Source organism: Cololabis saira, chromosome 9, assembly GCF_033807715.1.
Source record: "Cololabis saira isolate AMF1-May2022 chromosome 9, fColSai1.1, whole genome shotgun sequence".
NCBI lineage: Eukaryota > Metazoa > Chordata > Actinopteri > Beloniformes > Belonidae > Cololabis > Cololabis saira.
In genome coordinates, this window is record NC_084595.1 from 20,113,338 (window position 1) to 20,235,233 (window position 121,896).

General features: G+C 44.3%; 1 protein-coding gene across 1 annotated transcript; it reads left to right on the forward strand.

Moving 5' to 3' along the window:
- Nucleotides 1-58,975: 58,975 nt before the first annotated feature.
- On the forward strand, nucleotides 58,976-113,424 carry npffr2a (neuropeptide FF receptor 2a). Its single transcript, XM_061730724.1, has 4 exons — nucleotides 58,976-59,170; nucleotides 74,308-74,642; nucleotides 105,551-105,650; nucleotides 111,445-113,424. The coding sequence occupies exons 2-4, from the start codon at nucleotides 74,315-74,317 to the stop codon at nucleotides 112,295-112,297; spliced, it is 1,281 nt and encodes a 426-aa protein (XP_061586708.1). The 5' UTR covers nucleotides 58,976-59,170; nucleotides 74,308-74,314; the 3' UTR covers nucleotides 112,298-113,424.
- Nucleotides 113,425-121,896: the final 8,472 nt, after the last annotated feature.

Sequence of the window (121,896 nt, forward strand, 5' to 3'; positions counted from 1 at the left end):
CATTGGTGCAAATTAGCCCCGCCCCTTCTTCTGATTGGCTGATACGTTATAGTCAAATATCTTTTGAATGGTATGACATAAAGAGTCATGGATGATGTCATATTAATCAGTATATTAATCAGTATCGAGCCCCGCGATCATCCGGCAGTAGTCCGTGGCACTTCAAAATTTCCCGGGAATTTTGTCTAGTTTATTATATATTCTTCCGTAAAAACTTTGTCCGGCTACTCCTCCTACAGCTTTGAGAAAACGCGAAAAGTAAAAACGTAGAAACGTGCGTCTTAATCGGGAATCGATGGGTATGACTTTTATTAGCGATTGGCGTGCACGTTTTTGCGCAACGTGCACAAACGTGCGCTTTTTGCCCCATCCGGAACGCATTGCGTGAACTTTGGGGCCTCACCACTCGCACACCGTTACTCGAAAAATTATGAACCGATTTAGAAAGTTGTAGGCCCTGAATTTAACTACAGTCCTGTGGATTTTCAGAACGATGGCACGAATAGTTTTTGCACGAAGTGCAAAAACATTTCCAAATTTCCAAACTAATGGGGAGCTCATTTTCCCTATGTATTCCTATGGCGCCATTCAAAGCGGATGGGAAAATGTCGAGAAAAAAGACAAAATTCACCTTTTTTCTGAGTCACGTATCTTTCTCATACTTGCACGTAGAAACGTCATTCAAACTTCAAAACGGAGGAAAACTTCTCTTCTCTCTCCAAACCCGAAACAGTTTTTTCCTAAAATGTACACTTTTCAAGATATGAGCCCTCAAGCGAGGACTGGAAATCACTTTTTTTCAAATCTAGAGCACGGGAGTCAGTTTGCTAGAGTGTAGTTACACTGAAAAAAAAACATGATTTCTTATTTGTAACTCGAGGTCATGGCCAAACCGTAAAAGGTAGACAGATAATTTTTGGTCAGAATATAGACATAGGTGTTGTGATTTATAAAATGTGACTTTGACAGGCGTGGTGTGCACAAAATTTTAACGGGGGAGCCAACAGACACGCCAGTTCCTGTCTCTCTCTTCATTGACTCCCATGTTAAATGAAGTTTTCTTAAAAAAAATCTCATTTTTGTTTTCAAATTGCCGTTACTAACACATTTTAAGGAATATCTGTATGAAAATAACATTTAGATAATCTGGTAGGTTCTCTGTTTCTCAAAATGTTTTCGTTTTTCTGCTAAGAGCTACGGTTTGAGCGCAAAGTGGAGTGATTTCAGGTTTGTCACAACCAAAAATCCAGCTGAGTCATTCCCGCTCCCTCTGTATCAGGTTCTTGTTGCCCCTAGCAACCAGAGCTCAGCTGTTGACTGATTAGACTGACCCAGAACTGGTCACATGACTCACTCAGTACAGACTTCATAGTATAACCTGGAAAATGGAGAAATCTGAACCCTGACCTTTTAACCTTAGATGAACACACACACACACACACACACACACACACACACACACACACACACACACACACACACACACACACACACACACACACACGATAGGTGTTATTATGGGATGTCAGGTGTTTTTATAGGATGTTAGTGTTATTATGGGATGTCAGGTGTTTTTATAGGATGTTAGTGTTATTATGGGATGACAGGTGTTTTTATAGGATGTTAGTGTTATTATGGGATGTCAGGTGTTTTTATAGGATGTTAGTGTTATTATGGGATGGCAGGTGTTTTTATAGGATGTTAGTGTTATTATGGGATGGCAGGTGTTTTTATAGGATCTTAGTGTTATTATGGGATGTTAGTGTTATTATGGGATGGTAGGTGTTTATTATGGGATGGTAGTGTTATTGGTGTTAGCGGTCCCGTTAGCGGTTCTGTTAGCGGTCCTGTTAGCGATCCCGTTAGCGGTCCCGTTAGCGGTCCAGTTAGCGATCCCGTTAGCGGTCCAGTTAGCGACCCCGTTAGCGGTCCCGTTAGCAATCCCGTTAGCGGTCCCGTTAGCGGTTGTTAGCGATCCCGTTAGCGATCCCGTTAGCGGCTTGGTTAGCGATCCCGTTAGCGGCTCGGTTAGCGGTCCCGTTAGCGGTTCAGTTAGCGATTCCGTTAGCGATCCCGTTAGCGGTCCCGTTAGCGGTCCCGTTAGCGGTCCAGTTAGCGATCCCGTTAGCGGTCCAGTTAGCGACCCCATTAGCGGTCCCGTTAGCGGTTCCGCTAGCGGTTGTTAGCGATCCCGTTAGCGGTCCCGTTAGCGGTTCAGTTAGCGATTCCGTTAGCGATCCCGTTAGCGGTCCCGTTAGCGGTCCAGTTAGCGATCCCGTTAGCGGTCCAGTTAGCGACCCCGTTAGCGGTTCCGCTAGCGGTTCCGCTAGCGGTTGTTAGCGATCCCGTTAGCGGTCCCGTTAGCGGTTCTGTTAGCGGTTCTGTTAGCGGTCCTGTTAGCGGTTCCGTTAGCGGTTGTTAGCGGTCCCGTTAGCGATCCCATTAGCGGCTCGGTTAGCGGTCCCGTTAGCGATCCCGTTAGCGGTTCTGTTAGCGGTTCTGTTAGCGGTCCCGTTAGCGGTTCTGTTAGCGTTTGTTAGCGGTCCCGTTAGCGATCCCATTAGCGGCTCGGTTAGCGGTCCCGTTAGCGATCCCATTAGCGATCCCGTTAGCGATCCCGTTAGCGGTCCCGTTAGCGATCCCGTTAGCGGTCCCGTTAGCGGTTCCGTTAGCGGTCCCGTTAGCGGTCCCGTTAGCGGTTCCGTTAGCGGTTGTTAGCGGCTCGGTTAGCGATCCCGTTAGCGGCTCGGTTAGCGGTCCCGTTAGCGGTCCCGTTAGCGATCCCGTTAGCGATCCCGTTAGCGGTTCAGTTAGCGGTTCTATATTTTCTGTAATAACTTTTGAATGGTTTGACATAGAGAGTCATGGGTGGTGTCATTGGAATCTGTATCGAGTCCTTGACCTTCATGGGTGCAAATAAGCCCCGCGATCATCCGGCAGTAGTCCGTGGCACTTCAAAATTTCCCGGGAATTTTGTCTAGTTATTATATATTCTTCCGTAAAAACTTTGTCCGGCTACTCCTCCTACAGCTTTGAGAAAACGCGAAAAGTAAAAACGTAGAAACGTGCGCCTTAATCGGGAATCGATGGGTATGACTTTTATTAGCGATTGGCGTGCACGTTTTTGCGCAACGTGCACAAACGTGCGCTTTTTGCCCCATCCGGAACGCATTGCGTGAACTTTGGGGCCTCACCACTCGCACACCGTTACTCGAAAAATTATGAACCGATTTAGAAAGTTGTAGGCCCTGAATTTAACTACAGTCCTGTGGATTTTCAGAACGATGGCACGAATAGTTTTTGCACGAAGTGCAAAAACATTTCCAAATTTCCAAACTAATGGGGAAGATTTTCCCATGCATTTCAATGGCGCCATTATAAGCGGATGGGAAAATGTTGAGAAAAAAAAGACAAAATTCACCTTTTTTCCGAGTCACGTATCTTTCTCATACTTGCACGTAGAAACGTCATTCAAACTTCAAAACGGAGGAAAAGTTCTCTTCTCTCTCCAAACCCCGGACTGTTTTTTCCTAAAATGTACACTTTTCAAGATATGAGCCCTCAAGCGAGGACTGGAAATCACTTTTTTTCAAATCTAGACCACGGGAGTCAGTTTGCTAGAGTGTAGTTACACTGAAAAAAAAACATGATTTCTTATTTGTAACTCGAGCTCACGGCCAAACCGTAAAAGGTAGACAGATAATTTTTGGTCAGAATATAGACATAGGTGTTGTGATTCATAAAATGTGACTTTGACAGGCGTGGTGTGCACAAAATTTTAACGGGGGAGCCAACAGACACGCCAATTCCTGTCTGTCTCTTCATTGAGTCCCATGTTAAAAAACATTTTCTTCAAAAAAATCTCATTTTTGTTTTCGAATTGCCGTTACTAACACATTTTAAGGAATATCTGTATGAAAATAACATTTATATAATCTGGTAGGTTCTCTGTTTCTCAAAATGTTTTCGTTTTTCTGCTAAGAGCTACGGTTTGAGCGCAAAGTGGAGTGATTTCAGGTTTGTCACAACCGAAAATCCAGCTGAGTCATTCCCGCTCCCTCTGTATCAGGTTCTTGTTGCCCCTAGCAACCACAGCTCAGCTGTTGACTGATTAGACTGACCCAGAACTGGTCACATGACTCACTCAGTACAGACTTACTAGTATAACCTGGAAAATGGAGAAATCTGAACCCTGACCTTTTAACCTTAGATGAACACACACACACACACACACACACACACACACACACACACACACACACACACACACACACACACACACACACGATAGGTGTTATTATGGGATGTCAGGTGTTTTTATAGGATGTTAGTGTTATTATGGGATGTCAGGTGTTTTTATAGGATGTTAGTGTTATTATGGGATGGCAGGTGTTTTTATAGGATGTTAGTGTTATTATGGGATGGCAGGTGTTTTTATAGGATGTTAGTGTTATTATGGGATGGCAGGTGTTTTTATAGGATGTTAGTGTTATTATGGGATGGTAGGTGTTTATTATGGGATGGTAGTGTTATTGGTGTTAGCGGTCCCGTTAGCGGTTCTGTTAGCGGTCCTGTTAGCGATCCCGTTAGCGGTCCCGTTAGCGGTCCAGTTAGCGATCCCGTTAGCGGTCCAGTTAGCGACCCCGTTAGCGGTCCCGTTAGCAATCCCGTTAGCGGTCCCGTTAGCGGTTGTTAGCGATCCCATTAGCGATCCCGTTAGCGGCTCGGTTAGCGATCCCGTTAGCGGCTCGGTTAGCGGTCCCGTTAGCGGTCCCGTTAGCGGTTCAGTTAGCGATTCCGTTAGCGATCCCGTTAGCGGTCCAGTTAGCGATCCCGTTAGCGGTCCAGTTAGCGGTCCCGTTAGCAATCCCATTAGCGGTCCCGTTAGCGTTTCTGCTAGCGGTTGTTAGCAATCCCGTTAGCGGTCCCGTTAGCGATCCAGTTAGCGATCCCGTTAGCGGTCCAGTTAGCGACCCCGTTAGCGGTCCTGTTAGCAATCCCATTAGCGGTCCCGTTAGCGGTTCCGCTAGCGGTTGTTAGCGATCCCGTTAGCGGTCCCGTTAGCGGTCCCGTTAGCGGTTCTGTTAGCGGTTCTGTTAGCAGTCCCGTTAGCGGTTCCGTTAGCGGTTCCGTTAGCGGTTCCGTTAGCGGTTGTTAGCGGTCCCGTTAGCGACCCCATTAGCGGCTCGGTTAGCGGTCCCGTTAGCGATCCCGTTAGCGGTCCCGTTAGCGGTCCCGTTAGCGGTTCCGTTAGCGATCCCATTAGCGGTCCCGTTAGCGGTTCCGTTAGCGTTTATTAGCGGCTCGGTTAGCGATCCCGTTAGCGGCTAGGTTAGCGGTCCCATTAGCGGTCCCGTTAGCGATCCCTTTAGCAATCCCATTAGCGGTTCAGTTAGCGATCCCGTTAGAGGTTCCGTTAGCGGTTCTGTTAGCTATCCCGTTAGCGGTCCAGTTAGCGGTTTTGTTAGCGGTTCTATTAGCCTATTACATATTTTCTGTAATAACTTTTGAATGGTTTGACATAGAGAGTCATGGGTGGTGTCATTGGAATCTGTATCGAGTCCTTGACCTTCATGGGTGCAAATAAGCCCCGCGATCATCCGGCAGTAGTCCGTGGCACTTCAAAATTTCCCGGGAATTTTGTCTAGTTATTATATATTCTTCCGTAAAAACTTTGTCCGGCTACTCCTCCTACAGCTTTGAGAAAACGCGAAAAGTAAAAACGTAGAAACGTGCGCCTTAATCGGGAATCGATGGGTATGACTTTTATTAGCGATTGGCGTGCACGTTTTTGCGCAACGTGCACAAACGTGCGCTTTTTGCCCCATCCGGAACGCATTGCGTGAACTTTGGGGCCTCACCACTCGCACACCGTTACTCGAAAAATTCTGAACCGATTTAGAAAGTTGTAGGCCCTGAATTTAACTACAGTCCTGTGGATTTTCAGAACGATGGCACGAATAGTTTTTGCACGAAGTGCAAAAACATTTCCAAATTTCCAAACTAATGGGGAGATTTTCCCATGTATTTGTATGGGGCAGCATTTCACACTTTGGGTGGGAGGAGGTTAAAAAAAAAAAAAAATCACCTTTTTTCTGAGTCACGTATCTTTCTCAAACTGTTTTTTCCTAAAATGTACACTTTTCAAGATATGAGCCCTCAAGCGAGGACTGGAAATCACTTTTTTTCAAATCTAGAGCACGGGAGTCAGTTTGCTAGAGTGTAGTTACACTGAAAAAAAAACATGATTTCTTATTTGTAACTCGAGGTCACGGCCAAACCGTAAAAGGTAGACAGATAATTTTTGGTCAGAATATAGACATAGGTGTTGTGATTTATAAAATGTGACTTTGACAGGCGTGGTGTGCACAAAATTTTAACAGGGGAGCCAACAGACACGCCAGTTCCTGTCTCTCTCTTCATTGACTCCCATGTTAAATGAAGTTTTCTTAAAAAAAATCTCATTTTTGTTTTCGAATTGCCGTTACTAACACATTTTAAGGAATATCTGTATGAAAATAACATTTAGATAATCTGGTAGGTTCTCTGTTTCTCAAAATGTTTTCGTTTTTCTGCTAAGAGCTACGGTTTGAGCGCAAAGTGGAGTGATTTCAGGTTTGTCACAACCAAAAATCCAGCTGAGTCATTCCCGCTCCCTCTGTATCAGGTTCTTGTTGCCCCTAGCAACCAGAGCTCAGCTGTTGACTGATTAGACTGACCCAGAACTGGTCACATGACTCACTCAGTACATAATTCATAGTATAACCTGGAAAATGGAGAAATCTGAACCCTGACCTTTTAACCTTAGATGAACACACACACACACACACACACACACACACACACACACACACACACACACACACACACACACACACACACACACACACACACACGATAGGTGTTATTATGGGATGTCAGGTGTTTTTATAGGATGTTAGTGTTATTATGGGATGTCAGGTGTTTTTATAGGATGTTAGTGTTATTATGGGATGACAGGTGTTTTTATAGGATGTTAGTGTTATTATGGGATGTCAGGTGTTTTTATAGGATGTTAGTGTTATTATGGGATGGCAGGTGTTTTTATAGGATGTTAGTGTTATTATGGGATGGCAGGTGTTTTTATAGGATGTTAGTGTTATTATGGGATGTTAGTGTTATTATGGGATGGTAGGTGTTTATTATGGGATGGTAGTGTTATTGGTGTTAGCGGTCCCGTTAGCGGTTCTGTTAGCGGTCCTGTTAGCGATCCCGTTAGCGGTCCCGTTAGCGGTCCAGTTAGCGATCCCGTTAGCGGTCCAGTTAGCGACCCTGTTAGCGGTCCCGTTAGCAATCCCGTTAGCGGTCCCGTTAGCGGTCCCGTTAGCGATCCCATTAGCGGCTCGGTTAGCAATCCCTTTAGCGGCCCGGTTAGCGGTCCCGTTAGCGGTTCAGTTAGCGATTCCGTTAGCGATCCCGTTAGCGGTACCGTTAGCTGTCCAGTTAGCGATCCCGTTAGCGGTCCAGTTAGCGACCCCGTTAGCGGTCCCGTTAGCAATCCCATTAGCGGTCCCGTTAGCGGTTCCGCTAGCGGTTGTTAGCGATCCCATTAGCGGTTCTGTTAGCGGTTCTGTTAGCGGTCCCGTTAGCGGTTCTGTTAGCGGTTGTTAGCGGTCCCGTTAGCGATCCCATTAGCGGCTCGGTTAGCGGTCCCGTTAGCGATCCCGTTAGCGATCCCGTTAGCGATCCCGTTAGCGGTCCCGTTAGCGGTCCCGTTAGCGGTCCCGTTAGCGGTTCCGTTAGCGATCCCATTAGCGGTCCCGTTAGCGGTTCCGTTAGCGGTTGTTAGCGGCTCGGTTAGCGATCCCGTTAGCGGCTCGGTTAGCGGTCCCGTTAGCGGTCCCGTTAGCGATCCCGTTAGCGATCCCGTTAGCGGTTCAGTTAGCGGTTCTATATTTTCTGTAATAACTTTTGAATGGTTTGACATAGAGAGTCATGGGTGGTGTCATTGGAATCTGTATCGAGTCCTTGACCTTCATGGGTGCAATTAAGCCCCGCGATCATCCGGCAGTAGTCCGTGGCACTTCAAAATTTCCCGGGAATTTTGTCTAGTTATTATTATTCTTATTCCGCACTTTTTTTCGTCCGTTAATGCGGCCCGAACCGCAACGTGCACCCATGCATGCCATACATCATTGGATGCGTCTCCATCTTGCCTCGATGGGCATTACTTTTCTCCGTAATAGGGGTTACCGTGGCAACGCTAGTTGCCAAAAAGCAAAAAAAAAGGCGAAAATTCCCACGCTTATTGCTCGGTCGAACTTTATCGTAGAGACATCGTTCAAACTTTCAAACACTCGGCCCGATAGTCACTAAAGGACCATAAAACTTCATCATGCTAGTTATTACGGTTTTTGCGATATTTAACTTTCAATTTAAAAAAAAAATCACTTTTATTTTGGACGCTTGTTGCTAGGCAACGCTTTATCGTACAGACATCATTACAACATTGACCAACCCGGGACGCTTTGTACTGCAACATATTTTAGTCTCGTCATGCTTGCTATTACGGTTTTTGAGATATTCCACATTGTTCATTTTGATGCTAACAGAACTTCGGATGCTTGTTGCGCGGCAACGCGGTATCGCAGAGACTTGGTTCCAACGTTAAAAGACTCAGCTTCATGTGGACTACAACATACTGAGGTCACATTACGCTGTCGTTTACAGCTTTTGAGATATTAAAGCCAAATTGTCCCATTCTATCCTATGGGGCTTGTTACCATGGCAACAAAAACCAATGCATTTGAATGGGGGACCATGTGAATAAACAATCTGTTAATGCTGCCCGAACCGGAACGTGCACCCATGCATGGCATACATTGTTGGATGCGTCTCCATCGTGCCTCGATGGGCATTACTTTTCTCAGTCAAAAGTGTTACCGTGGCAACGCTAGATGCCAAAAAGCAAAAAAAAAGGCAAAAATTCAGACGCTTATTGCTCGGTCGAACTTTATCGTAGAGACATCGTTCAAACTTTCAAACACTCGGCCCGATTGTCCCTAACGCTACGTACAACCTCATTATGCTAATTATTACAGTTTTTGCGATATTGGCCTTTCATTTTTTTTTACATTTCTGTTTGAATTTGGACGCTTGTTGCTAGGCAACAGGTTATCGTAGAGACATCGTACAAATGTCCCCTGACTCGGCACGCTGTGGACTTCAACATACTCAAATTTCATGAAGCTGGCATTTAAGGAAATGTTATGTCAAAATCCAGGCCAAATGGCCCCATTCATTCGGATGGGGTTTTGTACCACGGTGAAAAAAAAAACCTATCCGTTAACGTAGCCTGAACCGGAACATGCACCCATGCAAGGCATACATCGTTAGATGCGTCTCCATCTTGCCTCGAAGGGCATTACTATTCTCAGTCAAAAGCGTTACCGTGGCAACGCTAGATGCCAAAAAGCGCGCCCCATTAATAACTATTGGGAGCACAGGAATGAATGAAATACAAGTGTAAAAACACCTCAAACTGACATAGAACCACCCTAAACACAACCACTACAGCCCAAAACCAAAGCAGCGAGAGGGGACGAATGGGCGGTAGGGCATGCCCATATCAAAATTTCCAGAAATTTTCTAGTTATTATTATTCTTATTATTCCGCACTTTTTTTCGTCCATTAATACGGCCCGAACCGCAACGTGCACCCATGCATGGCATACATCGTTGGATGCGTCTCCATCGTGATTCGATGGGCATTACTTTTCTCCGTAATAGGGGTTACCGTGGCAACGCTAGTTGCCAAAAAGCAAAAAAAAAGGCGAAAATTCCCACGCTTATTGCTCGGTCGAACTTTATCGTAGAGACATCGTTCAAACTTTCAAACACTCGGCCCGATAGTCACTAAAGGACCATAAAACTTCATCATGCTAGTTATTACGGTTTTTGCGATATTTAACTTTCAATTTAAAAAAAAAATCACTTTTATTTTGGACGCTTGTTGCTAGGCAACGCTTTATCGTACAGACATCATTACAACATTGACCAACCCGGGACGCTTTGTACTGCAACATATTTTAGTCTCGTCATGCTTGCTATTACGGTTTTTGAGATATTCCACATTGTTCATTTTGATGCTAACAGAACTTCGGATGCTTGTTGCGCGGCAACGCGGTATCGCAGAGACTTGGTTCCAACGTTAAAAGACTCAGCTTCATGTGGACTACAACATACTGAGGTCACATTACGCTGTCGTTTACAGCTTTTGAGATATTAAAGCCAAATTGTCCCATTCTATCCTATGGGGCTTGTTACCATGGCAACAAAAACCAATGCATTTGAATGGGGGACCATGTGAATAAACAATCTGTTAATGCTGCCCGAACCGGAACGTGCACCCATGCATGGCATACATTGTTGGATGCGTCTCCATCGTGCCTCGATGGGCATTACTTTTCTCAGTCAAAAGTGTTACCGTGGCAACGCTAGATGCCAAAAAGCAAAAAAAAAGGCAAAAATTCAGACGCTTATTGCTCGGTCGAACTTTATCGTAGAGACATCGTTCAAACTTTCAAACACTCGGCCCGATTGTCCCTAACGCTACGTACAACCTCATTATGCTAATTATTACAGTTTTTGCGATATTGGCCTTTCATTTTTTTTTAAATTTCTGTTTGAATTTGGACGCTTGTTGCTAGGCAACAGGTTATCGTAGAGACATCGTACAAATGTCCCCTGACTCGGCACGCTGTGGACTTCAACATACTCAAATTTCATGAAGCTGGCATTTAAGGAAATGTTATGTCAAAATCCAGGCCAAATGGCCCCATTCATTCGGATGGGGTTTTGTACCACGGTGAAAAAAAAAACCTATCCGTTAACGTAGCCTGAACCGGAACATGCACCCATGCAAGGCATACATCGTTAGATGCGTCTCCATCTTGCCTCGAAGGGCATTACTATTCTCAGTCAAAAGCGTTACCGTGGCAACGCTAGATGCCAAAAAGCGCGCCCCATTAATAACTATTGGGAGCACAGGAATGAATGAAATACAAGTGTAAAAACACCTCAAACTGACATAGAACCACCCTAAACACAACCACTACAGCCCAAAACCAAAGCAGCGAGAGGGGACGAATGGGCGGTAGGGCATGCCCATATCAAAATTTCCAGAAATTTTCTAGTTATGGGCATGCCAAGTAGTGGCATGACCATATTGCAATCGTCCAGAATGGCCCAAAGGGCAATGCTGCTAGCATGCTAAAGTCGCAAAAGTCCCACTGCACACCAGCGGGTGTACAGCATGACCCCGCACTGATGTGGAAAAAAAAAATCCCCAAAAAGTAAAACACGGCCGAAAAAATGAGGAAAAACATGAAAATGAAGGCGTAAATTAGTACCCAGAAAAGGTTTCCCTTTTCTTATTATGGGCATGCCAAGTAGTGGCATGACCATATTGCAATCGTCCAGAATGGCCCAAAGGGCAATGCTGCTAGCATGCTAAAGTCGCAAAAGTCCCACTGCGCACCAGCGGGTGTACAGCATGACCCCGCACTGATGTGGAAAAAAAAAATCCCCAAAAAGTAAAACACGGCCGAAAAAATGAGGAAAAACATGAAAATGAAGGCGTAAATTAGTACCCAGAAAAGGTTTCCCTTTTCTTATTATTATTATTATGGGCATGCCAAGTAGTGGCATGACCATATTGCAATCGTCCAGAATGGCCCAAAGGGCAATGTTGCTAGCATTTTGCTAACAAGCTAAAGTCGCAAAAGTCCCACTGCGCATCAGCGGGTGTACAGCATGACCCCGCTCGGATGTGGAAAAAAAAAATCCCCAAAAACTAAAACACGGCCGGAAAAACGAGGAAAAACATGAAAATGAAGGCGATATATTAGTATCTAGAAAAGGTTTCCCTTTTCTTATTAGTGCCACGGCTGCGCCACGTGGCACGCCTCCTCCATTGAGCTGCGCAAGCTCAATGGAGGAGGAGTGCCTCGTGCGCAGCACGAGGCACTCATACTATTGCTCAGGCTTATTATTATTTATATATTCTTCCGTAAAAACTTTGTCCGGCTACTCCTCCTACAGCTTTGAGAAAACGCGAAAAGTAAAAACGTAGAAACGTGCGCCTTAATCGGGAATCGATGGGTATGACTTTTATTAGCGATTGGCGTGCACGTTTTTGCGCAACGTGCACAAACGTGCGCTTTTTGCCCCATCCGGAACGCATTGCGTGAAGTTTGGGGCCTCACCACTCGCACACCGTTACTCGAAAAATTCTGAACCGATTTAGAAAGTTGTAGGCCCTGAATTTAACTACAGTCCTGTGGATTTTCAGAACGATGGCACGAATAGTTTTTGCACGAAGTGCAAAAACATTTCCAAATTTCCAAACTAATGGGGAGATTTTCCCATGTATTTGTATGGGGCAGCATTTCACACTTTGGGTGGGAGGAGGTTAAAAAAAAAAAAAAATCACCTTTTTTCTGAGTCACGTATCTTTCTCATACTTGCACGTAGAAACGTCATTCAAACTTCAAAACGGAGGAAAACTTCTCTTCTCTCTCCAAACCTGAAACAGTTTTTTCCTAAAATGTACACTTTTCAAGATATGAGCCCTCAAGCGAGGACTGGAAATCACTTTTTTTCAAATCTAGAGCACGGGAGTCAGTTTGCTAGAGTGTAGTTACACTGAAAAAAAAACATGATTTCTTATTTGTAACTCGAGGTCACGGCCAAACCGTAAAAGGTAGACAGATAATTTTTGGTCAGAATATAGACATAGGTGTTGTGATTTATAAAATGTGACTTTGACAGGCGTGGTGTGCACAAAATTTTAACGGGGGAGCCAACAGACACGCCAGTTCCTGTCTCTCTCTTCATTGACTCCCATGTTAAATGAAGTTTTCTTAAAAAAAATCTCATTTTTGTTTTCGAATTGCCGTTACTAACACATTTTAAGGAATATCTGTATGAAAATAACATTTAGATAATCTGGTAGGTTCTCTGTTTCTCAAAATGTTTTCGTTTTTCTGCTAAGAGCTACGGTTTGAGCGCAAAGTGGAGTGATTTCAGGTTTGTCACAACCAAAAATCCAGCTGAGTCATTCCCGCTCCCTCTGTATCAGGTTCTTGTTGCCCCTAGCAACCAGAGCTCAGCTGTTGACTGATTAGACTGACCCAGAACTGGTCACATGACTCACTCAGTACAGAATTCATAGTATAACCTGGAAAATGGAGAAATCTGAACCCTGACCTTTTAACCTTAGATGAACACACACACACACACACACACACACACACACACACACACACACACACACACACACACACACACACACACACACACACACACGATAGGTGTTATTATGGGATGTCAGGTGTTTTTATAGGATGTTAGTGTTATTATGGGATGTCAGGTGTTTTTATAGGATGTTAGTGTTATTATGGGATGACAGGTGTTTTTATAGGATGTTAGTGTTATTATGGGATGTCAGGTGTTTTTATAGGATGTTAGTGTTATTATGGGATGTCAGGTGTTTTTATAGGATGTTAGTGTTATTATGGGATGACAGGTGTTTTTATAGGATGTTAGTGTTATTATGGGATGTCAGTTGTTTTTATAGGATGTTAGTGTTATTATGGGATGGCAGGTGTTTTTATAGGATGTTAGTGTTATTATGGGATGTTAGTGTTATTATGGGATGGTAGGTGTTTATTATGGGATGGTAGTGTTATTGGTGTTAGCGGTCCCGTTAGCGGTTCTGTTAGCGGTCCTGTTAGCGATCCCGTTAGCGGTCCCGTTAGCGGTCCAGTTAGCGATCCCGTTAGCGGTCCAGTTAGCGACCCCGTTAGCGGTCCCGTTAGCAATCCCGTTAGCGGTCCCGTTAGCGGTTGTTAGCGATCCCGTTAGCGATCCCGTTAGCGGCTTGGTTAGCGATCCCGTTAGCGGCTCGGTTAGCGGTCCCGTTAGCGGTCCCGTTAGCGGTCCCGTTAGCGGTCCCGTTAGCGGTCCAGTTAGCGACCCCGTTAGCGGTCCCGTTAGCGGTTCCGCTAGCGGTTGTTAGCGATCCCGTTAGCGGTCCCGTTAGCGGTTCAGTTAGCGATTCCGTTAGCGATCCCGTTAGCGGTCCAGTTAGCGATCCCATTAGCGGTCCAGTTAGCGACCCCGTTAGCGGTCCCGTTAGCGGTTCCGCTAGCGGTTGTTAGCGATCCCGTTAGCGGTCCCGTTAGCGGTTCTGTTAGCGGTCCTGTTAGCGGTTCCGTTAGCGGTTGTTAGCGGTCCCGTTAGCGATCCCATTAGCGGCTCGGTTAGCAATCCCGTTAGCGGCTCGGTTAGCGGTCCCTTTAGCGGTTCAGTTAGCGATTCCGTTAGCGATCCCGTTAGCGGTACCGTTAGCGGTCCAGTTAGCGATCCCGTTAGCGGTCCAGTTAGCGACCCCGTTAGCGGTCCCGTTAGCAATCCCATTAGCGGTCCCGTTAGCAGTTCCGCTAGCGGTTGTTAGCGATCCCGTTAGCGGTTCTGTTAGCGGTTCTGTTAGCGGTCCCGTTAGCGGTTCTGTTAGCGGTTGTTAGCGGTCCCGTTAGCGATCCCATTAGCGGCTCGGTTAGCGGTCCCGTTAGCGATCCCGTTAGCGATCCCGTTAGCGATCCCGTTAGCGATCCCGTTAGCGATCCCGTTAGCGGTCCCGTTAGCGGTCCAGTTAGCGATCCCGTTAGCGGTCCAGTTAGCGACCCCGTTAGCGGTCCCGTTAGCAGTTGTTAGCGATCCCGTTAGCGGTCCCGTTAGCGGTTCTGTTAGCGGTTCTGTTAGCGGTCCTGTTAGCGGTTCCGTTAGCGGTTGTTAGCGGTCCCGTTAGCGATCCCATTAGCGGCTCGGTTAGCAATCCCGTTAGCGGCTCGGTTAGCGGTCCCGTTAGCGGTTCAGTTAGCGATTCCGTTAGCGATCCCGTTAGCGGTACCGTTAGCTGTCCAGTTAGCGATCCCGTTAGCGGTCCAGTTAGCGACCCCGTTAGCGGTCCCGTTAGCAATCCCATTAGCGGTCCCGTTAGCGGTTCCGCTAGCGGTTGTTAGCGATCCCGTTAGCGGTTCTGTTAGCGGTTCTGTTAGCGGTCCCGTTAGCGGTTCTGTTAGCGGTTGTTAGCGGTCCCGTTAGCGATCCCATTAGCGGCTCGGTTAGCGGTCCCGTTAGCGATCCCGTTAGCGATCCCGTTAGCGATCCCGTTAGCGGTCCCGTTAGCGGTCCCGTTAGCGGTTCCGTTAGCGATCCCATTAGCGGTCCCGTTAGCGGTTCCGTTAGCGGTTGTTAGCGGCTCGGTTAGCGATCCCGTTAGCGGCTCGGTTAGCGGTCCCGTTAGCGGTCCCGTTAGCGATCCCGTTAGCGATCCCGTTAGCGGTTCAGTTAGCGGTTCTATATTTTCTGTAATAACTTTTGAATGGTTTGACATAGAGAGTCATGGGTGGTGTCATTGGAATCTGTATCGAGTCCTTGACCTTCATGGGTGCAAATAAGCCCCGCGATCATCCGGCAGTAGTCCGTGGCACTTCAAAATTTCCCGGGAATTTTGTCTAGTTAGTGCCACGGCTGCGCCACGTGGCACGCCTCCTCCATTGAGCTGCGCAAGCTCAATGGAGGAGGAGTGCCTCGTGCGCAGCACGAGGCACTCATACTATTGCTCAGGCTTATTATTAGTGCCACGGCTGCGCCACGTGGCACGCCTCCTCCATTGAGCTGCGCAAGCTCAATGGAGGAGGAGTGCCTCGTGCGCAGCACGAGGCACTCATACTATTGCTCAGGCTTATTTATTATTTATTATATATTCTTCCGTAAAAACTTTGTCCGGCTACTCCTCCTACAGCTTTGAGAAAACGCGAAAAGTAAAAACGTAGAAACGTGCGCCTTAATCGGGAATCGATGGGTATGACTTTTATTAGCGATTGGCGTGCACGTTTTTGCGCAACGTGCACAAACGTGCGCTTTTTGCCCCATCCGGAACGCATTGCGTGAACTTTGGGGCCTCACCACTCGCACACCGTTACTCGAAAAATTATGAACCGATTTAGAAAGTTGTAGGCCCTGAATTTAACTACAGTCCTGTGGATTTTCAGAACGATGGCACGAATAGTTTTTGCACGAAGTGCAAAAACATTTCCAAATTTCCAAACTAATGGGGAGCTCATTTTCCCTATGTATTCCTATGGCGCCATTCAAAGCGGATGGGAAAATGTCGAGAAAAAAGACAAAATTCACCTTTTTTCTGAGTCACGTATCTTTCTCATACTTGCACGTAGAAACGTCATTCAAACTTCAAAACGGAGGAAAACTTCTCTTCTCTCTCCAAACCCGAAACAGTTTTTTCCTAAAATGTACACTTTTCAAGATATGAGCCCTCAAGCGAGGACTGGAAATCACTTTTTTTCAAATCTAGAGCACGGGAGTCAGTTTGCTAGAGTGTAGTTACACTGAAAAAAAAACATGATTTCTTATTTGTAACTCGAGGTCACGGCCAAACCGTAAAAGGTAGACAGATAATTTTTGGTCAGAATATAGACATAGGTGTTGTGATTTATAAAATGTGACTTTGACAGGCGTGGTGTGCACAAAATTTTAACGGGGGAGCCAACAGACACGCCAGTTCCTGTCTCTCTCTTCATTGACTCCCATGTTAAATGAAGTTTTCTTAAAAAAAATCTCATTTTTGTTTTCGAATTGCCGTTACTAACACATTTTAAGGAATATCTGTATGAAAATAACATTTAGATAATCTGGTAGGTTCTCTGTTTCTCAAAATGTTTTCGTTTTTCTGCTAAGAGCTACGGTTTGAGCGCAAAGTGGAGTGATTTCAGGTTTGTCACAACCAAAAATCCAGCTGAGTCATTCCCGCTCCCTCTGTATCAGGTTCTTGTTGCCCCTAGCAACCAGAGCTCAGCTGTTGACTGATTAGACTGACCCAGAACTGGTCACATGACTCACTCAGTCAGACTTCATAGTATAACCTGGAAAATGGAGAAATCTGAACCCTGACCTTTTAACCTTAGATAAACACACACACACACACACACACACACACACACACACACACACACACACACACACACACACGATAGGTGTTATTATGGGATGGCAGGTGTTTTTATAGGATGTTAGTGTTATTATGGGATGTCAGGTGTTTTTATAGGATGTTAGTGTTATTATGGGATGACAGGTGTTTTTATAGGATGTTAGTGTTATTATGGGATGTCAGGTGTTTTTATAGGATGTTAGTGTTATTATGGGATGGCAGGTGTTTTTATAGGATGTTAGTGTTATTATGGGATGGCAGGTGTTTTTATAGGATGTTAGTGTTATTATGGGATGTTAGTGTTATTATGGGATGGTAGGTGTTTATTATGGGATGGTAGTGTTATTGGTGTTAGCGGTCCCGTTAGCGGTTCTGTTAGCGGTCCTGTTAGCGATCCCGTTAGCGGTCCCGTTAGCGGTCCAGTTAACGATCCCGTTAGCGGTCCAGTTAGCGACCCCGTTAGCGGTCCCGTTAGCAATCCCGTTAGCGGTCCCGTTAGCGGTTGTTAGCGATCCCGTTAGCGGCTTGGTTAGCGATCCCGTTAGCGGCTCGGTTAGCGGTCCCGTTAGCGGTTCAGTTAGCGATTCCGTTAGCGATCCCGTTAGCGGTCCCGTTAGCGGTCCCGTTAGCGGTCCAGTTAGCGATCCCGTTAGCGGTCCAGTTAGCGACCCCGTTAGCGGTCCCGTTAGCGGTTCCGCTAGCGGTTGTTAGCGATCCCGTTAGCGGTCCCGTTAGCGGTTCAGTTAGCGATTCCGTTAGCGATCCCGTTAGCGGTCCCGTTAGCGGTCCAGTTAGCGATCCCGTTAGCGGTCCAGTTAGCGACCCCGTTAGCGGTCCCGTTAGCGGTTCCGCTAGCGGTTGTTAGCGATCCCGTTAGCGGTCCCGTTAGCGGTTCTGTTAGCGGATCTGTTAGCGGTCCTGTTAGCGGTTCCGTTAGCGGTTGTTAGCGGTCCCGTTAGCGATCCCATTAGCGGCTCGGTTAGCAATCCCGTTAGCGGCTCGGTTAGCGGTCCCGTTAGCGGTTCAGTTAGCGATTCCGTTAGCGATCCCGTTAGCGGTACCGTTAGCAGTCCAGTTAGCGATCCCGTTAGCGGTCCAGTTAGCGACCCCGTTAGCGGTCCCGTTAGCAATCCCATTAGCGGTCCCGTTAGCGGTTCCGCTAGCGGTTGTTAGCGATCCCGTTAGCGGTTCTGTTAGCGGTTCTGTTAGCGGTCCCGTTAGCGGTTCTGTTAGCGGTTGTTATCGGTCCCGTTAGCGATCCCATTAGCGGCTCGGTTAGCGGTCCCGTTAGCGATCCCGTTAGCGATCCCGTTAGCGATCCCGTTAGCGATCCCGTTAGCGGTCCCGTTAGCGGTCCCGTTAGCGGTCCCGTTAGCGGTTCCGTTAGCGGTCCCGTTAGCGGTCCCGTTAGCGGTTCCGTTAGCGGTTGTTAGCGGCTCGGTTAGCGATCCCGTTAGCGGCTCGGTTAGCGGTCCCGTTAGCGGTCCCGTTAGCGATCCCGTTAGCGATCCCGTTAGCGGTTCTATATTTTCTGTAATAACTTTTGAATGGTTTGACATAGAGAGTCATGGGTGGTGTCATTGGAATCTGTATCGAGTCCTTGACCTTCATGGGTGCAAATAAGCCCCGCGATCATCCGGCAGTAGTCCGTGGCACTTCAAAATTTCCCGGGAATTTTGTCTAGTTATTTATATATTCTTCCGTAAAAACTTTGTCCGGCTACTCCTCCTACAGCTTTGAGAAAACGCGAAAAGTAAAAACGTAGAAACGTGCGCCTTAATCGGGAATCGATGGGTATGACTTTTATTAGCGATTGGCGTGCACGTTTTTGCGCAACGTGCACAAACGTGCGCTTTTTGCCCCATCCGGAACGCATTGCGTGAAGTTTGGGGCCTCACCACTCGCACACCGTTACTCGAAAAATTATGAACCGATTTAGAAAGTTGTAGGCCCTGAATTTAACTACAGTCCTGTGGATTTTCAGAACGATGGCACGAATAGTTTTTGCACGAAGTGCAAAAACATTTCCAAATTTCCAAACTAATGGGGAAGATTTTCCCATGCATTTCAATGGCGCCATTATAAGCGGATGGGAAAATGTTGAGAAAAAAAAGACAAAATTCACCTTTTTTCCGAGTCACGTATCTTTCTCATACTTGCACGTAGAAACGTCATTCAAACTTCAAAACGGAGGAAAAGTTCTCTTCTCTCTCCAAACCCCGGACAGTTTTTTCCTAAAATGTACACTTTTCAAGATATGAGCCCTCAAGCGAGGACTGGAAATCACTTTTTTTCAAATCTAGAGCACGGGAGTCAGTTTGCTAGAGTGTAGTTACACTGAAAAAAAAACATGATTTCTTATTTGTAACTCGAGGTCACGGCCAAACCGTAAAAGGTAGACAGATAATTTTTGGTCAGAATATAGACATAGGTGTTGTGATTTATAAAATGTGACTATGACAGGCGTGGTGTGCACAAAATTTTAACGGGGGAGCCAACAGACACGCCAGTTCCTGTCTCTCTCTTCATTGACTCCCATGTTAAATGAAGTTTTCTTAAAAAAAATCTCATTTTTGTTTTCGAATTGCCGTTACTAACACATTTTAAGGAATATCTGTATGAAAATAACATTTAGATAATCTGGTAGGTTCTCTGTTTCTCAAAATGTTTTTGTTTTTCTGCTAAGAGCTACGGTTTGAGCGCAAAGTGGAGTGATTTCAGGTTTGTCACAACCAAAAATCCAGCTGAGTCATTCCTGCTCCCTCTGTATCAGGTTCTTGTTGCCCCTAGCAACCAGAGCTCAGCTGTTGACTGATTAGACTGACCCAGAACTGGTCACATGACTCACTCAGTACAGAATTCATAGTATAACCTGGAAAATGGAGAAATCTGAACCCTGACCTTTTAACCTTAGATGAACACACACACACACACACACACACACACACACACACACACACACACACACACACGATAGGTGTTATTATGGGATGTCAGGTGTTTTTATAGGATGTTAGTGTTATTATGGGATGTCAGGTGTTTTTATAGGATGTTAGTGTTATTATGGGATGACAGGTGTTTTTATAGGATGTTAGTGTTATTATGGGATGGCAGGTGTTTTTATAGGATGTTAGTGTTATTATGGGATGTTAGTGTTATTATGGGATGGTAGGTGTTTATTATGGGATGGTAGTGTTATTGGTGTTAGCGGTCCCGTTAGCGGTTCTGTTAGCGGTCCTGTTAGCGATCCCGTTAGCGGTCCCGTTAGCGGTCCAGTTAGCGATCCCATTAGCGGTCCAGTTAGCGACCCCGTTAGCGGTCCCGTTAGCAATCCCGTTAGCGGTCCCGTTAGCGGTTGTTAGCGATCCCGTTAGCGATCCCGTTAGCGGCTTGGTTAGCGATCCCGTTAGCGGCTCGGTTAGCGGTCCCGTTAGCGGTTCAGTTAGCGGTCCAGTTAGCGATCCCATTAGCGGTCCAGTTAGCGACCCCGTTAGCGGTCCCGTTAGCAATCCCGTTAGCGGTCCCGTTAGCGGTTGTTAGCGATCCCGTTAGCGATCCCGTTAGCGGCTTGGTTAGCGATCCCGTTAGCGGCTCGGTTAGCGGTCCCGTTAGCGGTTCAGTTAGCGATTCCGTTAGCGATCCCGTTAGCGGTCCCGTTAGCGGTCCAGTTAGCGATCCCGTTAGCGGTCCAGTTAGCGACCCCGTTAGCGGTCCCGTTAGCGGTTCCGCTAGCGGTTGTTAGCGATCCCGTTAGCGGTCCCGTTAGCGGTTCAGTTAGCGATTCCGTTAGCGATCCCGTTAGCGGTCCCGTTAGCGGTCCAGTTAGCGATCCCGTTAGCGGTCCAGTTAGCGACCCCGTTAGCGGTCCCGTTAGCGGTTCCGCTAGCGGTTGTTAGCGGTCCCGTTAGCGATCCCATTAGCGGCTCGGTTAGCAATCCCGTTAGCGGCTCGGTTAGCGGTCCCGTTAGCGGTTCAGTTAGCGATTCCGTTAGCGATCCCGTTAGCGGTACCGTTAGCGGTCCAGTTAGCGATCCCGTTAGCGGTCCAGTTAGCGACCCCGTTAGCGGTCCCGTTAGCAATCCCATTAGCGGTCCCGTTAGCGGTTCCGCTAGCGGTTGTTAGCGATCCCGTTAGCGGTTCTGTTAGCGGTCCCGTTAGCGGTTCTGTTAGCGGTTGTTAGCGGTCCCGTTAGCGATCCCATTAGCGGCTCGGTTAGCGGTCCCGTTAGCGATCCCGTTAGCGATCCCGTTAGCGATCCCGTTAGCGATCCCGTTAGCGATCCCGTTAGCGGTCCCTTTAGCGGTTCCGTTAGCGATCCCATTAGCGGTCCCGTTAGCGGTTCCGTTAGCGGTTGTTAGCGGCTCGGTTAGCGATCCCATTAGCGGCTCGGTTAGCGGCCCCGTTAGCGGTCCCGTTAGCGATCCCGTTAGCGGTTCAGTTAGCGGTTCTATATTTTCTGTAATAACTTTTGAATGGTTTGACATAGAGAGTCATGGGTGGTGTCATTGGAATCTGTATCGAGTCCTTGACCTTCATGGGTGCAAATAAGCCCCGCGATCATCCGGCAGTAGTCCGTGGCACTTCAAAATTTCCCGGGAATTTTGTCTAGTTATTATATATTCTTCCGTAAAAACTTTGTCCGGCTACTCCTCCTACAGCTTTGAGAAAACGCGAAAAGTAAAAACGTAGAAACGTGCGCCTTAATCGGGAATCGATGGGTATGACTTTTATTAGCGATTGGCGTGCACGTTTTTGCGCAACGTGCACAAACGTGCGCTTTTTGCCCCATCCGGAACGCATTGCGTGAACTTTGGGGCCTCACCACTCGCACACCGTTACTCGAAAAATTCTGAACCGATTTAGAAAGTTGTAGGCCCTGAATTTAACTACAGTCCTGTGGATTTTCAGAACGATGGCACGAATAGTTTTTGCACGAAGTGCAAAAACATTTCCAAATTTCCAAACTAATGGGGAAGATTTTCCCATGCATTTCAATGGCGCCATTATAAGCGGATGGGAAAATGTTGAGAAAAAAAGACAAAATTCACCTTTTTTCCGAGTCACGTATCTTTCTCATACTTGCACGTAGAAACGTCATTCAAACATCAAAACGGAGGAAAACTTCTCTTCTCTCTCCAAACCCCGGACTGTTTTTTCCTAAAATGTACACTTTTCAAGATATGAGCCCTCAAGCGAGGACTGGAAATCACTTTTTTTCAAATCTAGAGCACGGGAGTCAGTTTGCTAGAGTGTAGTTACACTGAAAAAAAAACATGATTTCTTATTTGTAACTCGAGGTCACGGCCAAACCGTAAAAGGTAGACAGATCATTTTTGGTCAGAATATAGACATAGGTGTTGTGATTTATAAAATGTGACTTTGACAGGCGTGGTGTGCACAAAATTTTAACGGGGGGCCCAACAGACGCGCCAATTCCTGTCTCGCTGTTCATTGACTCCCATGTTAAAAAACATTTTCTTAAAAAAAATCTCATTTTTGTTTTCGAATTGCCGTTACTAACACATTTTAAGGAATATCTGAATGAAAATAAGATTGACAGAATGTTCTGGGTTCTCCGTCTCTCACGATGTTTTCATATTTCTGCTAAGAGCTACGGTTTGACCGCAAAGTGGAGTGATTTGAGGTTTGTCACAACCGAAAATCTAGCTGTCATTCCCGCTCCCTCTGTATCAGCTTCTTGTTGCCCCTAACAACCAGAGCACAGCTGTGCTGATTAGACTGACCCAGACCTGGTCACATGACACAGTCATTACAGACTTCATGTAATATAACCTGGAAAATGGAGGAATCTGAACCCTGACCTTTTGACCTTACATGATCCCCAGTCCTGCTGGGAACAGGTTCATTGGATATATATGTATATTATTATTATTATACATATAAATATTTACATTTGTATATTATATATACAAATTAGCCCCGCCCCTTCTTCTGATTGGCCGATACGTTATAGTCCAATATCTTTTGAATGGTTTGACATACAGAGTAATGGGTGGTGTCAAATGACTAATTATCGAGTCCCTGACCTTCATTGGTGCAAATTAGCCCCGCCCCTTCTTCTGATTGGCCGATACGTTATAGTCCAATATCTTTTGAATGGTTTGACATACAGAAACATGGGTGGTGTCAAATGACTAAGTATCGAGTCCCTGACCCTCATTGGTGCAAATTAGCCACGCCCCTTCTTCTGATTGGCCGATACGTTATAGTCCAATATCTTTTGAATGGTTTGACATACAGAGACATGGGTGGTGTCAAATGACTAAGTATCGAGTCCCTGACCCTCATTGGTGCAAATTAGCCACGCCCCTTCTTCTGATTGGCTGATACGTTAAAGTCCAATATCTTTTGAATGGTTTGACATACAGAGACATGGGTGGTGTCAAATGACTAAGTATCGAGTCCCTGACCCTCATTGGTGCAAATTAGCCCCGCCCCTTCTTCTGATTGGCTGATACGTTAAAGTCCAGTATCTTTTGAATGGTTTGACATACAGAGACATGGGTGGTGTCAAATGACTAAGTATGGAGTCCCTGACCCTCATTGGTGCAAATTAGCCACGCCCCTTCTTCTGATTGGCCGATACGTTATAGTCCAATATCTTTTGAATGGTTTGACATACAGAGACATGGGTGGTGTCAAATGACCAAGTATGGAGTCCCTGACCCTCATTGGTGCAAATTAGCCACGCCCCTTCTTCTGATTGGCCGATACGTTATAGTCCAATATCTTTTGAATGGTTTGACATACAGAGACATGGGTGGTGTCAAATGACTAAGTATCGAGTCCCTGACCCTCATTGGTGCAAATTAGCCACGCCCCTTCTTCTGATTGGCCGATACGTTATAGTCCAATATCTTTTGAATTGTTTGACATAGAGAGTCATGGGTGGTGTCAAATGACCAAGTATCGAGTCCTTGACCTTCATGGTTGCATCCCGCGATCATCCGGCAGTAGTCCGTGGCACTTCAAAATTTCCCGGGAATTTTGTCTAGTTATTATATATTCTTCCGTAAAAACTTTGTCCGGCTACTCCTCCTACAGCTTTGAGAAAACGCGAAAAGTAAAAACGTAGAAACGTGCGCCTTAATCGGGAATCGATGGGTATGACTTTTATTAGCGATTGGCGTGCACGTTTTTGCGCAACGTGCACAAACGTGCGCTTTTTGCCCCATCCGGAACGCATTGCGTGAACTTTGGGGCCTCACCACTCGCACACCGTTACTCGAAAAATTATGAACCGATTTAGAAAGTTGTAGGCCCTGAATTTAACTACAGTCCTGTGGATTTTCAGAACGATGGCACGAATAGTTTTTGCACGAAGTGCAAAAACATTTCCAAATTTCCAAACTAATGGGGAAGATTTTCCCATGCATTTCAATGGCGCCATTATAAGCGGATGGGAAAATGTTGAGAAAAAAAAGACAAAATTCACCTTTTTTCCGAGTCACGTATCTTTCTCATACTTGCACGTAGAAACGTCATTCAAACTTCAAAACGGAGGAAAAGTTCTCTTCTCTCTCCAAACCCCGGACTGTTTTTTCCTAAAATGTACACTTTTCAAGATATGAGCCCTCAAGCGAGGACTGGAAATCACTTTTTTTCAAATCTAGACCACGGGAGTCAGTTTGCTAGAGTGTAGTTACACTGAAAAAAAAACATGATTTCTTATTTGTAACTCGAGCTCACGGCCAAACCGTAAAAGGTAGACAGATAATTTTTGGTCAGAATATAGACATAGGTGTTGTGATTCATAAAATGTGACTTTGACAGGCGTGGTGTGCACAAAATTTTAACGGGGGAGCCAACAGACACGCCAATTCCTGTCTGTCTCTTCATTGAGTCCCATGTTAAAAAACATTTTCTTCAAAAAAATCTCATTTTTGTTTTCGAATTGCCGTTACTAACACATTTTAAGGAATATCTGTATGAAAATAACATTTATATAATCTGGTAGGTTCTCTGTTTCTCAAAATGTTTTCGTTTTTCTGCTAAGAGCTACGGTTTGAGCGCAAAGTGGAGTGATTTCAGGTTTGTCACAACCGAAAATCCAGCTGAGTCATTCCCGCTCCCTCTGTATCAGGTTCTTGTTGCCCCTAGCAACCACAGCTCAGCTGTTGACTGATTAGACTGACCCAGAACTGGTCACATGACTCACTCAGTACAGACTTACTAGTATAACCTGGAAAATGGAGAAATCTGAACCCTGACCTTTTAACCTTAGATGAACACACACACACACACACACACACACACACACACACACACACACACACACACACACACACACACACACACACGATAGGTGTTATTATGGGATGTCAGGTGTTTTTATAGGATGTTAGTGTTATTATGGGATGTCAGGTGTTTTTATAGGATGTTAGTGTTATTATGGGATGGCAGGTGTTTTTATAGGATGTTAGTGTTATTATGGGATGGCAGGTGTTTTTATAGGATGTTAGTGTTATTATGGGATGGCAGGTGTTTTTATAGGATGTTAGTGTTATTATGGGATGGTAGGTGTTTATTATGGGATGGTAGTGTTATTGGTGTTAGCGGTCCCGTTAGCGGTTCTGTTAGCGGTCCTGTTAGCGATCCCGTTAGCGGTCCCGTTAGCGGTCCAGTTAGCGATCCCGTTAGCGGTCCAGTTAGCGACCCCGTTAGCGGTCCCGTTAGCAATCCCGTTAGCGGTCCCGTTAGCGGTTGTTAGCGATCCCATTAGCGATCCCGTTAGCGGCTCGGTTAGCGATCCCGTTAGCGGCTCGGTTAGCGGTCCCGTTAGCGGTCCCGTTAGCGGTTCAGTTAGCGATTCCGTTAGCGATCCCGTTAGCGGTCCAGTTAGCGATCCCGTTAGCGGTCCAGTTAGCGGTCCCGTTAGCAATCCCATTAGCGGTCCCGTTAGCGTTTCTGCTAGCGGTTGTTAGCAATCCCGTTAGCGGTCCCGTTAGCGATCCAGTTAGCGATCCCGTTAGCGGTCCAGTTAGCGACCCCGTTAGCGGTCCTGTTAGCAATCCCATTAGCGGTCCCGTTAGCGGTTCCGCTAGCGGTTGTTAGCGATCCCGTTAGCGGTCCCGTTAGCGGTCCCGTTAGCGGTTCTGTTAGCGGTTCTGTTAGCAGTCCCGTTAGCGGTCCCGTTAGCGGTTCTGTTAGCGGTTCTGTTAGCGGTCCCGTTAGCGGTCCAGTTAGCGATCCCGTTAGCGGTCCAGTTAGCGACCCCGTTAGCGGTCCCGTTAGCAGTTGTTAGCGATCCCGTTAGCGGTCCCGTTAGCGGTTCTGTTAGCGGTTCTGTTAGCGGTCCTGTTAGCGGTTCCGTTAGCGGTTGTTAGCGGTCCCGTTAGCGATCCCATTAGCGGCTCGGTTAGCAATCCCGTTAGCGGCTCGGTTAGCGGTCCCGTTAGCGGTTCAGTTAGCGATTCCGTTAGCGATCCCGTTAGCGGTACCGTTAGCTGTCCAGTTAGCGATCCCGTTAGCGGTCCAGTTAGCGACCCCGTTAGCGGTCCCGTTAGCAATCCCATTAGCGGTCCCGTTAGCGGTTCCGCTAGCGGTTGTTAGCGATCCCGTTAGCGGTTCTGTTAGCGGTTCTGTTAGCGGTCCCGTTAGCGGTTCTGTTAGCGGTTGTTAGCGGTCCCGTTAGCGATCCCATTAGCGGCTCGGTTAGCGGTCCCGTTAGCGATCCCGTTAGCGATCCCGTTAGCGATCCCGTTAGCGGTCCCGTTAGCGGTCCCGTTAGCGGTTCCGTTAGCGATCCCATTAGCGGTCCCGTTAGCGGTTCCGTTAGCGGTTGTTAGCGGCTCGGTTAGCGATCCCGTTAGCGGCTCGGTTAGCGGTCCCGTTAGCGGTCCCGTTAGCGATCCCGTTAGCGATCCCGTTAGCGGTTCAGTTAGCGGTTCTATATTTTCTGTAATAACTTTTGAATGGTTTGACATAGAGAGTCATGGGTGGTGTCATTGGAATCTGTATCGAGTCCTTGACCTTCATGGGTGCAAATAAGCCCCGCGATCATCCGGCAGTAGTCCGTGGCACTTCAAAATTTCCCGGGAATTTTGTCTAGTTATTATTCTTATTCCGCACTTTTTTTCGTCCGTTAATGCGGCCCGAACCGGAACGTGCACCCATGCATGGCATACATCGTTGGATGCGTCTCCATCATGCCTCGATGGGCATTACTTTTCTCCGTAATAGGGGTTACCGTGGCAACGCTAGTTGCCAAAAAGCAAAAAAAAAGGCGAAAATTCCCGCGCTTATTGCTCGGCCGAACTTTATCGTAGAGACATCGTTCAAACTTTCAAACACTCGGCCCGATTGTCCCTAACCGACCGTACAACCTTATTATGCCAAGTATTACAGTTTTTGTGATATTGACCTTTCATTTTTTTTTTTTTTTCCGTTTGACTTTGGACGCTTGTTGCTAGGCAACAGGTTATCGTAGAGACATCGTACAAATGTTTCCCGACTCGGCACGCTGTGGACTTCAACATACTCAAATTTCATGAAGCTGGGATTTAAGGAAATTTTATGTCAAAATCCAGGCCACATGGCCCCATTCATTCGGATGGAGTTTTTTGCCATGGTGAAAAAAAAACCTATCCGCTAACATAGCCTGAACCGGAACATGCACCCATACATGGCATACATCGTTGGATGCGTCTCCATCGTTCCTCGATGGGCATTACTTTTCTCAGTAAAAAGTGTTACCGTGGCAACGCTAGACGCCAAAAAGCAAAAAAAAAGGTGAAAATTCGGACGCTTATTGCTCGGCCGGACTTTATCGTAGAGACACCGTTCAAACTTTATAACACTCGGCCCGATTGGCACTAACGGACCCTACAACCTCATTATGCTAATTACTACAGTTTTCGCGATATTGACCTTTCATTTTTTTTTTTAATTTCTGTTTGAATTTGGACGCTTGTTGCTAGGCAACAGGTTATCGTAGAGACATCGTACAAATGTCCCCTGACTCGGCACGCTGTGGACTTCAACATACTCAAATTTCATGAAGCTGGGATTTAAGGAAATTTTATGTCAAAATCCAGGCCAAATGGCCCCATTCATTCGGATGGGGTTTTGTACCATGGTGAAAAAGAAAACCTATCCGTTAACGTAGCCTGAACCGGAACGTGCACCCATGCATGGCATACATCGTTAGATGCGTCTCCATCTTGCCTCGATGGGCATTACTATTCTCAGTTAAAAGCGTTACCGTGGCAACGCTAGATGCCAAAAAGCGCGCCCCATTAATAACTATTGGGAGCACAGGAATGAATGAAATACAAGCGTAAAAACACCTCAAACTGACATAGAACCACCCTAAACACAACCACTACAGCCCCAAACCAAAGCGGCGAGAGGGGACGAATGGGCGGTAGGGCATGCCCATATCAAAATTTCCAGAAATTTTCTAGTTATTATTATTCTTATTCCGCACTTTTTTTCGTCCGTTAATACGGCCCGAACCGCAACGTGCACCCATGCATGGCATACATCGTTGGATGCGTCTCCATCGTGATTCGATGGGCATTACTTTTCTCCGTAATAGGGGTTACCGTGGCAACGCTAGTTGCCAAAAAGCAAAAAAAAAGGCGAAAATTCCCACGCTTATTGCTCGGCCGAACTTTATCGTAGAGACATCGTTCAAACTTTCAAACACTCGGCCCGATAGTCACTAAAGGACCATAAAACTTCATCATGCTACTTATCACGGTTTTTGCGATATTTAACTTTCAATTTAAAAAAAAAATCAATTTTATTTTGGACGCTTGTTGCTAGGCAACGGTTTATCGTACAGACATCATTACAACATTGACAAACCCGGGACGCTTTGTACTGCAACATATTTTAGTCTCGTCATGCTTGCTATTACGGTTTTTGAGATATTCCACATTGTTCATTTTGATGCTAACGGAACTTCGGATGCTTGTTGCGCGGCAACGCGGTATCGCAGAGACTTTGATTCAACGTTAAAATACTCAGTTTGATGTGGACTACAACATACTGAGGGCTCATTACGCTGTCGTTTACATCTTTTGAGATATTGAAGCCAAATTGTCCCATTCTATCCTATGGGGCTTGTTACCATGGCAACAAAAACCAATGCATTTGTATGGGGGAGCATGTGAATAAACAATCTGTTAATGCTGCCTGAACCGGAACGTGCACCCATGCATGGCATACATCGTTGGATGCGTCTCCATCGTGCCTCGATGGGCATTACTTTTCTCAGTCAAAAGTGTTACCGTGGCAACGCTAGATGCCATAAAGCAAAAAAAAAGGCGAAAATTCAGACGCTTATTGCTCGATCGAACTTTGTCGTAGAGACATCGTTCAGACTTTTAAACACTCGGCCCGATTGTCCCTAACGGTACGTACAAGCTCATTATGCCAAGTATTACAGTTTTTGCGATATTTACCTTTCAGGTTTTTTTTAAATTTCCGTTTGACTTTGGACGCTTGTTGCTAGGCAACAGGTTATCGTAGAGACATCGTACAAATGTTTCCCGACTCGGCACGCAGTGGACTTCAACATACTCAAATTTCATGAAGCTGGGATTTAAGGAAATTTTATGTCAAAATCCAGGCCAAATGGCCCCATTCATTCGGATGGGGTTTTGTACCATGGTGAAAAAAAAAACCTATCCGTTAACGTAGCCTGAACCGGAACATGCACCCATGCACGGCCTACATCGTTAGATGCGTCTCCATCTTGCCTCGATGGGCATTACTATTCTCAGTCAAAAGCGTTTCCGTGGCAACGCTAGATGCCAAAAAGCGCGCCCCATTAATAACTATTGGGAGCACAGGAATGAATGAAATACAAGCGTAAAAACACCTCAAACTGACATAGAACCGCCCCAAACACAACCACTACAGCCCCAAACCAAAGCGGCGAGAGGGGACGAATGGGCGGTAGGGCATGCCCATATCAAAATTTCCAGAAATTTTCTAGTTATGGGCATGCCAAGTAATGGCATGACCATATTGCAATCGTCCAGAATGGCCCAAAAGGCAATGTTGCTAACAAGCTAAAGTCGCAAAAGTCCCACTGCGCACCAGCGGGTGTACAGCATGACCCCGCTCGGATGTGGAAAAAAAAAATCCCCAAAAACTAAAACACGGCCGGAAAAACGAGGAAAAACATCAAAATGAAGGCGATATATTAGTATCTAGAAAAGGTTTCCCTTTTCTTATTATTATTCTTATTCCGCACTTTTTTTCGTCCGTTAATACGGCCCGAACCGGAATGTGCACCCATGCATGGCATACATCGATGGATGCGTCTCCATCATGCCTCGATGGGCATTACTTTTCTCCGTAATAGGGGTTACCGTGGCAACGCTAGTTGCCAAAAAGCAAAAAAAAAGGCGAAAATTCCCACGCTTATTGCTCGGCCGAACTTTATCGTAGAGACATCGTTCAAACTTTCAAACACTCGGCCCGATTGTCCCTAATGGTACGTACAAGCTCATTATGCCAAGTATTACAGTTTCTGTGATATTGACCTTTCATTTTTTTTTTTTTTTCCGTTTGACTTTCGACGCTTGTTGCTAGGCAACAGGTTATCGTAGAGACATCGTACAAATGTTTCCCGACTCGGCACGCTGTGGACTTCAACATACTCAAATTTCATGAAGCTGGGATTTAAGGAAATTTTATGTCAAAATCCAGGCCACATGGCCCCATTCATTCGGATGGGGTTTTGTACCATGGTGAAAAAAAAACCTATCCTTTAACATAGCCTGAACCGGAACATGCACCCATACATGGCATACATCGTTGGATGCGTCTCCATCGTTCCTCGATGGGCATTACTTTTCTCAGTAAAAAGTGTTACCGTGGCAACGCTAGACGCCAAAAAGCAAAAAAAAAGGCAAAAATTCGGACGCTTATTGCTCGGCCGGACTTTATCGTAGAGACATCGTTGAAACTTTCAAACACTCGGCCCGATTGGCACTAACAGACCCTACAACCTCATTATGCTAATTATTATAGTTTTTGCGATATTGGCCTTTCATTTTCTTTTTTATTTCTGTTTGAATTTGGACGCTTGTTGCTAGGCAACAGGTTATCGTAGAGACATCGTACAAATGTCCCCTGACTCGGCACGCTGTGGACTTCAACATACTCAAATTTCATGAAGCTGGGATTTAAGGAAATTTTATGTCAAAATCCAGGCCAAATGGCCCCATTCATTCGGATGGGGTTTTGTACCACGGTGAAAAAAAAAACCTATCCGTTAACGTAGCCTGAACCGGAACATGCACCCATGCACGGCATGCATCGTTAGATGCGTCTCCATCTTGCCTCGATGGGCATTACTATTCTCAGTCAAAAGCGTTACCGTGGCAACGCTAGATGCCAAAAAGCGCGCCCCATTAATAACTATTGGGAGCACAGGAATGAATGAAATACAAGCGTAAAAACACCTCAAACTGACATAGAACCACCCCGAACACAAACACTGCAGCCCCAAACCAAAGCAGCAAGAGGGGAAGAATGGGCGGTAGGGCATGCCCATATCAAAATTTCCAGAAATTTTCTAGTTATGGGCATGCCAAGTAATGGCATGACCATATTGCAATCGTCCAGAATGGCCCAAAAGGCAATGTTGCTAACAAGCTAAAGTCGCAAAAGTCCCACTGCGCACCAGCGGGTGTACAGCATGACCCCGCTCGGATGTGGGAAAAAAAAATCCCCAAAAACTAAAACACGGCCGGAAAAACGAGGAAAAACATAAAAATGAAGGCGATATATTAGTATCTAGAAAAGGTTTCCCTTTTCTTATTATTATTCTTATTCCGCACTTTTTTTCGTCCGTTAATACGGCCCGAACCGGAACGTGCACCCATGCATGGCATACATCGTTGGATGCGTCTCCATCATGCCTCGATGGGCATTACTTTTCTCCATAATAGGGGTTACCGTGGCAACGCTAGTTGCCAAAAAGCAAAAAAAAAGGCGAAAATTCCCACGCTTATTGCTCGGCCGAACTTTATCGTAGAGACATCGTTCAAACTTTCAAACACTTGGCCCGATTGTCCCTAATGGTACGTCCAAGCTCATTATGCCAAGTATTACAGTTTATGTGATATTGACCTTTCATTTATTTTTTTTTTTTCCGTTTGACTTTGGACGCTTGTTGCTAGGCAACAGGTTATCGTAGAGACATCATACAAATGTTTCCCGACTCGGCACGCTGTGGACTTCAACATACTCAAATTTCATGAAGCTGGGATTTAAGGAAATTTTATGTCAAAATCCAGGCCACATGGCCCCATTCATTCGGATGGGGTTTTGTACCATGGTGAAAAAAAAACCTATCCTTTAACATAGCCTGAACCGGAACATGCACCCATACATGGCATACATCGTTGGATGCGTCTCCATCGTTCCTCGATGGGCATTACTTTTCTCAGTAAAAAGTGTTACCGTGGCAACGCTAGACGCCAAAAAGCAAAAAAAAAGGCAAAAATTCGGACGCTTATTGCTCGGCCGGACTTTATCGTAGAGACATCGTTGAAACTTTCAAACACTCGGCCCGATTGGCACTAACAGACCCTACAACCTCATTATGCTAATTATTACAGTTTTTGCGATATTGGCCTTTCATTTTCTTTTTTATTTCTGTTTGAATTTGGACGCTTGTTGCTAGGCAACAGGTTATCGTAGAGACATCGTACAAATGTCCGCTGACTCGGCACGCTGTGGACTTCAACATACTCAAATTTCATGAAGCTGGGATTTAAGGAAATTTTATGTCAAAATCCAGGCCAAATGGCCCCATTCATTCGGATGGGGTTTTGTACCACGGTGAAAAAAAAAACCTATCCGTTAACATAGCCTGAACCGGAACATGCACCCATGCACGGCATACATCGTTAGATGCGTCTCCATCTTGCCTCGATGGGCATTACTATTCTCAGTCAAAAGCGTTACCGTGGCAACGCTAGATGCCAAAAAGCGCGCCCCATTAATAACTATTGGGAGCACAGGAATGAATGAAATACAAGCGTAAAAACACCTCAAACTGACATAGAACCACCCTAAACACAACCACTGCAGCCCCAAACCAAAGCAGCAAGAGGGGACGAATGGGCGGTAGGGCATGCCCATATCAAAATTTCCAGAAATTTTCTAGTTTTTATTATTATGGGCATGCCAAGTAGTGGCATGACCATATTGCAATCGTCCAGAATGGCCCAAAGGGCAATGTTGCTAGCATTTTGCTAACAAGCTAAAGTCGCAAAAGTCCCACTGCGCACCAGCGGGTGTACAGGCTGACCCCACTCGGATGTGGAAAAAAAAATCCCCAAAAACTAAAACACGGCCGGAAAAACGAGGAAAAACATGAAAATGAAGGCGATATATTAGTATCTAGAAAAGGTTTCCCTTTTCTTATTATTCCGCACTTTTTTTCGTCCGTTAATGCGGCCCGAACCGGAACGTGCACCCATGCATGGCATACATCGTTGGATGCGTCTCCATCATGCCTCGATGGGCATTACTTTTCTCCGTAATAGGGGTTACCGTGGCAACGCTAGTTGCCAAAAAGCAAAAAAAAAGGCGAAAATTCAGACGCTTATTGCTCGGCCGAACTTTATCATAGAGACATCGTTCAAACTTTCAAACACTCAGCCCGATTGTCCCTAACCGAACGTACAACCTTATTATGCCAAGTATTACAGTTTTTGCGATATTGACCTTTCATTTTTTTTTTTTTTCCGTTTGACTTTGGACGCTTGTTGCTAGGCAACAGGTTATCGTAGAGACATCGTACAAATGTTTCCCGACTCGGCACGCTGTGGACTTCAACATACTCAAATTTCATGAAGCTGGGATTTAAGGAAATTTTATGTCAAAATCCCCCATTCATTCGGATGGAGTTTTTTACCATGGTGAAAAAAAAACCTATCCGTTAACATAGCCTGAACCGGAACATGCACCCATACATGGCATACATCGTTGGATGCGTCTCCATCGTTCCTCGATGGGCATTACTTTTCTCAGTAAAAAGTGTTACCGTGGCAACGCTAGACGCCAAAAAGCAAAAAAAAAAGGCGAAAATTCGGATGCTTATTGCTCGGCCGAACTTTATCGTAGAGACATTGTTGAAACTTTCAAACACTCGGCCCGATTGGCACTAACGGACCCTACAACCTCATTATGCTAATTACTACAGTTTTCGCAATATTGACCTTTAATTTTTTTTTTTTTTCCATTTGACTTTGGACGCTTGTTGCTAGGCAACAGGTTATCGTAGAGACATCGTACATATGTTTCCCGACTCGGCACGCTGTGGACTTCAACATACTCAAATTTCATGAAGCTGGGATTTAAGGAAATTTTATGTCAAAATCCAGGCCAAATGGCCCCATTCATTCGGATGGGGTTTTGTACCATGGTGAAAAAAAAAACCTATCCGTTAACGTAGCCTGAACCGGAACATGCACCCATGCACGGCATACATCGTTAGATGCGTCTCCATCTTGCCTCGATGGGCATTACTATTCTCAGTCAAAAGCGTTACCGTGGCAACGCTAGATGCCAAAAAGCACGCCCCATTAATAACTATTGGGAGCACAGGAATGAATGAAATACAAGCGTAAAAACCCCTCAAACTGATATAGAACCACCCCAAACACAACCACTACAGCCCCAAACCAAAGCAGCGAGAGGGGACGAATGGGCGGTAGGGCATGCCCATATCAAAATTTCCAGAAATTTTCTAGTTATGGGCATGCCAAGTAGTGGCATGACCATATTGCAATCGTCCAGAATGGGCCAAAGGGCAATGCTGCTAGCGTTTCGCTAACATGCTAAAGTCGCAAAAGTCCCACTGCGTACCAGCGGGTGTACAGCATGACCCCGCACTGATGTGGAAAAAAAAAATCCCCAAAAAGTAAAACACGGCCGAAAAAATGAGGAAAAACATGAAAATGAAGGCGTAAATTAGTACCCAGAAAAGGTTTCCCTTTTCTTATTTTTATTATTATTCTTATTCCGCACTTTTTTTCGTCCGTTAATACGGCCCGAACCGCAACGTGCACCCATGCATGGCATACATCGTTGGATGCGTCTCCATCGTGATTCGATGGGCATTACTTTTCTCCGTAATAGGGGTTACCGTGGCAACGCTAGTTGCCAAAAAACAAAAAAAAAGGCGAAAATTCCCACGCTTATTGCTCGGCCAAACTTTATCGTAGAGACATCGTTCAAACTTTCAAACACTCGGCCCGATAGTCACTAAAGGACCATAAAACTTCATCATGCTAGTTATTACGGTTTTTGCGATATTTAACTTTCAATTTAAAAAAAAAATCACTTTTATTTTGGACGCTTGTTGCTAGGCAACGGTTTATCGTACAGACATCATTACAACATTGACAAACCCGGGACGCTTTGTACTGCAACATATTTTAGTCTCGTCATGCTTGCTATTATGGTTTTTGAGATATTCCACATTGTTCATTTTGATGCTAACAGAACTTCGGATGCTTGTTGCGCGGCAACGCGGTTTCGTAGAGACTTGGTTCCAACGTTAAAAGACTCAGCTTGATGTGGACTACAACATACTGAGGTCTCATTACGCTGTCGTTTACAGCTTTTGAGATATTGAAGCCAAATTGTCCCATTCTATCCTATGGGGCTTGTTACCATGGCAACAAAAACCAATGCATTTGTATGGGGGACCATGTGAATAAACAATCTGTTAATGCTGCCCGAACCAGAACGTGCACCCATGCATGGCATATATCGTTGGATGCATCTCCATCGTGCCTTAATGTGCATTACTTTTTTCAGTCAAAAGTGTTACCGTGGCAACGCTAGATGCCAAAAAGCAAAAAAAAAAGGCGAAAATTCAGACGCTTATTGCTCGGCTGGACTTTATCGTAGAGACATCGTTCAAACTTTCAAACACTCGGCCTGATTGGCACTAACGGAGCCTAGAACCTCATTATGCCAATTTTTAAAGTTTTTGCGATATTGGCCTTTCTTTTTTTTTTTTAATTTCCGTTTGACTTTGGACGCTTGTTGCTAGGTAACAGGTTATCGTAGAGACATCGTACAAATGTTTCTCGACTCGGCACGCTGTGGACTTCAACATACTCAAATTTCATGAAGCTGGGATTTAAGGAAATTTTATGTCAAAATCCAGGCCAAAAGGCCCCATTCATTCGGATGGGATTTTGTACCATGGTGAAAAAAAAAACCTATCCGTTAACGTAGCCTGAACCGGAACATGCACCCATGCATGGCGTACATCGTTAGATGCGTCTCCATCTTGCCTCGATGGGCATTACTATTCTCAGTCAAAAGCGTTACCGTGGCAACGCTAGATGCCAAAAAGCGCGCCCCATTAATAACTATTGGGAGCACAGGAATGAATGAAATACAAGCGTAAAAACACCTCAAACTGACATAGAACCACCCCGAACACAAACACTACAGCCCCAAACCAAAGCAGCGAGAGGGGACGAATGGGCGGTAGGGCATGCCCATATCAAAATTTCCAGAAATTTTCTAGTTATTATTATTATTATTATTCTTATTCCGCACTTTTTTTCGTCCGTTAATACGGCCCGAACCGCAACGTGCACCCATGCATGGCATACATCGTTGGATGCGTCTCCATCGTGATTCGATGGGCATTACTTTTCTCCGTAATAGGGGTTACCGTGGCAACGCTAGTTGCCAAAAAGCAAAAAAAAAGGCGAAAATTCCCACGCTTATTGCTCGGCCGAACTTTATCGTAGAGACATCGTTCAAACTTTCAAACACTCGGCCCGATAGTCACTAAAGGACCATAAAACTTCATCATGCTACTTATTACGGTTTTTGCGATATTTAACTTTCAATTTAAAAAAAAAATCTATTTTATTTTGGACGCTTGTTGCTAGGCAACGGTTTATCGTACAGACATCATTACAACATTGACAAACCCGGGACGCTTTGTACTGCAACATATTTTAGTCTCGTCATGCTTGCTATTACGGTTTTTGAGATATTCCACATTGTTCATTTTGATGCTAACGGAACTTCGGATGCTTGTTGCGCGGCAACGCGGTATCGCAGAGACTTTGTTCCAACGTTAAAAGACTCAGGTTGATGTGGACTACAACATACTGAGGTCTCATTACGCTGTCGTTTACAGCTTTTGAGATATTAAAGCCAAATTGTCCCATTCTATCCTATGGGGCTTGTTACCATGGCAACAAAAACCTATGCATTTGTATGGGAGAGCATGTGAATAAACAATCTGTTAATACTGCTCGGACCGCAATGTGCACCCATGCATGGCATATATCGTTGGATGCGTCTCCATCGTGCCTCGATGGGCATTACTTTTTTCAGTCAAAAGTGCTACCGTGGCAACGCTAGATGCCAAAAAGCCAAAAAAAAGGCGAAAATTCAGACGCTTATTGCTCGGCCGGACTTTATCGTAGAGACATAGTTCAAACTTTCAAACACTCGGCCCGATTGGCACTAACGGAGCCTAGAACCTCATTATGCCATTTTTTTAAGTTTTTGTGATATTGACCTTTCATTTTTTTTTTAATTTCCGTTTGACTTTGGACGCTTGTTGCTAGGCAACAGATTATCGTAGAGACATCATACAAATGTTCCCTGACTCGGCACGCTGTGACCTTCAACGTATTAAAATTTCATGAAGCTGTGATTTAAGGAAAGTTTAATGTAAAATCCATGCCAAATGGCCCCATTCATTCGGATGGGTTTTTTAAAACCATGGTGGAAAAAAAAACTATCCGTTAACGTAGCCTGAACCGGAACGTGCACCCATGCATGGCATACATCGTTGGATGCGTCTCCATTGTGCCTCGATGGCCATTGCTTTTCTCAGTCAAAAGCGTTACCGTGGGGACGCTAGACGGCAAAAAGCGCGCCCCATTAATAGCTATTGGGAGCACAGGAATGAATGAAATACAACCGTAAACACCTCAAACTGACATAAAACCGCCCCGAACACAAACACTACAGCCCCAAACCAAAGCAGCGAGAGGGCTCGAATGGGCGGTAGGGCATGCCCATATCAAAATTTCCAGAAATTTTCTAGTTATTATTAGTGCCACGGCTGCGCCACGTGGCACGCCTCCTCCATTGAGCTGCGCAAGCTCAATGGAGGAGGAGTGCCTCGTGCGCAGCACGAGGCACTCATACTATTGCTCAGGCTTATTTATTATTTATTATATATTCTTCCGTAAAAACTTTGTCCGGCTACTCCTCCTACAGCTTTGAGAAAACGCGAAAAGTAAAAACGTAGAAACGTGCGCCTTAATCGGGAATCGATGGGTATGACTTTTATTAGCGATTGGCGTGCACGTTTTTGCGCAACGTGCACAAACGTGCGCTTTTTGCCCCATCCGGAACGCATTGCGTGAACTTTGGGGCCTCACCACTCGCACACCGTTACTCGAAAAATTATGAACCGATTTAGAAAGTTGTAGGCCCTGAATTTAACTACAGTCCTGTGGATTTTCAGAGCGATGGCACGAATAGTTTTTGCACGAAGTGCAAAAACATTTCCAAATTTCCAAACTAATGGGGAGCTCATTTTCCCTATGTATTCCTATGGCGCCATTCAAAGCGGATGGGAAAATGTCGAGAAAAAAGACAAAATTCACCTTTTTTCTGAGTCACGTATCTTTCTCATACTTGCACGTAGAAACGTCATTCAAACTTCAAAACGGAGGAAAACTTCTCTTCTCTCTCCAAACCCGAAACAGTTTTTTCCTAAAATGTACACTTTTCAAGATATGAGCCCTCAAGCGAGGACTGGAAATCACTTTTTTTCAAATCTAGAGCACGGGAGTCAGTTTGCTAGAGTGTAGTTACACTGAAAAAAAAACATGATTTCTTATTTGTAACTCGAGGTCACGGCCAAACCGTAAAAGGTAGACAGATAATTTTTGGTCAGAATATAGACATAGGTGTTGTGATTTATAAAATGTGACTTTGACAGGCGTGGTGTGCACAAAATTTTAACGGGGGAGCCAACAGACACGCCAGTTCCTGTCTCTCTCTTCATTGACTCCCATGTTAAATGAAGTTTTCTTAAAAAAAATCTCATTTTTGTTTTCGAATTGCCGTTACTAACACATTTTAAGGAATATCTGTATGAAAATAACATTTAGATAATCTGGTAGGTTCTCTGTTTCTCAAAATGTTTTCGTTTTTCTGCTAAGAGCTACGGTTTGAGCGCAAAGTGGAGTGATTTTAGGTTTGTCACAACCAAAAATCCAGCTGAGTCATTCCCGCTCCCTCTGTATCAGGTTCTTGTTGCCCCTAGCAACCAGAGCTCAGCTGTTGACTGATTAGACTGACCCAGAACTGGTCACATGACTCACTCAGTACAGAATTCATAGTATAACCTGGAAAATGGAGAAATCTGAACCCTGACCTTTTAACCTTAGATGAACACACACACACACACACACACACACACACACACACACGATAGGTGTTATTATGGGATGTCAGGTGTTTTTATAGGATGTTAGTGTTATTATGGGATGACAGGTGTTTTTATAGGATGTTAGTGTTATTATGGGATGTCAGGTGTTTTTATAGGATGTTAGTGTTATTATGGGATGGCAGGTGTTTTTATAGGATGTTAGTGTTATTATGGGATGTTAGTGTTATTATGGGATGGTAGGTGTTTATTATGGGATGGTAGTGTTATTGGTGTTAGCGGTCCCGTTAGCGGTTCTGTTAGCGGTCCTGTTAGCGATCCCGTTAGCGGTCCCGTTAGCGGTCCAGTTAGCGATCCCGTTAGCGGTCCAGTTAGCGACCCCGTTAGCGGTCCCGTTAGCAATCCCGTTAGCGGTCCCGTTAGCGGTTGTTAGCGATCCCGTTAGCGATCCCGTTAGCGGCTTGGGTAGCGATCCCGTTAGCGGCTCGGTTAGCGGTCCCGTTAGCGGTTCAGTTAGCGATTCCGTTAGCGATCCCGTTAGCGGTCCCGTTAGCGGTCCAGTTAGCGATCCCGTTAGCGGTCCAGTTAGCGACCCCGTTAGCGGTCCCGTTAGCGGTTCCGCTAGCGGTTGTTAGCGATCCCGTTAGCGGTCCCGTTAGCGGTTCAGTTAGCGATCCCGTTAGCGGTCCCGTTAGCGGTCCAGTTAGCGATCCCGTTAGCGGTCCAGTTAGCGACCCCGTTAGCGGTCCCGTTAGCGGTTCCGCTAGCGGTTGTTAGCGATCCCGTTAGCGGTCCCGTTAGCGGTTCTGTTAGCGGTTCTGTTAGCGGTCCTGTTAGCGGTTCCGTTAGCGGTTGTTAGCGGTCCCGTTAGCGATCCCATTAGCGGCTCGGTTAGCAATCCCGTTAGCGGCTCGGTTAGCGATTCCGTTAGCGATCCCGTTAGCGGTACCGTTAGCAGTCCAGTTAGCGATCCCGTTAGCGGTCCAGTTAGCGACCCCGTTAGCGACCCCGTTAGGAATCCCATTAGCGGTCCCGTTAGCGGTTCCGCTAGCGGTTGTTAGCGATCCCGTTAGCGGTTCTGTTAGCGGTTCTGTTAGCGGTCCCGTTAGCGGTTCTGTTAGCGGTTGTTAGCGATCCCATTAGCGGCTCGGTTAGCGGTCCCGTTAGCGATCCCGTTAGCGATCCCGTTAGCGGTCCCGTTAGCGGTCCCGTTAGCGGTCCCGTTAGCGGTCCCGTTAGCGGTCCCGTTAGCGGTCCCGTTAGCGGTTCCGTTAGCGGTTGTTAGCGGCTCGGTTAGCGATCCCGTTAGCGGTCCCGTTAGCGGTTCCGTTAGCGGTTGTTAGCGGCTCGGTTAGCGATCCCGTTAGCGGTCCCGTTAGCGGTCCCGTTAGCGATCCCGTTAGCGATCCCGTTAGCGATCCCGTTAGCGGTTCAGTTAGCGGTTCTATATTTTCTGTAATAACTTTTGAATGGTTTGACATAGAGAGTCATGGGTGGTGTCATTGGAATCTGTATCGAGTCCTTGACCTTCATGGGTGCAAATAAGCCCCGCGATCATCCGGCAGTAGTCCGTGGCACTTCAAAATTTCCCGGGAATTTTGTCTAGTTATTCTTATTATTCCGCACTTTTTTTCGTCCATTAATACGGCCCGAACCGCAACGTGCACCCATGCATGGCATACATCGTTGGATGCGTCTCCATCGTGATTCGATGGGCATTACTTTTCTCAGTAATAGGGGTTACCATGGCAACGCTAGTTGCTAAAAAGCAAAAAAAAAGGCGAAAATTCCCGCGCTTATTGCTCGGCCGAACTTTATCGTAGAGACATCGTTCAAACTTTGAAACACTCGGCCCGATAGTCTTTAAAGGACCATACAACTTCATCATTCTAGTTATTACGGTTTTTGCGATATTTAACTTTCAATTTAAAAAAAAAATCACTTTTATTTTGGACGCTTGTTGCTAGGCAACGGTTTATCGTACAGACATCATTACAACATTGACCAACCCGGGACGCTTTGTACTGCAACATATTTTAGTCTCGTCATGCTTGCTATTACGGTTTTTGAGATATTCCACATTGTTCATTTTGATGCTAACGGAACTTCGGATGCTTGTTGCGCGGCAACGCGGTATCGCAGAGACTTGGTTCCAACGTTAAAAGACTCAGGTTGATGTGGACTACAACATACTGAGGTCTCATTACGCTGTCGTTTACAGCTTTTGAGATATTAAAGCCAAATTGTCCCATTCTATCCTATGGGGCTTGTTACCATGGCAACAAAAACCAATGCATTTGTATGGGGGACCATGTGAATAAACAATCTGTTAATGCTGCCCGAACCGGAATGTGCACCCATGCATGGCATATATCGTTGGATGCGTCTCCATCGTGCCTCGATCGGCATTACTTTTCTCAGTCAAAAGTGTTACCGTGGCAACGCTAGATGCCATAAAGCAAAAAAAAAGGCAAAAATTCAGACGCTTATTGCTCGGTCGAACTTTATCGTAGAGACATCGTTCAAACTTTCAAACACTCGGCCCGATTGGCACTAACGGGCCGTACAAGCTCATTATGCCAATTATTAAAATTTTTGCGATATTGACCTTTCATTTTTTTTTTAAATTTCCATTTGACTTTGGACGCTTGTTGCTAGGCGACAGATTATCGTAGAGACATCGTACAAATGTTCCCCGACTCGGCACGCTGTGGCCGTCAACATATTCAAATTTCATGAAGCTGGGATTTAAGGAAATTTTATGTCAAAATCCATGCCAAATGGCCCCATTCATTCGGATGGGATTTTTTTACCACGGTGAAACAAAAACCTATCCATTAATGTAGCCTGAACCGCAACGTGCACCCATGCATGGCATACATCGTTAGATGCGTCTCCATGTTGCCTCGATGGGCATTACTTTTTTCAGTCAAAAGTGTCACCGTGGGGGGCGCTAGACGCCAAAAAGCGCACACCTTTAATAACTATTGGGAGCACAGGAATGAATGCAATACAACTGTAAACACCTCAAACTGACATAGAACCACCCCGAACACAACCACTACAGCCCTAAACCAAAGCAGCTGGAGGGGTCGAATGGGCCGTAGGGCATGCCCATGTCAAAATTTCGTGAAATTTTCTAGTTTCAGCTTAGAATTGTTGTCCTTACAATTTTAGAAAACATTTGTTCTGTTTTATTATGCTTTTATTCCGGTTTTATTACATACATTTGATTATTTTATTGTTGATTTGGAGCTTTTTTTTTGTTTTAGCATGTACACCTTTTTAGTCAAATGAGGTTGTTTGAATGCGCGACAGAACCTGCAGTTCCTCTACTGACCACCAGGGTCCAGATCCAGACCGCATCATCTGGCTCTAATAGCTAAATTTCAAGAACTCCAGTTCGGTCAGGCTACAGCCCGACTAAGGTGTACACAGTGCTTTTAAAACTTTGATATCAGTCGGGCTAAGGCAATAATTCATCATCTTGGCTTCTTGACCTGGGAAAATTCAGCCAAAAAGTGAAGAAAAACCATCTTTATTTTCAGTGAACCCTGGTGGAACGGTAGATATTATCCTCGCCGCTGCTTTCTGAAGCATTCCTGGAGGTCTGCAAAGGATCACATTAACGGATAAAATACCCTCCATCCACTGAGATGGAAGACGCTCTTATCTGACTCGCCGCCACATTTGGATGAGGCGTGAAATTGATCTGATTCAAACGACTGTCATTGACAGACCTGTGCAGACGTCCACCTTTCTGAATCAGTTGTGTTGGAGCAGAGGAACGTCTGAAACCTGCAGGACAGCGGCGCTTGACTTTAAGGTCTCATGTGCTCGATGCACGTCATTTAGTATATAAATACGGGACCAGGTTTGACTTGAACCAAAGGTGTCCATACTTACAAGTACTGAGGTTTCTTACTCACACAAAAAAATTTCATTTTCAAGATCCAGGACTGTTTCTTTGCTCGTATCTTTGATTTATTTCATTCTCCGGGCTGCATATGTGATATGAAGATTCTTTCAAATATAAACATATGAACTCATCATTTAACGGTATCAGTATTGGCCATGCAGTTCTGATTTCATCCAACAAGTAAATAGTTTGAGCTCTCTCGGCGTACGTGCTAAAGTCTGGTGCACTTCACCTCTGAACGGAGCCACAGCTGTGGCGGGTTTTCATGGATTCAGATTCTCCTCCAGTGGTCAACCAAGTCGACAAATACCAACAGTTTAAATGCTCCCAAGCTGCTCAGAAGCACATTGTCACTGATGGCTTGACTGTAGTTTGCCTCTCAGTGTAATCATCTTAATTTTAGCTTTAAAAAGCCAGAAGAATCCTGATTATAGCCTGCTGGTCACAGACGTCGCTCTGTGTTAAAGTTAAAGTTGGTTCCCTCCAGCGCTTGAACGCACTGCATGGTGGGTAAACTGGTCCAGTGTGTTCCTGTTGTAAAACCCACCAACTTTTGTTTCATGCTCCTGCATGTATAATCCCATAGTTTGCACACATCTAGTCACATATGCGAGTCAGGTGACTGCGGAGGCCGAACTCAATCATTTTCGATGTTTAATTTACGCGATATCGGAGGAAACAAAAAAAGGTGTCAATCGTGATGGTGTATGAGACCAATCGACCAAAAGTGGTACAAAAATGTGGTTTGATTTTATTCATGCATGAAATTAATGATTAAAATGTAATTTTACTGTGTGACGTCTGCCAGGTTGTCTGCGTCACCGACACCCCTGAGTGAGGCTGAGCGGCTTCATTCAGGATATGGATCCGTGTCTTGGTTTCAGCAGGCCTTTATCTGTTCTCGATCATTCCCCGTGGTTTTAACTTTAACTTTGTAAACTCTGTATTTGTGTTCATGAAGATCTCTCGGCTGTAGATGTCGACAGGGATCCATCTATCTTCTGCAGAGCGTTCTTGACCTCCGCTGATGTCATGACGGTGGGATTCTGTGCTCTCCGAGGAAATAACTGATCATCTACTTTACTTTTCTCCCGTGGTCTTACGGCCCTTCGATTTTTTTGCGGTAGCCGGTCCTTTCCTTCTTTTAAAGACTGAACCAAACCTTATTTGACCACACATAAGGTTTCTGCCATCCTTCCTGATCGATTTATGTCATTTTCATTTCAGTTTAATGATGCCTCCATCGCCTCGGCTGAGATCTCCTTGGACTTCAGTCAAACAGCAGCCAGATAAAAAATCAATACCCGATTATCAGCTCCAGACCTTTTCCATGCTTCATTTGTCCCGAAGTAACGAGGGAATGAGCTGCGTCAGGATGGTGAACCTCTTTTTCAGTCAGAGGTCTGAGAGTCTACAGTTTAATCAGATCCTGATTGTTTTATTTCAAATCCATGAAGACTGGATCATACAAACTCAGAGACGTCGGCGTCTCCCCGCAGAAGCTCACAATCAGAAAAATTATAGGTTTGTCCGATAATTGCACAGTTTAATGACAACGTACTGAATATATTCATTTTAAAACCAGGACAAGGACACGAGGAACTCCTTTGATTTAAAGGATATTAGACATCCATTATACAATGCGGCAAAAAAGTATTTAGTCAGACAGCAGTTGTGCACGTTCTCCCACTTAAAAAGATAAGGTAGGCCTGATTTTTTTTTATCATAGGTACACTTAAACTATGAGAGACAAAATGAAAAAAAAATCCAGAAAACCACATTGTATGATTTTTAAAGAATTCATTTGCAAATTATAGTGGAAAATAAGTATTTGGTCAACGACAAAAGTTCATCTCAGTCTTCACAAGGTTTTCACACACTGTTGCTGGTATTTTGGTCCGTTCCTCCATGCAGATCTCCTATAGAGCAGTGATGTTTTGGGGCTGTCGCTGGGCAAAACAGACTTTCAACTCCCTCCAAATATTTTCTATGGGGTTGAGATCTGGAGACTGGCTAGGCCACTCCAGGACCTTGAAATGTTTCTTACGAAGCCACTCCTTGGTTGCCTGGTGATGTGTTTGGGATCATTGTCATGCTGAAGGACCCAGCCACGTTTCATCTTCAATGCTCTTGCTGATGGAAGGATGTTTTCACTCAAAATCTCACAATACATGGCCCCATTCATTCTTTCCCTACACGGATCAGTCGTCCTGGTCCCTTTGCAGAAAAACATCCCCAAAGCAGGATGTTTCCACCCCCATGTTTCACAGTAGGTTTGGTGTTCTTTGGATGCAACTCAGCTTTCTTTCTCCTCCAAAACACGACAAGTTGTGTTTCTACCAAAAAGTTCTATTTGGATTTCATCTGTGTAGCAAGGCTAGTGCTACGGGGCCCGACCGACAGGACAGAGAGGACACAGAGTTTTGTGCAGAACCCTTTTTATTTAGCAGAGCCACCAACACACGTGCTCCTGCACCTTCTCCCACAGCATCAGGCTCAGTCTGACCCAGCTGCAGTCTCCCAGTCCTCCTTATCAAGGCTGGCAGGGTGGAGAGGCTGATGGGACACACCTGTGTGTCCGCCTCTGACTCCGCCTCTGTCTCCACCTCCGCAGCCGCCTCTGACTCCGTCCCAGGAGCCGTCGCCTGGCGACCTGCAGCCACTGCCTCCCGGCCGGTCGGCTGCAGCGCCGCCAGCTTTGCCGCGGTGAACCTCAGGCGTGGAGCCGGGGTGGGCCGCTCCGGGGTCCCCACCACCTCGGGAGCCGTCGCTTGGCGGCCCGCAGCTTCTGCCTCCCGGCCTCTCAGCTGCGGCACCGCCAGCTCCTCCCGTGCTGCTGCGACGAACCTCGAGCGTGGCGCAGGGGTGGGTCGCTTCTGCGGCCACCAGCGCTTCTAGCACCGCGAGCTGCCGCTCCCCCTGGCTCTGAAGCACGGCGGTCAGGTCCGCCATGGCCTGGGTGAGCGCCTCCAGGGCCCACTCCGTGCCCCCCTTCCCCATCCTATCGGGCCCCACGTTGGGCGCCAGTGTAGCAGTGTGAGTGCCACGGGGGCCCGACCGACAGGATGGAGAGACACAGAGTTTCGTGCAGACCCTTTTATTTACCCAAATCACACGCGTACACAAGCACCTTCACAGCAGCTTCACAGGAGACCCTTGCTGCTGTGCAGCTATGCCTTATGAAGGCTGGCAGGGTGGAGAGGCTGATTGGGCCCACCTGTGCCCTAATCAGCCTGAGTGGCTGCAGCTCCTCCACCCTGCCACACACCCCCAATGCCAAACTCGCGCCGGGGTCTGTCCGGCCGAGCCTACTCCCCCCCCCGCCCTCTCAGAGCGGGAGAGGAAGCCCGGAACACCGGGCCTTCCTGGTCGGGGGGGTCGTCCCCGGCGTCGGCCCGCCCGCCGTGGAAGCCGCTCTCGGGGCCGGGCCCATGGTGGCCTCGGGCCACACGGTGCGTCCAGGACCACCTCCTCTTCCGTGACGCGGCCCCGCGCCAGCTGCCGGTGCGCCTCTGAGACCGCTTCCTTCACGGCGCAGCCCCGTTCTGGAGCTGGTGCATCCAGGACCGCCTCCTCCTCCTTGACACACTGCTCTGGCCGCTGGTCCGGCCCCGTCTCTGCAGGACCCGCCGCCGCTGGCGGCTGCGCCTCCGCAGCCGCCTCCCCAGCCAACTCCGCCTCCGTCTCCCCCTCCGTCTCCGTCCCAGGAGCCGTCGCCTGGCGGCCCGCAGCTTCTGCCTCCCGGCCTCTAAGCTGCGGCACCGCCAGCGCTGCCGCGGCGACCCTCAGACGGGGTGCAGGGGTGGGTCGCTCCGTTGGCCACGCCGCCTCGGGAGCCGTCGCCTGGCGGCCCGCAGCTTCTCATCGTCTGGCTCTGCAGGATCTGAGTCCCTGGCAGCGTAGTGTGTTACTGATGGTTACTTTGTTACTTTGGTCCCAGCTCTCTGCAGGTCATTCACTAGGTTCCCCCGTGTGGTTCTGGGATTTTTACTCACCGTTCTTGTGGTCATTTTTACCCCACAGGGTGAGATCTTGCGTGGAGCCCCAGATGGAGGGAGATTATCAGTGGGCTTGTATGTCTTCCATTTTCTAATAATTGCTCCCACAGTTGATTTCTTCCCACCAAGCTGCTTACCTATTGCAGATTCAGTCTTCCCAGCCTGGTGCAGGTCTACAATGTTGTTTCTCATGTCCTTTGACAGCTCTTTGGTCTTGGCCATAGTGGAGTTTGGAGTGTGACTGTTTGAGGTTGTGGACAGGTGTCTTTTACACTGATAACCAGTTAAAACAGGTGCCATTAATACAGGTAATGAGTGGAGGACAGAGGAGCCTCTTAAAGAAGGAGTTACAGGTCTGTGAAAGCCAGAAATCGTCCTTGTTTGTAGGTGACCAAATACTTTACTTCATTCAGTAAACCATTACCATTCAGGAAAAATCCTACATGTGATTTCCTGGATTCTTTCCCCCTATTCTGTCCCTCATAGTTGAAGTGTATCTATGATGAAAATCACAGGCCTCTCAACTTTTTAAGGGGGAGAACTTGCCCAATTGGTGGCTGATTGAATACTTTTTTGCCCCAGTGTAGGTCTATTTTTCTCTAGGTTGTAATTACAATCAGCTGTTTGACTTATCACAACTGTGGGCATGATTTCAGACTGGCCTGAAGCATTTATGGTCTAAATCACCTGTAAATCTTGTGTCTTTTTTATCAGAATCAGAATCAGGTTTATTAGGTCAGTTTAGATCAAAAACATGTTGTTTTTTTTTTTAATCAAAAAACATGTGTCCAAACATCCATGAGATTTGACTCAAAAGTCCCATAAATGTACACAGAACCTGCCTTTCATGAATCGACCAACCTGGTTTCAGCAGGTTCTTCGCCACTATTCCGTTCACTCTGCAGACGGACAAGCGAAAGTCTTTCTGGACAGCTTTGCAGGATGTCTGTCATCCACGAGGGAAAGCTGCCTTCTTGTTGCCATGGAGAAGTTGATTAGCACATGTCCTATGCGATTTTGTGCTTGTGTTCTCTTAGATTTAAGTCGCTTTGGATAAAAGCGTCTACTAAATGACAGTAGTAGTAGTAGTAGTAGTAGTAGTAGTAGTAGTAGTAGCACAAGAAGAGGAAGGGTAAGAAGAGAGAAATACTTATGCAATGCTCACAACAGTATTTACAACCCGCATGTGCCTTGATGGAAACAAGGTTTTATTTGACTTAATCAGTTTTGCCAACCCCTAAGTAAGAGGGGTCGCTGGACTTATTAGATCAACGTACTTAGGTCTCAATAATTAGTTCCAGATTGCTTTAAAGGCCTTTTATAAAAATTAATTTATATTTGACACTAGCGGTTTTAATCTCCATTAATAAAATTCATAATTACTTTTTGCTTTATTTTCCCAGAAAGTTACTGCGGGGGAAAAATAATAATCCATGGATTAAAATATTTGATTCAGTCCTTTTGTGTATTTAATAAAATAAAAATCAAACTACACAAAAGAAAAAAAATTGCATTGCATTAAAACAGGCAACAGTGAACAGTGTCTTGCATGAATATTATGTTTTAATGAGGCATCAAAGCACACTGAGGTAATTTTCTGTATCTGTAGCTAGAAAGTTGCACTAAGCTGTACTCTGGTGTGTACTTAAGCTTTCAGGAAAGTACAGCTTTAGTGTCAAACCAGATGGGGATGTGCAGCTGCATTTGTTGATTTTATATATATATAATCTGACAGGGCTTTCATCTCCGGCTTTATGGTTGTTTTTTTTTTTCCTGGCCGTCGTCACATTCAAAGATGTTATGTGAATGTGTGCACGTCTAGACCCTGATGACTCAGATGGCACTGATGCAGACGAGTGCGGGTCTTTTTGTTCTGTTTCATCTGAAAACGTCCAGTTTTATTAGTATGACGTAGAAAATGACTTCACTGTCCAAAGAAATAAGAAAAACAGTACAAGAAATAAATGAGACTGAGTCTGGGATTCAGTTTTCTACAACCACGGTCCTCCGGCTGAGCTCTCAGTTGTCTGTGTTTGTCTGTATTTGTGTGTACTTGTGTACTTGTGAATCTGTCTACAAGTCCACATCTGGAACAGTACGGCTGAAATGCTCGGATGTTTAAAATGCATCCACATATGTAGATGTCAAATGGCAAAGTATCACAGAATGCATTTTGCACCATCATTTAGAATTAATAGTGGAAAAGAGAGGGATAAAATATAAACTTTTTCAAACTTGGTTGTTGTGTAACTGAATGCAGTTTTCAAATGTTTTCAAATTTCACTCTATTTAAAAATTTCCTCTGATGTTTCCAGGTTTCTATTTGTATTTTTCTGGCTTGAGTGATTCTAGAACTCCATCCTCTGACTAGCGTCCATATAACCTCTGCAAAACCTGCGGATAAGCTTTGCATGGGCATGAACCTCCCTGTGTTGTACACAGAAAAGTAAGTAAATCATTGCAACCAAGGCTTTTCATTACCAACATTAGATTTGATTTAACTGATAAACATTATTTAGATGTGGAAGAATATTATTCTATAATTTGTGACAACTTAACCATTTAAGCCTTACATAGGAAATAACACCAAAAAAATCCCCATTTTCTTTTTATTTGAAGTGTGAATATTGCAATCAAAAACCAAAACCAGACTTTAAACAGGGCTTAATATTTAGTTTGGTTGAAAAGATGTGAGAGATTGTGTGGGTAATTTTCTTTTGCTTTGAAATACAGGAACATGTTTTATTGCAGAATAAATGAACATATACTTATTGGTCTTTTGATCGCTTGATGGGATAAGCAATATGAAGCGATTTCTGCAAACATTAGGCACTATTTATTCCTTATTTGTTGACATTTAGAGGTTGTATTGGATTTAAAAGTGCCATGAATTTACCAACGACTCTCATGCCCACCGTGCTCTCCTCCCCACGCAGGGGTGTCAAGCATAGACATATAAACGTAGACGCCTCATTGTGTGCCCGTTGCTGTGATACGTCACCGCGTCCACCATATTGGATGTGACAAATTTCCCAGTAAACTAATACGATGAAATGGGCCGAACTTCATAAAACATTCTACAAAGTATTTTAAGCTAATGTCCGTCGTTGATCCCTTCACATACAAACCCTAATGTATTTGGAAAACAAACAAGCAAGAGAGACAACATTTCTATTTACTGGCATCCAACATAACACGCACACAACCACATCTAACTGGGTCTTCCCATCGTCGTCTCTTCAACATGTCCAGTGTGACCATGTTCAGGCCAGGCTTGGAATCCACAGAGCTCATCCACCTTGGTAAGAAAGAAAATAATTTAATGTGGGTACCCTTGTCAAGTTTTTTTGGCTTCTCGCTAATCACTGGAAGTAGTATTGGCAGATGTTATTAATGATAGATGAGCAGGGAAAGGGAAATAACCCCTGAGGAAATGTTAACCTTTCACTCTCTCCAGCCAAAACAGAACAAAATAATATGCACAGCTAACGTGGAAAAGATTTCAAATAACAAGAATAATACCTTTGCAGTGGATGTGGATGTGGAAGCTTTCACTCCTCAAACCTGCCAAAAACATCCAAACGCATGAAAAATTATTTTCTTTGTAAAACATTGATGAGTGTAAGGCCTAAGTTAATTTATAATGACAGTTAAACCTTCAAAAACTTTTCTTCAGAGCTTGATAAATAGAAGTTTTAGTTGATACTGAAAATGATGCCTTTCTGGAAGAAGAGGCTGTCTTTGACTGAAGCTGCAACTTTAGAAGCCTTTTCTTCTAAATGATGAATGTTTTAGGGGTTTATGACATGATTTCTCACAGCAAAACACTTTGGGCAAAGTAAAGCTGACTGATGGCAGAGATGGATCAAAATATTAGAGCAGAATATCTTAGATTATGATGGAAAAATGTGGACATGCGGCGTGGAAGCAGCCTGAGATCAGTCAATGAACTGCAGGGTTGCTCCAGCAGATGAAACCAAACAGACAGCAGGGTCTCTGCGTGACCTTTCCCCTGCTGGACACCACCAGCAGCTCACTGCAGAATCTTCTACAGGCCAAAAGTCAAACTTAAACACATCTCAACCAGCCTCAGTGTTCCTGAGTCAAGTCCCTGGACTCCAACAAAGTACCAGCACAAACTACAGTGCAGTACAACTTTCTTCTTTTATTAGGAATCCCTGGGGTTCTGTCCCAGATCATTTATTGATCACTATGCTGGACTCTAAAGTAAACTCTCCATTGCGTATTTGTCTGCCAGTGAATGGTAGGGTGGGAGTGGGGGGTATGTACCTCGCAGTAAAAGCAGAGCCCTACAGTGCACTGTAAAAAGTCATGTTGAATCGATGATCGATAACAGAATATATTTAAGGCTTATGATGAATAAGTTTGCATGTTCTCCCTGTGCTTGCGTGGGTTCTCTCCGGGTACTCTGGCTTCCTCCCACAGTCCAAAAACATGCATATTAGGTTAATTGGTGATTCTAAATTGCCCGTAGGTGTGAGCGTGAGTGTGGTTGTGAGCATGGTTTGTGTGTATATATGTGGCCCTGCGATGGACTGGTGACCTGTCCAGGGTGTAACCCCTGCCTCTCACCTGAAATGAGCTGGGATAGGCTCCAGCAGACCCCCGTGACCCCGCAAGGGATAAAGCGGGTATAGATAATGGATGGATGGATGGATGAATAAGTTTGAGGCAACAGCAAAAGCTGCCCCAAAAATGCAAGAAAGTTTTCCAAGAAATGTTGAAAACTGTTGAACCAATTCAAATAAAATCACACCTGGATCAAACAAAGCATCTAATTTCAGATGTCAATAACTTAGTTACCTTCACCAGACTGTAAGTATATTTATTTTTGCTGTAAAGTTGAACATTTTGGCACTAGTGGCAATTAGAGGAAGAGCAGTTCTTCTTAGTTCTGCAGTGACTTCAGCCTGGGAGTTGGCACTTTGTCTCAGCTGCTAAAAAGGTTAACTAAACCTAACTGATGCAGTTCATGACTTTCTAATACCTTTTCATAAAGCAAACTAGACCGTGTACGACATTGCTGAACTAAATCCAGATTAAGAGCTGCCTAATGCGGTCAAAAACTATGAGGATGGCAGTAAACCACTGTTGGGTTGTCACGACTCGGTCGTTACATGTGGACAACTCAAACTTGTTAAAAGAACTTCCTCAGACTATATTTCAAAATCAGCAGCTTGTGTTTTGTGTTTGGTTCTACCTCATTTCTTGTGTGTTCTGTTTATAAAACATAGTTTTATAGAGTTGTGTTGGATTGTTTAGTCTGTGTTTGACCCTCAGTCATCGGTGAGTCATGTAGTCTGAACAGTAAAATGACTCTGTTACAAAACAGGGAGATGTTTAATCCAAACAGGCCAGAGAGCTCCTGACTCTGAGAGTCATGTGGTCTGAAAGGTTTTGTGAAATCCAACAAATCAACAGTAGAAGTCACAGCAACGTTTAAAGCGAGGGCTTATTTTCACGTTGAAGCATCGATCTCAGTTTTAATTGAAATAATATTTCATCAGTTTCTGCTTTAGGCAAGCAGGCAGAGGCGCCAGAGCAGACCCAGCACATGAAATGCATCGGTATCAATCCAACTAATGGGTGCATGGAATATTTGATCAATTCTAAAAAGGAGTTATCGAGCTGTCAGTCTCCCATCCCTGCTGTCGGTAAAAAGCACCCAAAGTAACTGTGAACTCCCATCCTGGTCATCTCTTTCGACAACTGTGCATACTTTTCGGGCACCACGACACACCTTAGCCTTGATGAGGCTCGTTCACAGAGGTACGGTGGACATCACGTTGAGCCTAATGGCCGAGGGGAAGAAGCTGTTCTTGCGGCAGGAGGTTCTGGTCCAGATTGGGCCATAGCCTCCTGCCTGAGGGGAGGGGGTCGAACAAGCTGTGTCAAGGGTGAGAAGGTCAGCAGAAATATGACCAACACAGCCTGAAGTCCTGCAGGGGTCCAGGTCCTGCACGGATAAGGGGTTGGAGCTGATCACCTTCTCAGCAATCTGTGTCTGTCCCTGTTGATGGCCCCGCACAGAGATGGAGGAGGTGAGGATGGACACGGTAGTGGCTGTGTAGAGCTGCACCATCATCTCAGTCGGCAGTTTGAGTTTCCTCAGCTGCCGTAGGGCTGGGCCGTCTTTATGAGGGAGCTGATGGTCCACAATAGAGATGGGGATGAGGGAGTCCATGAGGGCTGTGACTTTCCTGTAGTCCACGATGATCTGCACTGTCTTCTGGGCGTTGAGCTCCAGGTTGTTGCAGCTGCACCTGGACACCAGCCGATCCACCTCCGTCCTGTAGGCAGACTCATCTCTCCGTGGATTTCCGTGGACAGTACTAGTACAAGTACTTCTGTGGGCTGGTCTTTCTGCTGAGCGATGTTCTTCTTTTAATGAATGTAACTCCCCTAGAATCTCGTCCTGCCAGACGTTGGCGGCGGACTAAAACATCTTCAGTTATTTTAGCTACCGCTGTCGAGCAAATAGTTAACAGAAGATGAAGGCAGCGGATGATCAGTCAGACGATTACTCAGAGACAAAGCCCTTATGTACTGATGCAGAATAATTAAGCAGTGTTACGGTACTACTACATCCTATTAATGAGGGAAAGAAACAGATGAATGAGTGATCACAGCTGAAGGTGGTCTAATATTAGTTTGACTTGTTTGGTGACTTCGTATTACACGAGTAGGAAGTATCTGTGAGAAAACACACTTATTGGTTTGTTTTTCATTGACACTGCAGGCACAAACCATGAGCGAAATAATGTACTGAATATGATTAATGGGACCAAACACAAGTATGGGCATGCTGATTTAGTTCAACTGGGGAGCAGAAGTTTAAAATACATTCGGCTCACGGAGAAATTAATGCGAGGTACTGACCTGGCGGGTTAAATTATGTAGCAGCAGTGATATTATTCAAATGACCCAAGTGGTGTTCATAAGTGCTCTTTCATAATTATTTTGAGCATGTGGCGCTCTACTAGCCGATAGTCAGTGGGGATTAGTGAATAATAAACCGTCCCCACTCATCTATTGCCTTTTCATCAGTCTTATTTCTCATTTAAATAAACACTATACTACAGTTATTATTTTATAGTGTGCCATGCTGCGTCTCTCATACACAGACGAGCATGCGGGGGCCAGCGTGGGAGTGTGGTGTGTCCGTGGACATATGGGTGAGTGGAGGAGGTGGGGATTGAACCGTTGACCTTCCAGTTGGACAACGACCACTCCGCTGATCAACGGCCGCCCCATGGCCCTCTGGGAGAGCGAGTGGTTCTGAACACAGCGTGTATTTCGCTCCGTGGCCGACAGAGAGGTTTTTATCTGGATCCATCTTGTTTTCTTCCTGCCGTGAGCAGAATTGGATAAAACTCCATGTCCATGTTCCTCGGATATGTGCACGTTGTGCTCACACTCGTGTGAAGCTGTTCACGCTACAGTCAGAGAGATTCGCAAAACTTAAGATGATTCGAACAATGAGGCAGGATGATAGTGTTTATCTCCACTGCAGCTGATCTTAATTTGAGTCTTTATTTTAGTGTGTGTGTGTGCGCATCCGTGCATGTGCATGTGTGTGCGTGCATGTGTGTGTTTGTGTGTGTGTGTGTGTCCTACACGGTTCCTCTTCCACAATCTGATCCAGCATATTTTATTAATATTTAAATTCCTGATTCTGACAGAGACTGAATTCACTGATGTGAAACATGAAAGAACAAGACTGAGAGAGAAGACAATGATGGGTGCAGTGCGTGTGTGTGTGTTTGTGTGTGATACATGCAGGACTAGCAGTATTTTCGAATGCCTGTGATACATACAGTACATACATGTCTGTATGTACATACATACTAGGGGTGTAACAATATATCGTGCCACGAAATTTCGCGATACAAAAATGTCACAATACGTGTCGTGGAGGTGACAAAGTGTATCGCGATATTGGGTTATTAATATTAATCTATTGTGTTGACTAGTAACGCGCATCCGACCGCGACCGCGGCCGGACCGCGCGGACCAAAATCTTACTCCGCTCAGAAGAAACTAGTCCCGTTTTGCGGTCCCGTTTTGAGGTCTGAACCTTTACTAATGTAAGGCTGGTGTAGAGTTAAGCCTTACCTTATTAAATTAAACCTTTTTGGGGTCGTGAGTAGGATAAACACGGAGACAACTTCTGCTAAGTTCCAGTGTACTTTAATGTCCGCTCAACAGCGTAGGATTTTAGAACATCAACACAGCACCTAGTGCTGTATCACTCCGCCCAATCTAAAACATACTAATCACTACAGATTAACTGACTAGTGTAATTATAGTCCCTGATTTACAGAATATAAAGAATATATTTATAAAATAATGAACCCTGAATTACCAAAATAACCTTAACAAAAATAAATCTCCCTCTTACACTTATAAGGTGAGCATGAATCAATCTTTTTTATGATGTAAAATTGTATGTATTTATTTACTTGTATTTATTTATTTAATTTTAGTTGTTAAATTTCTGGAAAAGAAAAAAGTCAAATCATACATGAGAGAAACTATTCAGTTTGTGGCAAAATATTTGTACTTGTATGAAACTGAAGATGCATAATGCAAACCTGACATTTACTTTTAGTTCAGTTTGTGGAAAATGGTTGGCCTGGCTTTCTCTTTAAAACTTAAACAGTTATAAAGCATTACAAACTGTAACAATAGGGCAAACGCACAGCATTATTTTGTATTTTGTGTCTTTCAAATAAAAGACAATTTCCTCATGACTACCTCATTCAAGGTTGTTAAAAAAATACTGCTATAATATCGTATCGTATCGTTATCGTGACCTCAATATCGTGTATCGTACCGTATCATGAGATTAGTGTATCGTTACACCCCTAATACATACACACATACACATACACACACACACACACACACACACACACACACACACACACACACACACACACACACACACACACACATACATACATACATACATACATGCAAATATAAACATGCAAGCATGCACTCATACATCTACAGATACACATACGTATATATACACTTGTACATATGAAAAACCTGTCCATTATGCTCAGAGGCAGTTCTAGAGTCTCCTGGGGCCCTGGGCAAAAATTCACAGGGGGCCCCTCCAACTAATGAATCAACCTTATGTAGTAAATAATCTGAACCTAATGGAAACTGAACGCAGCCCAACTGGTACACAACACGCAGTTATCTCCATCCGTGCACCTTAGTAGCACATTGTCTAATTTTCTTGCCAGTGAATTTTATAACTTCAACTTCGTCCAAGATAGCTGTTTTATTTTTAGCCGCTAGCTGAGTAAACATAGCTGGTGTCTTTACTGCGACGCTCAACATTAGCGGGACAGACTGAGTGGCTCTGAGCTACGTTAACTTCTGTATTATCTGCAGTAGCCACCACCTTCTGGATGTTTTTTTTCTTTTCCTGTTTCTTTTTCTTTCGTTTCTCTCCGGATGGACAGCTTCTCTTCATTTCGATAGACCCGCTCTCATTGGGTTTGTTTACATAACGCACAGTGAGAGCGAGACATAGAGGTGGGGGCCCCTTTAGGGAGTTCTCCGCCGGCCTACTTAGCTGGCATCGTAGGTTAGCACGGGCTACGCTAAGCCTCCTACGTGTATGTTAGGTAAATAGGAGACCACAGGTATTCCATTAAGTTCAGTTCAGTTCAATTCAATTCAAATCAGTTTTCATAGCTTCCAATACGATACAAATTATCTCTAGATGCTTTTCAGAGACCCAGAACATGACTCCCAACCTGCCTGTACCCTGTCTTTTCATCCAAAGAGATGTCTGGCAGAACCATGTGAACCCAAATAGATATGGATGGATGGATGTACAGACGGATGGAGGGATGGATGTACAGATGGATGGATGGATGGATGTACAGACGAATGGATGGAGTCGACTCCATCCATTGACTTTAAAAAGTGGTTATTAACTTATGCACAAGAAAATTGAGTCAATCTCAAAGACCTCCAGGTTAAAACGTCCAACTTCAGAGCAGAAATAAACATATTTACAGTCTGGTTCATAAAACCGTTTTGGTCTCAATTGTTTTAGTTCACTTCCATGACGACTCTGAGGGGGGTACAAGAGGTTTATTTCGTGCATTAAATTTATTTCTAATATGATTGAGCCAATAGCCATTGGATGAAGAAGCCGTTATGACTTCTTCATCCTTAGTTGTCATGCTAACGCACTTACCTAAGCAACCACGTGTTTGTATGAACCCAGAGTGGGTGTGAAATATGCGTCTATATGGGAATATTCTCGTGTAAATGTCTGCCAGCAGCTCTGCAGATATTTCTGTGGGAGCTGGTGGCCAGAGCGAATTTTGATCGACATATGGTGGGTGTGTTCCTGGCGACTTCCCCCGGGCAATATGATGTGCTCAGTACGAAGAAATAGAGGCTTCAAAACTGTTGTCCAGAAACCAACGGGTCACATGACCGTTCATCCAATCGTTCATCCATGGTTTTTATAGTCTACAGCGTCAATCAAAGCGCTACATCTGGTTTGCTAGTACGGCACGAACCGGTCGATCCTTTACTGACCACCAAGGGCTGACTCGGGATCCGAGTTGATTCCAAGGTTCCTTCGGTCAAATGAACTTTTGCCTCGGACCACAACCCAACAACATCTGAAACGAAGGCCATGAAACCGGAAACCAGGACTATCAGAAATCTCCTGGGACCCGACTTTGTTTGGTCCGGCTCCAGGTATAGTTTTAAACCCATGAGCGATGGGGGGGGGGGGTTCATCAGGGAGCTAAACTAAACTTTAAACTAGGTTCCCGGCTCGACAGTGAGACAAAAAGGGGCTTCATATTGTATTATCATTAAAAAGTAATTCTTACACATAACAGCTTTAAAGAGATGAATGATTAATGATAAAATGAATATGTCATGAGCACTGCCTAACATGACACCACGACATTTGAACAAAGTTAAAGCAAAGACCTCTGGCCAGCTTCACCTCTGAAGGCAGGCTTGATGATGCAGTTAGACAGCGATCAGAGAAACCCTGGACTGAAATGAGGTAAATTCCACATAATTCAGAGAAGAAAGGCAAGGCAAGGCAAGTTTATTTATATAGCACAATTCAACACAAGGTAATTCAAAGCGCTTTACATTGACATTAAAAGCGGCAAGACATAATTAGGCAGTAAATAACAAAGAAAGAAAGAAAGAAAGAAAGAAAGAAAGAAAGAAAGAAAGAAAGAAAGAAAGAAAGAAAGAAAGAAAGAAAGAAAGAAAGAAAGAAAGAAAGAAAGAAAGACTCAATAAAGGCTGCAGCAGGTGTTTTAAGGGAGCGTGCATGTGCAGCCCGCATGTGCAGCCTTCTCATTTCCAGCTCTTACTTTTGACTCTTGACATTTAACAGCTGGAAGAGCTGGGGGGGGTGATGGTGAGGCCCCACCCCTCCCTCCCGACGTCACCGCAGCGCAAGGCTGGATGGATGGCTGGGACTGGAGAGTCCTCACTCGCGCTCGGGGCTGCAGGCTGCGCGCATTGCGTGCCATGTGAGGCGCTTCCCGGCGACGCACCAGAGAGAAACGGACCACAGGCAGAAACCACGCGCGAGCACTTTCCCCCAGCTGCCCAGTGTTATTTTCCTTTGACATATGTCTAATTTAAAGGAAAGCCGACGTTTCCTACTTTTCCTCAGCGCTCGCGACCAGTTGTCAACTTGAGTTGACGTAAAGCAGGTAAGGTGACTTTTTATAATGCAAGACATTTTCCGGAAACTTGCTTTCTTAAAAGCAGGCTTAAGTTTCTGCCCGAGTCTCTGACTGTGGAGAAGTATTTGAGGTCAGTCAGTGATTGAACTATCTGGTGCGCTCCAGTCCGTCCGTCGGTCCGTGCGTCCGCTTAGACGCACAGCGCTGCTCTTTGTCGGAGCTGATCGCTCAAGCGTGCTGAACATGCTCATCTCAGGCAGCTCGTCGAGCCCGCGGTCGCTTCACAATGGCGCAGTTTTGATGAGCAAAGTTCCCAGCAGAGCAGGTCATGCAAGAGCGCATGAAGCAGAGCACACGCACACGCATGTTCCCTGTGATCTGGGACCGCTCTGCGTGACGGATCACGGAGGACAGTTAAACCAAGAGATCCGTCCAATTAAAATGTCTCAGCTCTTACATGCTCCTTTGTATTTGTTGAAATCTCTAATTACTAACTTGGATGAAGAAATATCTTCTTTTTATTTCGATACATGGAGAATGGAATTAAAAGTACTGTCATCATCCCTCATTGCTGAAACTGCTAAACAAACCTGACGGATTAGGACTGAATGACTGGATGAAAGACTGCTTTCACTCTACAGGTTCACATCATGTTTATGTTGGCTGCTTGCTCCTGATTAGACTCAACTAATTTGTAGTTTTAATGAGACGTATGTTGATGGAGGGGGGGGTATTGCCCTTTGTTCACGGTTTCATCATTAACGTGGGTCAGAAAGGAAAGCACTCCGGCCTGAGCGGGACCAGCCTTGTAACCGCCGAAGAACACCCCATTTATCCTGGATAATGAAATTAAACTCAGAGAAAAAGTTCCAGCACTCTCGCTACCAACAGAACAAGCACACATCAGTGGATAATTAAACTGAACACAATGCAGTATCCTGATCATGGGTCCAGAACGCATCAGAACTGGACTTGTTCTTGGTGGGGATGACTCCTGCGTAATTTCCCACCTGCAGATGGGAACGCTCCGGATGATCCCGTCGTCACGAGCCTCAGGTGCTGAACGTGTGACAGACCTGCTGATAAGAGCTACTGAGATCTACCCACCAGGTTTTATTTCCTGCCCGAGTGAAGAGAGCCTCTGAAAACAGTTTCAGGTCTTTACTTTTACCTTTACCGTCAGATTAAATCAAACAAACCTGGAGGCGCTAATGTAAGTGTGAAGAAAAGTCTTCAGAATGACAAGCGCTCTGTGCACGTCGCAGGGGTTCATGTCTGAGGAAAGAGCCGAGGCTGACGTGAACGTCCAACATCTTGGCGCTGAACTGTGGAAAGAAAAGGAGGCAGAACACGGTGGGAAGGGAGATGTCTCTGTTCTCGTTATTTCCGTCAATGACGTGTGTTATTGATTAACTCAGCTGAGTTAGTCTGCATCACAGGAGTTGAATTGTGGCTTTTAGGATCAAGTTCTGTCTGATAACGCACAAAAATAGGAGAACGAACAAAGGTTGGTGAGCATCCTGTCTACAGTAGCAAGGCGTTTTTTAAAGCATCAGAGCAGGCGTCAGAGCGACACGTGCAGCCGTTTCTGTCTCATCTGTATTAGCTTTGCACCCATCATGTCACACAGTAAAGGAAAATATCAGAATGTGTTGTCTCTGAGGTTTTCTGATTGGTTGAATGTCTATAACTCCTGGAGCCCAGAGCTCCAAAGCAAATATAAACAGTCTGAAAGATTACCTACGATCTCATCCGTGACAAATCCAGGAATCCAGGAGAAGGGGCCGAGCCAGAGCCACGTCAAATGTTACTCAAGACTTTCATATTTAAGAGGAATGTGGTGTCCAGGTATCTTATCACTGGACTGCCTAAATCGCTGTTTCCCATTGGCTGGACCGATGTCATCATGACCTCACCGCCCCACCTCCACAGTGACGGGGTTGGTTGGAGTCCTGAAGTCAAGTCTCAAACGAGCAGCAACGATCTGGCTTCCGGGCTGAAACTGATGTGGAAATCAGAATAGTTGCAGTTCCTTGACTGACCACTGGGGGCTCCAAAAGACCTGCCAGAAAACATTTGTCTATTTTACTGGAGAATATGTTTGTGGAGCTGTTGACAAACCAATACAGCGGCACGCAAGAGACGCAAGTCCAAAGCAAGCTCTAACCCTGAAGAACCGGACTGTGTCTTTGTGTAGAAGAAGGAAAGAGTCAGGGTAGAATTAAATTAATTTAATCAAATGCAGTTCTGTGTAAGTAAGGAGACGTGCGACTTTTAGATCCTTAAATGTACTTTCTTTCAAGAAAGGACTCATCTGAAAACTGTCTGCCACAGAAATCAAACGTGCCACTTGATATTTTTTTCATTATTCCTTAAACAAAATTACATGGCTATTTAAAATGAGTATATCTCAGCAACTTCAAAGTGGTGTCAAAATTGAGGTGATGTGTGAGATTACAGTATATGAACCACCAAGCACCGTAAATGACGATGAATCGCAGCAGATTATTGCATTTTATCCCGTTCTGGGTTTGTGTGCATCGCCCGAACTCTTCGGTATTCACACTTCGCACAATAGGTGGAGCAGGGGCTGAGCTGCGGGTGTTTGTTGGAGGCCGTATGTGTGAAAGTGGTTGGCAGATTAGGGTCAACAGTTTCATTTCACAACCTCACATCCGATAGAATCGACTTCACACATCCACATCACTTCAGGCATTGTGATGATCCATCCTCCAGTTCCTACAACGAGTCACAGAGACTTTAGGTTGCACGGACTGAGAGGAGCTTTGCACCGGAAATTAGTGGATGAGAGCCAGTTCAGAGGTGACCAGAGGAGATGGAGTTGTGTTGTTGTTATTCTTCTTGGGCAGCCTTCTTTACACCGGCAGGCCCTGGACGGTCTTGGCTCTCGTGCAGAGCAGCCCTCCGAGGGTGGCTTGTAGCTATTGGATGCTGGAGTTGGTTATCTGAGGTAAACCCTCGTCCTTCAGTGATGTGTTCCCTTGGTGTTGGGACCATGTTCTATCATTTCTTGCGTGATTAAAATTGGCTTGAACGGTCTGTGTGTCGCCCCGGTTGTGATACCGCAGCGCTCGTTAAGAGGAAGTTCAAGTGAGAACCAGAAGAATATCGCAGCTCTATCGTCCTTGTGCTCTCACATTCATAAGGTGTTTCATTTGGGGATGTACTGTATCTTTGAGGAGGAAATGATTGAAGTTAAAGACTTTTATATGATTTCAACTTTCACCTATTTTGTAGATGCTTTCTTGGTGCCGGTAGCACATGTGGCAAGTCAAACTGACATAAGCAACAGAAAAACATAATTTAGCCGCCTTGTTTGATGATCTATTATAAAAAAAAAAAAAAAGAAACACCACAACATTAGCAATAATTCTGATTGCGTTTTATCCAAGTGTATTTAAGAAGTCAGCTTCTCAACGGTACGTCTACTCATGGGTTAATAAGTTCAGCAGCCTTAGAGACTATTCTCCCTCTACTCACTCTGCCATGCTCATGATCTTAATCACGTCTACTTTCTGTTCTTCTCATTCTGATGCAGAAAGCAAAAGTCAGTATGTTGTAAATTTTTACCGTCACGTGTGATTTTACCGTCATGTGTGATTTTACCATCAGTATGGTGTGATTTTTACTGTCATACCGTCAGCGTGATGTGACTTTACCATCAGGTATCATTTTACCGTCAGTGTGGTTTCATTTTTACCGCCAGGTGTGACTTTACCGACAGTGTGGTGTGATTTTACCATCAGAATGGTGTGATTTTACCATCAGGTATAATTTTACCATCAGTGTGGTGTAACTTTTTATCTTCAGGTGCGATTTTAACGTCAGTATGGTGTGATTTTTGCCGTCATACCGCCAGTGTGGTATGATTTTACCATCAGTATCGTGTGATTTTTTTACAGTCAGGTGTGGTTTTACCATCAGTATAGTGTGGTTTTATTTATTTATTTTATTCACGTCTACTTTCTATTCTTCTCATTCTGATGCAGAAAGAAAAAGTCAGTATGTTGTGACTTTTACCGTCACGCGTGATTTTACTGTCATGTGTGATTTTAACGTCAGTATGGTCTGATTTTTACCGCCATACCGTCAGTGTGATGTGATTTTACCATCCGTGTGGTGTGATTTTTTACAGTCAGGTGTGATTTTACTGTCAGTGTGATGTGGTTTTACCATCAGTATGGTGTGGTTTTACCATTAGTGATGAGCAGCCAGAGTTCAGAAAGTGACCCTGACTTGAAGGAGTTTCAATCAGCATCATAAAGGGTAAAAAGGGTGATGAGGGGTGATAAGACATTTTCAGCTGAGCAAACACAGCTAGAAATGTTTTCCTTGACATTCATTTTGCTCTCAAACACTGAAACACGAGTCGTAACCAGGACCGCACAAAGTTCTGGTCAGTCACAACGACCACGATGAGTATCAGCAACAACTATGCTAATCACTTCTCTTCTGCAGATTCTATTGTGCCTCTTCACCTTACAGGAAAAATCCACTCGAAAGCTGTCGTGCACATCATGAATGGCCTTCAGGGACAGACGCTGCATTCAGGGTCCACATTGTTAACCAGAAACAGCAGCTGTTGTTTTATTCTCTAGATGTGTCAGTCTTCCCGCTGGGCTACAGTGACGAGATAAAACTGTTAAAAGAAAATCACTGTATAATACAGTTTCAGATCCCTTAATCAGACAAAAAAACAGACTGTTTTACTCATATTGATGAAGGAGACTTGTACAATGTAATTGGACTGAATTTAAACCTTCCAGTCTTGAGATATCCAACAATCTTTTTCTTCGTGGTGTTTTGAATTTCCATCATTGGAAATCTTTCCAGATCCAGAGAAGTTGAGATGAAGTGTTAAATATGAACAAAATACAACACAATGATTTGGAAAAAAAAGGAAAAATAGAAAACATCTCAAACATTGAAAGTGAGACATTTGATGTTTTCATGAAAATATGCGCTTGTTTTGAATTTGATGGCAGCAACAAAAAGCCAGAAACTCCTGATCTCCTGACATATTGCTTTGCTATTTGTTGTATTTTTATTTACCTGTACAGTACTTTGGTTGCCTTATGGCATGTTAAAGCGCTTTATAAATAAAGTTTTGATTGATTGATTGATTGATTGATTGATTGATTGATTGATTGATTGATTGATTGATTGATTGATTTGCGCCTCCGTCATCATGGTTGAGATGATGTGGGAGGGTGGAGTGGAGAGAAGGAACAAGTACCCAAAGTTTGCAGCTGTGCGCTCACATGCTGGATGGAGGGCTAAAGAAGGGTATCAGGGGCAATAAACTGAGAAAGGAGAATCAGGGGCAATAAACTGAGGAGGGGTATCAGGGGCAATAAACTGAGAAAGGAGAATCAGGGGCAATAAACTGAGGAGGGGTATCAGGGGCAACAAACTGAGAAAGGAGAATCAGGGGCAATAAACTGAGGAGGGGTATCAGGGGCAATAAGCTGAGGAGGGGTATCAGGGGCAATAAACTGAGGATGGGTATCAGGGGTAATAAACTGAGGGGGGTATCAGGGGCAATAAACTGATGATGGGTATCAGGGGCAATAAACTGAGGATGGGTATCAGGGGCAATAAACTGAGGAGGGGTATCAGGGACAATAAACTGAGGAGGGGTATCAGGGGCAATAAACCGAAAAAAGGGGTATCAGGGGCAATAAACTGAGAAAGGGGTATCAGGGGTAATAAACTGAGGAGGGGTATCAGGGGCAATAAACTGAGAAAGGGGTATCAGGGGCAATAAGCTGAGAAAGGGGTATCAGGGTAATAAACTGAGGAGGGGTATCAGGGGCAATAAACTGAGAAAGGGGTATCAGGGGCAATAAGCTGAGAAAGGGGTATCAGGGTAATAAACTGAGGAGGGGTATCAGGGGCAATAAACTGAGAAAGGGGTATCAGGGGCAATAAGCTGAGGAGGGGTATCAGGGGCAATAAACTGAGGAGGGGTATCAGGGGCAATAAACTGAGAAAGGGGTATCAGGGGCAATAAACTGAGGAGGGGTATCAGGGGCAGTAAACTGAGGAGGGGTATCAGGGGTAATAAACTGAGGAGGGGTATCAGGGGCAATAAGCTGACAAAGGGGTATCAGGGGCAATAAGCTGAGGAGGGGTATCAGGGGCAATAAACTGAGGAGGGGTATCAGGGGCAATAAACTGAGAAAGGGGTATCAGGGGCAATAAACTGAGGAGGGGTATCAGGGGCAATAAACTGAGGAGGGGTGTCAGGGGTAATAAACTGAGGAGGGGTATCAGGGGCAATAAACTGAAGAGGGGTATCAGGGGCAATAAACTGAGAAAGGAGAATCAGGGGCAATAAACTGAGGAGGGGTATCAGGGGCAATAAACTGAGGAAGGGTATCAGGGGCAATAAGCTGAGGAAGGGTATCAGGGGCAATAAACTGAGGAGGGGTATCAGGGACAATAAACTGAGAAAGGAGAATTGGGGCAACAAACTGAGAAAGGAGAACCAGGGGCAATAAACTGAGGAAGGGTATCAGGGGCAATAAACTGAGGAGGGGTATCAGGGGCAATAAGCTGAGGAGGGGTATCAGGGGCAACAAACTGAGGAGGGGTATCAGGGGCAATAAACTGAGGAGGGGTATCAGGGGCAACAAACTGAGAAAGGAGAATCAGGGGCAATAAACTGAGGAGGGGTATCAGGGGCAATAAGCTGAGGAGGGGTATCAGGGGCAATAAACTGAGGATGGGTATCAGGGGTAATAAACTGAGGGGGGTATCAGGGGCAATAAACTGATGATGGGTATCAGGGGCAATAAACTGAGGATGGGTATCAGGGGCAATAAACTGAGGAGGGGTATCAGGGACAATAAACTGAGGAGGGGTATCAGGGGCAATAAACCGAAAAAAGGGGTATCAGGGGCAATAAACTGAGGAGGGGTATCAGGGGCAATAAACTGAGAAAGGGGTATCAGGGGTAATAAACTGAGGAGGGGTATCAGGGGCAATAAACTGAGAAAGGGGTATCAGGGGCAATAAGCTGAGAAAGGGGTATCAGGGGCAATAAACTGAGGAGGGGTATCAGGGGCAGTAAACTGAGGAGGGGTATCAGGGGTAATAAACTGAGGAGGGGTATCAGGGGCAATAAGCTGACAAAGGGGTATCAGGGGCAATAAGCTGAGGAGGGGTATCAGGGGCAATAAACTGAGGAGGGGTATCAGGGGCAATAAACTGAGAAAGGGGTATCAGGGGCAATAAACTGAGGAGGGGTATCAGGGGCAGTAAACTGAGGAGGGGTATCAGGGGCAATAAACTGAGGAGGGGTATCAGGGGCAATACACTGAGGAGGGGTATCAGGGGTAATAAACTGAGGAGGGGTATCAGGGGCAATAAACTGAGGAGGGGTATCAGGGGTAATAAACTGAGGAGGGGTGTCAGGGGTAATAAACTGAGGAGGGGTATCAGGGGCAATAAACTGAAGAGGGGTATCAGGGGCAATAAACTGAGAAAGGAGAATCAGGGGCAATAAACTGAGGAGGGGTATCAGGGGCAATAAACTGAGGAAGGGTATCAGGGGCAATAAGCTGAGGAAGGGTATCAGGGGCAATAAACTGAGGAGGGGTATCAGGGACAATAAACTGAGAAAGGAGAATTGGGGCAATAAACTGAGGAGGGGTATCAGGGGCAATAAACTGAGGAAGGGTATCAGGGGCAATAAACTGAGGAGGGGTATCAGGGGCCATAAACTGAGGAGGGGTATCAGGGGGCAATAAGCTGAGGAGGGGTATCAGGGGCAATAAACTGAGGAAGGGTATCAGGGGCAATAAACTGAGGAAGGGTATCAGGGGCAATAAACTGAGGAGGGGTATCAGGGGCAATAAACTGAGGAAGGGTATCAGGGGCAATAAGCTGAGGAAGGGTATCAGGGGCAATAAACTGAGGAAGGGTATCAGGGGCAATAAACTGAGGAGGGGTATCAGGGGCAATAAACTGAGGAGGGGTATCAATGGCAATAAACTGAGAAACGAGAATCAGGGGTAATCAACTGAGGGGGGTATCAGGGGCAATTTTCCGAGTCTAACGGAGCGCAACATCAGTGAAGGCTGGCTCCTGACCTATGACCCTGCAGCTGGCAGAAGGGCACTGTTGGAGGTGCGCCAGTTGGTGCCACCTGCCTGTGCTAAATACCAGCAGGAAGACGTGTGAACTTGACCCACAAACATCTGGAATGAGCCAGTATCCTGTGGTCAGATGAATTCATCCATCCATTCATCACCTGCTTCTAAGAGTTCAGGTGGCGGGTCACCAGCTTCAGGAGACAGGCCCAGACCTCCTTTGCCTCCAGTATACAGCGGTTTTCCCAGACTTGCTGATATATAAACTTCCCTCCAGCATGTGATGGGTCTCCCGCGGAGCTGCTCCTGGTTGATCACGTCTGCTGAGTCCGACAACCCTGCAGATGAAAGTTCTTCCAGATGCTTGCAACAGCAAACTTGTTCTGCACTTCATGAGCATAGGTGTGGGTAGGAACATCCATCAACCTTGCTTTTAGCTCAGCTCTTCCTTCACCGCAGCAAACTAATACAAACAACTGCTGCACCAATCCACCCTTAAATCTTCATTCTTCCCTTGTTCCGCCCCCAAGATACTTGAACTTTTCCGTTCCTCAGACAAATTGAATTTTAACATTTTACACCGTGGAAGCTACGTCTTCCTACAGAGGAAAGTGACCATCTATCTGAGGTCAGGGTGGGTCGTTATCAGCGATCTGGAATGACCAGGTTGCACATCTGAAACAGTGAAAAAAACATCAATGCTGAAAGATTCTAGAGCTACACACCCTTCAATCCGGATGAAATCTTTTTCAGGGAAAGGCTTGCATCTTTCAAGATGAAACTGCTGAGTGTATCCATGAACAGGGAGTCCTCAGGGGCTGCGGATGACGGCCTGCCTGGATTCCAGACCGTTCACCAACTGAACACATCACTATGCGCAGCTTTCATACTGAAAGGTGGAGTAAGTACATAACCACAGGAATGTTCAGATGTATGAATCCGTGCGTACGCTGGTTCCTGCGTGTATTTCCTTGATGCATCCCAGCTGACGTGGAAATCAGCTGGGATGCACCACTTACACCGCCCTCTCTCGCTCCATTCATGATTATGCAAATTTACCTTGTAGTAAAACTACAAGGTACGCTTTCGCTTTTTGTGGAAGAAAAATCTTCCCAGAATGTGAAATGAATGCACTTTTGTGGGAGTTGGAGGCAAGACAATATATTTCATTTGGAGTTTTCTCCTCCAGAGTGGGTACAGAACAGATATTGATTGAGGGCGATGTTCTGATCCAGCAGGATCCAGCAGGATCAGAACATCGCACCACAGTTGGAATAAAGAAAAAATGGGCTGACATCAACGTCAGTGTGAAAAAAAAAGTTGCTGTACGTCAGAGGAGTGTTGCAACCGCATGGGGAGATCCAGGGATGCTGGAGCGATGCCACATCCTGCCAACACATGCAGCGACTTGGATATTATCCCAAATCACATTAAATATAAACATTCTTTGGTTATTGATTAGTCACATCAGTTAGAACCAGTCAAACTTTTATACTTGATACTTGAACTCTTCCGTTCACTTGGTGTCATCTGGATTTGGTTGTGTCGCTCAGGGATGACCGAGAGCTGAAGGCTCCTGTTGCTATAGAAACCAGCGTGGTGAGGACTGAGTACCGGTCCCGGCACGGAGCCACATCTCCCAGTCTCCCTTTTGTAACTGGGACCAGTTAAGCAGAGATCCCGAAGGATCGTTCTGGGTAACCCAAAGCAGTTGATGAGCCATTCCTGATCCTGGACCTGTAGGACAGCGTGGCCCCTGGTCTTCCCAGTCCCCAGCGGTATTTGGACTGTTGGTAGATAAGTGGGGACACAACGCAGAGGTAAACATCACCCTGTCAACACTTTGTCTCTGCGGTGCGGCTGGGATGTATATTTTTCTTCGAATCACACTATCACTTTATCTACATGGTCTTCTCTTTTGGAGTTGGGGCTTTAGATGCAGAGAGGCAAATTAGTTCATTCAGTTTATTAACTATAACTGTAAATGGTAATGAACGCTTTATGATTTGTTTTTCGTTGCCTGGGTGGTATTGACATACAGAATCAGCGGTGATGCATGTAAAAGCTGTATAAAAATAAAAAAGAATTGGCCAAAACAGAATCTGAAGCTTTAGTCTGACATTTTATTTCCGCTTTCAGACCCCGAGCGGAGCATGAAACTGAAGGTCTTGGCCTGGATATCCTTTTTACATTATTCAGAGATCCGTTGGCTTCACCAAGAGCACAGAAATAGAGGCCATTTTCCCCAGAGAAGCAGTCATTATTCATCTTCTAAGATGGGTATCCCAGCTACTATTTAACATCATTTTCAACGAACCAAGTAACAAGAAAAAGAAGCTGTGGTGAAAATAATTAGTCCCAGTTTTGTCCAGTGAACTTTACAGCCTGGTACCAAATCTAGAACATGAAAGCAAGCAGGCATACCTGAAGGAAACCAGGCTTTTCTGGGAGCCTTTTCACAGCCCTGCTCTTGTGTGAAAAGGCGTCTTTCCTCTTTTGTTGCTTCCGCAAAAATACAAGTACAAAAACAAGGTTTTATCTCAGCATGCAGATCATTGCAATTACATGTTATGGGCTAGACCACAGAGGCTGAATCATTTTTCACTGAAGACTCTTATTGTTTCTATAAAAAGAATATCAGGCTGGTCTCAGCTCTATAATTGTTCTTGGTGTGTTAGGCTGCTTCTTTAGTATCACACATTTCTTTGCTTGAAAGGCACTGCTTTATCTGCTCTCCCAAGTGATGTTTTTACCCATACGTTAATTAAAAACACATCTCCCTGTCAGGGGACTTAATGGCTCCGCTGGCTGGGCTGCGATGTCAGTGGATGTACGGTACTCGTAAAAAAAAGGGCCGCTCTGGCTGATTTCTCTATTCATGAAATCAGTGCCATTATGATGAATAGTTGTGAAAAGAGCAGCATTTACCATCACCCTGAGCAGATTTTTTCACTAAATACCCGACATCACAGTCGCAGTACAACTTGACACTGCAGCTAACAAGTTGACATGAAGTGAGCTCCAGATAAATACTGATGCTATTTTGGTTGAAATGTTTGTTTTTCAGGTCTCAAGAAGCCGGATTTACACTACCGCGTAGCTGGGTTGGGTACTCATGGGGCCTAGGCCATTGCTCGGTGTTTGTTGTGTCGATATGTAACTGCACCACCCACCACCAGGTGGCAGTAGAGGTTCTTTTCTGCAGCGTCGTATTTTCCTTTTGTTCACTTCCTGTGAGCAAATAAAGTATGTTTATCGTGAGTTGGAGGTGATAAATGTTGACCATCAGTCATCTTTACAGAGATTGTGGAAAACTATTGCCGGAGAAGAAATAGCAGAGGAACATTAGAGAAAAAACGAAGAAGAAATCTGCCAATTATGATATTTGTGGTTATAGTTAAACTCAGCGAGAGCTGAATCTGACCATATACATACGACATTGGGAATGTCAATCCATGGCATTTGACTGAGGTGCATCCATCCGTTGAGCTCTATCCTCCTGCTAACTTCGCTCATGACGCTGCGTCTGTTGTGGTCAGATTCAGCTCTTGTTTTTTCTTCAATGATATAATCCTTTGTGCTATTAAATGTCATCCTAAAACTGTTTTATGCGTCAAAGCGGCGTAGGTGTGAACCTGGTGGCGTAAGCTATGGCAATGCTTAATATGCACTATGTTGCGTAGTTACGAACCGCAGGAAATGAGATTGGTAGATTTGTTCTTCCGTGATTTATTTATTTTTCATTTCACAAACAGGTCAGCAAATGCAAAACCAGATAGATGTTTGTCTTTGGTCTCTAGAAGACATTTGACAGTGTTTTTACAACGATGTAATATGAAAGCGACTCTAAAGTGACAGAAAATACAATTCTTATAAATTTATGAACTGCATTGTGTGTTTCAGAAAAAACTGCTGCAATAAACATGAGCTTCAAGGTTGTTGATGTAAAGGCCACTAAATCAATTCAGATATGTTTTATAACTGCAAGACCAAACAGACTCAACTGAAGCGGAGCACCAATATTTTCCATGAAGTGACGGTCAGAGAAAAGCTGCTTGTTCCGCCTCACAAACTAACCTAGAATATAAAGGAGCCAGAAGTGACAGCCGAGCCATTTTGAGAGGGGAAAGGACTGTTGCCATGGAAATACAGGTGTCCACAGGTTGTTTTTCTTTGTTTTTAAGGCTTTAATCGGTGCTGGGGGAGACTTGAAGTTACAAAGCTGTTAATGATTTCTAAACTCAGCGGTTTTAGTCATCAGTTTAAGACTTTCATCATTAACGATGGTTCTTGAGGTTGTGTCGTTTGACGGAGGTCCAGCGTAGGCCTGTACTTGTCAGTGTTTGACACTTCCCCCCAGTTTGTAACTTTCAGTTTCTGTCTTGCCCCGCCTGTGTCCCATCTGCCCTGATTGTGTCTGCACCTGTGTCTCGTCATGTCTCGTTATCCCTTCAGTATATCTTGTCTTGTCATTCCTGGGTTCCCTGTCGGTCCGTACTGGTTCTTCCTCCATGTCTCCTCGTAGTTTTTCCCTGTTCCTGGTTTTTGTTTATCCTGCTCTGCAGCGCCTTGTGTTTTGCCTTTTTTTGGATTAAACCCTTTTTGTTGAGAACTCCTGCCTCCGGCCTCCCTCTCTCTCCTGCATTTGGGTCCTTAGAAAACCAAACCACAACAGAACGGACCGACCAACATGGACCCAGCGGGAGAGTATATTACTCTTTTTGAGTTCTTCCGCCGAGAGGCAGAGAAAAATGGGGACCCCTTTCTGGGAACCTGCCAGGCTTGAGGTGGGGTGGGGTTCTCAGCCCCAGGGGAAGCGACGGCGTCAGCGCCAGCCCCAGCCTGTTCCTGCTCCAGCGGTGGTCCTGGACGCATCGCCCCCTGTTCCTGCTCCGGCGGTGGTCCTGGACGCCTCAGCTCCTGCTCGAGTTCCTCCTCCGGTGATCGTTCCGGACCCCCCTCAGCCAGCTCCGAGGACCCGTGTTCCCCCCCAGCCCGCCCTGGATGTGGACTGTGGAGACATCTGGGATCTGTCCCTTGAGGGGGGGCCAGCGCCCCGGACCGGGGTACCCCCGCAGCCGGCGTCCCGGACCCGGGTACCCCCGGAGCCGGCACCTCGGACCCGGGTACCCCCGCAGCCAGCGCCACGGACCCCGGTCCCCACTCGGGCAGCTCCGGGGATCCTCTGCCCCCCGACGCCAGCTCCCCGCATCCTGTCTGCTCCTGTTCCGGCTCCTCGCATCCTGTCTGCTCCTGTTCCGGCTCCCCACATCCTGTTTGCTCCTGTTCCGGCTCCCCGCATCCTGTCTGCTCCTGTCCCGGCTCCCCGCATCCTGTCTGCTCCTGTCCCGGCTCCCCGCATCCTGTCTGCTCCTGTTCCGGCTCCTCGCATCCTGTCTGCTCCTGTTCCGGCTCCCCGCATCCTGTTTGCTCCTGTTCCGGCTCCCCGCATCCTGTCTGCTCCTGTCCCGGCTCCCCGCATCCTGTCTGCTCCTGTCCCGGCTCCCCGCATCCTGTCTGCTCCTGTTCCGGCTCCTCGCATCCTGTCTGCTCCTGTTCCGGCTCCCCGCATCCTGTTTGCTCCTGTTCCGGCTCCCCGCATCCTGTCTGCTCCTGTTCCGGCTCCCCGCATCCTGTCTGCTCCTGTCCCGGCTCCCCGCATCCTGTCTGCTCCTGTCCCGGCTCCCCGCATCCTGTCTGCTCCTGTCCCGGCTCCCCGCATGCTGTCTGCTCCTGTTCCGGCTCCCCGCATGCTGTCTGCTCCTGTTCCGGCTCCCCGCATGCTGTCTGCTCCTGTTCCGGCTCCCCGCATCCTGTCTGCCCAAGTCCCTGAGCCCTGTCAAGTCCCCGAGCCCTGTCAAGTCCCCGAGCCACGCCAAGAATCCCCGTCACGCCCCCCGCCAAGACCCAGGCCTAGGCCTCGGGGACGCCCCCCCGAGCTGTCTCGCTGGTCTGCTCGATCCCGAGGTCTGCCCCCGGAACTTTGGCCGTGTGTGGCCTGGGCCCTCCTCCAGGCCCCCTCCGCCCTCCCTGGGTGTTGACTGTTTGGGACTTCTGGGATCTGTCCCTTGAGGGGGGGAGGGGGGGGGGTACTGTCAGTGTTTGACACTTCCCCCCAGTTTGTAACTTTCAGTTTCTGTCTTGCCCCGCCTGTGTCCCATCTGCCCTGATTGTGTCTGCACCTGTGTCTCGTTATCCCTTCAGTATATCTTGTCTTGTCATTCCTGGGTTCCCTGTCGGTCCGTACTGGTTCTTCCTCCATGTCTCCTCGTTGTTTTTCCCTGTTCCTGGTTTTTGTTTATCCTGCTCTTTTTTTGGATTAAACCCTTTTTGATGAGAACTCCTGCCTCCGGTCTCCCTCTCTCTCCTGCATTTGGGTCCTTAGAAAACCAAACCACAACAGTACTTATATGTAGACCTGCTGAAACACCCCCAGGTTCCATGAATAAAGAGACATTTCTCTTGATGTTTTTTTTTTAATTTGATTTATTTTATTTTTGTACATGTAAAAAACAACACTTCAAGAGAAGTTTAAGAAAACAAAACAAAAAAACAAAGAATTTCATCCTTTACCACTTGATAACTTAATTTACATGTGCAAAAAAGGTACATGATGTTGCTGCAAAAGCGAAAGAACCTGATATTAACAAACATGAACTGTTTTTATCTTTATTTCCCTGTTTTTGTTGAGACATCTTTATGACATTTGCAGTATTAGTAGGCGGAGTGGAGGCCTAATGGTCACAGAGCTGGTTCTGGCTCTAGAGAACCCAGGTCTAAATCCCGGGTTGGCAACAGAGCAAGGCCTTCAACCCCCCAACTGACCCCCGGGTGCCCCAACAAAGGCCGCCCACTGTAACTAGCGATGGGTTGAAAGCAGAGGACTAATGTTGGTGTGATTTGTGAGATTTATACTGACAAAGATGATCAAAATCGGATGAAACGGTCCGTTGGTGGTTTAGTCCGTTTTATGAAGCCATAAATCGGTGCCGTATGGAGGGTTTGTGAAGGTCCTCATGCCAGAACTCCTTTCTGCTTCTTTTACAGGTTTAAAATGAACGAAGGTCCGGAGAACAACGAGACTCAACTGTACGACAACTGGACGTTTCACAACGCGCCGGCGGAGTACGCCGTGCGGCGGAACAACATCACCTATGTTGGATTTTACCTGCACCAGCCGTCCACCGCAGCCATCTTCATCGTGTCCTACCTGCTCATCTTCCTGGTGTGCATGGTGGGAAATGGCGTGGTATGCTTCATCGTGCTGCGGAGCAAAAACATGTGGACTGTCACCAACTTGTTCATCCTGAACCTGGCAGTGAGCGACCTCCTGGTTGGGATTTTCTGCATGCCCACGACGCTCCTCGACAACATAATTACAGGTGAGGACACTGCCAGCGTGTCGCTTGATTGAAATTGATCGCTTGTGTCAGAAATTGAAGGGTAGAGCAAGCTGGTGGTAGCCAGAGTATTTCCATCAGTCAGTGGATGTGCATTTTGTCCAGATGGAAACATCCCAACAACTGTGTCTGTACTGAACAGTTCTCATCTTAGGAGGCAGATTTCTGACATTTTGAAAGAAAATGCCCCCAAACAAACAAACAAACAAAGAGGGTTATACATATCCTAGTTGCAGATAAGTGTTTACAACACAGCCTGGAATTTCACACTCATAAATATCTGTAATTGGCAAATTTTCTGCGACCGACATCAGAAGCTAATGAGTTTCTGGAGGACAAATCTGATCCACAACACCCCCTCGAGATGCATTCTGGGATTAATATTTAAGACTTCTGTGTTTTGAAAACTTGTAAACACTTAGAGCTAGATAAACATTTTGCAACCGAGAAAGAATATTCTAATTGGCTGTTAAAAAAGTGTTGGAGGAGCAGCGACTTGTTGGAAGACCCGGGTACCCTAATCAATCCCTTTTAGGTATCAATCAGTATAAGAAGTGAGTATTGGAAGTTCACCTGGTAGATCACAGCGTATCCGTCCGTACTGAAGACTCCAGACAGTTAATTATCTCAGAATGCATTGCATTGCATGTCGGGAAATCTCCTTGTACATTTTTGTGTTTTTTTTTCCTCCACAAACATTGTTTCTAAGACAGGTCAAATACAAAAGTATAAATAAAAAGTTGTATTGTAGACGCCTTTACCAGAGCAGTTCACGGTCCGTTCTGAGCTGTGTTCATGTTCAGAGTTTATTTTGTGTTTATTCTATGTTTTTGAACCTGTGTTAACCTGGTAGCTGAGCTGTGATGTCGCCAAGTACTCTCCCGAGTACCGTTGAGAACTCTTCTAACTCCATCCTCCTGACCTCTGGGGTCGTACCTGCCGAGTATGAACTGCCAAGTACACAGGCCCAAAGTACATGGAACTGAGAAACAGCTATTGGCCGGGTTTCCCAGATCAGTTAAGTAGTTCTTAACAGCGAAAGACTTCTTTCAAACCTTCTTAAGGAGCCTGTGAAAGAAAATCGCGTTTCCCAGAGTTGCTCTTAGCTTAAGTATCTCTTTCATTAAGAAGGAAATGAAAGATGCTGCTGACCCAGTCTTTACAACCATCTTAGTGAACAAAGACTCACAGATCCAGCCGCGTCAGGCAAATCAATATCACACCAAGCAATGAGATATTAAAACAATGCACCCCGCACAAATTTTGATTTATTTTATTCTTTAGATTTATATTGTTTAGCATTTATTGGTGACAGCAAAGGAAAAAAAAAAGAAAAATAAGGAATAACAAGTGTGTTCCTGTATATGCTTTATGCTTTACGCACAAATAAAACGATCATCATGAATATCATTTATTTGATAATTTGGCTGCTATACAGCATATTCTCGCTGCAAATCAACCGCGTCGCCGCGCGAATTCGTGCGTCAGCACTTCAGTCCCCTGGACGTGTCGGACCGGGCTGTCAGACCGGGACACCTGCGCCGTGCCCGAGCCCGAGCACCTCTACGTGTGATGACAGGGAAGCAGCAGCTGAAGAACAGGAGCCTTTGATGAATCGTTCATTACAGTCTCAAATATAATCAATGGTGTCGGTTTATATTAAAGAATCTTTTTGCCCAGAAGAAAAAAGAGCGAAGACAACGACCCATAACTATTTTTTTCTCTTGAAAAAACCTGCACCGCGGGGTTTAGGATAAAAGACGCTGCAGCGCGAGTCGGGATGCAGGGTCTCAGAAGAGGAGGAATACGTGCGAGGCGGGGCTGATCTCTGCAATCTGAAGCGCTCTATAATTGTAAAAAGAATTTCACTTATCACGGGTTCTTTTTGGAACATAACCCCTGCGAAAAACCAGGGATTGCTGTAATTCCACGTTGCGATTTGCGAAACTCGCCTTCTCTTGGCTCATGCTTTTGAACACACACAAACGCCCACCCCGTTTCCTCCCGGTTTCTGCGTGTGGGGAAAAAAAGCCTCACTGTAGCCAGAAATAACGGAGTAACGCACCGTTTGGATGAAAAAGGGTCATTGAATTATATTTATCATCTTAATTTTTTATTATAACGCACAGGCAGCAGGGAATTAGTGCGTTAGGCAGCAGTGCTGCGTGTGAAAATGCGCTGATAGTGATCGGTGATCGATTTGCCTGGCATCGATTCATTTGGTTTCAGAACCGGACAGCTGCTCCAAAGAGCTTCTGAAAGAGCGAAACTAAAGGACGGTGTTAAGAAGTCATCTGGGAAACACCCGTATCTTAGGGTTCTCTCTTAGTTCAAACCTTCTTTGAACCTCTCTTAAATCCTTAAGAGAGGTTGGATCTGGGAAACCCGGCCATTGTTATTTTATTTAGGTTAACACAGGCTAATTTAAGAAACAGCTGTAAGTTTCAAACAGCTGACCGTCGCTGTGTCGTATGGGTGACAAATAGAATAGAATAGAATAGCATGCATTTTATTGTCATTTACACATGTACAGTGAGCTATACATACCTGGGATGAAACATTTCACTCTTCAGTGCAACACGTAATAGTAGAAAAAAATACGTATATAAATAATAAATACAAAATGTGCAAAATATAAGAGTGATGGGTATGTAGATAACATAGAATGGCAGGAGGTTATTGCACATAAAAATTATTGCACAAGTCCGGTTGGAGGGGGTTGAGGTCAGACTGTAATAACCGCATGGTAGAGTTTAGGGTGGCGAAAGCTTTTGGGAAGAAACGGTTCCTTATTCTGTTTGTGTTGGTCCTGGCGCTACCTGTAGAACCTGTGGGCCTCCCTGAGGGCAACAGGTCAAACAGTTCAAAGCTAGTGTGATAGTCTTGGCTCTGCTGAGGCTGTTGAATTAATAGAACGCTTATACACACACATATATATATATATATATATATATATATATATATATATATATATATATATATATATATATATATATATAGGCAATAATAGGTTATAATAATAATAGTAGTTTCTAATGATGGAGCAGTTATTAACTATTAATTGAGTAATTAAATTAATTAAAATGTGTTTGTGTTTTACAAAATGACCAAAACAAAACCGATCAAAATCCCATGAAGGTTTCTGTTGGAAGAAACAGGTTCGGCCGTTATGGCTCCACCTTGTGGCAGGACAGGATCAGTACAGTTAACGTGAAATCTTTTTTTCAATTTCTATGATCATCTCAGCCGACTGTACGATTATACGCCCTTCACAGAAACTAGTTTGACGTTTAAAGTTGCTGCGGATGGTTGCCATGTCGACACTGACAGTGACGGTGACATCGGCGGGACGTTTCTGTTCTGCACGTCCAGGGCCATATTTGACTTCAGCACGTTTGAGCCCTCCCTGGACAGGTGGAGTTTACACTCAAGTGCCTGAGATGTGGAGCAAAAACCACAAGAAGAAGATTTTAAAGCTGGCTGAAGTCACAGCAGAAGAGGCGAGGCCACTCGATTGGACAATAACCCACACCCACGAATAAACCGCCTCTGCTGAGAATCAGCACCGGCAAACATAACGTGGCTTATCGAAAACTTCATATGAGATGGAAAAATTGAAGCACCAGCTGCTGAGCATGAAGTGTAATCATTTATTCAGCAGAAAAGCATCATTAAGGCTTATTTTATCACGCGACTGGTGAGAGGACTTCAAAGAGAGCTTTGACCTAATCCTGTTGAGTTGCAGATGGAGCGTTGAAATTAAAATATAATACATCTCTGTATTAAATATTCATGTTTTTGACCTCGTGAAAAAAGTAAAATAAGCTATACAGATCGAGGCATTTTCACCCAGAACTCCTCTGAAACTTAACACAAGTTCATCATAACAGAAACCACGAATATTTAAAAGAAAACAGTCTCCAACCCACCACCTGACCTGTCCTGGGGTCAAGAGAGAGTTCATGGTGCATGTTCATTTGCGTTTGCTCTACAAGAGCGAAAACTTGTAAAAGAGGAGCGAAAAGCTGAAAACCTTTATAAAAGCAGCTTTGACTAACTAAAGCATTCCAAATAAATTAGCTGCAGTGTTAGTCGCTGCTGCGAAGGGCTGATAACAAGGTAACGTGAAATAGGTTGGCAGCATCCATCCATCAATCCATTATCTACACCTGCTTCCCCCGTTTCAGAGCCACGGGGGTCTGCTGGAGACTCTCCCAGCGGTCTGGAGGCAGAATAGAAGTAGGATTACTATTATTAAACGGCAGTCCGCTCTGCCAACAATCAAGAGACCACTAAAGACACGCAAGAGTCATTTTAATGTTAGAATATCAGTTTACCTGAAAACCTCCTGAAATCACTCTGGTCTCAGTTTACAACAGAAAGATTCATTTATTTCGTTTGTATTAGTTTTAACAGCCTCGTACAAGAAACTTTAATTCTATAACAACTATAGAGGAGAACATTTACGTAATTGCACATCAGGAAAAATGAAACAAAGCGAGTGAATTTATGAATAATTAAAAGGTTTTTGATTGGCGGCTGGGACAGCCGGTGTCTCGCTGTCATCCCTTTAGTGCTGGATTGACCTCTGATTGACCTCTGAGCCGTGAATAAAGACCTTACTGAACAAAGTCAGTCAGTCATTTCTCATCATCTGAAAGAGAAAACATCTTTTTGTGTTATTTTACTAACCAGTAAAATAACAGCTGACTGTGTGATTGTCTAAGCTCGTACTTTCCGAGCGTTGGATAAACACAGCGGCCATGTCTCATTTGACCGAAACAGCGTTTGAAATGTGAGATTGTTGAACAAATGTTTGCTGGCAGCTCTGTGGCTCATATGTGATTTTGTTCAGCGAGACCAAGAAGGCAAGGCAAGGCAAGGAAGGACAAGGCAAGGCAACCTATGGCAATGCAAGGCGGGACAAGGCGAGGCAAGTTTATCTGTACAGCACATTTTAGCAACAATGCAATTCAATGTGCTTTACATAATAAAAACATGGAAAGTAAAGAGAAGGAAAAAAGTACAGAGCAGTGACAAAATAAAGAAAGGTGAGACTTAAACTAGAGTTACAGTGCAGTACTAAAACTAGAAATTCTGAACAGTTTAAATAATTCAGTCAAAGGCAGGTGTAAACACATGAGTTTTTAACTTTGATTTAGAGGAACTGGGGGTTTCGGCGTTCCTGCAGCTTTCTGGTTTGTTCCAGATCTGTGGAGCATAAAAGCTACAGCCAGAGACGTTCTATGAACGAGACACCCCACTACGGTTCGGTTTCCTGTATCTGTGTCACGTGGGTTTCCCCACTGACCCGCCCCTTTAGGAGACTAACAGCAGGTCGTGAGTCTATTGAGTCCGATGGGAAAAGTCAACGTGAGCACAGTTTATTACCAATTCCTTCTGAATATTCTGACACCAAAATGGCAATTTTCAGACTGACAGATAAGGAGAAAATGAACTTCGTTTGAGACCTGTCTCTGTCTGAGCAACACACTCTCGTGAGATTTGGCTCTCATAGCTAATAATATAATATAATATAATAATAATAGATAGCTCTCCTCTCTGGTGCTGATTCAGAGATTCAGAGTTGTCGCTCACTGCAGAACTGCCAAAGTCGTTTTCCCATCGGATAAACTGAAATTTAAAATTAAAATAAAAACTTGCTTCTTTGCTTAATAATACTGTTATTGTTATTATTTAAGTCTTTTTGGAAGGGAAAAAAAGAATATTAGACTGATCCGATGATTGATATCAGGTTGATATCAGACATTAGAGTAGCAGATAAAAAAAAACGAGCGGCAAAATAAGGCGCAAATATTAAAGTTGTACTGTATCTCGTTCACAATACTTCCAAAACCATGTGGGGAGAGGGGCAACCACGCCCACTTAGGAGACAGGAAGTGTGTACCATTTCATACCATTGGCAGAAACGGTAATGCGTTATCTTCTGTATAGAGTATCTTTGCTACAGCATGGAATGATAACCACAATGCAATGGAATAAGGTCACGTGTTGCGATGAGTCCTGGTCAGACACGATAGAAGAAGAACTGAAAAAAAAAAGAACTGGCCACACCCCCTGTGACATCACCAGATGCGCTGGGTTAAGGCTGGATTATGGTTCTGCGCTACTCCAACGCAGAGCACATGCCGCTGCCGTGACGCCGTCGTGAATCCTTCGGACTTCTCTGTCACTCCCTTTCGCCGCGGTGCAATACCCCCCGCGAGCGCTAGGGGGGTCGTTCTTTTCCTGAATGGTTTATCCAACTTTTCCGGTCACAGTGAATCAAAGAGATAAGGACAACTATTGTGCAAAAAACCAAAACAAAATAAATCACACATACACGAAGAAAAGAGCGCTGAAAGTTCATGACTGCTTCACAAACCGGAAACTGGAAATGCGTTGCTACCAAGCAAACCAATCACAGCCCTCTAGGTCTGCGTTGGTCTGCGACCTCTAGACGCGTAGTTACAATTTGTGGGAGGTGCGCGTCAGGCACGGCGTGGCGTGCGGCGTGGCGTGCGGCGTGGCGTGCGGCGTGGCGTGCGGCGTGGCGTGCGCGATGCGGCGCAACATGCGGCGTAGGCTCGGCGTTGATTTGTTGCAGAACCATAATCCAGCCCTTAGACCTCTTGCAAGATGTTACAGGATGATTGATTTTCACTCCCAGAAAGTCTCCAGTGGAAGAGTCCTGAACTTAGCTACTGTAGAGGAACTGCAGGTCTGGATCCAGCCCCTAGTGGTCAGTAGATGACCTGCAGGTCTGGATCTGGACCCCTAGTGGTCGGTAGAGGACCTGCAGGTCTTGATCTGGACCCCTAGTGGTCGGTAGAGGAACTGCAGGTCTGGATCTGGACCACAGTGGTGGGTAGAGAAACTGCAGTGTTGGAAGTCAGGATGTTGGCTTAGTTCAGGTTTCCGCTGGTCCAGAGTTGTGGGTCCTTCATGTGCCTACTGTCAGCTCTGTAGTGTGAGTATCACAACCTGGGGTGGTTTCAGTCGGTTAGCTCAAGGTTCAGCAGCATCACAGGACCAAGTTAAAGACTAGTGGAACCTGCTGACGATACTGTGTGACCAAAACATCAACAGACATTCTCCTCCCTGATGGAACAGACACTTTCCAAGGTGACAGCGTCAGGATTCATCCGTCTCAAACTGCCTAAAAGGCTCAGGAAGCGAGAAACGTCTATTTCACACATTGACTGACCACAGACCCCACCCCCCTCCCCCAACCCCACTGTCTGAGCATCAATTGGATGTACTCGATGAGACTTTACATGGATCATTGATAGACCTTTGGGCAAAAAATACGAGGCAGAAGTAAATATTTATTTCTGGACAGAAATAAATGTCATGACATTGGGGGAGCTAATTAGAGAGATAACGCAGCAAATGCAAGTCATGATTAAAGTTACATTGCTGTTTTTTTTTTTTTAAATTGTGGCCTACTAATATATTTGGTTTATCTCCTTCATATTCAACCCAAAAAACATTGTTAAATATCCCCACACTGACTATGTTGGTTCTTCAGAAGACTGTAAAGCCAATCAAAGTGCAGACTGTGTGTATTGACAATACAGCTGCCTTCTGGGAAAAATCCAGACAGTTAAATGGCAGTTTGGCGCCGAGATGACCCAGGATTTAAGACTTGGCTTTTAAAATGAAGTGGAAGACAAACAAAAATACTGTTATCTCCTAAAAACATACTTTTTTTTTTGCTCCATTTAAATTTGTCAGCCAACATGCTTCACTTTGACTTTTCTCAGTTAATGTGACGCTGCAGCTTGAATACAAATGGGATCAAATCATAATTTTGTTACCATAAGCAATTAAATCAAGGACTTCTGTTCTGTCGCCCTTCTAGCAGCGAATGTAATTATCCAAATTTCATAGACACATGCTTTTACTCTATACCTTTCAGGTATGTCCAACACACGCTCCGACATGCAACAATACTCTGCATTTAACAGAACACTGGAATTTAAATGACAACAGAAAAATGCTTGCCATTGATCCGAGTTTAATTACAAAGTAGAATTGTGAGAACTCATTTGCCAACAGCTTAAAAGTAACAAATGTCCTTTACATGTGAAGGTGCTTCTGTGCAGCCTTCCCTCATTAATACACGTGGAGTACTTTGATCCAGGATTGTTCCAGCTTTCGACAGCTGACTCCATCTTCATGCAAATGATGTTGAAATTATATATTTTTCCGGAGACTGTTATCTGCTGCCAACTCCGACGCTCACACCTCATATCAGAACACAGCAAATGCCTGCTGAAGGTCCCACAGATGCCAGACCTTCTGACACGCATAAATCAGAGCAATATTGATCTGAAGTGCAGCAGAAACCTTCAGTGGTACTCACTAGCGGAGCAAGCGGGGGGGCAGAGGGGGCGGCCCCCCCGGGCCCACTGCTGCGTGGGGGCCCACGCCAAAGGGGAAAAAAAAAAGAAAAGTGTGCTGAATAAAATAATGAAAGTTGGACTATATAACACTTGCGTTCATAAGGGTTAAAGCTGTTTAAAAAATAAAAATGAAAAAAATAGTCCCTTCTCCCCTTGTGTGTCTGCCTGTCATGCACAGGTAGGTGCGCGCTAGGAATGGGTGATATTTTACCGTTCACGATATACCGTCAAAAAAATTCTCCATGGTAAGAATTTGTCATCTCGAGGTAAAAACGATAAATTCCCATTGATGACGGAAGAAAGGAAGAAATGAGCCAGAATGAAAGAAAGAAAGAAAGAAAGAAAGAAAGAAAGAAAGAAAGAAAGAAAGAAAGAAAGAAAGAAAGAAAGAAAGAAAGAAAGAAAGAAAGAAATAGAAATGAGCCAGAAAGAAAGAAAGAAATAGAAATGAGCCAGAAAGAAAGAAAGAAAGAAAGACAGAAAGAAAGAAAGAAAGACAGAAACAAACAAACAAAGAAATGAGCCAGAAAGAAAGAAAGAAAGAAAGAAAGAAAGAAAGAAAGAAAGAAAGAAAGAAAGAAAGAAAGAAAGAAAGAAAGAAAGAAAGAAAGAAAGAAAGAAAGAAAGAAAGAAGGATAAATTCCCGTTGATACGTTTTTGTGTAACAAACATTGCGGAACGGGGATCTTGCATCAATTCAATTTAATTGGTGTAGTTAAGTAGTATTCAGTATTCTTTTAGAGCAGTGTTTTGGGGGCTCCAAAGACTGAATGTGGTGATAGATTTATAGTTAAAAAGGTGGAGTTGAAATGGTATTTTTTTATCGTCATTTTTATTATCAGGATAAATGTCAGAAATTATCGTGATACATTTTTTAGTCCATACCGCCCATCCCTAGTGCGCGCGCATGTTGTCTGTTTACTTTTAGCCAGTTGTCGCATCAGAAGTTTAGCCTTAAAGCAGGAAACTCATGCAGAGTTTCAGCAGCTGAAGTTGATTAAAAACTATCTCCGGGCTGCATGGATGAGGCCAGACTATCAATCTTGTTGTGGTTCTCTGCCTACCACTGGATGAAACCATCATTGGTAAGCTGTCATAATATTAATTATTTCTGATAACATTGTCATAATGCTGGATATATGGCTTTTCCTATATTGTTTGTTGCTGTTTGACCGCCGTGTCTGCTCGGTCATTGTGTTAAATACATGTCGTCGCACATTGTCGCACATTGTCGCACATTGTCGTCCTACACTGTTGTGTATGTTGAACACGTGTGTCTGAATTGTGCTACTCGGCTCTATTGAATCCGACATCACTGGATGTCATTTGATGTTTATCTCTAGTTTGATACCTATGTTTTAAATCTGCATTAGGTTTATAATTAGGTTTGACATAATGACTGGCAAAATCCATGGTGCTGAAATCTCATTTGAATCGTACTGATCGTGTGCGCTTGTGTGCCGTGGTTGTGTGTCAGAGAGGCTGATCTGTGGCATTTTTCTTTTTAGCGATTATGTTTTAACAGGGATGTTTAGGCCACAAGGGCCCATCAAGAATGCTTCGCCCCCCCCTGGGGGAGGCTGGTTCTGTTCTGGACCCTCTGGAGAGGATTGTTAAAAAAGAGAGTTCTTCATACAATGAAGATAATCATCAACAACCCTGAACATCCTCTTCACAACAGTGATTTGGTAACAGAGTCTTCAGTCTTCAAATCCACTGCAACACATACAGGAATTGAAACCAGGACTAGCGGAGCTGAAACCAGGACTAGCTGGGACCCGGGGCCACTTTGCCTGTTTCTCCCAGGGTCAGACTCGTCATTGGGAAAGCCTACTGATATTCTGCAGGTGCTCGCAGAGTTGCACTTGATAGGAACCTGAAATGATCTGCTGTGTTGAAGGAGCATAAATACCAGAACAGTTTTCTCCTGTTGCACCATCACCATATTTGGGCTGCATTTGTATGTTGTTTATTGTGTATTATGTGGTTACTAACTAATTATGTTTGTTTTGAGACTAACATGCCTTCTGGCTATGTAGCTGCTGAATACTTTTCAATTTCCCCTGGGATCAATAAAGTATCTATCTCTCTCATTAATGCATGTGGCGTTGTTTCGGTGGTGAAATCAGAAATGACAGCTACATGTAGCCCATCCTGTGTTATCACAAGCGGCCTAATCTTAGCATAGCCTTATCCTCGGACCCTTCGGGACCAGCCCACGGCCACTCAAGGTGGTCCGTCAGTAATCGTTAAGACAGGGCTAAGCATTATAAATGAAAACCGCTGTATAATTGTTAATTTAGCCATGGACGTCAGTGGAGACCGTTGGGTTTTGGCATATTTCTGCGCTGGCTTCAACCCTAAAGTTTGAGTGCGAATGCTTAATTTCAGCAGTAATTGGAATAATACATAATGACAGTTGGAGCCTTGCATTTTTGAAGGTATAAACCTAAGAGCAGCTACTGCTTTAATTTGGATTCTGGATGGGATAATTGCAAACCTCTCCGAAGGGTGAGAATGTGTGAATAGATAATGCCATTAAAAATTGTACAGCAATAAAATCTTAAAACGTATTAAAAACAGCAGGCAGCTGTAATAAGACTGGAATAATACGATCATAGCTTTTGGAGACAGTTAAAAGACAACTGCTGCATTTTAAACTATTTGCATGGAAGACTGATCCAAACCGACAAAGAGCATTACTGTAAATATATTTAATCCAGAGGAACTAACATGCAGTCTAGTACATGTTGAGACTGGAAAATTAAAAAAACCTTTTTGGTTCATACTTAGCAAACAATGGACCCTTCCTGGCAGGGTGAAGCAGACTTACGTTCTGTTGAAATGGTTACCAAGACATGAGTGAAAACAAGGTTTTAAGGGTAAAAAATCAGAGGGAATCACTTTAAAAAGGGCTGAATCCGGCTTCCCAGACAGTAATGCTGTTAACATCTATTTCTGAGTGGGTCAAATCATCTTGAAAAAATCACTGAGGCCCCAACAATAATACATTACGAATAAATGTGTCTATATCAATAACCTTTTCAATTTTTCAGGAGGGAAGGCAAAGCTTAGCAGCCAACTAGGGCTGGAAAAAGCTTGATTTAATCACTGCACTGATTAACTTGCACTTGGAAGAGCTGTCAAAATCACACACAGATTTGGCCCAGGTGGAGGACTATATGGCTGTAAAAGCATCATATTAGCAGGGCTGCACATAAGTGGGCCGCCAGAGCGCATGCGCCATCAAAATCCACAGTGCGCTGTCAATCTTGTGCTGTGAAGCGCTTTTGCGTACTAACAGCTGGGGCTCATATTATTGGTTGTGGCCAGACCAGAATACTAATATTAAAATATCTATTGGGAGAGCTTTTCCCCAGAACTGCCACTCAAAGTTGGTACTGGCCAATCACAGCGCGTCCTTACTCCCCCTCCATGATCGTTGGGCAGGAAGAGAGGTAAGGATCAGCTTTACTGAACAAACCCCGACACGTCTCGTCAAAATGTCCAAGAAGCAAGCGCCATTAAGTAATTATTTTGGCGTTCCACCACCACCAACTACAAAGAGACGCCAAACTGAACCACTACCCGAATCGAACAGAAAACGTGTGTTCGCCGAGAAGTGGCTGCATGATGTTACGCGGCGACGCATACCGTACGTCGCGTTCCCGCGTATCCTACCCCGTAAACTCTGCGTTGGTGCAACGCAGAACCATAAATCAGCCAGTGTCCGTCAGTGCGTGCAGCAGCAGCGTGCCTGCACCAGCAAGACGCTGCTCTCTGATTATGGCTCACAGTTTATGAAAACCCCAAATAAAAAATAAATTAGAAAATATTTTATGAAATCAATAAACAATTCCATCATCAAAATTATAACAAATAAAAGGTTCAATATATCTTGCTTTGCATGTAATAAGTCTAGGTAATATATTAATTTCACCTTTTAAGTTGAATTATTGAAATAGATTAACTTTTACAGCATATTCAAGTTGAATTATTGAAATAAATTAACTTTTACACCATATTCTAGTTGATTATTGAAATAAATTAACTTTTACACCAAATTCTAGTTGAATTATTGAAATAAGTTAACTTTTACACCATATTCTTCACCTGAAGCAATATTCTACACCTTGGCTGATGTGGACATACATAGCATAGGAGGCTATTTCAGCTGCTTTATGGTTGGCTGTCTGTACAGTCATGCAAGTTCAATGCTATTAAAGAACACGTTTTTTCATATAAAATAAACACATTTTTATGCAGTTTAGAAGTTTTGGGGCTTTTTTTTGGCTCCTGCGCTGCTGAAATCGGGGCGTCCTTTATTTCTATTTCTGAAAGGCCGATAAAAACTGTAACTTTTATACTGACTCTACAGACTAACACGCACCATAATTTGTTAATTCATCTTTATAAGTGAATAAATATCGTTTTGCCTATAACTTATTCCTGCATCCCTCTTTTATCGATCCGGCGAGACGGGTCACCGCGTTTTTGGAGCCCCAAGTCACATATCCAGGGGCTCCTCTGAGCACCAGACCAAAATAATTATGTGCAGCCCTGCATATTAGTATGACGTACCAAGGAATCATGCTTCCCAAACCAAATCTCCTCAGTCTTGTTGTCTTGTTAAGTTAAGAACATTGAGCCTCATCCATGTTTGATGGTCACCGAGACAGTCCGGCGAAGGTTTCAGAGGATTACTGGTGTCCAGTTTAGTGGGCAGATAAATCTTGATATAATCAGTGAAACAATGAAAAGAAACATGATGTTTCTGAATACTGCTCAAAAAACAAAACGAAACATACAGTATACAATGAAAAGTGCAGGGGACCCATTAAAGAGCCCTGAGGTACCTGCAGTTGAGAAGAGTTGAAAAAGAAATGTTCAGCAACGTGGACAGAAAAATCTTCTTGATGCAAAATCTGGTAAAAATTGAGGTTTTCAAAGTTATTATCCATCCGGTGCCTTCAAACCTCACCTAATCAATCTATGAATCAACCCATTACTCAGTCAGCATTTGAACCTTAATTGAAGCCTAACTTGATGTGTTTTATGACATAGAGGCTGCTTTAGTTTTTCAAAGAAACCCAAAACAACAGTTCCCACAGTGAAATATGGAGGTGGGAGCATAATGCACCATCTAAATATAATATATAATGCACCACCGGAAGTCCAGGTCGCTGCTGGATGAACGAGTCAATGACATACATCTAAATTCATCCTAAACCTTAATGGACACCAGAATCAAGGTCCTGCAGTGGCCCATTCAGAGGACAGATCTCAAGGTTGATTTCCATGCTCAGTAACCACTGAATTTTGAATTTTTAATTTGTCAGTTGTAAGTCACCAAGGCAGCAGTGTCAATCATTAATTGTCAGTTTGGCCTTTTTCTAATCTAAACTGAACATATCAGGAAAACATAATTGCATGCCAACGCTCTAAAATAAAGACTTGGCTATATGTCTGGACTCATTTAAGAACGTCAAGGTTCTACCTGCAACTCAGCTGTTAACAATAAAAAAATAATTTCTTAGATGTTAGGATTTCCATTATGTGACTCTTTACCCTCTTCATCCTGCAGAAAAACCTTTCTGGGAATTTTAACTCAAGAAGATAAAAAATATTCAGTGAAAGTGTGAGGGAAAAAAAGAATCGTATTGTACAGTTTAGTTGTACAATACACTCGTGGCTTCGTCGGAAATTTCTTGGGCAGAAGAATAAAGATAAGAAATAGAAAATAAAAAAATTGCAAGGACCACCCCTCCCCAAAAAAAAAAATAGAAAGCTGCAAACAGAAAGCATCCTGCAAGCCTAACACGGAGTGGCACTTTTCATATCTTTGCAAAGTGGAACTAACAGCGAATGTGATTCTGGGAAAAAGAGGTCAAGTGGAGTCAGGCGGCAGTTTGTAAAGGCACATTCACGATTCAGAGCCCAGAAGGCAAAAGACTTATTAGTGTCACGGAGATCAAAATTGAGCTCACCCAGCTGTAACACAGAGGACTCTGTCAATCATAAAAACAGGAAGAGCTCATCATCAGTCCAACAGCGCTTCATCGGGAAGATTTCCGATGACAGCGGCTTGTTATGGGGTGATTTTTAGAGGCGGAGTTTTCAGTGACATGCGACTGACCGACAAATCACACTTGACTGATGCATTTTTCCTTCGACTGTGGGAGCAGAGTGACTTCTATCTAAATTAATCCAGCTGTCTGCACATCTGATGCATCGTCTCGACTTTTAATTACCAGTAAACAAATCCGCATGTTCTTTTTCACACTTCAAGAACATTTACCTCAGAAGTAAGCTCAAAACCCCGAAACCAAGAGACAGAAATAATGCACTGCAGCCGAACGGTATGACACCATGTAAATCAATGTGGCACAGTTTGATAACGTTGTAAAATCAGCGTAGAACTGCAGAGGAGGACCGAGGAGCAACATCTGGATGCCAGAGTAGAAGTAGGGAAATTAGGAAAAACAAGAAGCACTCTCAAGCAAAGGCTCAGCGTATCATCACAGCTGCGAGACCGTCAGCACCTCGTCCGCTGAATGGGGTTTTATCTGAACATGGTTTTCTGAAGTGTTTGGTTTGATGCGTTACGTTTGTGTGATACTTTCTATGATGAAAACCTGCACGAATGATCTAACAGACACAGAGACTTTTTTCTGATTATAAACTCATGTCACATTCACATGAGTAGCATTATCTGAGGACCAACGATCATTTGTAATGATTACGGAGGACGTCTGCAACTTTTTTTTTTAACAATATCTTAATTGATTTTTTTATTCACACACAGGATATTATTATAAAGGAAATTTCACAATAACTTTTGACTTAAAGGCTCATGAGGCTCCTTTTAAGAAATGAGACTCTCTAGCGCCACCCTTCACCACGACGGCCGTTGGGGGTACTGCAGCCAACAGTGAAGCCGGCACGGGAGAACGGGGAGAACGCACATGCAGCGTCATGTGACGTCACATCCGCAGGGCAGCGCGGGAAATTTGGGCCCGAATTGCAGCACATTTTGCAGCACACAGCCTGTTCAAGGCAACGGAGAGATACGCTAGAGGGCTCATTCTTTTGGGTTTGGAACGCTTCATCTGACATTATTACTAGAAAACTAAAAACGCATACGAATTTTTTTCATAAATCCTGCCTCAATCCTGCCTCATGCTCCTTTAAAGGGGACCTATCATGGCATCTAATACCTATTTTAAACAGGCCTTGAATGTCTTAAAAACAAGCTTTTGATTACTTTTGCTAAATAAATTAGAAATTCAGCCTCTGAGCCATGTCTAGATCTTCCCATTCTCTAACCTCCTTCTCTATGTGGGATTCTGAGTGGGCGGGGAGGCTATGATAATGAGGCACTGTGCTGACTGGCTGCCTGACGCGAATGACGCGATACACTGGCGGAAGCTCCGGCCGGCGGAGTTAGTTGTGGGCGTGTTTTCACGCATCGCTCCTGTCGTGACGTCACGACAGGAGCAGAATCTGAACGGCTCGTAGAAGTCACATGACACTGGATGGATCATCCGGGCGGCTGTACAGACACTGCAGAATTTGGTTGCTTTCCTCCTTCTCTGTGTTGGCAGGCTGAGGGGAGACCACTTTATATATGTTAAAGCATGAAAAAAACAGTTTTTCATAATAGGTCCCCTTTAACAGTCTTAACCCCCCCCCCCCCCCCCCATCCCAACCCACATCCATTCTCTCTTTACATCTTTCTTGTTATAAGATCCAAAATTAGTACAAAATAACATACGACAGTATTGTAAGTACAGTTCAATGCTACCTCTTCCAAATTAAAGATATACATAAACAAAACAAATAAACAAAAATTACACTTTTGCTGTTGCCCTCCAAGACCATTCCCCTTCTGAGGTTCACCACTACTCTGATATTTAGGTATCCTGCCCTGCATTTTCCTCCCGTAGAAGCACCCCTATATCTCCCTTTTTAATGAATTGATTAAACGGTTTCCAGATTTCCTTGTACATCCCAAGTTTGTTTTTTAATGTATAAGTTATTCTCTCCATTGACATACATTGTGCCATAGCCTTGATCCAAGCACCGATTGTAGGTGCATCCGTTTTCTTCCAATTAAGAGCAATAATCCTTTTTGCCTGCTATACAGCAAAATCAATACATTTATGTTCTTGGAGTTTCAGATCGAGATCTGCTGGTCTGGATATAGATGCAGCAATAACAACATAGGGTCCAGTGGATCAATTACCTCCCTCCAGAATTTTTTAATTTTGTCACATTCCCAGACACTGTGCACAAATGTCTGCATTAACCAATTATATTGGAGTAGCTTTAGATCTGTATTTGCTGTTTGTTTCTGAGATTTTTCACATATTATTTTCCAGTCATCTTCTGAAATGTCCTATTTTAAGACCGCCGTCCATGTCACAAGTTTAGTCAATGAGGTTTCATTAGAGCCAGATGCAAGCCAGTTATATATTGATGAAATCAACCCCTTATTGCAATTCTTTGTGATAGTTTCTTCTAGGGGTGATAGTACAGGACGTCTGCAACTTTAATCCCATGCAAATGTGCCACATCTATAATTTCCACCGGAAATCACTATTTCATCAACCAGAGGTCATGGGATAATTTTCACACCCCAGTAATTCTATTATTTGCAGTATTTAAAAAGGTTCCTCTTGTTGCCATCTCTGTTTCTTTTCCTGGCATCGTTATGGTGGATAGGGTGTTATTATTGATGTATAATATGATGTTTTTGGAGGATAAAAGAGAAAAAAAAATGAGTCAGCATGAAGCTCCCCAGTGTTTATAAAAAAAACTACACAATCCCAGATTAGCAGAGCAGCGATTATGAGAAGATGAGATTCTGTATGCTGTATGCATCTATCTCGTCTGATAGCACAACATCTTCAGTTACTCCAGTTAGTCACTATTCTGATTACTGTTACCATGGCAACTGCAGCACATAAACCTGCACATCTTTGTGCTTAGACGAACAACAACTACTAAAGAAAAAAACTACGCCAAACCAAACACGCTGATCACAAGACCCATGGACCCCATACTGGATCAGTCGAGGTCCCGGGTTAACAACAGCCGCCAATTGGGCAAGTAGGAAAGCGTGTCCATAGGCAGAGAGAAAAGAGGTAAAGCAAGGGACAAGATCTGAGAGTATAGGACTTTGAATGTTGGGACAACGACAGGAAACGCTGGTCAGTTGGTTGACACAATGCAGCGGAGGAAGGTGGATGTTGTTCAGGAGACCAGGTGGAAAGCTAGCGAAGCCAGGAGCCTGGGAGCAGGCCTCAAACTGCTTCATCCTGGGTTGGATGAGAAGAGAAAGGGAGTTATCTTGAAGACGTAGCTTGTTAAGATGATATCTGGGTGAAAAGAGTGTCGGACAGCAGGGGCGTCTCTAGGATTGTGACACATCTGGGGCTTAGCCCTGAAAAGTTTATGATGTGCGCGCTTAGAGCGCGCGCCCGAAAATTTTGGACATAGAGACATTGATTTATCACGTACAATTAGGTCTCTGCATTAATTCTGACTCTACACCTACTGTCTTTGTTCATTTCTTGTTTGTAACTTTTTACTTTCACTCCACACTTGCCTTTCTCATTTACTTATATCAAAATGTGTGCAGCTTTTTCAGGAAAAGTGTTAGTGCTATATCTTTAAAACGTGGAAATCTTTTTCTGTGACATCCCAAATACAAGTCATCTGAACAGCTTTCTGCCTGCTGCCTGCTGTTTTGACTCACGAGGTGCGTCGTGTGACCTGGAGGTGTTAACCACTTGTGCGCCAAAGCCAAAGAAGTGGCTTGAAAAATAAATAAATAATAATAATAATTATAATTGTTAATTGAATTGTTACTCAAATCTGTCCACTGTTTTATCTAAGCATCAACATAAGAGGACCGTAGATTAACCTAAACAATAAAAAAAAAAAAAAAAAATCTTTTTTTTTTTTTTTTTAATTCATATTCAGGGCTAATTAAAAAACATCCGGGGCTTTAGCCCCGAATGTTTTAGCCTAGGGACGCCACTGTCAGACAGAAGGATGAGTCTGAGAAATTGAAGGTGTGTTTGTGATTATGCTCCGGAGGTGGGATGTGAGAGGCAGGAGAGGACCTGGTGTGTCATCTGGGAGGAAGATAGACGAGGAGACTTGGTGGTTGGGATGAGGACGTGCAGGAGGATGTAGAAAGAGGTTAGCTAAGAAGAAGTGGGACACTGAGGGGACGGAAGAGAGTAGACAGGAGTACAGGAACAGCGTAAATGTAAATGTACTTTATTTATATAGCACCTTACATCGACCTACAGGTGAACCAAAGTGCTTAACATAATAATCATACAATCAAGACAAAAAGTGCTTGCAGAATAAAACAAGAATAAAACATATGAACATAAAACATCAAGACCATAGTATAAAAAAGTGTCGCCACACTACTGGGTATTAAAAGCCACCCTAAATAAATAAGTTTTCAGTTTAGATTTAAAAAGGCCCAGGTCAGAGGTCGCACGTAAGTCACAGGGGAGCTGATTCCAGAGCCTGGGGCCCGCAACTGAAAAGGCTCGGTCACCCCAGTGCTTCTGCTTTGACCTGGGCACTTGCAACAAACTTTGGTTGGAGGATCTCAGAGCTCTGCCAGGCTCACGCACCGTTTAAATCTCTGCTAAATAAGGAGGGGCAAGGCCTTTCAGTGCTTTAAAAACAAACATTAAAAGTTTAAAATCAACCCGAACAGGCAGCCAGTGAAGGGAATAGAGGACCAGGGTGATATGCTCTCGTCTGGGTGTTTGTTAAAAGACGGGCAGCTGCATTTTGTACCAGCTGAAGACGGCTAAAAGAAGATTGGTTGATGCCAACATAAAGTGCATTGCAATAGTCCAATCTGGAGCTGAGAGCGTGGATAGCTCTCTCCATGCCGCGTAAGGTGAAGGTAGAGGTGGCAAAGATTGGACAAAGGGTGTAAGATGATTTGTACATAGTAAGGAGGACAATAATGATATACAGGTTGGAGGGGGCAAAGAGACAGAGATGGGAAAGATGGGCATCAGGCTACGGGGATTAACCCTTGCAAGGTGCTCAGGCCCAGGTCAAAATGACACCTTCCAAGGGTTAAGAACAGAGATGGAGTCTCGTGAGGGGGTGAGGGCCTCCTGCCGGGTGGTCGGGGTTCGCCTGGGTCCTGGTCCGCCGCCGTGGGATCCCTGGCTGCCTCTTCCCGTAGTCCTGGGACTACGGGAACCCCCCCCCCCCAAAAAAAAAACTGGGTTTGTATGTGTATATATATGTATGTGTATGCTTATGTATGTGTATATACAGTATGTATATATATTATATATATTAAATATAGTAACAATGCAGATATATATGCCTTAGGTTCTTACCAGCATGGTAGTAACATGTGTGCAAACAAAGTAAAAAAAAAAAAAAAAGAACAGAGATGGAAATGTGTTGACAGGTGCCAGAATCGTGAAGATGGAAAGAGTATTGATGATGAGGAACATGAAAGAGAACCAAGAGTAGAAGATGTGCCGATGGTGGACCAGGATGTAGCAAAGAGGGCACTGAAGAAAATGGAAAGAAAGTTGGTAATGATGATATATCTGTGGAGGTATGGAGGTGTCTACGAGAGAAGTGAGCATTTGTGAGCAGCAGTATGCTTTCATGGCCAATTTCCTCGTGTCTTTGTTGACCTTTAAAAAGCTTATGAAGGGGCAGAGAGAGGAGCCATGGTATTGTTTGAGGATGTCTGGAGTATCAGAGAAGTACGTTAGAGTGGTGCAGGACAAGCATGGGAGCTGTAAGAAGACGACAGGGAGGTGTTAAGTAGGTGGGACAGAGGAGTTCAAGGTGGAGGTGGGACTGCATCAAGGATCGCTCTGAGGTCTATGTTACGATGATAGACAGACTGACAGATGAGGTCAGACAGGAATCACCATGGACTACGATGTTTACAAGAGATGTTGTGACGTGTAGTGAGAACAAGGAGCAGGTGGAGGAAACTCTAGAGAGGTGGAGGTACGCCCTGGAAAGAGGAGGACTGAAAGGTTTGCTGCAGCGAGACAGAGAACATGTCTGTGGATGAGAGGACCCCACAAGGAACGGTGAGGCTCCAGCGAGCAGAGATGAAGAAGGTGGGGGATTTTAAGTACTGAGGGCCAACAGTCCAGAGCAATGGGTGGAGAAAAGTGTCAGGAGTGATGTGTGATAACAGAGTATCAGGAAGAATGAGAGGAAAGATCTACAAGATGGTGGAGAGGCCCCTGCTGTTGTTTGGTTTAGAGACCATCACAGTCTCTAAACTCTGAGGAAAAGAGTTGGACGTAGTAGCACGCTGTTGTCAAGAGGTCTGGAAACGTGTTTCAAAGGCACCGCCCGAAAACCATCCCTGAGGGTTAGTCCGGTTCTTTTCTAGGTCTAACGCACAGACAACCAATTATTTTTTCACTCTGTTTCCTTGGAGCTTAAAGTTCGCTCTGCGGTGCTTCATCTTACATCTGATGCTGTTTTCATTGGTCCTTCGTGACGGGAGGAAGACGTGGCCTTTCACACTTTCACATGTTCCAATACCTACAAATGTGTCTGTCAAAGCTTTTCCATGAGCCACAGGTGTGAAACACAAAGAAAGATTGCTGGGTTTGGGGGGTCCATTCAGAATTTTATAAAGCTTTCTTTGGGTGTCTTTTCATAACCATGGTAACGTGCGCTGAGCTTGTATCCGGGTCCATAAGAGGTTCAGTGTTAAAATAAGCTGCACACTTTCACAATTCCTCGCCTGATGGTATTTTCTGAGCCACAGAGAATGAATTTCATATTTTTCAAATGTTAAGTGTTTTGGTGAACAATTTCAAGGTAATTTCACCTTGGATAAGGGCGAGAGTACCTCTGGGTGTTTACGCAAGATGTTTACACATCTTAATTTAACAAGACTACAAACAGCTGTGAAGCTGTGAAAGTTGATTACTACGTGATTAAAATAAAACTGTACCGTCACAAAAGTTGACAACTTTATGTGCTGCATTGCCACAGAAACAAAGATTCAGGACACATTTATGTGGGATTAAAAAAATTAGAAGGTTAAAGGTTGGTGTAAAAAACTCCACGGCAACAGGCATTTGTCCTCCAGGTTGCAATAACAAGGACAAAGTTCAGTTCTGGCCGCAGAACTCCTGGAAGCACCTGTGTGCAGCTCACGTACAGGGTGACCCGAGTAGGGTCACCCGATCCCCCAAGTAGGCTCACCCAAGTAGGGTCACCCATTCACCCGGGTAGGGTCAACCGAGTATGGTCACCTGATCACCCAAGTAGGGTCACGCGAGTAGGCTCACCCAATCACCCGAGTAGGGTCACCCAATCACCCGAGTAGGGTCACCCAATCACCCGAGTAGGGTCACCCAATCACCCGAGTAGGGTCACCCAATCACCCGAGTAGGGTCACCCAATCACCCGAGTAGGGTCACCGGATCACCTGAATCACCCGATCACCTGAATCACCCTATTAGGATCACCCGATTACCTGAGTAGGGTCACCCGAATACCCAATTAGTGTCACCCAATTAGTGTCAAATATCGACCAATCAGCAGAAGGGGCGGGGCTAATTTGCACCAATTAAGGTGAAAGAGTCAAAACCGTTCCCATGACACCACCCATGACTCTGTATGTCAGACCATTCAAAAGTTATAGCAGAAAATAGGGACTATCAAAAACTGACCAATCAGAAGAAGGGGCGGGGCTAATTCAGGCCATTGAAGGTCAAGTACTCAAAACTGAGTCCGATGACACCACCCACGAGTGTTTATGTCAAACTATTCAAAAGTTATGGCAGAAAGTAGGAACTATCAAATATGGACCAATCAGATGAAGGGGGGGCGCGCTTTTTGGCGTCTAGCGTCGCCACGGTAACGCTTTTGACTGAGAAAAGTAATGCGTGTCATCGCAGGATGGAGACGCACATTTTGATGTTTAACAGACCTGGGTGCACGTTACGGTTCGGGCCGTATCAACGGCCGAAGAAGTTGCATAAATTGCGCCAAAATTACTTTTTCATTAATTCAAAATGGCCGACTTCCTGTTCAGTTTCTGCCATGGCACCAAGAGACTTTTGCGACATGATACAGGTGTGTACTGATTTCCGTGCATGTACGTCAAACCGTATTGTGGGAATCGAGGCACAAAGTTTTCTAAGGGGCGCTGTTGAGCCATTGGGCCACGCCCATTAATGCAAACCATTAAATATGACATTTTTCACCAGGCCTGGCTTGCGTGCAAAATTTGGTGACTTTTGGGGCACGTTTAGGGGGGCAAAAAGGCCCTCATTTCGTCGGAAGAAAAATAAAAATAAAAACGAGAAAAAACGAGAACTCCTACAGATACAATAGGGCCATCGCACTGTAAGTGCTCGAGCCCTAATAATAATAATAATAATAATACTAGTAATGATGATTACTTGCTCCCTTTGACACATATCAGGAACACAGACACAAGCACTGTTTGATGTCACCATGTATTTAAAAGCATGTGTGTAAAGTGTGTGTGCAGGAGATACCGTATGTGAGGTTTAAATGTAATCACCCCCCAGGCGATGGGTGATGGGTAAAGGCTACACTTCCAGTGCGGTCACATTAGATTGATGGCACGCTTTGAGTAGAAAAGGAGAGGCGGCTGGTTATAAGTTGCTTATAAGCAGAACTGGCAACCCTGCATACGTCAGAATACAAGACGAAAGCGACAGCATGGGGACAGAGACAACAGTTGAGGAGGAGGAGAATAACGTAACTGAAGTGGAAGAAGATTTGTTGTTAATATATGTGAGTGGATGATGGAGGAGAAGCGGATGATGTTTCTGCCTCTCCGCATCAACCGCTACCACTTTACATTTTTGATCAATCACACAACCGTTCTCCCACACCAACGAGGAAGAAGAAGGTTCTGCCTGAGAACGAGCTGTGAGAACTCCCAAACCAGGGCAGTGAGAACAAGAATGTTTTCTGATCTTGTGGAGCGTTCTTATCAGCCTTAAATGTGTTTGAATGTTTTCTTCTGTTTGCTGCCGAGTCCATTTTACTCAGGTTCATGTTGCGTCTAATTGAAAATGATCCAGTCTATGTCTGTAAAAGCTGATATCTGACAAACTGCCCTGATCAAAGTCACTTTCATCATTGGTTAACTGCAGAAAAGTGAAGGTTCAAGTCTGGTTTGTTTTAAAGATGTCATGGTAAAATGTAAAAATTACTAATTAAAAAAAGTGGGTTAACTTGGAAAATAAAAAAAACTGCAACAAAGTAAGACACAAGTGATATTTATGTTTACCGATACCAACTTCTATTTCTTTGCTAACAGTCTGAGTGCAAAACAGAGTTTTTTTCTTGTCAGATTAATTACGGTTGTTAATATAAACCCATAAAGCACATTTAAAAAACAAATCATCCGGTTTCAGGTCTGCTAGTCGTCATTTCAGGTCTGTTAGTCCTGGTTTCAGGTCTGCCAGTCCTGGTTTCAGATCTGCCGGTCCTGGTTTCAGGTCTGTTAGTCCTGGTTTCAGGTCTGTTAGTCCCGGTTTCAGCTCTGCTAGTCCTGGTTTCAGCTCTGCTAGTCCTGGTTTCAGCTCTGCTAGTCCTGGTTTCAGCTCTGCTAGTCCTGGTTTCAGGTCTGCTAGTCCTGGTTTCAGGTCTGCTAGTCATCGTTTCAGATCTGTAACGTTAACATAACCAACATTACAAAAGCTTTACGTCCCATCTGGGTTTTTTTAAATGTCTTGTAGGTCTGAAATATAGAAATGGATCAATATGAGTAAAAAACCTTAAACTTCTCCGGTTCATACAGTCTGCGTATGTAAAATAGTATATCAAGTCTTTAAGATTAGGGTTTGTAAGAGCTGAGAGTTTAAGAGCTCTAATGTGCTCTCTATAAATAAACAACCAAAGAGAAATGAGAGCTGTATCGATACGCCAGCTTTGACTCCGGCCTGAGAGCGATCCGGACAGCATATAACCTCCCTCATCTCACACTTAAAGAGTCTTATCATACAGCTGAGCTGATAATGGTTCAACTCCAAGTAACAGTTAGACTGTTAGACGTGTCTTTTTTGATAAAAACAGTACCGGGAAAAGATAAAAGTGTCCTGGCAGACTGTTATCGTCATCAGCTCATTTTCTTTCCTTTAACACCAAAGCTAGATATGCGGCACACGTACAGTATGAGATCTCGGGATAAATATTATAATATAATTTATTACCTACACATCAACCTACGGTACATTACCTTGATGTATCATAATGGCATCATTAGGCATAATAATGTTTTGATAAGGATGTAATAGATCAGGAGTGGTCTAATAAACTGCCTTCTGTTTATTACAATTAAAGTACATGAACAAACCAACTCTGTTGGTTGTGAATCAAAGCAAAGAGCAGTATGACATCTCAGGACCAAAGATGTGGGCTGTAGTCATTTCCATTTCCTTCCCACACAGTAAAGCGTTTTCAGGACCAGCTCAGCCAGCCGTGGATTTGTCTCTTCCACAACATCATGGAGCTGATTGTGTTGTAGGAGAAGACGGGCAGCTTCTTAAAGCTTCAAATACCCATCCCCAGAAGACAAAAGCCCAGGGGCCTCATTTATAAAAGAGTGCGTAGGATCCATACTAAAAGTGCACATGCGCCCAAAAGCCGAAAATGGCGTGCACAAAAAAAATCCGGCTTTATAAAACCGTGTGCACGCACATCTGCACGCAATGTTCGCTTTATAAATCACATTCCAGTTGGAAGGTTGCGCACGTGAATTTGCCTCATATCCCGCCCTCTACACGCCCACTTTTTACCAAGAAGGTAAATTTGCATATAAATGAACCAGCCGATCAACGGTGTTTTACACTCAAAAATCATGGCAGGGAAGACCAGAAAGCGAAATTTTGCGGAGACTGAGATCGAGATGTTGTGGATGAGGTGGAGGCCAGGAAAATGACATTATTTGGTGGTCACAGAAATGGCATCACTAACAAAAATAAAGCAAGTGAGTTGCCTGCCAGAATCTGATTTCTGGCCACGGGAGCGCGCACAGCAGCCCGTTGAGCGATAGCGCTGAAACTTCAGATTTTCAGATTATGAAGCTCAAGAATGAGATCAAATCATATTTAGGTAGAAACAACCTTTCATTAACTGTATTTGGCCTTCAATCAATTTTTGGCAGGTAAAAAGACCCATTTTCAGGGGAGAAATCAGATTTTGGCAGGCAATGACTTTTTGGCACGACACCGGCACAGGACACGCCGTGCAGGTAGGATGATTTGACAGATGAAAATACCCCATCAGATCACGCTTCCACATAGATAAATGCAGGTAGGACGATTTGACAGATGAAAATACCCCGTCAGATCACGCTTCCACATAGACCACGCTTCCACATCGACATCAACATTTATCTATGTGGTATTTTCATTGTTTCATTGTCAAATCATCCTACATGCCAATATCTATGTGGAAGCGTCGTGCACATTCTGACTTCCTGCTGTTAAATCGTCTATTTGCATGAAAAAGCCTTTGAAAAAAAAGAAACTGAGATAAAAGAAACGGGTATCGTACGGTAGTATTTTCTGCCGAGGTAGGACACCTCGGCAGAGAAGTATCATTTCATCCTATGGGTAGGACGATTCGCGGAGGTAGGACACCTCGGCAGAACACCTCGGCAGAACACCGGCTTGGGTGTACATGGATCTATAAGTCTGATATGGGATGACATTAAAAGTATGACATGAATCTGACTTCATTTCACCACCTCACCGCCTGCGTCGCCAGTTCCTCATATCTTCAAAATGTTCGTGCGCGAGGGTCAGGGTTGGCGTAAAGATACACACATTTTTCGGTTAGTTTTTTTTTTTAGATCCCAACCTTTGCGTAGAAGGTGGCGTGCACATCTTTCAAGCCCTGTTTTTTGAGCAAGCAAGCTTTATAAATGAGGCCCCAGGAGGTTAGAGCAGAAACTGGGATCTGAACTTCAACAGAAGCTTCTTCTCCACTCATGGTCTACTAACTGCATCATCCCACATGACTGAACAAAGATTCACACCTCTGGAAGGTTTTAATGTGCAAAGCAGACGGAGCGGCACTCTGCTTGAGTCTTATGTTTACATAATTCATGGTGAAGTCCTACCCAGGTTCCTGCTGAATAAAGCCCTCTCGGGATAACCGAGGGGCTCGGCACGCTGCACAACATCCAAACTGCAACAGGAAAGAAACCTCAAACGTGAGCAGCACCAACACCTGTTATAATCCTGTAGAGAAACTACAAAAGCCAACTTCTAAATCATTTTGTTTCTTTGTCACCATTATGACTAATGTCCACTGCCGTGGACTGCAGAAAGACTTTTATCCCCATTCAGTTTGTGTCACATTGAGCAGCTGGAGGTAATCATCATGACAGCCTTCCACAATGAGAGCGCTTGGCTGCTGCAGCCACCAGCCTCCGCAAGCGAGAGCTCATACAGCTTCCCCCACTCAAAATACGGTGAAATCTCTCAAGCTTGAAAATGAAAGGTTTGTGTGTGTGACTACCTCAAAACTTCAAGAGCAGAGGTGTTAGACGTAATTACACAGTCGTCGAGTAGCCAGGCTCACGTGAATGTTCATGTAGCCCGTCAGGTACAATCACAGCTCCAAATCCAAAACGTTGGGACGTAAAATGTGAATAAAGACAGAACGCAATGATTTGCAAATCTCATAAACCCATATTTAAAAAAAAACATAAACATCAGATCATGAAACTAAGACATGTTGTCATTTCATGGGACATATTATTATTTTGAATTTGATGACAGCAACACATCTCAAAAAAGTTGGAACTAGGGCAATAAAATGCCGGAAAAGTACCTAGCCCGAATCAAAGACAACTGGAGGAGCACTTGACAACTAATTAGGTTAACTGTCAACATCTCAGTAACATGACTTGTTATCAAAGGAGCATTTCAGACAGAGAGAGCATCTCGGATGTAAACATGGACAGAGATTCACCAGCCTGAGAGAAGACAAGATTCGGAAAAATGCTCCTCAAAATGAAACTGTGAAGACTTTGAAAATCTCACCATCCAAAGTGAATAAAATAAATAAAAGATTCAGCCCACAATAATTTGTACAATCAACAAATTACACCTATGGCTTTATCATACAAAGAAGAAGACATATGTGAACATAACCCATATACTTCTCTGGACCAAAGTGCTTTTAAAACGGGCCGAGGCAAAATGGAAAATTTTCTGGGATCAACATTTGAAATTCTCTCTGGAAACCATAGAGGCCATGTCTTGCCGACCACAGTTATCAGCTTACCTTCAGCCTGCATCTCTGATCGTCTGGAGTTGCTTTAGTGGGCAGCGTCCACATCTGGAGAGGCTTCATACAGGATTTAGTGGAGTTGCTTTAGTGGGCAGCATCCACATCTGGTTCCTCGTGACGAGCGATTTTTTTTTTTTTTTTAATTCTTACCTTAGCCTAGATTCATAGCCCTTTGTTTAAAGGGGACATATTATGGCATTTAATGTATATTTTAAACAGGCCTTGAATGTCAAAACAATCTAAAGCTTGTCTTTTCTACATAAATCAGAAATTCAGTCTCCGGGCCATGTTTTTATTTTTTCTGCTTCTAAAGCCTTTTTCTGTGCTTCATTTTCAGGGCGGGGGGGGGGCTATGATAATGAGGCTCTGCGCTGATTGGCTGCTTGAATGACGTGTAGGAGGGGAGGAGAATAAGCCTAGCTCCGGCCAGAGCAGCCGGCTGCGTCGCACACAAAACGTGTCCCATGCGAGAAGCTTCTGCGACAAAATCAATTCCATGGCTTTATTTTTTTTTGTATTAGACTGTCCTAACTGGCCGCGAATTTAACAGTTTCAGTGTGGACAGGGAGCGTCCGATGTCACACAGCTCGACCTGATAGTCGGACGCTCTCATTCAGTTACACGCTGTAAACGGATCTTAAAGCCTGATTTACGGTTCTGCGTTAAATCGACGCGTGGCCCTACGCCGTAGGCTCTGCGTTGGTGTAACGCGGAACCATAAATCAGCCTTTAGTCACCTCGTCTTCACAGAGGAAGATTTCTCATCATTTATGTTACAAGACAGATGAATCATGTTAACTGTAAATAAATCACAACACTGAATTTTCACAAATGGCAACTTTATTGTTAAAAAAATTAAATATGAGTTGTATATAAATAACATTTATGCACTATTGCCGGCTCAAGGAAGGACCGTGCGTTTTCTGAAGGTGTCGCTTCAGGTGCTTGGAAGATCTGAAACCAGACAGAAAAAATGTATTACTAATTTACCTTAACGAGTGAGTGGCTCCGTTAGGGAACACTGGAGCCGGGCCGGTCCGTGAGCAGCTCCGGCAGCTCCGTATGCGGCGCCGGGGCTCCGGAGCTAAGCTAAATACTTAGCCCATGCAAAGATCATACAAATATAAATAACATAAAAAAAAAAAAACTTACCTCTGACTCGTGTGCAGTTGCCGGGTCCGTGCTGTGGGAACTGATCCTTTTATGAGGGTAAATGTCGATGCAAAATCTCATTTCTACTCTCCCTCGCTGTTCAAACAGCCACCGCTTCTAAACAATGGCGGAGCTCTAGCCGGCGGAGAGAGCTGGTTGTGGGCGTGGTTTCAGCAGCGGAGGCCAAACCTCTGCGCCTCGGGTGACATCACCCTAGGCGCAGATTCTAATCGGCTCAAAAAAAATCACGTGACACTAGGGGATTCTGTAGGGCGGGGGTCACAGACCTTGCAGAAATTCATGGGATTTTGTCTCCCCTGTGCTGGCAGGGTGAGGGGAGACCACTTTATATATGTTAAAACAAGAAAAAACTTGTTTTTCATAATATGTCCCCTTTAAGAGTGATTTGTGATTGTAGCCATATTATATAGGCAGGTTTTGCCTCCATACGGAGCGTTTTGTTTCTTTGGTTATTTTTCCCTTCTCTTGGAGTGTTTATTGTTCTCTTTATAGTCAGAGTATAGTGTTTAGTTTTGTTTATAGCCATTTGTTTGTCACTCTGCCCGAGGTCTCCGGTGAATTCAATAAAAGCCTTTTGTTATCTAATATCTCTGCATCAGAGTCCTGTTTTGAGTCTCGGCCTGACACATACAGGATTTACATTTTCTCCCATCCAGAAGGAAGGCCTTCGATATTTCAGTAGGATGATGCTGAACTACTTACTGCATCCATCACAACAGCATGGCTTGGCAGGATAATTGTCCGGGTACTGACCCATCCTGCCGAGTTCAGATCCGTCCTGTTTTGAAATTCAATTTTAATTTAAATGTTCCTCTGCATCCCAACTGTTTTGGATTGGGGTTGTGTATAACACCACAAATGAGAGCGCGATTTGGGTGTGGTCTTTATCTTGATGGCTGGCTAAAGCCAGTGGTGTGTCGTCGTCACCGCAGCTACTTATTTCGCAGCTCTCTCTTAAGTGTGGAAGACCTAACAGAGCACAGAGACCTTTGCGACCGGTTTTGAATTGGCCTGGAAGGGTTCGGGGACGAAGCTCAGGAACAGAGCAGGAACCAGGTACCAGCTGGACTACTTCCAGCTCATCGGCTTCTGCCCCTCGCAGCAGCTGGGTCCATCGCTCAGATCTTTTCAGGACACTCCGAGTTCACGAACCGGATTAGTCGCAAAAAAGAAATCCAAGACAGGTTCTCCAGAGCCGCAGTGAGGACTAGCAGAGGTCCACTGGGACACATTGGGATTGTTGCTTCAATACTGATGTTTGAAATGAGGACTTTTAGCTGGATTTGATCAGAATGAATGGCAGGTAACATTTCTAGCATCACAGGTTTCCACGAACTATGCCAGCGAAACTTTGATAGCTAACCCGAGGTAACTGAACTATGGTGGGAGTGTTTCCAGGCTTGCTCGTTGGTCAGGCAGCATAATCCTCCCAATACCCCCGTCCACAGGGGAGCACATGTGACACAATAATCAATCCCAAATCAATATGCAGAGGATAATGATCTGCTTTAACATATTCTGGCTTTTTTTAGCCTCAGCAGCTGACTATCTTTCGAGAAGTTTTGTGGTCTTGGGTATTTCAAAGGTCGATGCTGCCTGCCCATCTGGCCTTTGGCAGGAGTGTCCCCCCTTATGATCCAGGTCCTGGTCCAGGTTTCTTCCTTCCTAAAGGGGAGTTTTTCCTTGCCACTGTTTGGCTTAAGGTTTTTCTCCCACTAGGGGAGTTTTTACCTGCCATGGTTTGTGTTTATGTAATAATTTCTCGAGGGTCATGTTCTGGGTCTCTGGGAAAGTGCCTAGAGACAACTTCTGTTGTAATAGAAGCTATATAAATAAAATTGAATTGGTTGTTCCTGTGAAGCAAACGTGATCAGTTCAACGGGAGTCTCAGCCTAAGGTCAGGATGATAATAGCATCTGTCTGAAGCCGTTATTTCGGCATTGAATTAACCAAATGAATTGTTCCCATCAACAGGATGGCCTTTCGGGAGCCTGGTCTGCAAGATGAGCGGCATGGTGCAAGGGATTTCCGTTTCAGCATCCGTCTTCACTCTGGTTGCCATTGCTGTCGACAGGTACTGTACCCACGATATTTCTGCTTCTAAAGTCAACATTATTTCACCATTCATGAAAGGAAATTGACTGATTCATGTCCGTCCTCCTCCTCATCTTTGATTGGAATCTTAACCTTAAAATTCTAGCTAATTTGTTCGTTTTTTTTTAAACATAACGCTCATGTATCCGTTAAATCATCCATCCCAGTGCATCTCCTGAAGCACTCAAGGCTCGAAAGTCTGTCGAAGAATCTTAACTGATTATCAAAATTGGAAACATTTAATTTTGATTGCACAATTAAAATCAGAGATTAAAGGCTCTTTTTCCAGGAATTTTCACTGATTGTGAAAGAAGGATCGGCAGCCGTTATAGACGAGATGCTTGCAGTGTAATCTGGCACAGAGCCGTTCCCAAGACATGTTTCTGCGTTCAAGGCAAACTCATCAACTGCGAATGCAAAAAGCAAGAACAAACGAGCAGAAGGAAAAAAATCAAACTAGTAACTTGGAAAAATGCAATTAACATACAGTATACTGAGAAGTTGAATTCTGCTCTTCTGCTGTGAACAAAAGGTTGTTTTTTTCTAAATATTTTTATCCCCATTTTTAACACCCAGTGCTCCTACCTAAGTGACAGTCCTGGGCAATGCCATCCTACACTGCACAGCCCTACACTGAGCTCAGGTCTCCTCCTTAACCTGAGGAGTGAGCAGGCCGCTTCTTTTCACCAGACAGGGTGGGGCTTCTCCGGCCGGACGTAGCGTGTGGGAGCACGTTATTCCGGTTTATGCCACCCCATCTGGGGCCCCGGTTGGCCAGAGGGGGCATGTATAGCCCAGGACTGTGTGCATGTTTTTATGAGGGTAGCTCACATTAGCTATCCAAGGGAACACAGGGAGAACATGCAAACTCCACACAAAAAGACCCTTTCGCCAACCCCACCCAGGGTGTGGGCGTTGAAGTCATGGGGGAACTTAACATGCACTTCAGCGCCCACAGCATCCCCGGCAGGAATTGAACCCAGGACCTTCTTGCTGTGAGACGGCTGCACTACCAGCTGTGCCACCGTGCCCCTTGAACAAAAGATTTTTATTTAAATTGTGGCATCTGAAAACCTCTACACATTTTGCACCAGCATCTTACCAAGGGCGAGTCCAAGTACGGAGCAAGAAGCACATGAATATGGATTAAAACATTTGTGTCTACTGACAGATTTATGTTAAAGAGTGTGAGAGGTCTCAGTGTGCCCACCGACTGGCACAGTTGCCGGGTTACTACAGATGTGCTGCTGATGAACAGAACTGCGCTGTTACCAAGTACAACTGTCCGCTGACAATTCATTAAGCTACTGATGCAAAAGTTTTCACTGTATATGTATATATTAGTGCTGGCCAACGATTAAAATTTTTAATTTGAATTAATCCATGATTTCTGTAATTAACTGCGATTAATCGCATATTAATTGCAAATTTATTCACGCATTTTGTGCTGTTCTAAATTACCTGAAAGTATTTTTTTTATGTTTTTACTACTGTTAACAACATGAGAAAGGGCAAATATGCTGCTTTATGCCAATGTTTATTCAACTTTCCACAAAAAAAGCTTTTGACCTAAATGTAACATTCCTTCATAAATACACACAAACATAAATAACACAATGTAGTCCCCAACTTGTAAAGACTAACTTAAGATTTATTGTTTTTTTAAGCAGCTCAATGTAAAATAATGAACCAAATGCATCACAAACATTGTACAAGAAGTGCATTGGTCAGTTAAATTTTCCATGTAACTATGTCTAACCTCATATGGAGGAAAATAAAAGGCTCAAAAAATATCCCCTTCTTCTAAGTGGGATCAAAACAGGGGTTACAAAAAAAAAATCACAGACAAATAAAGTGCACATGTAACAGCAGGGAGTGTAACTCAACCTATAAAGTGCAGTTGGGCTATAATTAGCTAATACTTCAGATTCTTTGGAACAGATCTCTATTTGCTCATCTAATGTATTGAGGTGAGGAACCCAGCCTCCTTCCCTCACATCTATCCAACGTTGTCTGCTTTTGACGGGCGGGGGACGGGGACGGGGGGGGGGGGTGCGCTGGGGTGCGCTGGGGTGCGCTGGGGTGCGCTCTCTGCATCGGTCGTGTTTGGATGCAAGTGAGACTCGACGAACTTCGATGGTAATTAATTTCAAATCAACAGTACATGCAAATAACTTTAGTCTTGTCCAGCGAACCATCTGGGCATCTTTTTGGAAGTGAACTAGCCGTTCAAAAGTCCCTTTTCTTTCTCCATCTTTCAGTTCACCATACTTTTCCTCAGGCTACGGGTGCTGTCGAGGGCCAGAACTTATATAACGCGTTTTTTTTTTTTTTTTATCCTGTCGTTAATCACGCATTAAAAAAGTTGTCAGCATTAAGAGGACGTTAAGCGTTATTAACACGTTAACTTTGACAGCCCTAATATATATATATATATATATATATATATATATATATATACATATATATATATATATATATATATATAATGTATACATTTATACAGGCGCTTACTGCTACTGACGTGCATTATTGAGGCTAACGATCAGCACGCCTAGGCTGGTCACCCACTGCCGACGACGGCCCACAGGATCAAAAATAAAAAAGAATAAAATCTCATTCTGTAACCAAACTCATGATGAAACGTCATTGTTGCTGCTTTCGAATGTCCGGCGGGACGTCCGCCAGTCTGCCTCACCGTGAGCCACCTCATCAGGTGGAAAGGCCCGTACAGAACACCTGTGGGTGAGGCTGAGCGGCTTCATTGTCTTTCCTCATATTTGGATAACGATTGACTGACTATGCTCGATACTGCCCCCACGGACGTCCGGGTGTAATATTAAGCATCGAGGTTCCGTATCAAAACACGGGCGAAATCACAGCAGAGGAAGACCCAGGACACGCTGGAGAGACTATGTCTTTCGGCTGGCCTGGGAACGTCTCGGAAGAGCTGGAAGAAGTGTCTGGGGTGAGGGAAGTCTGGGCATCTCTATTAAGACTACTGCCCCTGCGACCCGGTAACGGATAAGCGGTAAAAAATGGATGGATGGATAGATGGATACCCATACACCAACTGTTATATATTCAAAATGATACAATTCAGCTAAAAAAGACATTTAAAAAAAAAGAGTCCTCAATCACCTTTTTACTCGGATTTACTCAGAACAAGATTTTACATAAAAAGGTGGTTTGATGTGACCGGGAAACATAAAAAACTTCAAATAAAAATGACCTCTGGAGCAAGCGTTAACGCAGTTCAGTGTGTGCTGGTATGAAGACTAGGTAGACACGGTGTTTTAAACGGAAATTAACTGCTCAGGGGTCTTTAAGTGAAGGCTGAAACGAACTCCACGAGGACTCTCTGTTCTTGTGGGGTTTGGATCAGCCTTGAGATCAACCGGGTTTATTCTTATGAATCTTGGTAGGTATGTGGTTATTTGGCAGGGTCATATTGATTATTTTGGCTCTCCTGTATTTTTGAGTAGAGACTCAGGCTGTGTTGGTCAAACATGGCGTAAACCTCTCTGCCCATCTGAGATCCGAGCTTCACCGTATGGGAAATTCTCCCTTGGAGCTGATGAGGAGGCCCGATAACTGCCGCAACCCGTCTATGAGAAAGTCAAACCCTAAAATAAAAACATCAGAATTGTAAATAATGAAGCATTGTACAATATGTGGACCTGTTTTTAACCTTAACCCCTTTTCTTTAAGGAGGTATGCGATCGTGTCATTGTGATCTGTTTAATCATATTTATGTTGTGCATTTATTTTAAATTCAGAATAAACAGCATGTGCAAAAGAGGTGCATATTAATTATTTGTGCATTTATTATTGATTATCTGTGTTGGCTGGTTGGACGAATCCAAAGCAAATTTCCCTGATGGGACCATGAGTTAGCTTGGCTATATATGCCTGAGTCTGGTACAACCGGAAAAGAGGATTATTAAGGAAATAGCAAATACACCATTAAAAACCCTTGAATATGTAGAAACCTATTATCAAAAGATGGGAAGATATGAAAACTGAGACCACACACCCTCAGCCCTTGATCTCACCGCTGCTGCCCGTCATTGCCAGATTTGATTGATTTAGGCTGACCATATTTAGATTTTCAAAAAAGAGGACACTCGGCCCGGCCACGAGATAGCCTACTTAAATGATACTCGCAGTTTACTCAAAGATTCGTTATAATTTTAATATATTTAAAGTTTATATGTATGGATATAATATTCAGTTATATTACAAAATAATATCTCTCAAAGACGGAAATTCAGATAGGCTTCTCAGAAGTTACTCAACTTTTTTATTTTGTCTAAAATAACAGTTACAGTCAGTACTCGAGTTGTAAAATAAAATCAGGGGGGATGGTGGATTTTATCATATGGGGACAGATAATTTGTGCTGATTACAAATAATATAATATATTACAAATAATAGCAGTGACCAAAACACCTGCAGAAATACTGCAGGAATGACATAGCACTAGTTAAATGCAGCCTTCTGTAAGCTTGAAATATCCACTGGGCTTACATCAAATACATCAAAACACAACAATAAAAAACTGTTTTCTGAACTTATCAATATGACTCTGTCCTTCACAGGATAAGTAAAATGGATCACTGCAAAAACTCAAAATCTTAACAAGAATATTTGTCTTATTTCTAGTTAAAATGTCTCATTTTAGTAAAAAAAAATCTCATTACACTTAAAACAAGACTCATCACTGAAAAAAACAACAATTTTCACCTGTTTCCAGTAGATTTTCACTTGAAATAAGTAGAAAAATCTGCCAGTGGAACAAGATTTCTTTGCTTGTAATAAGAAGATACATATTGTCCCACTGGCAGATTTTACTACTTATTTCAAGTTAAAGTTTATTTGACACAGGTGAAAATTGTCAAATAAGTTATTTTTCTGGTGTTATTTTTCTGGTGATGACTCTAAATGTTGAAATAGCAGTAAAACCACATTCATTGATGAAATGACATAAGGGATGGAAAGGAGGGATGGCAGTTTTACAGGGGGGATGATTTTGACTGTTTTTATTTCAGGGGGGGATGATTTTGACTGTTTTTATTTCAGGGGGGGATGATTTTGACAAAAGGAAAACCGGACATTATCAACAATTTATAAAACCCCCCCGGACGCCCCGGACAGGACGTAAAATGTGGACATGTCCGGGGAAAAGAGGACGTTTGGTCAGTCTAGATTGATTACCACATAGATTAGCATTAGCCAAGCAAAGCTAAAATAGCTAACACTTCAAAGTTAGCTGTAGGTTTGCTTGTTCTGCTCATTTGTTCACAGAACAGCTCTGGATGACATCACAGGCAGTTTGTCCGGTTTTCTTGTTTCTACAACCAAAGGTTGAATCCAGAGGGACCACGCTAATTCTTCATATTGCAGAGAAAAGTCGTACGATAGCTGAATAAACTAGGCACATCCCGCTAAAGGAGATGGTGTAAAGGCAGTCGTGTGCTCCATTTCTGTGGCATTTTAATGAAAACATTTAACAGACAGATAGTTTAGATAAGACTTCAGGAAATTGTGTTAATTTGTGAAATACACCCCCTTTTAAACACTACTTTGTAGTCATCAGCTGCTGCTGCCGTGAACTGAACTGGAAAAGGGACCAGTGGGTATTTTGATAAATCATGTCTTAAACATTTTATTAAGACCCATAAAAAGATTCTCATTTGCATAAAATTTGTCCTTTAAGCAGTAATCCTGTCTATAATGTCCTTTAACAACACTGTTTTTCTTTGAACGTACAGGTTCAGATGCATCGTCTACCCGTTCAAGCAGAAGTTGACCATATCCACCGCGACTTTGATCATCGTTGTCATCTGGGTTCTGGCCGTATCCATCATGTGTCCCTCCGGCGTGATGCTGCAGGTCACCAAGGAGCAGACGGTCCGCGTTTTATTGGGCTACGACAACAAAACCAGCCCTTTCTTTTGGTGCAGAGAGAACTGGCCGAACCAAGAGATGAGGAAGATTTACACCACTGTCCTGTTCGCAAACATCTACCTTGCCCCCCTTTCCCTCATCGTGATTATGTACGCCCGGATTGGCATCACACTTTTCAAAACAACGGTCCCAACTGGCGGCAAGCCGGGCCACGAGAACCGCCACAACGTGTCAAAGAAGAAGCAAAGGGTGATAAAAATGCTCCTCATAGTGGCCCTGCTCTTCATCCTCTCCTGGCTGCCGCTATGGACGATCATGATGCTGAGCGACTACGCCAGCCTAACTGAGCAGCAGTACAAAATCATCAACATTTACGTCTACCCCTTCGCCCACTGGCTGGCCTTCTTCAACAGCAGCGTCAACCCCATCATCTATGGGTTCTTCAACGAAAATTTCCGACGAGGCTTTCAGGCTGTTTTCAAGTTCAGCCTGTGCGCGGCGGACGGACAGCGGAGTAAAACCTACTCGCGCAGGCTGCAGGGGAACTCTGTACTTCCAGCTAATAATGTTCAGACCTCCCTGGAGCCCATTTCTCTGAACAGCCTGGAGAAGAACTCTTCCAGGCGACTCAACCACGTCGCTGAGCACGACATGGTCATGGAGGACCTGGAAAAGGGGTCTTGCAGTAGTGGCGGCGTGACTGCAGTGTCTATCTAAGGACGTGAAAACCACAGCTGGATTTTCAAGGTGATAGGTGTTGAAACTCACTTCCGCTGTGCCTACATAAACTGACAGGCTGAATGGGTGTCCGGGAGTGTTTGGGTATCCAAGGTCATCCCACTCTTCTCACAAAAGCAGCCATTTATTCCACAGCAGTATTTTCCTACGGTGTTATTACTGGTCTAAAAAGGGTAGACTGCTTTTAGTCTCTAATCTTTTCTAACCTTTAATGTCTATTCTACAGAAATCAAAGCAGGTCACACTGTTCAGCAAAGACAAAAAGTCTTAAAATCTTCATGCTACATTAAAAAGTCCACCTTCTTGCTCAATGACATAGTTTATTTATTTTTATAGATGTATAGATGCAACAGACTGTTGCGAGGATACCTGCATAACAGATTTCCAGAGTCAGACTGGCTCGTTAGATACACCTGCACTTGTTTGGAGTATTACTCATTTCTTTCACACATCAGGATCAACACTGTTCACGCACCGCACGGTAAGATTAAATAAATGTACTCACTTTAATTCTATCCCTTCGGTAGAACTTCACACCGAGGACTACACAGCAAGTGGTAGATCTGACGTTACAGTACTACATAGTTTCAGATCTACTATTAGCTACCTAACACTACATCTAAAAGTAGCTCCATAATCGGAGATAAACTCACTACGCTGGTGGTGATTGCTAGCATAGGGGCTAGCTGGCTAATGATTGTGATTAAATAAGTTCAGGTAACGTTAGCAGAATTGAAAGCATTGTTGCTTTTATTCATCTTGTAAACGTCCCTGTTGATCTTCTGGAAAGTTGAATCCAAACGTTTAACCGTTTAGTTTGGACTTAAATAAAATAATTAAATAAACTCCTTTTGTCCATCCTCTCAGAATACCTGGAATAAACTCCATGAAACAGGAGAGTTCAGGGTCTTCCAGTGTTTTTCTGTGGAGCTGAGAGCCACCGATGTCTGAGTTCTGGTCCCTGTGGAACTGTCATTGGCTCATTGACATCTGGGAGGTGGCGCTTACCGATAAGTCATCATAAGTCTTTCGTTTGGAGTGACAGAGAAGTGGAGTTACTTTTAAGTGTGACTTTAGAATATAAAACAGGTAAAATACAAGAAAATATTGACGGTGGCCAAACAAATTGTAAACACAGGCCGCACACATGAAGCTGGTGACGTTTCTGTCGCATAATGTGACGTTCTGAAGCCTAAATGTCTCTGTTTACAAGCAAACGTGAAGACAGACTTTTTGGAAATCTCCACTTTGGCCGGAGTTTTCAGAAATGATCGTTTTTGGTGACTTTGAGTTTCCTTTTCGTTTAAACGAACGGCCAAAACGAATGAAAACACCACTGTTTTTGCTACGTGTAAACGGGACCTAATTTTATCCTGAACACCGTGTGGTTTTATTTGCTTGCACATATTTTCAACCACAATAGGATTTGATGATTTTTTTTCTTTTAAAAACGCCAATAATCAGCCTACCAGGTTTACATCTATCATCATCTTTTCCAATCGTGCCTTAATGAAGAGACTGAAGAATACATGCGACCATTACTGGTATGGTTGTTTTATTTATACTCCCCTGGCATGAGCCCGGGCAGGAAGAGGATGCTGGCATTTCTGGATGTTGCTCATCCTTCATGAAGGAGTTTTATCTGGTGTTTTATTTGAAGCAGAAAACAGAGCTTTTTAGGAGTGTTTTTGAGCTGGAAGTCGTGTCTGCCTCTGCTGCAGCATCACCCGAGGGCCTGAAGATCACAGCCGCTCGCTGCTCTTTCCCAGCTTTGTCTTGTGCAAGATTGCATTTCCCCAGAATGCTCTTTGCTATTCTTTCACACTGAAATAAGCAATTCTTTTCAGGTGTTGAACCTTTTTTTTCACAGGCAGATAAATCAACTTTATACTGTCAATGAGCTTTTGATGTTTTATTTAAACCAAATGATCCCACAGATCTGTTTATACGTAAGATCATGGAGTAAATTGTTATTTCAAAATTCAATATTTAGTATTCTCAGCCTTTTAATAACAGTATTTATACATGAAAACAAAGCAAGAGTAAACATAACCTAAGGAATACTCATCACACGTAATGAGCTACTCTTCAGCACATTTCTGTAATGAAATCAAAATAAGTCTTGAATCTGAATTTGTGATGTGATGTCATTAAACAAAAAGCTCAGTCTGGCTGTTCATGCCTATTCATCTCTTTAGAAATACCTGGTACCCTCCCACTCATAGCCGTGTCCACCAGTACAGAATGTACAAGAACCAATCACCGTTTATGTGCTGACTCCTACAGGAGCGTAGAAGAGCCACTATTCAAACTGACCAAGAAGTCTGCAGAATTTAACCTGTTGATAAGACCCGTCTCTCAGATGCAGAGGAGCCACTGGCATGTGAGTATCAGTCCCACAAAGACCAGAACTCGGACATCTGCAGGTTTTTAACTCCACAGAAAAAACTCTGGATGATCCTGAACTCTCATCTGTTTTATGGCGTAAATGAAGATGAGGAGTCTCGGGTACTTGTAGTACTGATTCCAGGTATCCAGAGAGGACGAACAAGAGCCTATTTTGTCCCTCTTTCTAAATTTAAATAGGACTAAGCTGCCAACTTAATGTCCAGAAGATCAGGAAGAATTAGTTAGCTAGCTTGCAGAAATATCAGGGAAATTAGAACATTACTAGCGCTGTGAGTTAACCTCAGATTTAGATTTCAATTTGGTGTTAGATAGCTAGCAGCGTCATATCGTAATAACACTGCGGTGCATGGACAGTGTTGATCCTGGATTTTGTTGTCTGCAATCACGAGGCTTCTGCTGCTCATACTGTGATGTATAAACCCTGGACCTCCACCTGAGCCTCGTCGCCATCTGCATCTGTTTTTACATTTTCTCCATCTACTTCCATGACGTAGTTTTGTTCCCTGATGAAAGGTGGCCTTTTTTTTTAATCCAAAATTTTCCTAAAACACGTTGGGACAAGGTTTTCACACAGACATTCGCACTTGTAAAACTGTACATAGCGCTGATAGAGTGTCCGAGTTAGCAACAGTAACTAAGGTGGGCGGGGCTTACTGCAAATAACACCTTGAGTCCAGCAACAGTTATTCACCAGCGTTCCTGCTCCGCTGCAGCCATTGTGGAGGTGTTTCATCGATACTGGTCCAGCCGTCACTCCGACTACGTCACATGGAGTTTATCTTTTTGGTCGGATGTTTATTCAATGGTATTCGGAGGAGGCTTCTTCTGTCTCTGTTGGTCCCGCCTCCTACAAATCAAAGTTAAATCCAGAGAGTCTTGCCAGGATAGTAACAACTTACATATAAACTAACTTTCAGGACATTCAGTTATAGCGTCGAACATCTACATTTTTTTTTATTGTGAAAACGTGCGCTTCAAAGTGTATTCACTTTCAAACAAGAACATCTCACAAGCCTGACATGAATGTGCCAAAGGTCTGATGTGGTTTTATTTTTATACCTTTTTGAAGAAGAAAACCTTGTGCAGTAACAGTACAGTAAAAAAAAAGTGTTTTTGGTTATAACTGAAGCTGTGAATCCGTTTGTCGGTTTTTGAGTTTTTGAGGGGTTCAACTAGGACCTGTCCCGTATGTGGGCTTTCTTAAACTGAGACTGGTTGGTCGGAGGCTCGTCGCGGCTCCTTGAGCCAGTCATTCGCTCAGCAGCACGGCGCAAAGTAAAGTTGCTTTCGTCAACTAAAATTATGACTAAATATCGTCGTCAACGAACCTTTATCACCTGAGGAAAACGAGACGAGACGCAACGAAAATGCAGGTCATGTAACGATAACGACAATTAAATATATAATGCAATATCGTAGACGGATAAAAACAAGACTAAAAGGTAGATTACGAAATAAAATTCTACTAAAATGTGTCTTCATTTTCGTCGGCCCGCGGGGAATCAGATCCAGAAGATGCAGCTGCAGGTTAGAGGCTGATGCCGTTAACGCAGAGCTCTAGGTTCACGTCAATTAAAAACAAAGTTAAATAGAGAAAGGGGCCGATGGCCGGCCACGCGGGGATCTTCTCTGGGGCTGGGAGAAGAAGAAGAGACCTTTGGATACACTTTCCTACATAGACGTGGAAAAGAAAACTGAATGTGTCGTCAAAAAAGAAAAAGATGGTGAGAAATGCGGAAAAATAAATATGTTGTAAATTCAAATTAGAGAGTCTTCTGTATCCGGAATGAATGTATTCTTGAGTCTGTAAGGTAACAATAATATAATAAAAAGATAACCTTGTTTGAATTGTAAAATGGGTTTGGCTAAATACAATCTTTGACTAAAACTAGACTAAAATGTAATCAGTATTTTTCGACTAAAACTAGACTAAAATGGTCACGGACAATTCTGACTCGACTGAAACTTGACATGACTAAAAGGAGTATGAACGTGACTAAAACTAATAAAAACTAAAATGATAGCTTGACCCAAAGACTAGACTAAAACTAAAATTGAAACAGGCTGCCAAAAACAACACTAGCGTAAATTCAGATCCCCCGCTTAAGTCCAAGCATAAAAGCATAAAACCCTTTTTCAGCATTATTTATATGTAAAAATGATTAAAAAATGGTAATCAAAAGAGAAAAATGTAAAAATAAATCATGTGGGCAATACTAAGTACTCCCTTACTGCCAGCTTCTGCTGAAGATCAATCTTGATGGTGATAACACAATGCCAAGGGGAATAGACATCAGCACTGGCATTAGAAAATCAACCGTTCCCGCCAACCTTTTTCAAATAGTTGGTAGTTCAGTTTTTTACAGTCAGAAAGATGATCCACAATGAAGAAAGGTGTCAGTCTCCCCCGGAGTGGACGTCCCAAAACCCTTTCCTAAAAGGTCAGACTCTACCGTGCTCAGAGCCTGCATGGCTCACTGAACATGTTGAAGTTGATGACCTCTCAACCAGAAGAAGACTGGACAAAGAGTCTGCAGGAGCAAACAAGGACATGTAAGCAGGACTGAGGTTCACAAACCTGCGTCTGAACAAACCAGCAGACTTCTGGGACAATGTCCTCTGGACACATGAGACCAACGTGGAGATGTTTGGTCTTCATGTCCTCATGTCTTCAGCAGCGAATCCACATCAGAACGGTCCAAAAAGAAGAATCCAGGTTTTGGAATGGCTTGGTCAAAGTCCAGACCTGAACCTGAACCCAGTTGAGATACTGTGGTGGGACCTCCAGAAAACTGCGTAGACACGAATCTCCACCGAAGCAGAGGTTTATAGACGAAGTTACTGCTGCTGCTTACTGCTGCCCGGATGGTATCAGCTGCTGTTTGAGGCTACACTGAAACCAAGACGCATGAGAATCAGATTAGTTATGTTTTTAAACCAAAACACATGTGCAGTAGTAAACTTTGGACACGACCATGGTCCTGCATCAAGAAACCTTTCTGTATGACTTTATACCGCCACAACCTTGAGCTCTTGTCTGCATAGGACAGGGAAAGTTCACCCAAATGGTTCACTCCTGCTGCTTCTGGCTCTTTGCTGCAGAGACGGTCCCGTTAAAATACCGTCTACGGTCGGACCTCTCACACAACCTGTGAACACCAACTGAACTTCACATCAGATGACAAAGAAAATTTGCCACGTCTTGGAGAGGATGCGCTCCTTCTGAGCAGTGCCTGAGGCGTTTAACACTTAATGAGGCCAGACACTGTCAGCCATAAAAATCACGACGAAAGCAAAGTTCCTTCTCACTTACATGAATGTAGGAGCAGGAGGGACCACTCAGTGTGTGTGTACGGGGACCTACCCAGAGAGCAGCACCTCCACGAGCCTCCACAGCTTCATTTCCAGCGTTGATAAGTGTCCCTTCGTCCCCCAGACCTCGCGGTCCTCTGAGCATGGTTCGTGCTCCCCGTCCCTGGATGGATGCGTTGTCATGTGTTGACGCGTGTAGCAGCGAGGTCTCTCTGTGACCCTCGTTTAACCCGTCATTGTGAACATCTGTCCTCGTTGGACATCTCATTTCCTCCAGGTACATTCATCCACACTGAGCGGCTGCTCCGTGCTGCCTTTTCCTGGCCGATATAATTCATGCAGGTTAAGAAACCGGCAGCATTTCTTTGGAGCTCATAAAGCATCGCCTTCAAAAAGAAAATGTTATCTTGATATCTTGATTTAGCTTAAAGCAACCGAGGAGTTTTCTTATCTTAAATGATAAGTTTCTATTTCATTTAAAGGAATAATTTATTATTTTTAGGAAGCTTCCTTCAATGCTTCCTCACAATCCCCCCCAAAACTGAAACCGGGACTGGCAGAGCTGAAACCAGGACTGTTGCCCCTTTTCCACCAAACCGGTTCCAGGGCTGGTTCTGGTTCTGGGCCAGTGCTGTGTTTGGAACATGGCTTTCTGTTTCCACTGACAAAGAACTGGCTCCAGGCCAGAAGAACCAGTTCCAAGGTAGCACCAACTCTTTGCTGGACTAGAGGAAAGAACCGCTTACGCAAACGGAGGGGGTAAAGTTGTTAAGACCAACAGCAATAGCAAGACTGCGCCATTTTCAAATAAGCAATGACTTAATCTGGATGCAGCAAAGACACAGTGGTCTGTGGAGGAGACAACCTGTCTTTTAGCGATGTGGTCCACGGAGCAAGTCCAGGCAAAACTGGAGGGTGCTACGCGGACCAACCAATATTAGCTTGATTTTCGCACCAATGCAAATGTAATGACGTGGCTCCCCTTAGCACCCTGAGCTATGAAAAAGCAAACCGGTCCTCAGCTGGTTCGCAAGTTGAACGAGTTGTGAACCAGCACCAGCAATGGCTCTGAACCAGCTCTGGAACCGGTTTGGTGGAAAAGGGGTAGAACTGAAACCAGGACTCACGGAGCTGAAACCAGGAGTAGCAGAACTGTACTCTACTGTTGCAGCAGGTCCAACAGGCTTCCACTTAGAAAGGGTTCTGAAATGATCTGCCGTGGCTCTCAACTAGGGTTGCCACCCGTCCCGTAAAATACGGAATTGTCCTTTATTTGAGAAAAAAATGTTGCGTCCCGTATTGAACTAATACGGGACACGATTTGTACCGTATTTTTATTAACGCCCCATACACACGTCTGTCACACACACAACACTAAATTTATCAATAATGAACAAAATAAAACACAGGAAACATTAAGGCCAGCAAAATCTTTGTTTGTGTAAATTAACTTTTACACCATAGTTGAATTATTGAAATAAATTAACTTTTAAACCATATTCTAGTTGAATTATTGAAATAAATTAACCTTTACACCATATTCTAGTTGAATTATTGAAATAAATTAACTTTTAAACCATATTCTAGTTGAATTATTGAAATAAATTAACTTTTACACCATATTCTTCACCTGTAACTATATTATATATCCTGGCTGATGTGGACATACGTAGCATAGGAGGCTATTTCAGTTACTAGTACGGTTGTCTGTCTATACAGTCATACAAGTTCAATGCTATTAAAGCACTTTAAACTTTAAATCAAAGCATTTTGTTTTTTTCATATAAAATAAACACATTTTTATGCAGTTTAGAAGTTTTGGGGCTTTTTTTTGGCTCCTGCGCTTCTGAAATCGGGGCGTCCCTTATTTCTATTTCTGAAAGGTGGCGACCCTACTCTCAACTGTCAGCAGATGAATGGTGGAGGAGGAGCTGTGGAGGTGCCAGCTAATATTTGCCAGAGAAGCCGAGACTTCAAATGCTGTTTTGGTGGCAGAAACAGCCCAACCCTAAGCTTCGTTCTCGGACCCCTCCTGACCAACCCACAGCCAGTCACGGTGGCCTGATAGTGAAATTAACAACACAGCAAAACATATTCTCTTTACGTTTTGAATGATTATGCTGTACTGTGTTTTCATTTACAGCTCAGACGCTATTCTATAGCCATCGCAATGCTAGTAGCAAAACAAAGGATGTGCTGGCTGCCAATCGTATGCCCACGGCACTAACTGCGCATAAATGTACTGCTTTATATAAATTTGCCTGGTGTGGTATTTTAAATTCTAATAGTGGGGGCCGACCCATCTACAATTCTATGGGCTCCAAAATATTCAATGCCTTGTTTTCACTGATGTTGGGGGACCAGGGACTTCCCCACCCCACTGCCCTACTTGGCATCCCATTAAGATACGAACATTTAAAACCAGATGTTCATCTGAGTTGAAAGTCTGACTTGTTTTGTCTTATTGCCGGTAAATATGCATCTCCAGTAAAATAAAACTAGAAAGGCACCGATTGCAGTTTCCCTTTCACTGATTTGGTTGTTAGCCTCTTAGCCTATGTTAGGTTTGTTAGCATACTATAACTCCACAAGCTGATGCTCTTTCAGGCATTGGACTGAGACTGTCCAAAAATACCCTTCGGGTATTTTGAATTGAATTCAATTGAATGATGCATTTACTGACCAGTGAAAAAAAAAAAAAAAAATTATCTTAATTTATCAGTGCTTGTTTGGCTAAAAAATTAATTCCAATCCCTCACCCAATCATTAAGTGCTTCCTTATTTAGGAGTATATTACATACCGGTACATCTCAAAAACTCAAAAGTATTTTGTGTGAAGGTAAAGTGAATGTAATGAATCTCTATTTTGGTGCCTGTGATGACATGAACAAAGTTTAAATAGATTTATTGCTGTTAGTACCTTAGTATAGTTTGCATGCCAATATTTTGTGTATGTGCATGTATGCTTTTGTGTCTACATGTTCTAAATATTGTTAAATAAGATTTATGTACTCGGACACGAATGTGGATTTTTATTTAATTTTTTTGAAGTGAGTAAACAGTGTCCTATTAAATTGTGAAGGGCTATTCAACACATGAATCTAATACCTCTGCAACTGACAGCACAACATTGCTGCGATGTTCTTAGTGGAGTTTCAGAGTATTAACGAGGCGCGATGCCGCAGCTTTGTGGAAGTAAGACTATAGTCTCTACTTTTTTGCGCGCACATAATCGGTTCTAATTTCCCTGCATACAAAAGGGATTGAGAACTTAATTAGGAGGAGATTTCCGATGATAAAAACTGCAGTGCCTCAGGAAAAAAAAATAAAAAGATCTAACTACCATGATGAAAAAGTTTTAAATTAAATTTGCCCTAATTGTCCAAATCCCTTTGGAATATCATATCGGCAATGTGGCAATATTTACACCAACTGTTATGCTCTTGACCAATAGGGGCGAGAGACTATATTTGACTTTAATTGTTGATTAGACCCCACTGATGTGGGAGAGACAGGAAAGTACCTGCTCTCTGAGGTGTGTTTGCCTTACTGAGGATTCATGAATGAGGGGGGAACGTTTCTCTCTTGTCATGCAGTCCTTAGGTCGGCCGACTGTGAGACCCCACGCTGGTTCCTTACGGTCCTAGGTGGTGCTTTTCTTTCATGAGAGTGTTGTTTTTTTTTCTCTCAACATTGGACCAGTGAACACTGCTATATTGTAAGATTTTTATGTGAAAAAACAGGGTAATAACATTTAGTGTCTCTGGAAAAGATGCAATTTTGCCTGAAACAGTAAATTGTTTCTCTATTTTATGTTTGCCATTTTAGTCTACCGTGTTGTCCTGTTGCATTGTGAG

What these genes read in the sequence shown, in the direction of transcription:
- npffr2a (XM_061730724.1), top strand. Translation starts at nt 74,315, where the DNA reads ATGAACGAAGGTCCGGAGAACAACGAGACTCAACTGTACGACAACTGG. An exon ending in CCTCGACAACATAATTACAG is followed by an intron (nt 74,643 to 105,550) that starts GTGAGGACACTG and finishes TCCCATCAACAG; the next exon opens with GATGGCCTTTCGGGAGCCTG. An exon ending in GTTGCCATTGCTGTCGACAG is followed by an intron (nt 105,651 to 111,444) that starts GTACTGTACCCA and finishes TTGAACGTACAG; the next exon opens with GTTCAGATGCATCGTCTACC.